Raw genomic sequence first — 144,179 nt, forward strand, 5'->3', positions numbered from 1 at the left:
AGGTACACCTTTTGTGGATGACTAGGAGATTGCAAGATGTGGTTCTTAAATAAGAACTTCTCCTTTTTATCCATGATTGTGAAGCAGATCTTGGCACTATCTGCATAGATGATGGCTTTTGTGGTGCTTAGGAAAGGTCAGCCCAAGATAATGGGTGCCCTTTCATCTTCACCTATTTCTAGAACCACAAAGTCTATGGGAACATATGATTGTCCCACTCAAACAATGGCATCTTCTAGAACTCCTTTGGGGTAGCAGAGTGACTAATGCAAGCTACAAACTCATATTTTTGTACAACAATGGATCTCCTAAGATTTTATCATAAATTATCTTTGGCATGATGTTGACACTTGCTCCAAGGTCACATACAACTTCTTGGAAAACATGACATCCAATGGCGATAGAGATGACAGGTCTCCTAGGGTCACCTTTCTTGTTGGGTAGGGAATAATCCATCCACCTTCCCTCTGATGGTTGTGTGTAGTAGTAAGTTGTATTGTGAATATCGACAAGATTTGTAGTTTCTAGATCTTTCAGTTGCCCTAGAATCTTACCTTTGTCGGACAGAGGAACAGCAGCCGCTAGCTGAGCTATTTGTGATTCTATCATTTTGTTAAAGCTATGCTAGTTCTTAATGGTAGAGGAGAAGCTATCCATTCTATTATTAATGTTTTCTAAGATCTTATCATTAGAAGCTAGTTTTCTAGATAAGTTCTCCATAATTTTTGATTGGTTAGAAATCAATTCTCTCAAGGGTGGTTGATTGAAATTATTACCTTGAGGGTTACCTTGGTAGTTTTGCCTCTGTTGTTGATTCCATCCTTGATTCTATTGAGGATGAGAGTAGTTGTTGTTGACAAAATTCACATCCTCATAGGTTACAGGGCATCTATTCCTTGAATGCCTAGTGTTTCCACACACTTCACATGTCATGCGGGAATCATGAATGTGCATGACTTCTTGCTTCTCATTGTCTTAGTCTTCAAGCTTCTTCATTAGTAGGTCCATCTTGGCAGACAACATGTCTACCTCCTTGAGTTGATGCATACCTCCACCTCTCTTGCAGGTCGGAACACGTTCTTCATTCTAGTCTTGGTTGGAGGCCATCTTCTCTATGAGAGCTGTCGTGCTAGGAGTGTGAGTGTCAGGAATGCACCTCTAGTAGTAGCATCCATAGTGTCATAGGTACTATTGGTCAACCCTTGGAAGAAAGTTTGCATGAGTAGCCAATTCTCCATCCCATGAGGACATTTTGATATGTAATCTTGAAAGCATTCCCATGCCTTGGGGATAGATTCATCATTGTTGGTATATTTAACGCTCATAGATAAATCCACAAGCGCACGAATACCACTGTAGCTTTCACCCAAAAGTATTCCAACTATTGTATCCATAGGGAAATGTGTGAGACTAACTACGATCTAACTCAACTAGGGGTAGCAACAAGGTTAAGATAAATAGGAGCATAGAGAGGAAAACTAAGGTTCTCTAGTTCTGACTTGGGTAAGCTACGTCTTCTACTATTCAACTAGGGACATTACTTAAGGAAAGACAATAGCAGAGGATGCTTCCTGTAGTAACCGCGTCCAACTTGCCCTACAAACAGGAGGAGGACTATAGAGGATTCAACAAGGCTATAACAGTCACCCTCCCAAGCTACCATAGATCCGAAATGCAGGATGCATCCATAAGTAACCAGAGTCTAAGCACCACACTTACACTACAATTACTACTTTACTCTTCTCGGATAAAGAATAAAGCACTCAAACAAGTTATGAACCTAATGAAGAATATAAACAAGAATCTTACTTGAATCAGAAGTTGATTACTAGACAAATCTCAAAGGCAAGCTCAGAGAGAACTTGGATCCACCAAGGTACAAGCCGTAGAGAGAGCACTGATAGGCCAGCATCTAAACCGACTTGAATAAACGGTAAAGATTGGATCTCAATGGTGGTGGGGAACCGACTTTCAAAGCGGAGGCTGACTGGTGGGACCCACATGCTGGCTGGCCTATAGGTGGGGTCGGTCGGACACACATGGCTGACCCTCAGGGGTCTACTTTGGTGGAGAGCCTCCTAGAGTCTTCTAGAATCTTCCCACGCTATTTACGTGGCAAAATTCCACAATTTCCTTTGACGAATAGGTCCCCCTTGATGGTTTTCTGGATAAACCCTGCTAAAAACATAGATTCACCAAAACTCATGGAATTTATTAGTTTAAAGCCTTATACCTATGTTTGGTGATGGAATTAAGTATAAATGCAGATTATGTTGACGGTTTTATAATTAGTGTTAGTGACCATCAATACGGTCCCCCAAGCTTAACCTTTGTCAGTCTATGAGCAAAGCTAAACTCAATAATGGATCAGGAGTGTGATAGAACCACCCAATTCATACAAGTGCAAGTATGGCTACCCCCGTTTAACACGTTGACGCGCACATACTTTCACTTATATAAACCTGGTAGTCCACCGAGTGTCACGAAGGACCTCGGTAAATCAACATCACAACCAAGATCGCACGATTAAGTAAATACACATCGTATACATGGAGTTGCAGCAGAAATAATGTTTACAATGTGTTAACAAATAATTATACAAGTTTGGGTTTCAAAACCGATTAGTGAAAACAACATAACTTTCAAATAATTACAATAATATAAGTTCCAAATACATTGCTAGCATATGTGACATCCTCTGACAAAAGCATATAGATTAGAACACTATATAGAGTCACCGAGCCCACCAGTGGTTAGCCACCATCTTCAGCAGGGCGAGAACTTCACCTGCAATATGGTGGGATAAACCCTGAGTACTTGAATGTGCTTAGCTAGACTTACCCGTCATAAACCAAAAATAAAGTGACACCAAGGATCATGCAAGGCTATATAAGTGGAGCTAGCTTGACAACATTTTGCATAAAAGCCACTAGTTGAGCTATACATTTTATAATTTGGTAACCAAGTTAATTATAGCTATTCATCTCTAGATTAACAACTAACCTATGCCAAATATGTGGAATATAATTTAGTAACATGTAATAGTAACCATAGCAGGTGTAATATTTCCATGTTCATCATAACCATCACATTCCATAGTCCAATTACTACGATGAAGAAGCTCTGTCAAGTTTCTCACTATTTAGGAGAGACAGCTATTTGAATCGATTGCAACCAGCTGGGCAGTTATTCCTAATACAAACCCAGACATACCTACACCAAGGTAGTCTTAGGTCACCTTTGGTACAACATAGGTACATATTTCATGGGTTCGATCAGTGCCGCACCCTCAGGGACCCTACCAGATGCCAGGTCGATCAGAACTCTAACCTGCCCTTGGCCTCACACTAGCTCCCTACACATCCTTACTACCTCTAGTGTGTGCACTCTAACAGAATGAGGACTAGCCTGAGTTGAACTACTCAGCTTCGTGGTTAGAACGAGTTATCCAGCCAGCTAAGTGAGAGGCATGCATTCAAAATGACAAGAGGGCCTCCAATGATGCGGTCCTTAATCAACACAGATGGAATCCTAGGAGTCAACCTACACATAGACTCCGCCCGGCCTCCAGTTACATTATCCCATGGTCCTTTTCCACGATAGCAAATATAGCCAACCATGCTCTGATATCCACCTATATCTCACAGGTTATAGGAAATCACTAGACTTCTACCAAGCTAAGCATGGCTAAGCATATATTCAATCCTAGACCTACACAGGGTTTAAGGTATATTTCTAGACAAGGAACTGATATGCATTAAGTGTTTCCAATCAAATCCTATAACCTAATGCATCAAACATAAAGGATGCAAGTGATATTTGTAAAGACAGGAGGCTTAGAATGCTTCGGGGCTTGCCTGGGATCCAACACAAAGTCAGTTTAGTTAGCTTGCACCATCTTGGGGAATATCTTCCACTCTAGGCATGCACTCCAGGGGTCCTTCCATCTTCAGGATAGGTCCACCAACATCATCTTCTGGTTCGACTCCATCATCATGTGCTTCACGTCCACGCTTTGTGCTTCTAGCATACCTAGATGAGATGCAACAATGCAAGTGCATGAATGCGAAGAATGGTAACATGAGATGCATCATATAAAGGCATTCAAGACAAGTATAAGGTTACACCTCAAGACATATGCACTTAGAGAGCAAGTCATTTAACTAACTATCACTCAAGTCTAGCATAGGGATAGCAAGCATAACAAGCATGACACACCAGTTAACTCAAGTCAAACTATTACAAGCATTTAACAATCAAGAACTAATTAAGCCTAGCATAACATAAGAACTAGGGCTGCGGTGAACGACACCAACGTAATTAAAGCTCTAGCAAAACATGCATCAAGATCATTTTGTGGCAACATGCATACATGACCATTTATTAGTTACGTGCTTGACCAACATTATATAACACATTTATAAGATAACTTACGTAAATCAATTTAACTCTAGTAGTGTCATGATCTAACACTAACAAGCGTACAAAGCAATGGAAAGTGAAGCAAACAACTTTAGGTACATGCTCAGATTCTGGGCAGCAGCACAATAGCCACTTGTTTTAACCATAACTAGAGATACAATTATCCAACAAAGGTGGTCCTAGACTTTCTGGAAAGCTTAGGAAATTGTCTACAACTTTTTTATTAACACTAAAAGCTCATTCAAGAACTAACAAGGTCAAAATACATCGTGAAGCAGAGCTTATACAATTAAGGGCAGAAAGCTGATAGTAACTTCAAAAATGCATATCTCGAGTTCTATTCATCCAACAAGCATGATCCTTAACTTTTTAGAAAGATTATTAAGTTATCTACAACTTTATTATTATCATCTTAATATGATTCTACAGCTAACATGGTTAAACAACATCAAGAAAGCACCTCTGTCCAGATTTGGACAGAACCTGTCATTCTACTTTGAACAGCTATAATTGGAGTTCTAGACCACTAAAAAGGGTGTCCTTGGACAATTTAGAAATCTTAAAAAAAGCACTACAACTCTTCTCTTATCACCAATACATGATTATATGTTTAAATAAGCCAAACAATACAATCATTCCGATCTATCTAGAGGACATGCAAAAGCTGACAGCAAACTTGTAAAATCTATAACTCCTACACCAGAAGGTCTAAAATCATGACATTTTAGGAAAAGCAAGATAAGGAAATTATCTACAACTTTTGTATTCAACATATCTATAGAAAACATTATTTGCATCATGAAAATATCACCACCACAGAACTGTACATGCAGCCATTTTCAGCACATAAGCAAAGTGGTGCTTCACGTAATTCTTAAACAAGGCCATACATGTACCACTAATCACATGGATCACAAACTACTATTAACATGGTCACTCAACATTAGTTATGGTTAGAATAAAAAGCATCTTAACTCATCTCCAAAACATAGAGGTTACATATTGATGTTCATTTCTTATTTTTATTCTATGAGCACTTGTTTACTAATTAGCAAACATAGATAAACATATAAAGGAAAGCAACCTGCCCCAAGGTGATTCAGGGGTTGTCCTTAACAACACTGTGGGGGGTACGACCCCAGATACCCATGGTAGACTACATGAGCTACGCTCACAAGGGTGGTCCAGCCCACAAGATGAAGACGTACGGTGCACGACACTGCTCGGCGTGCACCGCAAGAAATCAAGTGCGATATCCTGGAGAAACTACGAGATCTGTTAGGATACGTTCGATTCCATGATTCGTGTAATCTGTTATTACTTTACGGTTATCTCCTAGATCTAACCGACTTTTAACACTACCTCCAGACTATATAAGGCAGGCAGGGACCCCCTCAAAACACACACAAGATCATACGATCGCCAATACAAACCAACAGACCATAGAAGTAGGGTATTACGTCATGCCGACGGCCCAAACCTGTCTAACTCTTATGTCTCTGTTGCCGTCTTGTTCTTGATTACACACATCTCTACCGATCAATCTACCTTTGTGGGATACCCCTCGGAGGACTGTCGACGATATTCTATAGATAGGTGGCATGCCAGGTAGAGGTGTGCTTGCTATTTCCATGTCGAACAAGATGGTACACTTTATAGGCTCTTCGTCCTCCCCACAGCCTAGCTAGATCTTCATGGTTGGATCGATCTCCTAGATCATCAACGCTGATGGAGATAGAGAGATCATTGAGCTGGTGCAGATCGATTCTACGCCGATCACCCCAACACCTACGACTATAGATCCAATCTCAAAACTGCCTCTGAGGTCGTCTTCATCAACAATTTGCCACATGCTCCCCCGCTACCTAAGGAAGCGGATTAGCAACGATGATCTAATCACATCCATCGATTAGGTTGGCTAGAAACTCATAGACTGCCTCTCCATCGCAGAATCCGCTCTGACCACTCTAGTTCAGCGCCGTCCACCCTCCAATTTAGATCCATCAGAGATCGATTAGAAAACTCTAGGGGTTATGACCATACCCTTTGGGCTCACCAGCATCGCTGCCTCCTATGAAGATGCCCTAAGGGGCAAATTCTCCGACTAGGTGGGAGACATCTATCCTCTCATCAATTGTCAACATGCTACAAATCGGCCGACGTCCTGAAGCATCCCTCCAAACTATATTGGAGGAAAACCCAGACTCTGAGTCCAAGGGCTCGACGAAGACTATCGCCGAAACCACCGTCGTTCAACCTCCTTTCCTGCCCTTTTGAGGAGGCAGGATTTTCAATGTCAGTGTCGATAGCCCTCCACAGGATGGGGAAACCAACGAGGACTACGCTGCTCGTGTCAATAGGAATGCCAACCATGCGCAGCGCTAAGCAAATGAGGCCACCATTGTGCTAGTCGAGGCTGCTCGCAATGAATAGCTCGACTCGCAAGGGAGGCCACGCCCACTCCAACGCAACCTCGATGATGAATTTGTCTGTGTTGACGGCCATGATGTCTACAAGACCCCAATCGCCAACTTGGCCATGGTCGCCAATGATCTCGCCTGGCTCGAGCAAACGCTAGAAGTTGCCAAGGTCGTCGTAATGTTCAAAGCTGCACACTACTAGGTCAATGAGATCTACTACGATCAGAGACCTTCGTACTCGATGAGCTCAATTCGCTGATCCACCATGCCAAGATCCAATCACCACCCCAGTAGAAGCCATTTTGCTGATCAATAGCGTGATGATGGACAACCCCTCTAGGGGGAGCTAGGTTGAACCGCATCAACTACCCTCGCCAACATGAACAAGATGTCTGAGAGCACATCAACAATCTCCAAGACACGTGACGTCATATCGATGGGCATCGTTTCTCTTGCCATGAAGAGGAAGTACGCTAGCATCAAGAATATGAGCAAGAGTTCGATAATCTAGACCCAACCCTCCAGCCACTCAACATCGACAATGCCACCGATCATAATGGTGACGACCCTGAAGGGCCCTGAGCATTCACCAGAGCACTCTAAACACTCTAGTGGACCCATGGTTTCAAAATCACTAGGGTCGAGCCCTATGAGGGGTGGATGAACCCCACACAGTGGCTACAAGCTTATGCCACCGCTGTGCACACCGCTGAGGGAGATACTAGTGTCATGGCAAACTATCTTCCCATCATGCTCATGCCAACTATGATGAATTGGCTCATAAGCCTCGCCCCAAACTCCATCGGATCCTGAGAACAACTGAAGAAGGTCTTTATCGACAACTACATGGCTACGTGTACTCAGCTGGGCACCAAGCATGATTTGAATCACATCTATCAGAAATAGTTCGAGCTCCTCCATAGCTACATTAGATGTTTTTTTGAGATGATAAACTCTATTCCCAACATCATGGAAATGGAAGTCATCACCGCCTTTGTCCGAGGACTCCATCACCTCGACCTCCTCTCCAAGTTCAATCTTAAGCCACCAAAGGGGATTCGCGAGATGATCATGACCGCCAATCAGTACGCCGATGCCAAAGAGGCCAAAGTACGCTTCAACGAGGATGCAGGCACTCACCACCCACCTCGCCGCAGTGATGAGCACCCTGATGATCAATGCCACAGTGACTGCCACTACGATGACCATGGCCACCGTCAGGACAGTGGCTGTGATTGGACGAAAGGGTCTAGAGATAGTCAATATCGCCATCACTAACTAGACCACATCGTCGCTGCCATTGACGAACCTCGCACAAAGCCCAACTACGATGAGCGATACAAGAAGATCCTCGAAGGCCTATGCCCCCTCCACAAGAATAGCAAGCACAAGATAAAGGACTACCTTGGCCTAGCTAAGGAGTTCTAGACCAAGAAGAAGGATGACGATGACGATGGAGCCAGAGGTTGCTGACCACCTAGGGACAACAACAACACCTTCTAGGATTATGACAAGGTGATCGCCACTATCTTTGGGGGCCTCGCCACTACCGAGAGCAGAAGAGATCGAAAGCACACCGCTCGCCAGGTGCTCACCGTCAACACAAAAGAAACTAAAGGGATGCACAAGCTCTCCTCCCCTTAGGAAGGGCCTTACATGGTCAAAGAGGTTACCCGACTAGGGTCTTACCAGCTATGTGACTTGGATGGATTCGATATCCCTAATTTATGGCACATCAAGCATCTTATATGTTTCTATCCTTGAAAAGCTCCAGATATGTACTCTCCACTCCATAATAAATGAAGTTTTTGTCGCCATAATTTGACTCCATTATTTCTCCACTATGGTTTAATCTCCATTTGCGATTGCTAGCTCTATGCTACTCTGGTTTAAACTCTGACAATTATACGTGATCTCCGTATAAGCTCCACCCTATTTTACCATACTAAAATATCTCTAAGATATTTCACCAACCATCAAGCAGCACATGTTTTGCTCTATGTTCTTTGGAGAAAACCTAATCTCTGATCTCTCCCTACACGTGCTACGGGCTCCACGCTCTGCGTTATCGGTGGTCGACTATGGTCCCTTGGTCACGTTTGTTCCTCCAACACGTGCACGGGCTCAGCGCTCAATGTTATGGAATATGGACTAGCCAAGGCCAAGACCCCAGTAACGAACTAACTATTCGGATGCTACTTATACCATGTATAAATGCGTTAGGGTGAACAAGTTTCTTTTTCACCAAAAGTGCTAGCAAACTACATAAACATGCACATGTCACTTTACAATATTTATACAAGTACAGAAATGTTTACTTATGCCCTCGCGCATCTAACTTGCCCTCCAGATGTTCCATATAGGTTCCTCTCTGCTCAGGTCATTGCACTTGGCCCTCACCGTCCACCTCACCGAACAGATCCACATCACTGGCTAGATTCTTCACCACGTCCTCCACCTCGTCCTTTAGCTGCTCCTGCTTCATCATGCCCATCCCTCTGGTGAATCTGGCCCCTATCGCTTGAAGATTGATCGTAGGGTAATGAGACTGAACCACCACTAGGGCGTGTGTCACGACAGAGACAGTGGCGTCTCGGTTGAACCCTTTGAAGTTCTCCCACGCCGCCTTACACCTATCAACGATGGCGTCCAAATAGGGCGGCCTATCATTGGGCTACGGAGCCACCTCCATGTCGATGCAGTCGAGCACAGGCTTGACTCCAGCCTCCATAGCATCAAGTTTCCCCCTCTAGGTTCTGGCCTCTAGCTCCAGCATGTTGAACTACACCTTGGTCCTTTGACGGTATTCTGCAGGCACCAAAGGGATCCATCAAACGAAGAAATCACTTTAGTAGCAACTCCAACCATGAACTACTCACCTTTTAGCTCCTCGGCTAGTTTCTCCGCTCACCCAGATGCATTCTCCTTCTCCTCTCAGAGTTGACTGACAACCTGACACAACTAGTCGAGCTTTGCATCTTGTTCTGCAAAAGTCACGATCGTTAGCAACATCTAGTCTATTCGGCAATCTAGAACAAGTTCACCGATCTGCAGTACCTTTCTTCTACTTGAAGATGCTTTTTAGCTGCATGGAGTTGTGCTCCAGCTACTCAGAGTTGTGCCTCAGCTGCTTGGAGATGATCATTAGCTGCTCAGATAAGGCCCCGTTCTGGTACTCCAGGTCCCTCGTGTTTGATTTAGCAAGATCTCTTTCACACTGGGCCCTTTGGACATTTTTCTCCATCAGCTTCATCACCTCCTTTAGCCTCGTGTTCTCCTTAGTGAGGGGCTCCATCCTTTTGATTAGCTGCTGCCATTGTGTGGTTGTTTGCGCTATGCCCTGCAAAGCACCAAGATTATAAAGGGCCATATTCTGCAATGCCAAAGATTGCATTGCCAATGCAATTCTATCCTCAATTTGCTTCATAATAGTGGAAGTGGTGGACCATAGCCTCTTCACCTCCCTGGTGGTGTCCTCCTCTTCCATGACCACCACTTCATCCCCCCGGTCATGGAGGATCTGGATGACTTGAGGTCATGATTCTTCATGCTCAATCTCCTCAATCTTGTCCTCTTCCACCATAGCAGGTGGTGCTCCCTGGGGGCTTGGTGGCCGCATAGAGCATCCGACCACGCCCTGTGACATCTCAGGGTGCACCGCTTGCTCCTCCAACACTGTCAGCCTCAGTGCCTTAGGCTCCAGAACAATGCTGGTTGCTCCTACTCCCACCTCCAAAGAGTTAGCGGCTCTCACCATCACTCCTGGCGTCTCCGTTGCATCGATCACCATCGTCCCCAATCGTTCTCCACTACTAACTCCATTAGCAATGGTGGGTGACTCATCCGCAAACCGCTGCACGCCTAGGGACTCTAGGATGAAGTTTGCTGGCATGGTCTCTAAGCTAGGAATAGCCCCAACTACTCACCAGTCTGACTAGAAGGATTTAGATCCTCTATGGGCCCCATTCTACATCAGATCAGCTCATCAATCACGACAACTATAAAGATAGGACTGCAAATGATTCCAAGGCAAAAATACTTACACATGAGCTTCTCATTATATGGTCCTAAACTGACGCTACCTCCCCGAGCACCCAAGCACCACTCTGGGCTCAACCCATGCATCTTGGCTCTAGGTCTTATAGCCCATGCTGTTGACATCTTCTCCACCAGCTGCTCGAGGACTCCTTCCTATCCTTTCGACTATACCTCCATGCGTGTGTTGTGTGGTGGTGCCTTAGTGCTTGGAGGAGGAGCCACTAGACCCATCATCGTTCGACCACTCGGACATCATCGTACTATGTGTCTGAGTGGTCTGATCGCCGCCAAGCGAGATGTCGCCCGACTTGTAGGGAGCTACACCCACCATTTTCCTCTTCTTGCGGGCCGGCTCATCTCTCACTGCCCTTTTCCCCCATACTTTCTCTGATACCGGGGGGACTCTCCTTCTATCCAACACTTTTGCCTTCAGATTCAGACGAGGTGCTGATGGCACCTTCCTCCAGTTGAGTGGTCGGCCTGGAGTCCACTGCCTTCAGCCAATAGCTCCTCGGCACACCCAAGAAGTACGCCACCTATTCCTACAAATGGATCTTTCCATAAGCGAATTAGTCCACTTCTCAGCATGACATAGGATAAAAAAACACCAGGACCAATAGTCAATATTCTTTCCTATAGAGGTGGGTTCGTGTTGTCAAAGGTCTTTGGCTACCCTGGCATGCTATATGGCACGTTTAGAGCGAATAGCTCAGTGGACCAGTGTAGCATGACCTCCTTTGTCAGCCTCTCCATCCTCTCCCAGGTGTCGTCGGTGTCCCCTTTGAAGTCAAAGCCTGTGTGGGCCCTCTCCTTGTAGGGCTAGACATGGCGCATGATGAAGTTCACCGCCATGACTATGTTGTTCATCTTCATACCCCTCATTAGCTCAAGGAGCTCCTCCACCTGATCCATTTTAGCACTAGTCGACTTCTTCAACTAGCTCCTCTGGACATCGCATCTGATGGTAGGATGGCTTTGCTTCATGTAGAACCACCTGACATTCCACCCCTTCAGTGAGGTGTTCAGCGGCACAGTAATGTACTCACCCACCATCCTATCATGGAGCTATAGATACACACCGCTGACCACTCTAGAACCGGCCCACCCTTCTTTAGCCAGAACAGGTGTCAGAAGAGGTTGAAGTGGGGCAGAATGCCAAGATATGCCTCATAGAAGTGGATAAAGACAACAATATGCAAGATAGTGTTTGGATGTAGATTGCATAGGCTTCCTCCCCAATACTCCAGTAGATCCCGTAAGAAAGGATGAACAGGAAGTCCTAATACGCGCAAAAAATAATCTTCAAAAACTACAACTTTGTCGGTGTGCGGCATTGGATAGGGCTCACCATCAGCCGAACGCCATCTAGCGGTGACTTGGTGAGGAAGAATGCCCGCTCCACCATCCCGTTGAGCTTGTCTCCCCCATGAGTGATGGTACCCATTTCTTATCATGGCTTGTCCCAGCGGTCACCTTCTTTGGGTTACCACCTCCACTCTTCGGCGCCATCCCTCATATCTAGATTGGGGCTGGCGGTGGAAGCGCGTGTGAATGCGAGGGCTAAGTAGGAAGGCGAAGTGGCAGAAGTGGCAAAGGTGGGAGCACAGAGTGTGATGGCACAGTTATAAAAGGCACCCTATCCACTTTTTGCATTCAAGGGTTTTTGGGAAACCACACCATGATTTGCACCTTTCCGAATTCCCCGAAGCAGCATGGTGGGCCATTATCTGGGCTTCTACACAACTGCGGACCATGTTGCCTATTCTCTGACGTAACTTGGTAATGCACACCGAATATTCACTGACTTCTCCTCAATACCATCAAGGCTTAGTAATTTCTACTGTACAGCCATTACTCTAGCTTTTTCTCCACAATTTGATTTATTCGAGTTTTCCACTTGTGGCTCGGGAATACGTCATCATTATGACTTGGTTTCTCACCACACTGGGACTTTCTTCTGGTTACTGTTGTTTCTGACCCTGGCACCACATGACCACGTCACCTACTATCAAGCTCGAGGACTAAGTGGGCACACTTCACCTCGCTGTGAATGTGTGCGTTTCTCATTTCAGGGCTCCGCTCGGGGACTGGCTGCCTACTCGGCTGGTCTTCTACTTTTCTTCTACTTTGAACCTTGGCACCACATAACTATGTCACCTACTGTCAGGTTCGAGGACTAAGTGGACTCTAAGTGGGCACACTTAGTCCACTGCGAGGAAATTTTTGATTTTGAAGTTGAGCTCCTTACATCCTTCTAGTAAGCCTCATTTGGGAAAGCTCATGCTCAGCCAGATAGTTAAGCTGGTCGGCTACGGTCCACAACTGCTCGATGACTCATTATGTTGGTTGGACCATGAGTCTGACTGCTTGGCTTTGTTTACACCTACTCAGAGATGCTCAAGATGGCGTTTCACAGTGGATACATGGCGCTCAGGGACTAGCTATGGGGGTACGACCCCGGATACCCATGGCAGATTACATGGGTTACGCTCCCAAGGGCGGTCCAGCCCACAATTCAAAGACCTACGGTGCACGGCACTGCTCATCATGCACCGCAAGACATCAAGGGTGATATCCTAAAGATACTACGAGATCTGTTAGGATACATTCGATCCCATGATTCATGTAATCTGTTATTACTTTCTGGTTATCTTCTAGATCTAACCGACTTGTAACCCTACCCCCAGACTATATAAGGTGGGCAGGGACCCCCTCAAAACACACGCAAGATCATATGATCGCTAATACAAACCAACTAACCATAGGAGTAGGGTATTATGTCGTGTAGACGGCCCGAACCTATCTAACTCTTGTGTCTCTATTGTCTTCTTGTTCTCGATTACACACATCTCTGTCGATCAATCTATCTTTGTGGGATATCCCTTAGAGGACTGCCGACGATATTCTATCAACAAACACACAAACATACACATAGCACACATTAGAGTAAGAGCTAAAGCAAGGACTAGAAATATGCATAGGCAACGTACTCGCTAGTTATTATATTAACAAGAGAGCAATCACATTAGACATTGAACTAGCTTTATACCATTATTGCTCCTAGCTCAGCAACATTCAACTTAGGGTAAGCAAGGGAGCATCATATGACTTAACTACATGCATCTACTAGCAATTGTTATTGTCCTATTTATAAATATAAAGCTATATATTGATTTTTAGGTGATGTGGCAAACATGTAGTTTGGACCTGAGATTTTTATGAGTGGTAGGTGCTATCAAAACATGGCTATTGCACAAATTTCACATGCACAGGTTTTATATATTAATTACTATGAAAAGACAAATTGCTACTGCAAGAAAATAAGTGAAAGCAAGATAAATCTAAAGATCAATATTTCTATAAACACCTAGCCATGTTAGGGTTTCTTAGGCCACAATATAACCATGCAAAGGCAAAGGAACCACATTTCACATTTTTGCATATATAAATTACTTATAAACCATTTAAAACCATTTATCAAGCACCAAACAAGTTAAATCAATAACTGACTCATACTGCATCCAATGAGAATCAAATTTTTACCCCAGCACACACATAGCATCAGTAGCCTACCATAAAAAATTCATGTCATTTGGAGCACTACAACTTTAGATATGGGTTTATTCCTAGAAAACCATAATTAACATAGATAAATAAAACAACAAAAACCTTCTACTAACACATGTCATAAGATAACCCTACTACATAGATCTACTCTTAAGGATTCCAAAAAGTCATCATTTTCTATTTTATGATTTTTCTGCAATTTACTACCAATTTTCAATGTTTTAGTCGATTAAAATGCATATAAGAAAAAAGAAAAAGAAAAATACTTTTGCATCTGGAACCCTGGACTTTTCACAAATCAACTAAGCCCACAAATGTAAATCCTCTCTCTAGGTGTTTTGCATCAGGAACCCTACAAGGAGTTTCTATTTTCTTTTTTGCCCTTCTTCCCCTTCCACGACGAAAAATAGAGTAGGGCGGCGAAGAGGAGCCAATGGCGGTAGGTGGTGCTAGGGCAAGATGGGGCCCATGAGCACCCATAGAGGGGCACAGCTTGAGCGAATGCAGCCTGATGAGACCAAACCACAAGTAGCAATGGCTCCATGCCACGTGGTCCGGTGATGGGGAAAACGGCGGCGGCAGCAGCTGGGGACGACGATTTTGGCCAGGCACAGGCAGGCACCAGCGGTGAGCTATAGGGCACAGCAAGCCCTGGACCATGCCTGGCCCTAGCTTGGCTGGTGGTAGTGGCAAGAGGAGGGCATGGCTGCATGAGTGCTCTGCTCAGCCAGAGCGAGGGATAGAGATAAGAGAGCGAGCAGGAGGGAGGACTGAGGAGGGGCAAGCGCTTGGCTTCGCTATATCATCGAGCATGGGCGAGGTGGCATACATGCATGCAAGCATGAGGCCACGTAGTGCACATCCCCCTATGGCTAGTCGGCTATGATGTGGCTCCCTACTGATCCAACAAGGGATTGATTGAAACCTCCAAATTCTCCCTCTGTAACTCCGAATCTATTAAGTTTTGGCACAATCTGTAGTAACCAAAGTTGTAGAGCTACATGAGTACTCCAATTTTGCTTAAAGAATCTTGGTCAAATTCTAACTAGTTTGTGAGATATTAATTCCCAAAGAGGGCTACATGAAAACTAAAAACGAAATTTAGATATTCAGTCAAAGTTCCACGAATTCAGCGAAACTAGCAGTTTTGGGAATTGATTTTGAAGGTCCAAATGTATTCCAAACGTGATGAGACTTATTTTGTTGTTTCCTCCACAAAGTGTACTTCAACTCATATTAAGGAATCCCATTGAGTTACCATATGAATTTGGAAGATAAAAATGTCACAACATGTCAACTCGATGTTATCGATCAGGGACAGATTTCTGAGAGCCTAAAGGAGCACTGCATTCAAACTTGAGGCTACTGTTTGAGCCACTTAGGAGTTGAATCCGGGCTTGGTCCAAAAATAAAGTTTGTTATACTCCACTCAAACTTCAACTTTCACTAAATGACAAACTTCACCACTAGTACTGAAATAATTGTTTCATCTTGGTCAAAGCAGCATCATAATAAACCCTAAATTAGAGTTTTAGACCGATTGAGACATTTTCTTGGCATTTGCTCAATACGAACCCTTCATGACTTTTGTTCATGAGTTGAATTGGAGCTATTTGAGCAAGGTCGCAGGGTTTGGTCAACATCCCATATTCCCATTGACTTAATAAAGCAATTCAAGAAAGGTTATAACTTATTATTTCATGTGACTTCTTGGTTCCAAACTTCAAGAGACTTTTCCAATGGTGGAGATAGATAGATGTTAAGGTGATGCTCATGAAAGAGCCATGTTTAACACTTCTCAAGCATACATTTGAAAAGGGTCAACATGTAAACAATGGTGTGTTCTCCAAATTTAAGTTGGGCTCATTTTCATAGATTTGACCACTACACCTTCATCATCATTTTAGAGATAAGGAACTAAAGCTCCTAATTACCTCTTGATCTATCATGTTAGAGCTCAAACCCACTGCCTAGCAAGTGGATAACACCCAGGGTGTTACAAGGAGTTGCTATAATGTTTTCATGCCTCAAAAGTACACATGTGTTCAATCAAAAATTCTCCTCTAGATTAGAATAAACTGATCTGACTTTCAAACTTACCCATATTACCTTCAACTATGGAGATTTTTAGCATTCACTTGGGTGTTGAGTAATTGATAGATAGAATAATCAAGTCAAGCACTATGTCTCAAGTTCTTTGTTCCACCATTGTTCTAGTGTTTTTATAAGTTTTCAAAATAAAACTCAGAGAATCCATTATATGACACTCTCAAGTCTCTCAATATATATGGCATTTGCGAATCCTCACGAAGGCAATAAAAATGCTATGCCTTTTCTCTTCCTACTACTAAGGCTTATGTGGAGTTCATAGATAGGGAGAAAGCTAGAGCATACTTGCAATGCAAATATTGTAAAGTCAAACAATGGATCCAAAGAGAGTTGAGTCATACAATCAAATCAAGATGTGCATGTGTGTGGATATATGGTGGATATATATGGTGGCTAACCTAATTCTACTTTGCTCCTTGAAAACATATCTCTCTTTTGATCTTGAAAACATTTGCTAGAAAGCAGGGGCTATCTTATTCATTTTCATTTTTTTAGGCGGGCATCTAAGTACCCATTGTTTTAGATATCTCGGACACTTGTCCATTTTTTCTCAATCTTGCTTTTTCTTTTCTTTTCTTTTCTTTCTTTTTTACTTTTGAATAACTTTTGCAAAGCCCCTTGTCTCTTTTCTACAACAAAACTTTGAGAGAGATATCAATAAGACCCTAGAGCATTTATTTGGTGGATGGAAAACATAACAAAGCTTGACAAAACTCAATGCAAAAGGAAGCAACATATATGTGGATGTTTTCCTAGCGTAAATAACATGTATGGCTCTGGTGGGAATTCAAGCTTTGTCGTACAACAACTCATCATATAACATTTTTGTGTTTTTCAAAAGATAAATCTTCAGAACTTTAGTGTCACTTAGAATAAGATAAACAACAGCTCAGACCATGTCATATCATATCCGTCAATTACCTAGACTTAGATCAAGCATATGCTACCCACGAGTTTCAAGTTCAGAGTAAGTCCTTATATCAAAACAATCTTATCAAAAACACAGGAGAATTCAAGGCTAAAAACTAGGTACTTGAAAGGAATTACAATAGAGAAACTATTCATCATTTCCATTTTAAGAGATTATTCTGAATTCTCTTTATTTTATTCAACTCTTAAAAAAATTAAAGCAAACTAGACACACTTTTTTTTATTTTGTTTTCAATTTTACTAGATCACACATTATTACTATAGATGACTAATGTAAAGATAAATTTTTATTTTGTTTTTCATTCATCATTTTAACTATTAAAAAGAAACTAAAATTAAAACAAAATGTGGAAAGAATACTTACCTGGATACACGGGAGTGCTTCTCCCCCAAGCTAGCTCTTTCGGTGAGGGTTCGGTATTGTAAGTCCTTCGAACCGGACTTCTTGTGAAGTTCATTGATCAAGTACCTTGGTTTGCTTTGAAGATGAGAATTGTTGAGGTGGTGCCTCTAATAGTGATGTCACCTTCTTCTACCAAACCTATCTTGGTTTTGAGTTTTTAATTTGGTTTGATAGGTTCAGGACCTTCACTTGTAGAAATTAGGAAGTCGACTATCCCGTACACTTTGCTTGAAGTGTGTCCTACTCATAAGCAAGGTAGAGATACTGTGCATGGGGTCTGTTGGTGGAAAAACACCAACAGAACCGAAAACTTTATTTATTCTTCTCTAACCTTAGGCACATGGGACAAGATTGTAACACCATAAAATTTGCTCTTTTTGAAATAGGGCTAAAAAGATTTAATTTTGTATTTTTATGCTCATAAAAACATAGGAAAAATAATATCTTTTAGTAAATTAAAATTCGTCCTAAGGTTTATCAACTTGTTTGTGCATACATGTTGGTGCATTAGAATTATTGGAATGTGTGGCTTTGTATAAAATTCAAAATAATTCAAATTTCTTTTAAAAAGGGTTTTGAAATGGCTTTAAAAAAAGGAAAATGAGTTAAAAAGAAAAGAAATTTCCTTTCTCTTATCTGGCCCGATGGACTTTTCTCCTCAACCTGGTCCGTTCCCACCTTTTCCCCTCCTGCTCTAGCCTAGTCCATCGCGTAGCCAAGTTTCCCTGCGCCTTCGCTCTTGGCCTAGCTTTGCTTTTCCTTCTCCCGTGGCCCAGCACGCTCATGCCACCTCTCTCCTCTCTTGGCCTGCTTCCCCGCCTCGCTGAACCATAGGCAAGTGCGCCACCGGCCCAGGCACACAGCCGCGTCGCCATGCCCTCTCTCTTCCGTGCCTCCCCTATCGCTGACTTGAGGGACCCAACTGTTAGTCGCACCATCTCCTACCTCCGTCGTCCCCTCCACAGACTCTGTCCGCCATGAGAGGCCAACATCACCATGACTCTGTGCCTTGCCTTGCGCCCCACATTGCTTCCCGACCATAAATAGCAGCCCTGCACCATGACACTTCCATCCCTAGCCTCGAAGCCACAGTTAAGTCGCCAAATCACCATGCCACCATGAAACCCTAGTGCCGCCATACGTCGTCACCCCACCGAGCCATGCACTGCCTCTGTCCGCTCTGCTCCCCTATAAGATGCCTAGTCGAGTTCACAGTTCTTTCCTCTTCCTCCCCATGCTTTCGGTTTGCCTTCACGTGGTCTCTAGTTCCGTTTTCGCGCTCGCTGATGAGTTCTGCATCGCCGGTAATGGTGTCTCACCATGCTGGTTCCCTACTTCTGACCGCATCCTCACTCACCCCCCATCTAATCTCCACCGTCCAATCTCGATCGAATGGATCAAATCCAACCGTACCCCTTCGCTGGCAACATTGCATAGGAGCCCCTATCTTTTCCAAATTTTAACCCACAGTCCATGGCAGCTTTCAAAAATACGCTTTCTTCTTTTGAAAACGTAATTTTTTCGATTAGATCCAAAATACGCTTTCATCTATTTACAGTTTTGCCACTAATCTAGTTTTAGCCATAAAATCTCCGTTTTAACTCCAATTTGATTCATTCAAGTTGCATTAGATTTGTAATTGCGCAATCTACATATTTATAATATTGTTAAATATATTTTCAATTTTTGAAATTTAAGGTTAGATTTAATCCATTATTTTACTAAAGGAAATCTTGATTAATTCATAACTTCTTCGTTATAGCTTTGATTAGAGTGCTTTTCTTGTCTGTGTGTTCATAGCAATGTGTAGAACATCTTTAAAACTTTTTTACTTGTTGTTTATTATGTTTGGTGTACTGTTCTAATTTAGTTCTATTGTTTTCTTCATGTTTGATTGCATGGATGCTTGTGTGGTGCTTTATGAACATGTCCAGTTAGTGAGCTATACGTGGTGAATCAAGAAGCAGATCTTTGAAGATTTGGACTAGAAGAAGATTAGAGTTTTAAGGCAAGTATAGCATGGGATCTTCCTTGTTGTCCTATACACCATTAATCATTTAACTCATGTTGCATGTGTCTACCTTGATTACCACTAAGGATTTCCTAGTACTTTCTACCTTGTTCCTTGATACCAATGGGGTATTGCATTGGGTAGTATGATGCTAGTGCTCAACTACAACCATGATTTTGTAACTTGACTAATGGTATATGCAATAAACACTAAAAGATGCTTTTTAGCAACATGGAACAAGGGGGCTAGAGCATTAGGTTGTTTTTATGGTGCTATAAATTCCTCTCCCTAAGGACTTATCTGTAAGTGACCATCTAGGACTTATAGTACAACTATGAGGGCTACATGGCTCTGGCTTTAGCTCAGTATGAGGACCTTTTCTAGCTTGTTAGATGTTACCTTTATGGCGTAAGAATGACTTGATGAATCAGGTATAGGACAACCTCTACTCTTATGTGTATAGGCTGCGTGTCATTGTGCTATTCGACAGGGGGTTCCTATATCTGTTTACTGAGGGAATCTAATGCCCTAACTTGTTAGATGAACCTTTGAACGGCTTCATAGTGAACCCTACCGACCTTCCTTCGAAGTGGGTCAAGAGATTAGCTACCTCGGGTGAAAGCGTAATTCATGACTCACAGTGAAAGTGTACAACCTCTACAGCGTGTAAAATTATTATAATAGCTGTGCTCATGGTCACGAGCAGCCTTGGACCCTTACGAAAGAGATGATGAACACTAATGATACTGATGATAAAGATGCTCATTAATAGTTAATTATTTATGCTATTCATTATTCATGTTTACCTGATCATGTGTTTATGTGGGCTTGTGAATAAACTTGTTGCCACCCAATTGCTAAAAGATGGCTCATTAAAAGCTAATCACTAGTTAAACTAGTGTTAGCCTTTTAAGCCTCATGAACCCCATGATATATTTGTTGAGTAAGACATGTACTTATGCTTGCTTTATTTTTCAAGTATTTTGATAAAAATCCCGGATGGGTACCAGATTGCTAGAGTTTGGAGGAATTACTCTTGTGATCAACCAGTCAGTTGTCCCTCTGGAATTGGTGTTAGGTGTCATCACCCAAAGATTGGAGTTGTCTTTATACTAAGTATGTTATATATTGAGCATTGTCTTTTGATATTACCCTTATTTGTAGCTATATGTGAGATTTGACTTCATATGGTGTGTATTTGGTTTTGTTCTTAAAATCGGGTGCTACAAAGATGTAGTTGATGTTATGCGCTTTGTTTAATTGTGACTTGGGTGGTAAGATCAGAAGATTGAGCATGAATATAGCATTTAAGTACATTTGGCCAAAAGGGTTAAATTGCTTAACCTACTAAAGGATTGTCTTTTTCTACATAATGTATCAATCTTTATATGATTATGACTATCATCCTTCTAGAGATAAGATGTGCATGTTTTAACTCATTTGGTTAAGACTATGAGATCAGGAAAGTGGTGCTAGGAACAAGCTTAACATGTTGAGTTAATCATGTTAAATCAAGTAATGAAGTAGTAACCCAAACATGTTTGAATCTTATTTGTGTGCCTACCAGAATCAAGGAAAAACTTTTTAAATAATGATCACTTAACTTAGGATGTTACCTTTGTCATTAGAGCGTGAAGACACCATATGATGAAGGGTAGATGACTTGTGATGGTTCTTCCCTTTTGCTTGTAGTTTTCCTTGCTCGGCTAGTCTCGTATCTTCAGCTAGAGCTATGCATGAGCTTCTTGTTTCCTAGATCATACCTTTTCTTTCTCATACTTTTGTCATGTCATCTTTTTGCTTCTTTGATCTTGCCACTTCGTTGGTCCTTCTGCCTTACCCTTTTTTATGCACTCGTCTTCTTTGCACAATGTTATTAGGAGTTCATCATGTGCCTGGCTTCATCTCTGATTTGAATTCATCTCATGACTTACCAATATTGAATTAAAAGTTTCCTTCATGGGGTTAGTCCAACAAAATGACCAATATCTACTATAGCATATTCTTGGTTGAAAAAATCAACCTAGACACCACGTCTAATTTGATTTAGGAAGGCACTAAACCTTTGGAAGTGAAATCAGCACTCCTAAACTAAGCACCATGCTTAATTTATAAGATGTATGAACATACTCCAAACCTTAAGCATACTATAGTAACACAAAGGTAGCATGAAAGCATTATAGAGATTTATTCAATTGGAGATCAAAGAGCATGATTGTTATTGAGCATGAATTTAAAGGTAGAGACAACCAAGATGAATTAGCAACATGGCATAGGATTTTTCAAAGAAGCCCATCCCCTAGGCTTGAATTTTTGCAAAGCAAAGTCAAGTTTGGATGGATGCGATTCAATGTTGCATGATGATTGGTTGGACATACCTGGTGTTGTCATCCTTCATTCTTTTTGCTTCAAACCTAGAATGGTTAGTGACAAAAATACCCAAAGGAATATTTTCACAATTATATTTCTATGCTTATTTCACAAGGGGTCATAGTAGAAGGTGAAAACTCATATTGTCTCCAAAAGTGCTTGTTTTAGGACAGAAGCTCATCCTTGGGAAACCTTTCAATCATGTTTCTAATTGGTGAAGTGGTTTCCCCTCCAACACCAACCTTTGTGTGCTTATCTCAAAGTTCATGCCAATGAGATTTGCAATATTTATGATAAACATATGCATCTACAACCACCCTTTCAAAGTCTTTATGAATAGAAAGTATGATGGGGTTGAAGATCTCATGTGTGTCAATGTTGGAAAGACCGATTGATTCAGGACATTTCTCATGTGAGCATGGATTTGATGAGGTGTTCATGAAATAACTTCCATGCTCATCGATGTCATCTTCCTTTTCTACATGAATGTCTATAGGCGGAAACATTGTCTCCATCATTCCATGCCTATGACATTCATTGGACGTTTTATTGTCCAAGATTTCCAATAGATTGGTGGCTCTCGAGTTGATCTCATCTAAGGCCTCCTCTAAACTTGGATGAGTCTTGTTTATTAAAGAGATTAATTTAAGCTCACCATTTCGGATCTAAGCCATGTTTGGGTTCTACCCATAAGGCTTGGATGGAGAGCCTTCTAGAGTCTTCTAGAATCTTCCCACACTGTTTATGCAGTGGAATTATGTAATTTCCTTTGATGAATAGGTCCCCCTTGATGGTTTCTAGAGAAACCCTGTAACAGAACCGTCTAATTTATAAGATCACAAATACAATAGCAATCACCAAAGCAATCAAACTATCATACTTGAGCCTAAATAAACCTAGTATGTAACACCCCTGGTGTTTGGCTTCCACATTTGCACTTGCATTTCATAAACATGAGCATCATTCATCCATTCATGAGCTTAGAAGGTTTGGAACATGCTTTTGAAACATTGCAACATATGTTTATTTTCCATGTGTGTTTGTTTTCTGAAATGGATAGTGTGCAACACTCAAGTGCAACATGTGCAACTCACTCTTGAAACATGTCACATACTTTAGTGAAACATGGTTAGTTATACTAAGCAACAAACTCATGAACCATATGAAACATGGCTTTGAAACAAAAGTAGCAATTCACTTGTTTTTCCTTGTTTCAATGTATGTGATGCTTGATTTTGGTGTGATCAATGTGTGGTGTGGTTAATTATCACCTAAAACACCTTCACTACACTTAGGGTACATAGTGGAACATTGTTCATGAAGGTTACTTCACCTAATTAAGTCCCTAAGTCATGTTGAGTTTAGTTTGACCTAGGGAACCAACTTGTTTGACCTTTTTTGAACTGCATGTTAGAAGCTTTGAATGGCTGAGCAACCTAAAGGAAAGTTGTAGAAAATTATATATGGAACAAAGTTTGTTTAGAGGCCAAGTCATGAAAATGTGTGGAACATCCCCAAACATGGCCAAAAAGGCAGATTTGGGTGTTGATTCAACACTTAGAAAATTTTCTAAGTCTTTTTTGTGATTTCCAGTTTCATCGGCTCGACTTTGGGACGATTTTAGTAGCAAACCATTGGGAATTAGAACTTGATCCTTTAATGGAAGTTGTAGATGGTATGTAGGTCTACAACTTTGGTTTAGATGGTTTGCGTTAGTGCTTCACAGTTTAGGAGTTTGAACATCAGCAATTCGCGCTGACAGTCACTCGGTGCTGGCTCTGATGGCGTTCGGGTTCAGGTCGATAGGGCCGACCGGCGTCGGGCCAAGCATGCCAAGTGGTGGCCATACACCAGTGCTGCCCCCACAAGTCTGGCCATCATAGACACCTCAACCCAATGCGTCATCTGGAGCAAGCGCTGGCCTTCATTTTTGTTTCCTTGCTTTCGCTCTGCTCGCGTTCGCGCTCACCGCGGAGAGAACGAGCCGCAGCGATGCTGTGGAGCTCCGTCGAGCTCGCGCGAGCTTGCCGCTACACCACTAGCTAGCACCACTCCAACCACAGCTCTGCTAGTACCTCATGGACCTTGATGACTGTTCTTGATGAGCCAGCCAAGCCCTAGGTGTGCGACATTGCTGACTCTACCCTAGCCAAATCTCATCGGAGCGCCGCCGCTCTCAGTGGTCCACCGTGGCCAGCACATCACTGCACCTCTCCTCCTTCCCTAGCTCTTAGCTTGCCTTCTCCATCATGTGTAGATGCTCAGGTGAAGATGCTACCAACAATGTCGGTCCGACCGAGCTAGAACAAGGCCACGCACCGCCGCGCCATGGCCATCCGCCGGTGGCCTCACATGGCCACGCTCGACCACTTCACCACAGCTGATAGCAGTTGCATAGGGAGGTCCTACATGGTCCTAGGAAGCCTATGCACACCTTAGCCAGGCATCTAGAGCCGAGGTTCATCAGAGCACCGCCGTGCGTCATGGCCGAGCCGTCATCGCCATGGCTGACACACCTAGAGGCTGGTAGAGTTTAGGTTTAGGAGGTCACTCGATGCGGGATGTCGAGGCGGACATGGTGGTACCCTCCTCATTGTTGGTGACCTCACCATCATCGAGATTCCTCATAGTCAACAGCGTCCCCTGCTCTGCTTAGACTGACCAGCGGGGTCCACTGACCTGTGGGTCCCGAGCGTCAGTGACTGTGAAGTGAAAAAAAAGTTCATTTATTTCTAGATTTGCATGCATATTTGGAAAATCATAAGTGAAGTTTTAGAGATCCAATTTTGGTGAACCAAATTTTGTTGTGTTCCTTATGAAGTGTAGTATTTAGTAAAAATATAACATGAACACTTGTAGTAAAGTTTCTAGAAGAATTAAATTGCAACTTAAAATGTGTTTTTAAATGAATGCAAACTTGTTTAATTCATATCTAGAGTTCCGGAGCTCCAAAAATTATGAAATTTGTATGGTGAGCTGTTCTTGATGAGTACAAGCTTGAGTAGAAAGTTGAGGGTCATTGCATGAATAGTTTTTGAGTTATTAATTTCCCTTTTATAATTAGGTGATCCTTGTGTGAATTTTAATAATTAATCTATGAATCCAATGCTCATGAAATTTATTGGAGGTTGTCCTGATACCTTAAGGATGCTAAGAAAAATATTTCTTATATTTTTTGACACTTTTCACTAGGGTTTCCTATTTATGGTATTTTAAGCCCTGCTAGGCTTGTCATTTTTGTGTAGGATGTTATGATTGTTCAAATGATTGTGAAATTTATGCAGTAGTCTATTGGGGACATGTATAAGCTACTGTAATTTTTGTGGAATTTTCTGTATACTTTGTCTAGGTGTTTATTATTTAACCTAAGTATCTAAATAAATTAATAAAGGCATGAAAGGAAAGTTATTTAGGAATGGTCATTATGTTTTATAGTGTTCATTTGATGTATGTTAACTGTTGGTAATATTGGTAGTGCTCTTAGTACTATTCTTGTATGTAATGAAATATTATTTTCACTATAATTCACTCGCGGTGAGTTTCTGGACAGATTTTAGAGATAAGCAAATTAACTGGTGAAGATGAGATTTGCTAGGAATCTTGTCTAAAACAAAGTTGTATATAACGCACTTAACTAGCATGTGATAAATTTTCATGGCATTTGGCCAAATAGTTTTTTGACTTATGCCTGTTCAAAGTTGGCCTTCAGAAATTGTAGCTCTCTGGAATTTCTGGACTAGATTTGATAAATGTGCCTGTTTGACTTTATTAACTTGGGAATCATGCTGAGAGGTTTAGATATAAATTGTAGACCATTTCGTAAGCTTTCCTAGATTGTTTTGTTTCACATCTTTTGGATTAGCACAACTCCAGTTATTGGTAAAACTAGTTGCTGCTGTTTGCAGCCTTGACAATGTGATTGTAGTGAATAATTTGTTTGCTTGCTATGAGTTGATGTGATGATTTAGATGATGGGCTAATTAACATAACTTATTAGTTGCAGGTGCTAGACCTCTTACTGAAGATGAACAACCTTATCTTAGGTTGTTAGAGCTTGGTGAGTGTGTAGTTCTTGTTGTCTATAAGAGATATGCACCTACTCAGTAAAATAAGTGTTTATCTTGTATCATCATGTCTTTCATGCATCCATCTATACATGACTACACATTTCATCATCACCTTCCATCTCTTATGCATGCATGATTCTTATACTATGCATATGCATGCAATAGGTGTTCCGAAGAGAGTCATGCTTCTAGAATTCGAGTAAGGACTCCCGGAGGAATAGCAGCAAGCTCAGGAGCAGGAGGTGCAGCCCCCCAAGAAGGAGTCAACGAAGAAGTTCTTGAGTGTCCCGATCACCAACCTTCATCTTTTCTGAAAGCCAGGCCCCGGAGCATTCTAAGTCTCCTATGTTTTGAAAATGGTTAATTTGAGTATCTTTATTTGTTGATGCATTAAGTGATAGGAATTGGATGCAAACACTTGTTGCATATATATCTATTCCTTGTCCAGTAAACGTACCCTGAATCCTATTTAGGTCTAGGAGCGAATCAAAGCTTAGCCTTGCTTAGACTAGTAAAAGTCAGGTGATTTCCTATCACCTGCAAGTTAGGATAATGTCTGGTCACGGTTGGCTATATTTGCTATTGTGGAAATAACCATGTGTTAATAATGAATGGAGACCGGGCGGGATATCGATAGAGAAGCAACAAGGCAAGGAGGCCTTGGGTGTGGATCTATCCCCATCCATGTCGTTTAAGGACCGATTCAATGTACGTCCTCATGTCATGTGAACATAGCCTAACACTTAGCTAGCCCGGATAAGTTGTTCCAGCCACGAATCCTAGTAGTTCGACTCAGGTCGAGAACCAGGGGGTCATGTGCATTCTGGAGGTAGTAAGGATGTGCTTGGGGACATTGGCATGAGTCCAAGGGGTCAGGTGCTTAAAATTTCCTGCACTTCCTAGTAGAGTGTCGCCCTTGAGGATGCGGCACTGTCCGGACCTGTGACTCCGAAGTTGTACCAAAGGTGACTTGATTGCGACCCAAATGGGGGGAGCAGGGTTTGTGTTAGGAATACCCCTCTAGCTAGATAGGAATCGATTCGAATCGCCATCTCTCCTAGATAGTGAGAACTTGACTGAGCAGCGGCAATGTAGATTCACTAAATTTAAAGATATGGTTAAATGATGATGATAATGATAATGAGCCATGAAATACCTGATATGGTTATTATTGTTTGCAACTTAATCAAGTGATTGATTAGTATAGGTGCTAATATAGATGGTAGGTAATGGCTAAAAGTCACTGCTAGTATAGGTGAATAATGATAATGATTACTCAAGCTTTTATGCAAAAAGATTGTCTAACAAGATCCACTGATAAAGCCTTACATACTCCTTGGTGTCATTTATTTTTGGTTTATGACGGGTAAGTCTAGCTGAGTACATTCTCGTACTCAGGGTTTATTCCCCCTTGTTGCATATGACGTGCTCTATAACGGCTACTGCAAGTATTGTCTCTACCCTACGGGGAATGAAGACTAGATCATGGGGCATGATCATCTATGCTATCTTATCATGTTGCTTTTGCTGGATATGGCTATGGAACTGGCTTGTATTTGAACTAAGCGTGTGTGAGGGTCTCAAACTACTTTGCTTCCGCTATTTATGAACTCGTGTTGTAATAACTATGTGAACTACTTGTGAAATGGATGTAACATGTAGCTTGTTATGTTGAATCACTACGATCTTGGTTGTATGTAAGTTGGTTTGAAATCCTTCATGGTTTCAGTTGACTATCGGGTTTATATGGGTTCAAGTATGATGGTTTGATCACTCTGGTGATTGCTTTCGTACTTGTGGTCTTATAAATTGGTCGATTCTGTTACAGCTAGTATCAGAGCTAGATTCAACATTAAACATGCCATATGTGTATTTAAAACAAAGGTTTTTGTTTGCAAAAATTAGTTTTGATAACTTATAGCTACTTATATGTAGGTGTGTTCAAATCTAAAATTTTACTTAATTGTGCCAGTGGTCATATCCTCTATGCCCAAATAAGGACTTCTAGGTGGCTTATTTAAGTAATGACTTTGGGGGGGGGGGGGGTAATTGCTTGCATTTTATTTCATCGTCCATATGGCGTGCTATTGTATGGATGCCATTCGCTTGGGTGGTAATGTATGGATCAATTGCCTCTACGCCTAGGTAAGTGTGAGTTGTGAGAGCATGACCGTCCAACTATCGGTCTAGGGGAGAGTTAGTTGTGGTTACTGGAATATTTACATGTTGCACACATGTACATATGAAGGATACTTAATTGTGGGTATATTTATGTTGGGTAGTTTGGATACCGAAGTATATATATCCGGGGAGGTATATATGGAGAGTATCTTAGTTACTGCTTTCATTGTGTGTTATTTCTCTTTTGTTGGGATGGGCTGCAATGAATTTGTCTGCAGGTACATAACAACGCAACGTGTAGCTCGACTAGATACGTATATGAGAGAACGTATGTATGCCACCGTCTATGTCGTTAGAATTTTAAATTTTTCTTAAGATTCGTGAGGACGTACGTAACGTGCATGCATCATGTTCACTCATGCCATTATATTTTTGCATCACTCCCTCCCTTATCTTTAATTATTCTGTTATATATTTCTCATCCTATAAGATAATCCTCTCACACCCAAATTGCAATGTCACTATAGATGGCCACACCAGCACTACCGCCTAGGAGTAGCACATTCCTGCACGTGTTTGGTACTCCAACCCTATTGTGGAGGGTGCTACATTCAGTGGGATATGCGGAGCTGCCTCATTATACTTGGAAACAAGGGGAGGCTGAAGGAGGGATTCTGTGGTATGACATTGAGGTGGTTGTCCTGCCTCATGCAAACAGACCCTAGTGGCTTGGTTGGAGCATCAAAGCTGATGGACAAACCCCTTGGGAAGGGGCACAGGTGGCTAGCTTTGGAAGTGCTAGTTGATATTTGTCAAGAGTTTGGTGATGAGTTGATCAATGGACCAGCTGAGTCCATTCCTCGAGTGGCCCCATATGAGGTAGAGTGGCTGAATTTTGAGGCTGATCCCTTCGTAATGACTGAGGTAGAAAGGGCACAGAGCTTAGGGCTAGCCATGAGTGCTATGATGATTGTCCTAAAATTTTTAGGATCGCCAGGGCACTTATGTTAGTGCCTTGACAACCCTTTGGTAGTCATTGAATGAACAACTCAAGTGGAAGAAGCGTGTGTGCAAGAATGGTAAGGAGCTTAGGACAACTCGAAATGATGTAGGTGGTCTTATGAATGCTTTGGAAAACAATAGGCAGCAGTTTGTACGTGCTATCAGGGAAAGAGATGCTAACCATGAGCAGATCATGCAGTTGACTCATGAGCGAGATGACACACTCCATCTAGCTCAAACCAGGGACAATGCTAGGATCATGACAGGAATTCGAGCTGAAGTCAGAGAGAATGAACTCCTCCGCCAAATTGAAGAACTGTAGATTGACGTTCACCACCTCATCAATCAGCTCAATCTGATTCCTCACCCTATTCTTGTGTACCCCATGGTGGGAGGACCATAGGTGATCTTCGCTGATGATGATGGCATGGACTTAGATGCCAATGTCATCGTAGGTCCTAAAGCCGATGAAGATGAAGAAGAGGAGGAACTTGATCCTATCGAGGATGAAGATGGTGAAGGAGTGATCGAATGCTGACACTGATGAAGATGTGTAGTTTAGCTGTAGCACTAAGCTAGATGCACTAGTGCTTACCTTTTGCTTTCTTTTGGAAGAACATGTAACTTAATTTCAGTTAGAGACTTGGATGTAATCTCTGGATGTTTATCAGTCTTGATCTCATGTTGCTGCTCGGTGAGATCAAATCTCATGTGAATCTTTACCTAGTAATCACCTAGGATGGACACAAGGTGTGTATGGAAATAACGCAAGAGTCCCCTGCTCAGTTGTGTTCGGCAATTAGGCTATGTTCTCTTGCGCTCTGTTTTAATCTTCAGATCGCCTCCTTGTTGACTCCTAACCTTGTGACTACCTTTACTTGCTATCCCTCCTTTGCATAGTGCTTGTTCTTACGACCCAATCTATGCACTTGAAATTTCACTTTGGGTGTGTGATCAGTAATGGTGTTATGAGTAGCGACTATGGTGCCACAATGAAACCGAGAGCCTCCTAGTGGCGCGCGACATAAGGTTGTGCTGCTCGGCACGCTGCTGGTATCAAGATTCTAATTATGATCCATTACAGAATCTACAGCAATGTGATATTTTCATGTGAGCTCTTCCTTGATGATCTCTCCATATCTACTCTAAAGATAATTATATCTGACCTAACGGAGTAGTGTTTCCTTCTAAAATTGCAAAGAAGATAACCTTTGAAGAGCAGGTCACCGACATGAACATTGGTAGACTGCAAGAGGTGGTAGACAAGTGACTCTTCATGACTATTCCTGTAAGGATGTCGGTCCTCTAGGGAGCAACTTATGTCATCCCTGTTGGATCAGAAGACTATAATATTTAAAAGTTGGACAAGTTATCAGTCAGGCTAATAAATGGACTAGGATATTATGTCCTATGATGGGTCACCTGGTGCATATGAGCTTTCCTATCTTAGCCTTGATCTTTAGGTGCAAGATGATCAACCGATCTTCTTCGGTGTGACCCCTTTTGCTAACTTCAATGGCGACCATCCATTATGCATCAACCATGATGATGGCTGTTAGCAGAATTGAAGATTCAATTGCATGAACTTTTAGAGAAGGGCCTCATTCGCCCTAGTTCATCACCGTGGGGTTGTCCAGCTATATTCATGGAAAAGAAGGACAAGTCGCTGCTGCATGTGTGTGGATTATCATCCACTCAATGCCGTGACAATCAAGAACAAGTACCCATTGCCCCGCATTGACATTTTGTTTGATCAGTTGTCTAAAGCAAATGTGTTCTCCAAGATTGATTTGAGGTCAGGTTACCACCAAATCAAGATTTGGCCGAGAGGTGTACCTAAGACAACTTTTTCCACTAGGTATGGCCTTTATGAGTAGTTAGTTCATGTCCTTTGGATTGACCAATGCTCATGCCTACTTCATGTACTTGATGAACTCGGTGTTCATGCCTGAACTTGACAAGTTCGTGGTTGTGTTCATCGATGATATCTTGATTTATTCTGAGATGGCAGAAGAACATGTCAAGCATCTGAGAGTTGTTTTATCTAGGCTACAAGAACATAAGCTTTATACCAAGTTAGTAAATGTGAGTTTTGGCTTAAGAAAGTACCTTTCTTGGGTCATGTGTTGTCTGATGAAGGAACTTCAGTTGATCCATCTAAGGTGCAAGAAGTATTGGAGTGGAAAGCACCAACTTTAGTGCATGAGGTTAGAAGCTTCCTTGGTTTGGCTAGCTATTATCATCGCTTCATTCTGGATTTCTCTAAGATAGCCAAGCCCATGACCAGGTTGCTTCAAAAAGATGTGAAGTTTCTTTAGGACTCTAGAGTGTGAGATTGCTTTTTGCACTTTGTGGAATTTGTTAATCTCAGCTCCTGTTTTGGCACAACCTGATATCGAGAAACCTTTTGATGTGTTTTGTGATGCATCAGGTACCAGTTTAGGATGCGTCCTTATGCAGGAAGGTCGGGTTGTTGCTTATGCATCGTGTCAGCTAGGAAAGCATGAAGCTAATTATCCAACTCATGATCTAGAGTTAGCTGTTGTTGTTCATGCCTTGAAGATTTGGAGGCATTACCTGCTCGGTAACGTGTGTCATATCTGTACCGATCATAAAAGTCTCAAGTATATCTTCACTCAACCAGAATTGAGCATGAGACAGAGAAGAGGGCTAAAGTTGATTCAAGATTATAATTTAGAAGTCCATTATCATCTGGGTAAAGCAAATGTTGTTGCCGACGCTTTGAGTAGAAAATCTCATTGTAATTCTCTCTTGGAAGCAGATTATCATTTGGCACATCTGTTGCACCCTGCTGTATTGCACTAGTATTACTCTTAGTTGCTCACTGGAAAGCAAAATCATCGAGCTTCAGAAAACCGATGTGGGTGTGTTCCACATAAAAAGGAAGATGAAAGAGCAAGAAACAAAACACTTCCGAGTTGATGAGAAGGGTGTTCTATGGTTTAAGGACAGACTTGTAGTACCGAAGGACAAAGAGCTTAGAAACCAAATTTTAGAGGAAGCTCACTCATCCAAGTTATCTATCCACCCGAGGAAGTAGCAAAATGTATCAAGACTTGGAACCTCGCTTTTGGTGGACCAAGATGAAGAAAGAAATCGTAGCTTATGTTGCAAGGTATGACAATTGTTGTAGAGTCAAAGCAATTCACGTGAAGCCTGCTGGACTTCTTCAACCATTGTCTATACCTAGGATGGAAATGGGAAGAGATTAGTATGGATTTCATCATTGGACTTTCCCCTACTCCAAAAGAATTTTAATTCTATATGGGTAATAGTGGATTGTTTAACGAAGTCTGCTCATTTCATACCAGTTAGAACTGACTATCGACCAAGTGACTATGCTGAGTTATATTTTAATCAGATAGTACATCTCAATGGTGTTCCTAGAACCATTGTATCTGACAGAGGACCTCAGTTCACTGCTCTGTTTTGGGAACATTTGCACAAGATGTTAGGCACCAACTTAGTCAGAAGTTCTGCTTATCATCCACAAACCTTCGGATAGACAGAGAGGGTGAATCAAATATTGGAAGACATGTTAAGAGCTTGTGTCATATCTTCCAAAGGTTCATGGGATAACTGGTTACCTCTTGGCTGAATTTTTCTTATAATAATAGTTATCAAGAGAGTATCAAGATGGCTCTGTTCGAAGTGTTGTATGGCCGCAAGTGTAGAACTCCTTTGAACTAGGTTGAATCTAGAGAAAGGAGATACTACAGCATTGATTTCATCGAAGAGGCTGAACAACAAGTCTGTACTATCTAGAAACATATGGAAGCCTGCTCAAGCTAGGCAAAAAGCTACGTGGATAAGAGAAGGAAGCCCATTGAGTTTGCTAGTGGGTGATCACGTTTATCTAAAAGTATCACCGATGAAAGGTGTGCAGCGATTTGGAGTAAAGAGGAAGCTTGCACTAGATATGTAGGCCCATACCCAATCTTGAAGAAGAGTGGGAGAGTAGCCTACAAGATAGAGCTACCTTATGAGATGAGAGCTATCTTCAATGTTTTTCATGTCTCCCAATTGAAGAAATGTCTCTGCGTTCCCGAAGAAAGAGTTTCACTCAGAAATATCAAGTTGACATCAGATCTATCCTATGAAGAAAGACCGGTGTGGGTTATTGATACCAGAGAGAGTAACCTAGAACCATGTGGTCAAGTTTACAAGGTTATGTGGCGTAATCAGGGTAGTGAGATCGATGCAATGTGGGAACGGGAAGATTATTTGAAGGATGTATACCTTACCTTTTATTCAAAATGGTACGCTTTTCAAATCTCGGGACTGAGATTTTTATAAGGGGGAGGGCTTGTAACACCCCTAGTGTTTGGCTTCCACATTTGCACTTGCATTTCATAAACATGAGCATCATTCATCCATTCATGAGCTTAGATGGTTTGGAACATGCTTTTGAAACATTGCAACATATGTTTATTTTCCATGTGTGTTTGTTTTATGAAATGGATAGTGTGCAACACTCAAGTGCAACATGTGCAACTCACTCTTGAAACATGTCACATACTTTAGTGAAACATGGTTAGTTAGTACTATGCAACAAACTCATGAACCATATGAAACATGGCTTTGAAACAAAAGTAGCAATTCACTATGTTTTTCCTTGTTTCAATGTATGTGATGCTTGATTTTGGTGTGATCAATGTGTGGTGTGGTTAATTATCACCTAAAACACCTTAACTACACTTAGGGTACATAGTGGAACATTGTTCATGAAGGTTACTTCACCTAATTAAGCCCCTAAGTCATGTTGAGTTTAGTTTGACCTAGGGAACCAACTTGTTTGACCTTTTATGAACTGCATGTTAGAAGCTTTGCATGGCTGAGAAACCTAAAGCAAAGTTGTAGAAAATTATATATGGAACAAACTTTGTTTAGAGGCCAAGTCATGAAAATGTGTGGAACAGCTCCAAACATGGCCCACAATGCAGATTTGGGTGCTGATTCAACACTTCGAAAATTTTCTAAGTCTTTTTCTGATTTCCAGTTTCAACGACTCGACTTTGGGACGATTTTACTAGCAAACCATTGGGAATTAGAACTTGATCCTTTAATGGAAGTTGTAGATGGTATGTAGGTCTATAACTTTGGTTTAGATGGTTTGCTTTAGTGCTTCATGGTTTAGGAGTTTGAACATTAGCAATTCGCACTGATAGTCACTCGGTGCTGGCTCTGATGGCGTTCGGGTTTAGGTCGATAGGGCCGACCGGCGTTGGGCCGAGCTCTCCAAGTGGTGGCCGTATGTTGGCACTGCCCCCACAAGTCTAGCCATCATAGACACCTCAACCCCACACATCCTCTGGAGAAAGCGCTTCCTTCTTTTGCATTTCCTTGCCTCGCCCTGCTCGTGTTCACGCTCGCCGTGGAGAGAACGAGCCGCAGCGACACTGTGGAGCTCCACCGAGCTCATGCGAGCTCGCTGCTGCACCACAGCCTAGCACCACTCCAACCACAGCTCTGCTAGCACCTCATGGACCTGCAACGGCATTCTCGCTAAGCCAGCCAAGCCCTAGGTGAGCGACATTGCCGACTCTGCCTCGGCCAAATCTCACTGGAGCGCCCGCGCGCTCACGGTCCACTGTGGCTAGCACATCACTACACCTCTCCTCCTTCCCTAGCTCTTAGCTCATCTTCTCCATCACATGTAGATGCTCAGGTGAAGATGCTACCAACAATGCTGGTCCGGCCGTGCCGGAAACATGTCCGCGCACCGCCACGCCATGGCCTCCGCCTGGTGGCCTCACGCGGCCACGCTCTACCACTTCATCCGCAGCAGGTAGCAGTAGCGTAGGGAGGTCCTACATGGTCCCAGCAAGCCTATGCACACCTTAGCCAGGCATCTAGAGCCAGGGTTCAGTCGGAGCACTGCCGTGCGCCATGGCCGAGCCTGCCGTCGCCATGGCCGACACACCTAGAGGCCGGTAGAGTTTAGGTTTAGGAGGTCACTCGATGCGGGATGTCGAGGCGGAAACAGTGGTACCCTCCTCGTCACCGGCGACCTCATCATCATCGAGATTCCTCATAGTCAACGGCGTCCCCTGCTCTGGTTACACTGATCGGTGGGGTCCAATGACCTGTGGGTCCCGAGCGTCAGTGACTGTGAAGTGAAAAAGAAAGTTCATTTATTTCTAGATTTGCATGCATATTTGGAAAATCATAAGTGGAGTTTTAGAGATCCAATTTTGGTGAACCAAATTTTGTTGTGTTCCTTATGAAGTGTAGTATTTAGTAAAAATATAACAAGAACACTTGTAGTAAAGTTTATAGAAGAATTAAATTGCAACTTAAAATGTGTTTTTAAATGAATGCAAACTTGTTTAATTCATATCTAGAGTTCTAGTGCTCCAAAAATTACGAAATTTGTATTGTGAGCTGCTATTGATGAGTAGAAGCTCGGATAAAAATTGAGAGTCATCGCATGAATAGTTTTTGAGTTATTAATTTCCCTTTTATAATTAGGTGATCCTTGTGTGAATTTTAATAATTAATCTATGAATCCAATGCTCATGAAATTTATTGGAGGTTGTCCTGATACCTGAAGGATGCTAAGAAAAATATTTCTTCTGTTGTTTGACATATTTCACTAGGGTTTCCTATTTATGGTATTTTAAGCCCTGCTGGCTTGTCGTTTTTGTGTAGGATGTTATGATTGCTCAAATGATGTGACATTTATGTAGTTGTCTATTGGGGACATGTGTAAGCTACTGTAATTTTTGTGGAATTTTCTATACAATTTCTCTAGGTGTTTATTATTTAACCTAAGTATCTAAATAAATTAATAAAGGCATGAAATGAAGTTATTTAGGAATGGCCACTATATTTTCTAGTGTTCATTTGATGTATGTTAACTGTTGGTAATATTGGTAGTGCTCTTAATACTATTCTTGTATGTAATCAAATATTATTTTCACTATAATTCACTCGCGGTGAGTTTCTGGACAGATTTTAGAGATAAGCAAATTAACTGGTGAAGATGAAATTTGCTAGGAATCTTGTCTAAAACAAAGTTGTATATAACGCACTTAACTAGCTTGTGTTAATTTTTCATGGCATTTGGCCAAATAGTTTTTGAGTTATGCCCGTTCAAAGTTGGCCTTCAGAAATTGTAGCTCTCTGGAATTTCTGGACCAGATTTGATAAATGTGCCTATTTGGCCTTATTAACTTGGGAATCATGCTGAGAGGTTTAAATATAAATTGTAGACAATTTCGTAAGCTTTCCAGATTGTCTTGTTGCATGTCTTATGGATTAGTACAACTCCAGTTATGAGTAAAACTAGTTGCTCCTGTTTGCAGCCTTGACTGTGTGATTGCAGTGAATAATTTGTTTGCTTGCTATGAGTTGATGTGATGATTTAGATGCTAGGCTAATTAACATAACTTGTTAGTTGCAGGTGCTAGACCTCTTACTAAAGATGAACAACCTTATCTTAGGTTGTTAGAGCTTGGTGAGTGTGTAGTTCTTGTTGTCTAGAAGAGATATGCACCTACTCAGTAAAATAAGTGTTAATCTTGTGTCATCATGTCTTTCATGTGTCCATCTATACATGACTGCACATTTCATCATCACCTTCCATCTCTTGTGCATGCATGATTCTTATACTATGCATATGCATGCAATAGGTGTTCCGGAGAGAGTCACGCTTCTAGAATTCGAGCAAGGACTCTCGGAGGAACAACAACAAGCTCAGGAGTAGGAGGTGCAGGCCCCCAAGAAGGAGCCAACAAAGAAGTTCTTGAGTGTCCCAATCGCCAACCTTCATCTTTTCTGAAAGGCAAGCCCCAGAGCATCCTAAGTCTCCTATGTTTTGAAAATGGTTACTTTGAGTATCTTTATTTGTTGATGCATTAAGTGATAGGAATTGGATGCAAACACTTGTTGTATATATATCTATTCCTCGTTCAGTAAATGTACCCTGCATCCTATTTAGGTCCAGGAGCGAATCAAAGCTTAGCCTTGCTTAGACTGGTAATAGTGATTTCCTATCACCTGCAAGTTAGGATAATGTCTAGTCATGGTTGGCTACATTTGCTATCATGGAAATAACCATGTGTTAATAATGAATGGAGACCGGGCGGGATGTCGATAGAGAAGCAACAAGGCAAGGAGGTCTTGGGTGTGGATCTATCCCCATCCGTGTCGTTTAAGGACTGATTCGCTATACGTCCTCATGTCATGTTGAATGCAGCCTAACACTTAGCTGGCTGGGAACCGGGGGGGTCATGCGCATTCTAGAGGTAGTAAGGATGTGCTTGGGGACATTGGCATGAGTCCAAGGGGTCAGGTGCTTAAAATTTCCTACACTTCCTAGCAGAGTATCGCCCTTGAGGATGCGGCACTGTCCGGACCCATGACTCCAAAGTTGTACCAAAGGTGACTTATTGCGACCCTGACGAGGGGAGCATGGTTTATGTTAGGAATACCCCTCTAGCTGGATAGAAATCAATTCAAATCATCGTCTCTCCCAGATAGTGAGAACTTGACTGAGCAGCGGCAACTGTAGATTCACTAAATTTAAAGATATGGTGAAATGATGATGATGATAATGATAATGAGCCATGAAATACCTGATATGGTTATTATTGTTTGCAACTTAATCAAGTGATTGATTAGTACAGGTGCTAATATAGATGGTAGGTAATGGCTAAAACTCACTGCTAGTACAGGTGAATAATGATAATGATTACTCAAGCTTTTATGCAAAAAGGTTGTCTAGCAAGATCCACTAATAAAGCCTTACATACTCCTTGGTGTCATTTATTTTTGGTTTATGATGGGTAAGTCTAGCTGAGTACATTCTCGTACTTAGGGTTTATTCTCCCTTATTGCAGATGACATGCTCTATAACGACTACTGCAAGTATTGTCTCCACCCTACGAGGTATGAAGACTAGATCATGGGGCATGATCAGTCTATGCTATCTTATCATGTTGCTTTTGCTGGATATGACTATGGAATTGGCTTGAATTTGAACTATGTGTGTGTGAGGGTCTCAAACTACTTTGCTTCCGCTATTTATGAACTCGTGTTGTAATAACTATGTGAATTACTTGTGAAATGGATGTAACATGTGGCTTGTTATGTTGAATCACTGCGATCTTGGTTGTATGCAAGTTGTTTTGAAATCCTTCATGGTTTTAGTTAACTACCGGGTTTATATGGGTTCAAATAGGATGGTTTGATCACTCTGGTGATTGCTTTCACACTTTGCTCTTATAAATTGGTCGGTTCTATTACACGACAGTCCGATGAAATCACGATGGATCTCAAACCAACAAACATACAAACCAAGATCATACATGATTCAATATAACAAGTCACATGTTACATCATAGTTCACAAATAGTTCACAAGTATCTCACATACATCAGGAGTTCACATAGTTATTACAAACCAAGTTCAAATAGCAAAAGAAAAGTAGTTTGACATCAACATCACACTTAGTTCAAATACATGCCAGTACCACGGTCATTTCTAGCAAAAAGCAGAACATAGAGGATATCTTAGAAATACCATGCCCTATGGTTTAGTCCTCATCCATGGTAGGATGAAGGCAGTTCTTAGAGTACCCATGATACATCATATCATCTGCAACAAGAAGGAATAAACCCTGAGTACGAGAATGTACTCAGCTAGACTTACTGTCGTAAACTAAAAATAATATGACACCAAGGAGTATGCAAGGTTTTATCGGAGGAGTTAGCTCGACAATATTTTGCATAAAAGCTTAAGTAACATAACTTGGAGATTTAATATCTTTAACATCAAATTGAATACCTATTCAATTAAGCATCTCTAGCTTAGCACCTATACTAGAGCAATCACTTGATTAAGCAAACAAGCATTAGTAACCATATCTGGTGTATTAATTTGAGCATCATCATAACCATCAAGTTCCATCAATTAATGCTACATTGCTGCTGCTCAGTCAAGTTCTCACTATCCGGGAGAGACGACGACTCAAATCAATTCCAACCAGCTGGAGAGTTATTCCTAACACAAACCCATACTTCCCCCGTCGGGGTCATGTCGAGTCACCTTTGGTACAATTCATGTATAGTCACAGGTCCGAGCAGCGTCGCACCCTCACAGAAATTTAGGCCTGGCCTACCCTTGGACTCAGACCACTGGCTCCCCGCACATCCTTACTTCCTCCTAGTGTGCGCACTTTCACTTATCGGTTCTTGGCCTGAGTTGAGCTACTCGGCTTTGCTGGTCGGAATGACTTATCTGGACAACTAAGTGCTAGACATGCATTCAACATGACATGAGGATGTACAACAAATCAGTCCTTAACTGACACATATGGGGATAAATAGGCACCAAGACCTCCATGCCTTGTTGCTTCTCTATCACAATCCTGCCCAGTCTCCTTTTTATTCATCAACACATTGTTATTTCCATGATAGCAATTATAGCCAACCAGTGACCAGATATCTACCTATATCTCATAGATGACAGGAAATCACCCGACTTCTATCAGACTAAGCATGGCTAAGCATATATTCGATCCTAGACCTACATAGGATTTAAGATATATTTGTCTGGACAAGGAAAGTATATGCAGCAAGTGGTTGCAATCAACCCTTAGCACTTAAGGCATCAACATAAAAGGACTCAAGTTGATATTTAGAAAACATAGAAGGCTTAGAATGCTCTAGGGCATGCCTCTCTAAAACAAGGAAGGTTGGTGGTCAGGACACTTAGGAAGATCTTCCACATTGACTCCTCCTTTTGCCTGAACCTCCTGCTCCTAGGCTGCCTGTTGCTCCTCCCAACGCTCGAGTTCAAACTCGAGTAGCGTCACTCCTTCGGGGGAACCTATTGCATGTATATGCACAAATGAGTATCATGGATGCATAAGATATGAGATGACATGATAAATTGTATATGCATCAGCATGATTATCTGCAAGATGTATGATAAGTTTAACATTTGTTGACCAAGTAGATGTATAACTTTCTTCTAGTTGATCTTTACTGAGTAGGTGCATATCTCTTCTATAGCACAAGAAAAATACACTCACCAAGTTCTAGTAACCTAAGGTAAGGTTCTTCATCATCAGTAAGAGGCCTAGAACCTATAGCTAAAAACTAATCTCAATGAGTCTAAGCATCTACACAAGCATCACACAAGACAAACAATTACAATTTGACTTAGTCATTTCTTGGACTATAAACAACAACTACTTATTTTGGCCATATATAGAGTTTGACTCAACCAAATATTATGATCTTAGACTTTATAGAAAGCTTATAAAACTGCCTACAACTTTCGTATTGTCATCTCAAGATGACTCAATGGCTATCAAGGTCAAACAAAGCAATTTCCTAGATCTATCCACAAATTTTAGAGAATAAGCATTTCTAGAGACCAACTTCCAACAACTATAACTCTCAAACCATTTAGCCTATTGCCATGAAAATTTGACACAAGAAATATAAGTAAGTTATCTACAACTTTGTTGTTGACAAGATTCACAGCAAACATCATTTTACCCATGCAATTTACTTAACAATAGAACCTATCCAAAACAGTCACTATAATTGAATTATAGAGCAATTAATATTTCACTAGCATATAAGCAATCAAATCTGGGTGCAACCAATGGTACCAACAGTTCATAGAAATCATATACACTTTAGAAAACATAATGGTCAAGCCCAAATAAATTATTTGAATGCCTTTATTAATTTATTTGGACACTAAGGTGAAATAAGGAACATATATCAAAATTGCACAGTAAATCTAAGAAAACTACAATAGCCTACATATAACCCGAAAAGTCTGCTGTATAAATTTCAAGACATTTGGATAAGTATAGCCATCTCTACAAAAATGACAAGTTGCAAAGGCTTATTTTAGCAAAAGTAGTTTAGCCTAGTGAAAAGTGTCAAACAACATATTTCATATTTTTCTTACTTTTATCCTAGCATAATAACACTATGTAAAAATTTGCATTATCATTAGTTATGTATTTTAACCCTATTTAATTTCACCAGAAATTAGCAATTAATTAAGATTAAAAAGGAAGGCCATATTTCAAGTATGGTTAATGTAGATTTAGTATTTTTCATAGCTAGAGCATGTTAGCACAAGATCAGAAAAATTGGAATCACAATTTTATCACTTTCCTAGCTCAAGTTATGCACTTCACAAGATATAAACTACTTTAAAAGCACTTATATAGCTCAATTTAATTCTCCTAGAAAAATATCCTAAATAGTAGGTTTCATTTTTTATCAAATAGTACACTTCATGGTGAAGCCAACAAAATTTGGTTCACTCAATTTGGACACTCCTAGCTCTAGATATGAATTTTTGAAGTTTGCTACAAAATATAGAATAATAAATAAAGAAAATCGAATTTCAAATTGAGTTCAGCTACTAGGTGCACCCGTTCCAGTGCACCCACTGCAACTGACTACTGGGCCCCATAGGTCAACTACCCCCACATGTCATTGGCATAGAAGTAGAGGACGGCATTGACCGGCGAAAAGCTCGCCGACTGGCGAGGTCTCCGGTGAAATCCTGGGCACCATTATGTTCCTCTCGTCAACCTACACCTAGGGGTACCCCCGGTTGGGTCGGCGGCTCACCAGATCAAGCTCACCGACGAGCATGGTGGACGGTGGTTGTTGCACAGTGGTGGATTCGCTATCTCCAGCGATGACATGGCTAGGTAAGCATGGCAACGACTTCCATAGACTCTAGCAGAGCTCTAGGGTTAGGTCTAAGCCATGGCAGAGCGACGATGAGGTCCAGCCACGTGCGTGGATCTAGGAGACACCTAGTGTACAGCGGCGGCGCTTACCATTCTAGTGAGGGGGCTATCGGCGACCTACCTCCATCATAGGCTACGGATCTAGAGCTCAAGGCAACTCAGTAATAGACACTAGAGGGGACTAAAGGTGACCGGTTGGGGTTGGCCACGGCGAGCACATGCTTGCGGCCATGGTAGGCGTGCATAGTGCGGGTGTTCCATAATCGATGAAGCGGTAGCAGTTAAATGGATGGTGGCTCTTGCTTCTAGGACCTACGTCCAAGACTGAATGAGGGAGAGAGAGAGTGGAGATGCACGGGTTGTGGCTGGCCACGGGAGAGCTCATGCTCGGCAGCGCACCACGACCATGGTAGCGACGGCGAAGTGACAATGTGGCCTTACCGATGCTCGTCTAGTGGCGCTAGCTGCTCGGGAAGGTGGAGAAGGTGATGGACAAGCGGTGTGCATGAGCAATCGGACAATGTCGCTACAGGTGGCAGCGAGCGAGCACAATGGAGGTCGGCAGCAATGGTGACGGCGCTTGGTTTCGCTCGGGCGCGGTGAGAGCGAGAGAGTGAGCGCGAGTGAGAGAGAGCAGCGACATCGCATGATTTTGTTGCCCACCCCGTCGTGACATGTGGGCCCAATGCTAATGGATGGCCTTCACACAGCGGCCATAGCCTAACACCAGTCGGCCACGACATGCGTGCGTGGCGCCTGGTTTAGACACCACTGAACCCGACTGACGAACCAAGTTCAAGCGATCAATCCTTCTAATCCTGTGCCTATTTAGCACAAACTTCCTTAATAAAAAATATAGAGCTACATGTGAACTCCAACTTTGCTTCTATGGGTTTGGTCTAGATCGCCATGGTTTTCAAACTGCAATGCGTCAAAGAGGAGTATGATGAAACTAAAAGTCATTCCAAGACTTAGAAAATTTCTAAGTTCCCAAAACAATATTTTCTTGCCACTTGTGAGCTATTTTTGAGCATGCTATGCACTGAATTAGGTCTTGGATAAAAAATTAAAGTTGTTACTCTAGTCAAGTACTACAACTTTGATTAAGGGTGCACTACCATGCAAACAATCTATGCTATAGTTCATCTTTGGTTAAAGTAGGATCATGAAGATTGGAGTTTCTAGAATAACTATGACTTGGGGGCTATTTTGGTCCATGTCACGAATACCAAACTTGTTCCATGTACCATCCTAAGTGTGTCTAAGGTGTTTTAGTGATCAACATCAACCACTTGCCTTAACAAGCATGACCATAAAGCTTACACATGTTGCAACATAGAATAACAAAGGTATGTTTCATCTGTTTCATATGAATGTTTCATATGTTTATGCTCATATATGAATGAATGATGCTTATGCTCATGCAATGCAAGTGCAAAAGTGCAAGCTTAACACCTAGGGTGTTACAACCCCTCCCCCTTATAGAAATCTCGTCCTAAGATTCGAAAGACCTACCATTTTTCATAGAAAGTTGGATAAACCTCACGTAAATAATCTTCCCATTCCCACGTAGCATCTTGCTCACTATGATTATTCCATATCACTTTGTGAAACATGATCACATGGTTTCGAGTTACTCTATCCTTGCTATCTATGATTTGCACCGGCTTCTCTTCATAAGCTAGATCTGATTTCAACATGATATCTCTAACCTCTACTCTTTCTTCTGGAACACGTAAGCATTTCTTTAATTGGGATACATGAAAAATGTTGAAGATTGCCCTCATTTCTAGAGGTAACTAGATCTTGTAGGTTGCCCTTTTTCTTTTCTCACTGATTGGATATGGACCTACATATCTAGGTGCAAGCTTTCTTTTTACCCCAAACCAGTTGTACCTTTTTCATTGTTGACACTTTTAGGTATACATAATCACCTACTTCAAATTCAATGGGTCTTCTTCTCTTGTCCGACATAACTCTTCTGCCTTGATTAAGCAGCTTCTATATGTTGTTGAATGATATGCACCTGCTCTTCAGCCTCTTTGACAAAATCAATACCATAGTATCTTCTTTCTCAGGGTTCAACCCAATTCAAAGGAGTTCTACATTTACAGCCATATAAAGCTTCAAAAGGATCCATCTTAATACTCTCTTAATAACTATTGTTTTAGGAAAACTCTGCTAATGGTACCACTTTTCCCATGAACCCTTTGAAGAGATGACACAAGCTCTCAACATGTCTTCCAATATTTGATTTACACAGTTTAGTTTGCCTGGAGGTCTGAGGGTGATAGGTAGAACTTCTGACTAAGTTGGTGCCTAACATCTTGTGCAAATATTCCAAGAAACGAGCACTGAACTGAGGCCCTTTGTTAGACATAGTGGTTCTTGGCACGCCATGTAGACGTACTATGTGGGAGACATACAACTCAGCATAATCATGCGGTTAGTAGTTGGTTCTGACTATAATGAAATGTGTAGACTTGGTTAGGCAATCCACAATGACCCATATGGAATCAAAATTCTTATGAGTAGGTGGAAGTCCAACAATAAAATCCATGCTAGCTTCATCCCACTTCCAACCTAGAACAGACAGTGGTTGATGCAGTCCAGCAGGTTTCAAATGAACAGCCTTAACTCGCCAACAGTTATAACATTTAGCAACATAAGCTGCAATTTCCTTCTTCATTTTGGTCCACTAAAAATGGGTCTTCAAGTCCTGATACATTTTACTACTACCTAGATGAATGGACAGTTTAGAAGAGTGAGCCTCGCCTAAGATCTGGTTTCTAAGTTCCTTATCCTTCAACACTACTAGTCTATCTTTAAACCATAGAACACCATTCTCATCTATCCTAAAATGCTTAGTCTCTTGCTCTTTCATCTTTCTTTTGATGTGGAACACACTCGGATTAGTCTTCTGAAGCTCAATGATCATGCTCTCAAGAGAACAACTAATCATAATATTGTGCAACACAGTAGGGTGTAATAAATTGAAGCCATCTTCTAACAGAGAATTGCAATGAGACTCTGCTCAAAGCATCTGCAACAACATTCGCTTTGCCAAGATGATAATGTACTTCTAAATTGTAATATTTGATCAATTGTAGTCATCTTTTGTCTCATATTCAATTCGGGTTGAGTGAAGATATACTTAAGACTCTTATGATCTGTGTAAATATGACACACATTGCCAAGCAAATAGTGTCTCTAAATCATCAATGCATGGACAACCTTTGCTAATTCCAAGTCATGGTTGGGTAATTGACTTCATGCTTCTTCAACTGATGTGAGGCATAAGCAATGACTTAGCCTTCCTGCTTAAGAACACATCCCAAACTAGTACCTGATGCATCACAAAACACATCAAAAGTGTAACACCTTAGGTGTTAGGATTGCATAATTGTCCTTGCATTTGCATGAGCATAAACATCAAGCATTCATATATGAACTTGTACATATGAACCACATAATTGAAACATGTGAAACGTGTCTTGTTATTCTATGTTTCATTTATGTATGACTTAGGAACATGTGTGATTAAGTGCAAGTGGTTGATGTTGGTCACTAAAACACCTTAGCTACACTTAGGATGCCTATTGTAACCATGTTCATGTGGATCACTTTACCTAATTAAGCTCCTCAGTGATGACATGCTTAGTTTGACCTAGGATTTACATGTGATCAAGGTATGAAATGAGTGTGGCACCTTAGGAGTACTTCAAACATCTTTAGAATGCCACTAGGAACAACTTTGGTATTCATGACTAAAGCTAGTTTGTCCTCTAAGTCATACCTATAGTGTAAAGTACCATTTTCATGATGTATGTTTGACTGGAGTTGAACATCACTTTAGAAAATTTGCATGGCTGTAGAACTCAAGTAGTGTAACAACTTTTATTTTTGGGTCATTGGCTAGTTTAGCTCCTAACATGCTTGAATTTGGATCACAATAATCATTGCAATGCTATTTTTCAAACTTAGGAAATTTTCTAAGTCTAACTGGGTTTCACAGTTTGATGTATCCTACTTTGGGTTGATGTAACTCTTAAACCTTTGTGAAGTAGCTGATGCTTTCTATAGCAATTTTGTAGCCCTCACATAGATCTTTAATTTTTATTAATGGAGTTTGTGCTAAATGACCATGGTTTAGGAGTTTGGAGGTGATGAAATCATGCTATCAGGCGACTAATGCCAGGGCTGATGATCGTTTCAATCACGCCATCGTGGCCGATAGGGCGCTGGCTGCATGCGCTATTTGGCAGCTGTATGCCAGTGGCGTCCCCACTCGTTAGGCCATCGCTGGCCATGAAGGCACCATGACGCGCTGCTGCTCTTGCTCGCTTCATTTCCTTTGTCCAGATGCTGTGCACGAGCCACATAAGCAAAGCACAGCGACATGCCATTGCCAGCCAAGATACCCTCCGTCGCCTATCTCCCTCGCCACCAGTGCCATTGCCGCCTCTAGATAGCTAAGAGCTCTAGCGTCTTCCTCCCTACCTGCTTGACATGTTTGCTAGGCTAAACAAGCTATGATGAGGACGAATTTCACCATTCTCGCCTCGCCGTAGTTCGCTACCTCCATGGCCGCTGTCACGGTGAGCTCGCTGCCGCTCCTGCTCCCTTCCCCATTCTCTTTCCTGATTCTTGTTAACACTAGCTTAGGATGTTATCTAGCCTCGGTGATGACCCCACAGCGAGTCCATAGCTTCATCGGCGTTGAACACGATGGACATCGCCATCGCGCTCTTGCCATGCACGTGGGTGGCCTCGCTGGTCCTTCCACCCGAACCCTAGACAACCTAGATAGATTTGCGTAGTCACCATGGAGCTAGTGCGCCTCTCGCCTGGACCTACCGTGGCTAGAGACGGCTGGTGCACCTCCACATAGTGCCGCCGTAGCCGACGACGAGCCACCTCTGTTGTGTCTCCATGCTAGCCACCTACACATATAGATGCGGGATGTTGTGAGGATCATCACGGTGGTGTCGGTTTCGCTGGAGAGTTCGCCGTCGGTGAGCTAGCACCGGTCAACCATCGTACCCTATCTTTGTGCGACTATCATGTGGGGTCCGCTAACTACTGGGTCCCAAATGTCAATGTCTGTAGTTTTAGGTTTTTTATTTCTTTTCCTAATTTTGTGCTAATTTTGGAAAATGATATCTAGGGCTAGGAGTGTCCAAATTGAGTGAACCAAATTTTGTTGGATTCATCATGAAGTGTACTATTTGATAAAATTATGAAATGCACTATTTCATGTATTTTTCTAGGAGAATACAATAGAGCTATATAAATGCTTTTAAATGGTTTCAATCTTGTAAAATGTATAACTTGAGCTAGGAAAGTGCTAAAAATGTGATTCCAAATTTTTTGGTCTTGTATTGTCATGTACTACCTAGGAAAAGTGTTGGCCCCTGTTTGCTTCGCTAAAAAAACAAGCCAAAACATTGTTCTAGCTGATTTGTTGTGATAGTAAAACACTATTCTAACTGAAAAAACAAGCTAAAAAGTATGGATTATAAGACAAGCGAACAGGTCCATTGGTTGCATAGTAATCTTGCTAGAAATAGGAGTTTGCTATTTATCTTAAAGAAATGCTAGATTCTTGTGCTATTTTTCATGGTAAAAATATATATCCATCGAGCATTAAACTTTTTGTATAGTGTTCTTGTGTTGTGAAGAAGCTAAGAAAAATATGAATTCTGTAGTTTGACACTTTTAAATACGATTTCCTATTTATGCTATTTTAAGCCCTGCTGGCTTGTCATTTTTGTGTAGGATGTTCTTCTTGTTCAAATGCTATGAAATTTATACAGTAGACTATTGGGGACATGTATAAGCTACTGTAATTTTTGTGAAATTTTCTGTACACTTTTCCTATGTGTTTATTATTTCACCTAATTATCTAAATAAATTAATAACACTATGTTTTCTAGTGCTCATTTGATGTATGTTAACTGTTGATAACATTGTTAGTGCTCAAAGTACCATTCTTGTATGTAGTGAAATATTATTTTCCCTAAAATTCATGTATAGTAACTTTCTGGACAGATTCTAGAGTTAAGCAAATTACATGGTGAAGATGATGTTTGCTATGAATCTTGTCTATAACAAAGTTGTAGATAACTCAGCTTATATATCTTGTGTTAAATTTTTATGGCATTTTTCCAAATGGTTTGTGAGTTATGACTATTCAAAGTTGGTCTTCAGAACTTGTAGTTCTCTGGAATTTCTGGAGCAGGTTTGATAAATGTGCTTGTTTGGCCTTGTTAACTTGGGAATAATGCTAAGATGATTAAATATTAATTGCAGATAATTTCATAAGATTTCTAGATTGTCTTGTTGCATGTCTTTTGGGTTAGTACAACTCCAGTTATGAGTTAAACTAGCAGCTTATGTTTGTAGCCTTAAATCTGTGAATGTAGTAAATGACTTGATTGCTTTATATGAGTTGATGTGATGATTTAGATGCTTAGGCTAATTAAGAAAAATTGTTAGTTGCAGGTGCTAGACCTCTTATTGAAGATGAACAACTTTATCTTAAGTTGTTAGAGCTTGGTGAGTGTGTAGTTCTTGTTTGCAAGAAAAGATATGCACCTACTCAGTAAAGTAGACATTAATCTTGTATCATCATGTCTTTCATGTGTCCGTCTATATATGGGTGTAAATTTCATCATCACCTTCCATCTCCTTTGCATTCATGACTCTTATGCTATGCATATGCATGCAATAGGTGTTTCGTAGGGAGTCACGCTTCTGGAATTCAAACAAGGACTTCTAGAGGAGTAGCAGCAAGTCTAGGAGCAGGAGGTGTAGGCCCTAGAAGGAGGAGCCAACAAAGAAGAAGTTCTTGAGTGTCCTGATCACCAACCATCCTCTTTCTTGAAAGGCAAGCTCTAGAGCATTCTAAATCTCCTATGTTTTAAAAATGTTACTTTGAGTATCTTTATATGTTTGATGCATTAAGTTATAGGCGTTGGATGCAAACACTTGTTGCATATCTATATATTCCTTGTCCAGTCAATGTACCCTAAATCCTATTTAGGTCTCAGAGCGAATCAATGCTTAGCCATGCTTAGACCAGCACAGTCAGGTGATTTCCTGTCACCTGCAAGATAGGATGATATCTAGTCACGGTTGGCTATATTTGCTATCATGGAAATAACCAAGTGTTAATAATGAATAGAGACCGAGCGGGATGTCGATAGAGAAGCAACAAGGAAAGGAGGTCGTGGGTGTGGATCTATCCCCATCTATGTTGATTAGGGACTAATTCACTGTATGTCCTCATGTCATGTTAAACACATGCCTATCACTTAGATGGCTGGATAACTCGTTCCAACCGCAAAACCGAGTAGCTCAACTCAGGCCAAAAGCCAAGGAAGTGAAACTGTGCACTCTGGCGGTAGTAAGGATGTGTGGGGAGCCATTGGCGTAAGTCCAAAGGGTAGATTGATGTCTTGGCAGAGTGGATTCCCTAAGAGCATGGCACTGCTTGGACTCATGAATTTGTTCCTGAGCTGTACCAATGGTGACCCAAGGAAACCACTAATTAAGGCTGATTAGGGTGTGTTAGGAATAATTCCCTAGCTGGGTTGGAATCCATTAGAGTCACCGTCTCTCCTAGATAGTGAGAACTTGACTGAGTAGTGACAACATAGAGACACTTAATTGAACTTGATGGTTATAAGGATGATGATGATGTTACAACATTATACCAGATATGGTTACTAATGTTTGGAGTTTAATCAAGTGCTTGCTCTAGTATAGGTGCTAATATAGATGATAGGTTAATATTGATAACTTGCTGCTTAATTAATAATTTAAATTATGCTCTTGTATCATTAAAGCTTTTATGCAAAATGGTTATCAAGCGAGATCCACCGAATAAAGACTTGCATACTCCTTGGTGTCATTTATTTTTGGTTTACAACGGGTTAGTCTAGCTGAGTACATTCTTATACTCAGGGTTTATTCCCTCTTGTTGCAGATGACGTGCTTTATAACAGCTACTGCAAGTATTGTCTCCACCCTACTCATGATGAAGACTAAATCATGGGCATGATCTTCTATATTATCTTATCATGATGCTTTTGCTGGATATGAGTATGGAACTGGCTTGTGTTTGAACTAAGTGTGTGTGATGGTTTTCAACTACTTTGCTTCCGCTATTTGTGAACTCGTGTTGTAATAACTATGTGAACTCTGATGTATGAGATACTTGTGAATTACTTGTGAAATGGATGTAACATGAGGTTTGTTATGTTGAATCACTGTGATCTTGGTTGTATGCAAGTTGGTTTGAAATCCTTCGTGGTTTCAGTTGACTATCGGGTTTATATGGGTTCAAGTATGACGGTTTGATCACTCTGATGATTGCTTTTGTACTTGTACCCTTATAAATTGGTTGGTTCTGTTACAAAAAGGTTTATCGATATCAGGTTGTGCCAAAATAGGAGCTGAAGTCAACAAAGTTCTTAAAGTGTCAAAAGCAGCTTCACACTCCAGAGACCATATAAACTTCTCATTTTTTTGCAATCTTGTCATTGGCTTAGCGATTTTGGAGAAGTCCAGAATGAACCGATGGTAGTAACCTGCTAAACCAAGAAAACTCTATCGGCACGAAGAAAACTCTGTCCGCAGAGGGATGGTCGATCCTACGCACTCCTTCCGAGACGTGCTAGTCAATTTGACCCTACAATTGACATGGAGAGAAAGCTAATCAGTAATTTAAAGCGGAACATGCTAGTGTTGCTAGATAGTCCTGAATGTGTGGCTCTAAGAGCCGATATGGAAGGAAATCAACTAAATAGTTGATTCTAGCGTACTCATAAAGATAAATCAATTAAAGCTTACGGAAGGTAAATCGGTTATTGCTCAGGATAGATCTCATTATTTAGACTAACATTAGTCAATAGCAAGAGAATGTCAATAATGATTAGTTTATGCTAAGCCAATGATTGTAAGTAACCGAATCCATTTTGTATAAATGAAATAGCTCATCATCATTTAACCATTTAATAAAGATAAATCTAATAGAACATATTAGATCTCATCTATCGCTATTACTAGTGGGGTATGAGGTAGAATCATGCAGGCCATAGAAACAACAATAGATTCGACGACCCTAACTTATTACCAATATTAATGGGGCATGAGGGAGAATCATGCAGGCAATAATACAATAATAAGATCATGGGGCTAACACATCTTTTAACCTATCTCTACTTCAACTGGTCTCGTGCCAGTGAACTATTATGAAAGCACTCAATATTGGCTAAAACAGCCAATTTTGGCATAGCGCACAGTTAAGGTCATGCCCTCTTAGGAATAGATTTACCAAATAACAATCCTCACTCCATGGTGCTAATAGTGGGGTGTGAGGCAGAATCACACAGGCCATGATAACAGGCCATGGAACAGTTTTTGCTAGCCAATAGATCTACTAAAGATTAGACATGCCTTAACCACATACTATGCATGATTAAGATTGACATAAAATAGCCGATAAAACATAACTCATCATTTAAAGCGCTGATTAGATCAAATTTAGATTAACAAATGATGGGTTAAACAGAATATAAGGCCGATCTAGATCAATCCCAATCGGGCAAAGTGATATTGCTGTAATTAAATAATTAATGGAAGCAATAAGCAATATCGGTAACTTTATGAATCTATCCAAAGGAACGCCACCCTTAGATAGAGCTGATAACTTGACCTTAATCTAGTTTGAGTAGTGGAGGTCGACTGAATCGATGCAACCATACTTGAACTAGACAAGAGTCGATAACTAGCTTATACCAGAGTCATAGTGGAGGTCGACCGGATCGATGCAGCCGTACAAACAGAAGTATAAGCCATGACGGTACTTACAGACAAGTAATGGAGGTCGACCGGATCAATGAAGCCATACTTGCTGAAGAACTCACCGAGATCTACTCTTCTCCTACTCCTAATGGGTGGCCGGAGCCAAAAAAGTAAGTAACTTGTATTTGATTGATTGTGTGTCTTTTACAATATTCGGGGTCCAATATTTATACCTAGAGCCTATGCGTGAACCCTACTCAAGCATGACTCGTTACAATTTCTTGACATAAGAGAAAATATTCCTAATTTAAGATAACTTGGATTCTAATCTTTCCCTTTTTGTAGAGTCCAACATGCCTTGTCCCGGCGCCGATCATAGCCTTTGCCATTATCTACTAGCGCTATCTAAAGAAAGTCGATTCTAGTGTTGCATTCGAATCAGCTAATATTGACCTGCTGGCAATTAATTCCTTGATGACATGATCTTGGGGGCCTTTGAGTCCCTACGATTCTTCCTTCCAAATTCTGGTGTAAACACATGCCCTCCAATTTTGGGATAAAAGTAATTTTATTCCAAAATTATCACGTTTGTACCCCCAATAGGTCTGCAGCCACAGGTAGAGAATCCTGATCTGGGGTCTACTATTTGTCGCCATCTATGATAGCTCATGAGTCCATGCTTCAAAACTTTTATGAGAGCATCATTGCTTCACGGGCACTTGGATTCATCCTTCTAGATCGGCTATAAAATGTCTATCCGACCCTGGCGAGAGCAACTCAACAATTCAGCTATGTTTCTCTTCCATATGCCCCTTCAAGTGCTTCTAACTCCACCAGACCCTCCATGGTCTATCTTTTTGCTATGAAGATCTTGAGCGGTTAGAAGAATTCTTGTGCATAGGTGATTGTGTCGCTCATTTTAGCACCTTGTCGAGCAAGAGGATCAACTACTGCAGTTAGAAGAATTCTTGTGATATCACCTGATTCTTCTCTCCATGCTCGAAGAGCTGTTCTAGTATTTGCAAGGGCTAAAATGTGTGGACACCTTCCCTTTGTTTGCTCCATCAAATGCCCATCGGGAAAGCCACAGGCTTCTATCCCATAGTTTCCTAGTTATCGAGAAATCAGCTAGGCATCTATTAGGCTGGTGGCTTTTCCCCTTCTCTAGCATAATTTTATTAATAGGCCAATGTGACTTAGTTCAAGATGACCTTCGGCCCTATGGGGATTCAAACTCCCTTCAATCCAAAGAAGCCTTGATGGGCTAATTGCTGGTCAATGTAAATCTTTTGTATACATCCCATGATACTTTGTAACTTGGGGAAGCAATAAGTCCGAAGCTGTTATCCCTTCGCTTGTCGTCCCCTGAATTTCCAGAGTGTCGATCCATTTCTATATGTGACTTCAATTTCACACCCCCGGTGAAATCTAACTTCTCGCCTTCCTGAGCTATATATATGGGCCACAGCTATGGATCAAAAAACAACCCGCTTTGTCTCAAACCTTTTGCGTCTTTAGTGTAGTTCCTACTTTCCCATAGGTTTCAGATCATGGAGAATAGTAAGAGGTGTGCTGAGGAGTCTCTCAATAGATCTGCATCATCGCGCTAGCGCCTTCATCGCTAGGAGGGTGCAAATCATGATACCCCCACTGCTCCGGGCATAGGGCCGACTCTGTTCGGCCTTTGGGGTTCTCTTCGTCAGTAGCTCATTGCTAGCTCCCCTGCTATCTAAGGAGGCAGATTGATAATGATGATCTGCTTGCCTCCATTGATCGGCATGGCTAGGGTCTCGCTGAATGTCTCTCCCTTGTAGAATTGGCTCTGGCCATGGTTCGATGCCAATCGCCTCCCGAGGCCGATTCGGTGGAGGATAGGTTAGCCAAGGCCAAGGCCAGAATCATGGGTGAGATATCTGTCATAACATTTACTTCCTCTCAATTTCATCTTCAAGATTTTGGTCATCTCCCCTTTGAATCTTTTAGATCTATCTACCCAACTAGAAAGCCTTTGATTGGTTGTAGAGTACGTGGCGGGATTCATCAATGCTAGGGTTTGCCTGCACGACATCCCAAACTATGTCGAAGAGGTTGCTTTGCATGGCGTTCACCATGGTGCTGCCATGGCACTAGCTTCTGCGCAGGCCCATTCTAGCCATGAACTTTGGTTCCTTCCCCATGGTTTTCTAGCCACGGCACACCGTGGGGATTATGAGTGCTTGGTTGAGGATTTCTTTAGCGCTGCTAACTCTGTGGCCTTTATTTCTTAAGCCGATGATATAGTAGCCAAAGTGTTTTCTGGCCCATAGTTTTTAATAGGTGATATTAGCAAATAATTTCTCTGTCTTGAGTAATTTTTCTTTTCTCCGGCTAAAGAGCCGATTTTGAAAATAGCCGATTCCAGACTTCTGATCTTAATCCCACTTAGGTCTAAAAATATGGCCTTTATTAAGAGAGCCCTTCATTCTTCTATCTTTAGTCACCTAGCGGCGTATTCTCTTTGGTATTAGTGAGGTGACGCTTCGCCCCCTATTAATTGCGGTTGCCTTTTGCACGTCCCAAGGCGTCCACCCCTTTGTTCCATGGCTTCAAATACTAGATGAGGGCTCAGGCTTTGACCACATCCGCACTTGCAACCATTCCTATTCCTTTGCTTTTCTCTGCCCTCATAGAACTCTGTAGCAGCCTTTCTCTCTTCCTGTAGATCTGATTAACTTCATGGCCAGCGAGGAGAATCGTAGCAAGCGCATGGCGGAGGAGGTTATGGAGGAGAACATGCTGGTGAATCAATGCCTCCGACGCATGATGTGAGATCAACATCTTCTACTTATAACATTGAATTATTTTGACTTGCCTATAGGTTCATCATGAATGACAGTCTTCGTCCCCTCCCCAGGGCCGGCAAGCCCTCTGAGGCTGCATCTTCCGCGCAGGCTTCATCGTCGGATTCTTCTAACTCGTATAACAGTGATGATGCCCAGCGCTTCTTCCAAGAATGGAGGGCGGCTAAGGACCGCTATTCTGAGGTGATCCAAAAAAACGGCTAGCTTGAGATCCGTCTCGGGGTCTTCCAAGCAGCCCTTAATGCAGCCGAGGAGGAGGCCAGTGTCGTTCGATCATGACTAGCTAAGTCTAACGCCATGGTGGCAGGTAAGATGAGTTCCATGAATGCTTCTATTCTTGTTTCCACTATTTTTATCTTGATAGTTTTTCTATTCTCTACGATCACCAGCCCTGATGGTGTAGTCAAAGTCTCTCCAACTGGTAGCGATCATGGCCATGGATGCCGTCAATGCTTGGGGCTCCCTCATCAATGCTCGCCTACATGACATCATAGCCCATGTCTAGGAGATTGCCCTTCATGGAGTCCATCATGGTGCATTGGTGGCGCTGACCACGGTGCATGTCTAGATAGGGTACAAGCTCCATGCCATGGAGACTGGTTTCCCAATGGGCGATGGCCCCAAGGAGCATGAGGACCTAATGGAAGAATTCATCGTAGCGGTGGAGGCCATCATGGACATCACATCCGCTCAGGATGTGGTTAACAAAGTCTTTGATTAGTTTGTACTCAGGGCAAACCAATGAACAAAATCTCTTGTTCTCCCATGAACGTATCTCAGTGCAATGCCCTTGTGTATGATTGTCTTTGTTTTTATTTTTTGCTCTGGAGGCGATACACATTGTATCGGCTTTTATGTCTTCGAAGATCTTCATTTTCAATTTTTCATTTTTCAAAATAGAGGCGATACCTTCTCTGGTACCGGCTATTAAAGCCGATGACTAAATGAATCGGCTATCAAGCATTGATCAAATGCTAGGATAACATCCCTTTAAATATTTCTCGTTGATCACCATTAATAGGTTGCACCAGAACTTTGCACTTAGGATTCCATTTAGTGTTCATACACGTCAGTCTAAATCCATACTCAGAACCAATGTTTATTTCCCTTAATCCAACGGCCGACGTAAAGCTGTGACTATTTATTAAAACAAACTTTTAGAACCGATCACTTGCATCGGCTGTTGGCTTTTATTGCTAATTTTAATGAAGCCTCCTTCCCATAACTTCCCAGAAAAGCATTCAAAGTCTCCTAGTTCCCAAAAGACTAGATCGGCTATTGCAATGCTCACAAATTCATCAACGCAAGCTAGCTCGACATCATCTCTATGCCATTGAATCAAACATTGATGCATGGTCGATGGTACACAATAGTTCGCACGAATCCAATCACGACCAAGGAGCAAATTGTAGGACCCTTTTCCATCGATGACAAAGAATGTGGTGAGCAAAGTCTTACTTCCAATTGTTAATTCAACATTTATTGCCCTCGGGGTCTTAGATGCATTACCTCCAAAATCCTTAAGCATCATGTCAGTCTCCATTAGATCTCTTGGTCCCTTGCCAAGTTTATGAAAAGTGGTGTAAGGCATGAGATTGGCAGAAGCACCTCCGTCCACCAACATCTGGTTCATTGGCTTCCCATCAACCAAACCTTTTACATATAAAGCTTTTAGGTGCCGTTGCTTGATTGGTTTATCAAATATTGCTTGTTGTATAACCATTAACTTGGCAACCATCTCCTCATACTTCGATTCATCGAAATTCGAATAAACTTCTTGATCTGCTAGAGCTCTGAACTCTGATGGCAATAGAAAAGCCATTTGAATATTAGCCGATGGTTGCTTTCCATCGGCTGTTTGCTTAGCACGCCATACTTGAGGTTTACCGAATGCCTGAGCTTGCTCCAACTCTTTATTCCTTAGGTGTTGCACCCTTCTCTTCTGGCTTCTTGTCAAACCTCTTAGACACCATTGGCCTTCCTGCCAAACACATTCTTTCTCATAGCCTTCTTCTTCATAATTAGCCCAATCTTGATCAACAACTCTTTTTCCCAGTCAATTATGAATATTTCCATTTTTAAGCGCCAATCCATGTTATTATGGTGATATGCATCTTGAGCATGGATAGATTGGCGATTGGCTTGAGATTGCTTAAACTCCCAATACTGATCGCTGCACTCTGGATAGTTACTCCTGGTAGGCAACTTCAAACCTTTGTTCCAGCAATGTCGAAAGAAAGACAACTCTAATGTAATTCATTTTGCTTTCTTTTGTACCTCTCTTTTTCCTGTTGATGCTGCTATTCTTGCTTTTCCAACCAACGTTGATAATCCTTTTCCTTCTGCCACTACCATTTATTCAACATAATTTGAGATGTAACCTAAGGCTTTGTCACCCCTACTTTTGATGTTTCTCCCTGCTCATATTGGCTCTTTTGCTTATCGTGACATCTTTAATTTCTTTGTATTTGTCGGCTGATATTTGCCTCTTGGGATCGACTACTCTAGCTTCTCTTGATTTGGTTGATGTTAGGACCTTAGTCTTCCCTTTGAGCAACCTAGCATCGACCATGTTTTGATCTCCTAGGAAAGGATTATCATCAACTTTTATTTTTCGAGGCGTATCAAATTTGAGCCTTCCTTGCTGATAGCCCTCTGTATATGCTACCAAAAAATTCTGCATTCATTAGTGGAATGAGAGGTAGCATTATGGAACTTGTAGAACTTCTTATTCTTCAATTGATTAGGGGGCAACATGACATGTCCCTTCTCAAGCAAGAAATCGAAGAGTTTGTCTGATTTTGTGACATCAAAGTCATAGCTCTCCTCGACTCCTCTTCCCCAAGGATTTGGCACCATTACTATCTTTTTGCCCCAATTCCATTTAGCTGCAACAACCTCTTCCTCTTCATCTTCATAGCTGTCATCGACTGAGTATGAATTATAAGCTTTGGCCACTGTGTTACTCTTCTAGAATCAGGTATCTCTTTGCGTACTCTAGAATTGGCTATTGAGTGCTGCCACTCGTTGACCAAATTGACCCAAGTTGTCAAATTCTTGTCCTAGCAACTTTTCTTTCCACATTGGTTGCATTCCTTGAACGGCTAAAGCAGCTAGCTGATCATTAGTCAAGTTTAATGAGAAGCATAAGTTCCTAGTTTCTTAGAACCTCTAAAGAAACTCAGTGCCCGATTTATTAGTCTTCTGGCTTATAGTTGTTAGATCAATAATCTTCTTTTCTCTAGTCCCAATATAAAAATATGTATGAAATTTCTTTTTGATGTCAGCCCAGTTGGCAATGGAGTTGACCGGTAGTGATGAAAACCAAGTGAAGGCTGGCCCTGACAGTGACAAAGAGAAGAAACAAATTTGATGACCCTCTTCAATGGATGCTTCACCCAACTATGTAAGATATCGACTGACATGTTTTATTGTGCTTGTGCTATCTTGGCCAATGAACTTAGCAAACTCTAGAAGCCTATAATTTGCAAGAAGAGTGACCAAATCATACCATTCTAGATATGGGCATTTGTACGAATAGGTTAGCCCTTTTGGCTTCAGACTGAACTATTTCTTCATCATCTCGGTCAACTTTAGCAACAACTCATCAGCATGTGAATTTGGATTTCCCTGCACCTGCTGACCCATCTGTGGATTGAAATCCTATGTGCCTTGATACCCTGGGTTTGGAATCATGTGAAGGGTGTTATAATATGTGCCATAATGATACCCTTGTGGAATCTCTATCTATTGGATCCTTTGCTGGTTTGCTACTTGAAGTCTCTGATTATAGACATGAGGATCTATATATCTACGGATGCTCTGAATTGATGGTGCTATTTTTTGAGCCGACAATGGTATGTGGCCTGATGTGCCAAAATTAATCACTTGGTTCTAACCTTGCCCCTCCGGCTATTGCACATATTGCACTGATGATCTAGGATTATACTGTGTCTGATTCATAGTAGTACCTTGAGTTTGTTTAGATGAACCCTAAACTGCCTGGACATCATCATTACTAGCTGGTGCTGCTTCTTAATGGTTGGTACCAACTTGATTAGTCCCTTGGGTTGATGGACGTGGAATATTGTAATATGCCGGCCCAACTTGACCAACTAGAAACTCATGAATCGCCTCTTTCATGGCGTTGTGGAATGTGTCCAAGAAAGCTTCATTATGGCTTGATATGGCATCACGAGCACATTTGTTTACAACTTTCATAAAGAAACACCTATCTTTAGCTTCAACTGCATCTGTCTACCTATGTAATAGAACTCTTGGTAGTGGATATTTCTGAACAATTGTGTTGTCACATGTTTTGGTGTAGGACAACAAACACTTATTTTGAAATTCTTCTATAGCTTTGTCGACAATATCTTTATCTCCATCAGGTAGATCTTCATAATGTACCATAAGGATGTCATTGCTATTGTGAACCATGATGATGATTGTCGTGTCCCACCGAGCGTGTCAAGAACATGTGTCGACACAAAATTTTGTCCTGTGCCGAGTGCACATGAGCAAGCCGGAAGGGTCCGCTCGATGGAGCTAGAGATCCACCTAGCTTCAGCGTAGGGATGGTCCATCCTACACACTCCTCCCAAGATGTGCCAGTCAAATTTACCCTACAATTGACAAGGAGAGAAAGCTAATTAGTAATTTAAGGCGAAACATGTCGGTGTTGCCAGATAGTCCCGAATGTGCGGCTCTAAGAGCCGATATGGAAGGAAATCGACTAAATAGTCGATTCCAGCGTACTCATAAAGATAAATCAATTAAAGCTTATGGAAGGTAAATCGGTTATTACTCAGGATAGATCTCATTATTTAGACTAACATTGGTCAATGGCAAGAGGATGTCAACAATGATTAGTTTATGCTAAGACAATGACTATAAGTAATCGAATCCCTTTTGTATAAATGAAACATCTCATCATCATTTAACCATTTAATAAAGATAAATCTAATGAACATATTAGATCTCATCTATCGCTATGACCAGTGGGGCATGAGGCAGAATCATGGAGGCCATAGAAACAACAATAGATTCGATGACCCTAACTTATTACCAATATCAGTGGGACATGAGGCAGAATCATGCAGGCCATAATACAATAATAAGATCATGAGGCTAACACATCTTTCAACTTATCTCTACTTCAATGGTCTCGTGATGTGAACTATTCATGAAAGCACTCGATATTGGATAAAATAGCCGACTCAGGCATAGGGCCATAGTTAGGGTCATGACCTCTTAGGAACAAATCTACCAAATAACGATCCCACTCCATGGTGCTAACAGTGGGGTGTGAGGCAGAATCACACAGGCCATGATAACGGGCTAGGGAATGGTTTTTGCTAGCCAATTGATCTACTCAAGATCAGACATGCCTTAACCACACACTATGGACAATTAAGATTGACATAAAACAACCGATAAAACATAACTCATCATTTAAAGTGTAGATTAGATCAAATTTAGATTAACAAACGATGGGTTAAATAGAATATAAGGCTGATCTAGATCAATCCCAATCGGGCAAAGCGATATTGCTGTAATTAAATAAATAATGGAAGCAATAAGCAATATCGGTAACTTAATGAATCTATCCAAAGGAACGCCACCCTTAGATAGAGCCGATAACTTGACCTTAATCTAGTTCGAGCAGTGGACGTCGACCGGATCGATGCAGCCGTACTTGAACTAGACAAGAGTCGATAACTAGCTTATACCAGAGTCACAGTGGAGGTCGACCGAATCGATGTAGTCATACGAACAGAAGTATAAGCCACGACGGTACTTATAGACAAGCAGTGGAGGTCGATCGAAATGATGTAGCCATACTTGCTGATGAACTCGCCGAGATCTACTCTACTCCTACTCCTAAGGGGTGGCCAAAGCCAAAAAAGTAAGTAACTTGTATTTGATTGATTGCGTGTCTTGTACAATAGCCGGGGTCCAATATTAATATCCGAAAACCTACGCATGAATCCTACTCAAGCATGACTCATTACAATTTCTTGGCCTAAGAGAAAACATTCCTAATTTAAGATAACTTGGACTCTAATCTTTCCCTTTTTGTAGAGACCAACATGCCTTGTCCCAGTGCCGATCATAGCCTTTGCTAATATCTGCTGGCGCTATCTGAAGAAAGCCGATTCCAGTGTTGCATTTGAATTAGCTAATACTGACCTGCCCGTAATTGATTCCTTGATGACATGATCTTGGGGCCTTTGAGTCCCTGTGATTCTTTCTTCCAAATTCTAGTGTAAACAAACTCTAAACTTCATGAACTGAAGTCAGGGCCTTCCAATCCAAAACTTCTTGCACCTTAGAGGGGTCTATGGAGATCCCATTTTCTGACAGCACGTGCCCTAGAAAAGGTACCTTTCGAAGCCAAAACTCACACTTGCTAAACTTAGCATACAACTTATGTTCTCTTAGCCTAGTTACAACTCTCAGGTGATCTACGTGATCCTCCTCATTTTCTAAATAGATCAGAATGTCATCGATGAACACAACCACAAACTTATCCAGCTTGGGCATGAACATCGAATTCATTAGATACATGAAAAATGCAGGAGCATTGGTCAGCCCAAAAGACATGACCAAATACCCATACAAGCCATACCTAGTGGAGAAAGCAGTTTTAGGTATATCTTCTAGCCTGATTTTAATCTGGTGGTAACTAGATGTTAAATCGATCTTGGAGAACACCTTAGTCCTTGACAACTGATCAAATAAGATATCAATTCGAGGCAAAGGATACTTGTTCTTGACCATTATGGTATTAAGTGGTCAGTAGTCCACACACGTCCATAAGGATTTGTCTTTCTTCTTCACAAATAAGGTGGGATAGCCCCATGGAGATGAGCTAGGTCGAATGAGACCTTTCTCTAAAGCTCATTGCAATTGAACCTAAAGCTCAGCTAGCTCATTTGGTGGCATTCTATATGGCCTCTGAGAGATGGGTGTTGTACCTAGCAATAACTCAATCTTAAACTCTACATCCCTATCGGGTGGCAACCCAGGCAATTCATTTGGAAACACATCCGAAAACTCACATACAACCAGAATATCATGGAGGGTCATGGTTTGAATAGCATAGGCTAAGTTTTGGAGATCAAAACTTCTAGGAAGTGGCACTAGGAAAGCATTGTTACACTAGGGTTTCCTTAACATAATGGTTCTAGTTGAAGTGTCAATGAGAACTCCATAGCCACTCATCCATTTCATACCCAAGATTACATCTATACCCAACCCTAGCAGTACTATAAGATCTAAGGTATACTCTCAGGTTGCTTATTGAGATGCGCACATCTCTGACTATCTGGTTGGTGGAGATATTATTTCCAGTTGCACTTATGCAATAACCACCCTTATCTATAGTAACTACCCTTTGATCATGCTTGGATGCAAATATTTGACTCATAAATGAATGTGAAGCTCCAAAATCAAATAAAACAACTACGTGGTGTTGGTTCACAAGAAACATACCCATAGTAACAACTTCACCTAAAGGGATCTCTTCTAGGGTGGTATAGTGCACATGTCCCCGATGTGCATTTGGATTACCCTACTTCTGGTTGTTATTTTTGCGATAGGGGCCATTTCTTGCCCAATGGCCAGGCTTGTTGCAGTTCCAGCATGGCATGTTGCTAGGTGGAACGCTGCAGCTTCCTTGTCCTCTGCTACCCTTTGGTAGAGCAATAGAAAAGGCCTTGCGATACACTTTCTAGGTCTAACTGGTTTGTACCTTCTTCTGAGGTGGTCTATACTTTGGAGAAGGTGGGCGAAACTGAGGTCTCGCAATAATATGAGCTTTTGTCTAAGATGCACTTGCTTCATAAGCTCTCCTACGACTCTTAGATGTTGAAAAGATGTTGTTCTAATTCTCCTAAGTTAAAGCATCACTAACAAACTCATTGAAAGTGGCACACTTGCTGTTAGCTAGAGTGCTTCATTAGCTTCAGACTAAGCCCCCTCTTGAAACTAGTAATCTGCTTTACATCAGTGTCAACAAACTCTATGGCATACCTTGACAAATTGTTAAAGGCATGTAGATACTCAGTTAGGCTCTTGGTACCTTCTGTGAGCTTCATGAATTATGTATCTTTCATGCTCATAAGACCTAGGGGAATATAATGTCCCCTAAATACAACCTTAAACTAGTTATAGGTAATTTGAGCATTCTTAGGCAAAGTAGATCGATGATGACTCCACCAAATGCCTGTAGGCCCTTGTAGCTGGTGTGATGCATACTATGCCTTTAGGTTCTCTATGACCCTTAAGAGACATAACTTCTATTCAATTGTATTTAGCCATTCATCTGCATGTAATGGCTCCTCTACTTCCTTAAACATAGGAGGCTTGGTGTCGAGAAAGTCATTAAAATTGCCTGAACTAGGTTAGGTTCAGGCCCTTGGCATTGGTCCCTTCCTCATCCATGGCCTAGCATTCTGCGCAAGACCTCGTAGCACTTCTCACATGGAACATTGGGCCTCCATGAGCTGGGCCATCATCTCCAGCTGGCATGTGATGCGGTGGTGGTGGGAGGTCCTCATTGTCATTGCCACATGAACAACTACCACCCGCATCATCTCCACTAGCTCCCCTATGAGTGCGCGTCATCTACAGAATTGCAACCATAAGTAATTATTGATGATGTCAGAAAAATTGTAGAGGAATTATATAATTATGCCAAACTAAATTTACTAGAGAGAATTTACATTCATCTAATAAAATAGAGGTATAAAAATTCATTTCCACAACACAACATCATCAATTATATTACTTAGCGATCATGTAATGCATTCCCATACATGCCAATTACTTGCCAACACACAAACTGGATATTTATTAAGGTTCAACAATGACATAGATTAAACATGCAAGGTTCCAAGATTACATCAAAGGAGTACATAATGAGATCAAAACCAAAATTATGAGTTCATTACATAAAGGATTGCAAAAAGACATCATCTAGCACATCCAACTAAGCTACGCCTCAAAGTGATCGTTGTCGATGTCGGACACATCATCACCATGGTCATCCTCAAAAGGCTTGACCTCCTCCTTAGGCTCAACCTCGGTGTCCACCTCCATGCCATTGTCCTCAGCAATCAACACATTGGGATCTTCTTCCACCGCTGGAGCTAGAGGAAGAATTGGGTTCACCATGTTGTTGAGACAATGAACATCTAGCTGAACCTCCTCACTCTGGCGTATGAGTTCCTACTATTTGTGATCAAACCCCGTTGCCTACCTAGCAGCCTAAAACATAGTCTGGATTCTAGCTGCCTCCCTAGCCTCAGCAAGAAAATGACCTAGTCCCTCTAAGCACAGACGTCCTATATCTCTGCCCTAGCTACATCTCTTTCTGTAATAGCATTTACCAACTAAACCCGAGCAAGGTTCCAAACCTGTAATAGCATTATTGGTTTCCCACTGAGCCTCTCTAGCTGCCCTTTGATGCCTGCACACATGCCCTCACAGCTAGCATTACGCGGCCTATGCTCGCTGGAGCTCTAGTATGCAGCTGACTTAGCTATCTTGGTAGGAGTAGAACATCTTTAGGATGTCAAACATAGCACTCATAGCAGCACTAGAGCTCTCTACTCGCTCATCACTGGTCTCTCACTAGTGCATTGTCGCCTGGCTGCATCCAAGCGGTCACCGATGGATCCACTCAGGGAAAGGTTTTGGCTAGACCATTGATGAGCTCATCACCAAACTCCTGACATATCTCACTCAGTGCCTCCAAAGCTACCACTTGGGGACCTCCCAAGGAGACTGCCCATCTGACTCAATACTCCAACATTGCCACTGTGGATTGTCTGCATGGGCTAGAATGGTCACCCACACATCATACCACGGCTGCCCCTCAGCGGCCACTTCCCTCCAGAAGTAGTGGGGTCACTCAGCGTACCCAACTGAGTTTAGCACCCTCCACAGCAAGGCTAGGAGTTCCAAACACAGATAGGAACATGTCAATACGAGGCTGGGCTCCTGGTGCTACCATCTGTAACAAAGTGTGCAAATCTTGTGAGAGGATATCATACATGAGAATAAATTTAATGAATGCGATAAACAATTATAAGGGAGGGAGCAATGCAAAAATGTAAATGCATGAGTGAACATGATGCATGCATGTTCCGTACATCCTCACTGAATCTTAGGAAAAACTTACATGGTGGCACACATACATTCTCTCAATATACATAACTAATTGGGGCTACATGTTTTGCTATTAGTGTACCTGCACAAGAATCTCATTTCAGCCCAACCCAACAATTATATATGCCAAAATGTAAATCTAGGCTCTAGGTTGCAACTAAATACTTCCATATGTATATACCCATACATATACTTCCGTATCAAAGCTACCCAAAAGTAAATACATGCCATACATACATATAAATATGCATCTACAGCCGTATCAAAGCTAACCCACAATTAAATACCTTAGTATATATATATTGGACATATATATACCGCAATACCAAAACTACCTCTCCCCTTAGACCGCACGCTCACCCTTGAGGTCTTGCCACTCTTACCTTGGGCATAGAAGCAATTGATCCATACATTACCACTCAAGTGAATTGCATCCATACAATAGCACGCCGTATGGATGACGAAAGTAAAAAACCCCATGTTAGTACTTATTTAGCCACCTGATAATGCTTAACTGGGCATAAAGGATATGACCACTGGCATACTCTCAATTTAAAATTCAGATTTTAACACACCTATATATATAGCTATAAGTTGTCAAACTGATTTTATAAATCAAACCTTTGTTTTAAATACCCATATGACAAGTTTAGTATTGAACCTTGCTCTGATGCCAGCTGTAATAGAACCGTCCAATTTATAAGAGCATAAGTACAACAGCAATCACTGAAGCAATCAAACTATCATACTTGAGCCCATATAAACCCGGTAGTCCGATGAAATCATGAAGGATCTCAAACAAACCAAGATCGTACATGATTCAACATAACAACTCACATGTTACATCACAGTTCACAAGTATCTCACATACATCTGAGTTCACATAGTTATTACAAACAAAGTTCAAATAGCGAAAGCAAAGTAGTTTGACATCAACATCACACTTAGTTCAAATACATGCTAGTACCACGGTCATTTCCAGCAAAAGCAGAATAGAGAGGATATCTTAGGAGTACCATGCCCCATGGTTTAGTCCTCATCCACGTCAAGATGAAGGAAGTTCTTACATTACCCATGATACATCATATCATCTGCAATAAGAGAGAATAAACCCTGAGTACAAGAATGTACTCAGCTAGACTTACCCATCGTAAACCAGAAATAATATGACACCAAGGAGTATGCAAGGCTTTATTGGTGTAGCTAGCTTGACAATATTTTGTACAAAAGCTTAAGTAACATAACTTGGAGATTTAATATCTTTAACATCAAATTGAATATGTATTCAATTAAGCATCTCTAGATTAGCACATGTACTAGAGCAATCACTTGATTAAGCTAACAAGCATTAGTAACCATATCCAGTGTATTAATTTGAGCATCACCATAACCATCAAGTTCCATCAATTAATGCTATGTTGCCGCTGCTCAGTCAAGTTCTCACTATCTGGGAGAGACAGTGACTCGAATTGATTCCAACTAGCTAGGGAGTTATTCCTAACACAATCCCATACTTCCCCATCGGGGTGGCGTCGGGTCACCTTTGGTACAATTTAGGTACAGTCATGGGTGCGGGCAGTGCCGCACCCTTAGGGATACTACCAGTCTACCAGGAAGTTTAGGCCCGACCTACCATTGGACTCATGCCACTGGCTCCCCACACATCCTTACTTCCTCTAGTGTGTGCACTTTCACTTCTCGAGTCCCAATCTGAGTTGAGCTTCTTGGCTTCGTGATCGAAATGACTTATCCGGCCAACTAAGTGCTAGGCATGAGTTCAACATGACATGAGGACGTATAGTGAATCAGTCCTTAATTGACATAGATGGGGATAAAATAGGCGCTAAGACCTCCATACCTTGTTGCTTTCCTATCACAATCCCTCCTGGTCTTCTTTTTATTCATCAACACATGGTTATTTCCACTATAGCAATTATAGCCAACCATGACTAGATATCTACCTATATCTCGTAGGTGATAGGAAATCACCCGACTTCTACTGGACTAAGCATGGCTAAGCATAAATTCAATCCTGGACCTACATAGGATTCAAGATATATTTGTCTAGACAAGGAAAGTATATGCAACAAGTGGTTCCAATCAACCCTTAGTATTTAATGCATCAACATAAAAAGGACTCAAGTTGATATTGAGAAAACATAGGAGGCTTAAAATACTCCAGGGCTTGCCTTTCAGAAATGAGGAAGGTTGGTGGTCAGGACACTTAGGAAGATCTTCCACATTGACTCCTCCTTCCACCTGAACCTCCTGCTCCTAGGCTGCTTGATGCTCCTCCTGACGCTTGGGTTTGAACTCGAGTAGCATCACTCCTTCTGGGGAACCTATTGCATGCATATGCACAAATGAGTATCATGAATGAATAGGAGATGAGTTGACATGATAAATTGTATACGCATGAGCATGGTTATCCATAAGATGCATGATAAGTTTAACATTCGTTGACCAAGTAGATGTATAACTTTCATCTAGTTGATCTTTACTGAGTAGGTGCATATCTCTTCTATAGTACAAGAAACATAGACTCACCAAGTTCTAGTAACCTAAGGTCAAGTTGTTCATCATCAGTAAGAGGCCAAGAACTTGTAGCTAACAACTAATCTCAATTAGCCTAAGCATCTACACAAGACAAACAATTACAATTTGACTTAGTCATTTCCTAGACTATAAACAATAGCTACTTATTTTGGCCATATCTAGAGTTCTAATCAACCAAATACTATGATCTTGGACTTTCTCGAAAGCTTATAAAACTACCTACAACTTTAGTATAGTCATCTAAAGATGGGTCAATGGATATCAAGGTCAAACAAAGCAATTTCCTAGATCTGTCCAGAAATTCCAGAGAATAAGCATTTTTGGAGAACAACTTCTAATAGCTATAACTATCAAACCATTTAGCCTATTACCATAAAAACTTGACACAAGCAAGATAAGTAAGTTATCTACAACTTTGTTATTGGCAAGATTCACAGCAAACATCATTTTATTCATGCAGTTTACTTAACAATAGAAACTATCCAAAACAGTCACTATAATTGAATTATGGAGCAATTAATATTTCACTGCATACAAGCAATCAAATCTAGGCACAACTAATGGTACCAACAATTCATAGACATCATATACACTTTAGAAAACATAATGGTCAAGCCCAAATAAATTATTTAAATGCCTTTATTAATTTATTTGGACACTAATGTGAAATAAGGAACATATATCAAAATGCATAGTAAATTCTAAGAAAATTATAGTAGCCTGCATATGATCTCAAAAGTCTAATGTACAAATTTCATGTCATTTGGATAAGTATAGCCATGTCTACAAAAATGACAAGTTTCATAGGCTTATTTTAGCAAAAATAGTTTAGCCTAGTGAAAAGTGTCAAACAACAGATTTTATATTTTTCTTACTTTCATCCCAGCACAATAACACTTTATAAAAATTTTCATGATCATTAGTTATGTATTTTTACCCTATTTAATTTCACTAGAAATTAGCAATTAATTAAGATTAAATAGGAAGACCATATCTCAAGTATGCTTACTGCAGATTTAGTATTTTTCTTAGCTATACCATGTCAACACAAGATTATCAAAATTGGAATCACAATTTTATCACTTTTCTTGCTGAAGTTATGCATTTTACAAGATATAAACTACTTTAAAAGCACTTATATAGATCAATTTAATTCTCCTAGAAAAATTTCCTAAACAGTAGTTTCATTTTTTATCAAATAGTACACTTAATGATGAATCCAATAAAATTTGGTTCACTCAATTTGGACACTCCTAGCTCTAGATATGAATTTTTGAAGTTTGTTACAAAATCTAGAATATTAAATAAAGGAAATTGAATTTCAAATTGAGTTCAGCCGCTAGGTGCACCCGATCCAGTGTACCCACTATGACTGACTGCTGGGCCCCATAGGTCATGGGCCCCACATGTCATCGGTAGAGAAGCAGAGGATGGCGCTGACCGGTGAAAAGCTCACCGACGGCGAGGTCTCTGGTGAAACCCCGGGCACCATCGTGTTCCTCTCATCAACCCACACCCAGGGGTAGCCCAGGTTGGGTCTATGGCTCATCGGAGCAAGTTCACCAGCAAGCTTGGTAGACGATGGTGGTCGTGCGGTGGCGGACTCACTATCTCCGGTGATGACACGGCCAGGTAATTATGGCTATGGCTTCCATGAACTATAGCAAAGCTGTCGGGTTAGGTCTAAGCCACAGCGGAGTGGCGGTGAGGTCTAGCCACATGAGCGGAGCTAAGTGGCACCTAGTGTATGGTGGTAGCGCTTACCATTCTGGTGAGGGGGCTATGAGTGACCTGCCTCCATCATAGGCTATGGATCTAGAGCTCAAGATGACTCAGTAACAAGCACCAGAGGGGACTAAGGGTGATCGGTTGGGGTTGGCCATGGCGAGCACGTGCTTCTGGCCATAGCCGGCGTGCACTGGTGCGAGTGTGTGTTCCATCACCAATGAAGTGGTAGCAGTTAAATGGATGGTGGCTCTTACTTCTAGGACCTATGGCGAAGACTAGATTAGGGAGAGAGAGACTAGAGATGCACGGGTTGTGGCTGGCCATGGGCAAGCTCATGCTTAGCAGAGCACCACTGCCTTGGCAGCGACGGCGGCATGATAATGTGGCCTTACTAGTGAAAGTCTAGTGGTGCCAGCTGCTCAGAAAGGTGGAGAAGGTGATGGCCAAGCAGTGTGCATGAGCAATTAGGACAATGGCACTATAGTGGCAGCGAGCGAGCACAGTGGAGGTCAGGCAGCAATGGCGATGGCGCTCGGTTTCGCTCGGGCACGGCGATAGCGAGAGCGAGAGTGAGAGAGTGAGCGCGAGGGATAGAGAGCAGTGGCATCACATGGTTTTGCTACCCACCCCAGCCTGACACTGTGGGCTCGATGTCGGTGGACGCCCTCCACATGGTGGCCACAGCCTAACGTTGGTTGGCCACGACGCGCACGCGCAGCGCCATTTCAGACACCACTGAACCCGACTTACGAAGCAAGTTCAAGGAATGAGTCCTAATCTATGGCTATTTAGCAAAAACTTCTTTAATAAAAATTGTAGAGCTACATGTAAACTCCAACTTTGCTTCTATGGGTTTGGTCTAGATCGCTATGGTTTTCAAACTGCAATACATCAAAGAGGAGTAGGATGAAACTGAAAGTCATTCCAAGAATTAGAAAATTTCTAAGTTCCCAAAACAATATTTTCTTACCACTTATGAGCTATTTTTGAGCATGCTATGCATAGAATTAGGTCTTGGATAAAAAATTAAAGTTATTACTCTAGTCAAGTACTACAACTTTGCTTAATGGTGCACTACCATGCAAAGATTCTATGCTATAGTTCATCTTTGGTCAAAGTAGGATCATGAAGATTGGAGTTTCTAGAATAACTATGACTTGGGGGCTATTTTGGTCCATGTCATTAATACCAAACTTGTTCCATGTACCATCCTAAGTGTGTCTAAGGTGTTTTAGTGATCAACATCAACCACTTGCCTTAACAAGCATGACAATAAAGCATACACATGTTGCAACATAGAATAACAAAGGTATGTTTCATATGTTTCATATGAATGTTTTGTATATTTATGATTATATGAATGAATGATGCTTATGCTCATGCAATGCAAGTGCAAAAGTGCAAGCCTAACACCTAGGGTGTTACAAACCCTGCTAAAAACATAGATTCACCAAAACTTATTGAATTTATTAGTTTAAACCCTTATTCCTATGTTTAGTGATAGAATTAAATATAATTGCAGGTTATGTTGATGGTTTATAAATGGTGTTAGTGACCATCAACAATCATGTGGTTGTTGAAAACTTGAAATTCTCCCACGTAGAGCATTGGTCTTGCCTATGAGAAAGAACTTTGCTTGGAAGGCAGTGGGGCAATTATCCCATGTAGTATTTCTATCTGTGTTGGCTTAGAATGACTGCTTCACCTTCCCCAAAAGTGAGAATGGGAAGAGGCGAAGTAGTATGGCATCTCTAGTCACTCCTTTGATGGTGAAAGTGTTATAGATCTCTAGGTAGTGTTGGAGATGTGCACTCGCATCGTCATATGCCTTTTTCACAAAACTGGCTTGCTTGCACCATATTGATGAGAGTTGACTTGATCTCGAATCCATTGTCTCCAACATTGACTGTTGGTCCGGTTCAAATGTTGGCTATAGTTGGAGCAGAGAATTAATGGAGTGTCTTGTTAGCCATAGCTTCAAATTATGGTGTTAAGCTTCACCTTATCTGGTTGTCTTCTAATTCTAAAGCTAGGACTTTCTTGAGTATAGCTCTAGTCCTCCCAATTAATGATTCTAGTTCGTCAATGTAGTAGGTTAGAAGGTCAAAACCGATTCATACATTACCCTGCATAAGATACACAAGTAGACAAAATAGGGGAATGCTACTTGAGTAGGAGTCAATGGTTATCTCGATCACATCAATAAGTATAAGTTTATCAATACTTCCTTTGCCTAGCTACCTTCCCCGGCAATGACACCAAAATTGCTTGTCACTTGTTTTATTAGCCACCTATTGCTTATCTACATCTCCTAACATTACTTTACTAGGTTGTCATCCCTAGTTATGATGCCAGAGATGCTTGTTGGTATTACCTAGCATTACTACAAGAGTGATACTAAGTACTTCTTCATTACCTAACATAAATATATGAATGAAAAGGATATGCAAGCGCATAGATAATATACCATTATAGCACTTCACCTGAGAGTATTTCATGTATCGTTATTTATATTTTTACCACAGAGAAGGTATGGCATGGATATGTATTGATAACTTATACTATTGATGGAAGAGGTAAGTCATAGGATAAGATATATATATATATATATGATAAGTATTGATCAATGATAATGATAAATCACTCAGAGTACTCCTTTCTAGGGCATTAGCATGGTTAGGTAGAATATTAGAGGAATAATTCCTAAGTCATTCTTAATTACAAGTCAAACCATACACTGATTAGTGCAATTATACCTAGTAGTCATTGCCAAGACCATCATCATATCTACACATAAGGGACATTACTAAGGAAGATTAAGAATAGAACTTGTCTTCCATCGTAACCGCATCCTACTTGCAAGCCTTTATTTGGGGAGTGGACTACAAACGAACTCAATGGGAGTGTCACATCCACAATCTACCACATGACCTAGAATATAGGGTGTGTCCATAGGTAAACAACGTATAAGCACCACGCTTACACAATGTCGACCACCCACCCATAGATCCTTAGAGTGAGCGCTATATGAACTTATGCATGATCATATTGATTATCCAACTATACTTAGCACATAATCAAAGTAGACGATGAGCATTATAACTATGAACATAAATGAGATGAATACTAATATTGTCATAATAATTGTAGCTAGCATATAAAAGTAATGGAGATATAAAAGAGAGGGGGTACAAAAATTATACCAATCCATGCTCTTGACATGATTAGGAATCCTAAGCAAAGCCTGCTTGCCTCCCTTTAGATCTAGCCTAACTAGATATGCCCTAGAATATGCTAGAGCTCTAAGGATGATTAGGGTTTTTGTCTTTTCAAATGACTTATGACTCAGGCTGGGTGGCAGGGGCTGTTATATATAGGCCAAAGCATCCAACATGAGCCCTTGGATCAAACCAACTTAAAGGACAACATAAATGCAACCTAGGAGGCGGTGGAGAATCGACATTGTGATGTAGAGGCTAGCAGTGGGCCCTAGGTGTAACACCCTTGGTGTTAAGCATGCACTTAACCTTGACATTGCATGATCGCAATCATCATTGAGCATTCATAATAATAAACGTATCATGTATTCCATCTTTGTTGGCTTATATTGCATATGATATTACTTAATTGCCTTACTTAGATTAGGGTTTATATGCAACCAATGTATGAAATGTGTGTGGAACCTTGTGAGTACCTTAAACATGTTTAGAATAGCATGAGGAACAACTTTGGTATTCATGACTAAGTCTAGTTTAGCCTCTAAGTCACAGGTATTGTGTATGGCATCATATTTAAGTTGTATGTTTGACCTAGTTTGAATTATGTCATAGAGACTTTGCATGGCAGAGAACCTTTAAGCAAAGTTGTAGTATTTAAGTAGAGCAAGAACTTTTATTTTTGGGTCATGAGCTAATTCAGTGCATAGCTTAGTCTTTTTGAGCTCACAATAATCAGAAAAACTCAATTCCCAACACTTAGGCATTTTTTTAAGTCATATTCAGTTTATAGTTTTGCTGGCTCTACTTTGAGTTGATTTTACTCATGATTCTTTGAGAATTATACTATGATCCTTTAATAGAAATTGTAGATGGTATTACGGGCTATAACTTTGGTTTATATTATTGGCGCTAATACTTCACGGTTTTGGAGTTTGAGTCTAGCCAATTCGCTCTGTCAGGCTGCCTCGCTCGCTCTGCTGACGGAACTGAATCATAGCTATAGTGATCCGACCGGTTTTAGAGTTTGAAAGCCACAGTGGTGCCAGGGCGTCACCGTCGGCCTGACTGGCTAGGCCACGTTGGGCCGTTGCATGCCTTCAACCACTCGCACTCGGCCGTGACCCTCCTAAACTCTCGTTTCTTCACCTGGCTTTCTCCTTCACCTTTGCACACACCTGTAGTAGCTTCATAGTAGCCGCAGCAGCTCCTGTCGATGCCATTGCCGGCACAAGTTCGCACCGCGTCATTCCTTCACCGCCACAGCAGTGTTGTCATACTCCTACCGCACCACCGTGCCTGAATTGCTCGCTAGCTGTGATTGGTAAGGCCTTAGCGCCATGCACGGCCTCACTAGAGTTTCATCCGCCGTGCCACGACGTCGTGGCCAGGACGTTTCCGACCACCTCTAGCTGTGATAGTGGGTGCGTTAGCTTTGCCGTAGTCTGTAGGAGCTCGACTGTAGCAGTAGATCGAGCTATCACGGCCAGCACCGACGTCTCGCCATCGATCCGCACTGTCGTGCCGCCATTGACACCACTGTCGTTGTTAGCTCCAGCGATTGGTCCAGTTAGTTAGCTCAATAGGTGCAGAAGGTCATGGTGGTCACTGTAGTGTTGGTGCCATCGCCGAAAAAGCTCGTCGTCGATGAATTCCGGCCGATCCACATCGAGCAGTGCCGCTTGCTCTGTTTTCATTTCACTGGCATGCGACCCGGCTGACCGGTGGATCCTGGCTGTCAGTGACCGAATTCAGAAAAGATAGTTCATTTATTTCCTGATTTGCATGCAACTTTGGAAAATCATAAGTAGAGTTTTAGAGGTACAATTTTAGTGAACCAAATTTTGTTGTGTTCCCCATGAAGTGTAGTTTTTTTATAAAAATATGAAATATATATTTTCTGGTATTTTTCATTATGATTAAAATGTATTTAAATCAATGCTTTTTGAATGTTAGTAAACTTGTAAAATAGATATCTTGAGCTAGAAAAGTGATAAAACTGTGATTCCAATTTTGTTGGTCTGGTGTTGACAAGATCTAGCTAGGAAAAATATTAAACTTGCTATAAACTTGTTTGGAGTAAGGTCTTTCTATTTATCTAGTAATAAATTGTATTTTCTAAGGAAATTTTGTAGGAATAAAGATATGTAACATATTGATATGCAAATTTTTGTATAGTAGTATGGCACTAATATGATGCTAGGAATGATATATAATCTATTGTTTGACACTTTTCCATAGGGTTTACTATTTTCACTAAAATAGGCATTTGTAGATTGTCATTTTTGTAAAGGATGTTATACATGGTCAAATGGTATGAAACTTTTATAGTAGTCTTTTGATAGTACTTGGAGGCCACTGTAATTTTCTGAGAATTTATTATGCACATTTGGTATAGGTTTATTATTTAACCTAATTATCTAAATAAATTAATAAAGGCATTTAAATAAATAGTTTGCCCCCATCACTTTAGCCATCAAGGTGAGCACTACCAACCCCCTCTATTTCCTTACAATCATTTCATACATCCATACGCGTATTCATTCCATACGCCCGCGCCTCCTAGATGATTCAGGCCCTGAACCGCCTGGGGGCTTGGGAACTAAGCATCGCACGTGCTAGCGAAATGCATCAGAACTCTCCATGTTGCGTCACTGAAGTGGCGGTTGCCTCATTCAACATGAGTAACCAACAGAGCTAGGGGAGAAAACCATAGATGAGCACCGTGCGGCCCTCGCCCAGTTCGGTAGACCGGGTCATCTCAACCTTCTCGTTCGATCCTGAACCTCTCGCTAGGCCCATAGAATCTCCATCGAGGGGAGGCCGTTAGGCCACCTGGGTCAGGTCTTCAGAACGACCTAGGCATCTATTGGGTTGTAGGTAAAGGAGTAGTGGAATGTCACAAGAGGGCTATGTCGACCCCATCATGAACGACAAACCCTAGATTCCGCTCGATCACACCCGTTAGCGAACTCACCGAGCTAGTCTTCGAGCCCGAGCGATTGGGACAAGCGACAAAACTTAGCCCTCCGGTTGTGAGGAACCGGATGGGGTAATGCACACAACTCACATCGACCCCCACGAAGGCCCAACAGGGCTTGGGGGCTCAAGACAAATGCCAAGGAAGCAACCTCAAACTCACCAGATCCATGACTCCGACTCGCCCAGTCCCACGGCGTGCACCGACGCTAGGATCCACGAGCACCACCTCATCCTGATCTTTAACTAACTAACTACGCTTCGACTGTGCTCCAAAAATCTAGGGATTGCGACTCCGAACTCACATAACGGCTTCACTTCCGACTACGCTCCAAAAATCTAGGGACAGCGACTCCGAACTCGCGTAATGGCTTCACTTCCGACTACGCTCCAAAAAATCTAGGGATCGCTGACTCTAAACTCACGAACGGCTTCACTTCCAACTGCGCTCCCAAAATCTAGGGACCACGACTCTGAACTCGCGTGAAAACTAACTACCTCAGCCGCCCAAGCTACGCCAAGGCCAGGATCCATGACTCCTGACCCGCTCGGTCCCACAGGCAGGGCACCGACGCCAGGTCCCACAGGTCTCAGTCTTGTCCGACCCCTAAACTAACTATTTAGAAACCACGGCATGCACCGATGCCAGGGTTTGTCCAAACTAACTCCCTCACCCGATCCCACGGCATGCATTGACTGCTAGGATTAGTGAGCTCTCTCACGATCGAACTAACTCCCTCACCCGTTCCCATGGTGCGCATCAACGCTAGGATCAGTGAGCTCACTCACATCGAAGATTGACCTGACTCACTCGATCCCACGGTGCGCATCGATGCCAGCATCAGCAAGCTCTGGCTCATCCAAAACATGACTCTGACTCACTCGATCCCACAGCGCGCATCGATGCTAGCATCAGCTGAGCTCTGTCTCATCCAAAACATGACTCCAACTCGCTCGATCCCATGGCGCGCATCGACGCCAGCATCAGCGAGCTCTAGCTCATCCAAAACACTACTCTGACTCACTCGATCCCACGGCACTGCATCGACGCCAGCATCAGCTGAGCTCTGGCTCATCCAAAACATGACTCTGACTCGCTCGATCCCACTGGCATGCATCGATGCTAGCATCAGCGAGCTCTGTCTCATCCAAACATGGACTCCCTCACTCGATCCCATGGTGTGCATCAACGCTAGGATCAATGAGCTCTGTCTCATCCAAAACATGACTCTGACTCGCTTGATCCCATGGTGCGCATCGACGCCAGCATCAGCAAGCTCTGTCTCGTCCAAAACATGACTGTGACTCACTCGATCCCACGGCGTGCATCGATGCCAGCATCAGCGAGCTCTAGCTTGTCCAAAACATGACTCTAACTCGCTCGATCCCATGACACGCATCGACGCCAGCATCAGCGAGCTCTGGCTCATCCAAAACATGACTTCGAACTCGCTCGATCCCACGACGCGCATCGATGCTAGCATCAGCAAGCTCTATCTCGTCCAAACATAGGACTCCCTCACTCGATCCCATGTCGCACATCGATGCTAGGATCAGTGAGCTCTGTCTCGTCCGAAACTAACTACCACACCCGATCCCACGGCGCGCATCGACGCCAGGATCAGTAAGCTCTTTCTCAGTAGGGCATGTTGCCTGAACCAGTATAAATCCTATGTCATTGAGTGCTAAGCCACCTCCAATCACAACATATAGCAAAACTACAAATATTCACTAGTTGGTCACTTTCTGCACCGATGGTATATTTAAGATGCACATAGATTAATCCCCAAGCACACGGATATCGCTGTAGCTTTCACCCAGAAGTATTCCAAGTACCCTATCCATAGGGAAACATGTGAGATTGACAATAGTCTAACTTAACTCAGGGTAGCTACAAGGTTAAGGATAAACAAGAGCATAGGGAGGATTAATAAGGTTCTCTAGTTCTAACTTGGGTAAGCTATGTCTTCTACTATTCAACTAGGGACATTACTAGAGAAAGACACTAGCAGAGGATGCTTTCCATAGTAACCGGGTCCTACTTAGCCTACAGATGGGAGGTGGGCTACAAAGGACTCAATGAGAATGTCACACTTGCGATCTACCATTGGTCCAGAATGCAGGGTGCATCCATGATTAACCCAACTCTAAGCACTAGGCTTACACTTACGATTAATACTTTAGTCCCCCTAGAAAGATAATAAAGCACTCAAATGAGTCACAAACCTGATAAACAATATAAACACGATACTTACTTGAATCAAAGGTTGATTACCAGAGAAATCTTAGAAGCAAACTTAAGTAGAACTTGATTCTACCAAGGTACAAGCCGTAGAGAAAGCACTAATAGGCCGACACCTCATCCAAACCCTTCCCTCACTCTCTATCTCACTATTTCTATTTACAAGACTTGATCCTAACTTGGAGGATTAATCTTCTCTTGATTGCTAACTCTAATCTTGATGACAAGGATATGAATTAGGGTTTTAGGATGGCTCTCCTAGAGGAGGTATAGGGGCATATATATAGGGGGCAATGTCAAATCTAGACCCTCGGATCAAACCAACCTTGAGCAACATCATAGATTTGATCCTTAAGGTGGTGGGAAACTGACGAGGAGGAGCTACATGTGGGACCCATAGGCCAGCCGGCCTGCAGGTAGGGTCGGCTAGCCCCACATGTTAGCCTCTTAGGCTGGGTTGCGGTGGTTTGTCTTTTGTAGTGTTGCAGAGTATTCCCAATTCAGTTTTGTAGATAAACGTGATTTACTTTGACGAATAGGTCCACCTTGATAGTTTTTTGATTAAATCCTCCTACAGGCATGTAATCACAAAAAGTCATGGAATTCATTAGTTTAAGCCCTATACCTATGTTTGGTGATAGAATTAATTATATATGTAGGATATGTTGATGGTTTATGATTGATGTTAATGATCGTCAACAAGCTCCCCCAAGCTTACCCTTTGCCAGTCCCTGAGCAAAGCTAAACTCAGCAATAGATCAGGAGTTGCTACAATGCTTTCACGCCTCAAAAGTAGCATAGGTGTTCAATCAAGAATTTTCCTTCGGATTAGAATAAACTGTTATGACTTTTAAACATACCCATATTACCTTCAACCATGGGGCTTCTTAGCCTTCACTTGGGTCTTGAGTAATTAAAAAATAGAATGATCAAGTCAAGCACTATGTCTCAAGTTCTTTGTTCTACCATTATTCTAGAGTTTTTGTAAGTTTTCAAAATAAAACTCAGAGATTCCATTGTATGACACTCTCAAGTCTCTCAATATATGTGGTATTTGGGGATCCTCACCAAGGCAATAAAGATGTTATGCCTTTTTCTCTTCCTACTACTAAGGCTTATGTGGAGTTCATAGGTAGGGAGATAGCTAGCGCATACTTGCCATACATATATTGTGAAGTCAAACAATGAATCCAAAGAGAGTTGACTCATACATCAAATCAAGATGTGCATGTGTGTGGTTATATGTGTGGTGGATATATGGTGGAATCCTAATTCTACTTTGCTCCTTAGAAACTTATCTCTCTTTTGAAACTTGGAAACATTTGCTAGAGAACAGGGGCTATCTTATTCATTTTCTTTTTAAGGTGGGCATCTAAGTACCCATTGTTTTCAATATCTCGAACACTTATGTGTCCATTTTTTTCTCAACTCTATTATTTATGAATAACTTTTGCATAGCCCATGCCTCTTTTCTGCAACAAAACTTCTGAGAGATAGCAACAAGAACTTGGAGCATTCATTTGGATCATGGAAAACCTATCAAACATGTTTTTGTGTTCACCCCCAGTGTAGGTGTAAAACATTTTTGGTTGGATCTAAATGGAATGGCATGTTTTTACGCCTACTCCTAGTGTAGGAGTAGTGCATATGTAGGTGGTGTGTACGTGGTCTTGATTTTAAGAGCATGACAAATCTCTCATAAGGGTCAACAAAGCTTGACAAAACTCAATGCAAAAGCAAGCAACATATATGTGGAAGTTTTTCTAGCCTAAATAACATATATGGCTCTAGTCAGAATTCAAGCTTTGTCATACAAGAACTCATCATAGCATTTTTGTGATTTTTAGAAAGTAAATCTCCACAACTTTAGTGTCACTTGGAACAAGATAAACAACAGCTCAGACCTTCTCATATCATATCTATTAATTACCTAGACTTAGATCAAGCATATGCTACCCACGAGTTTCAAGTTCAGAGTAAATCTTTATATCAAAACAATCTTATCCAAACCTCGAGAGAATTCAAGGCTAAAAACTAGGTACTTGAAAGGAATTACCATGGAGCAATTATTCATCATTTCCATTTTAAGAGATTATCTTTAGAGTCTATTATATTTTATTCAGCTCTTAAAAATCAAACTTAAAACAAACTAGACACACTCTTTTTATTTTACTATTACTAGGATAACTATTTATTTTGTTTTCATAATCATCATTTTTAATTATTTAAAAAAACTACAACCTAAAATAAGGGGAAATACTTATCTAGGATACTTGGAGAAGTGTCTCCCCTAAACTGGCTCTTTCGATGAGGGTTTGGTATTTTAAGTCCTTCGAATGAGACTTCTCCTTGTGAAGTCCATTGATTGAGTACCTCGGTTTGCTCCGAATACGAGGATTATTGTGGTGGTGCCTCTAATGGTGATGCCACCTTCTCCCAGCAAACCTATCTTGTTTTGAGTTTTGATTTCAGTTTGACAGGTTTAGAACTTTCACTTGTAGAAATTGGGGAATTGACTAACTCCCCCACACTTTGCTTGAAGTGTGTCCTACTCATAAAGATAAGGTAGAAATCTTGTGCATGGGCTCTATCATTGGAAAAACACCAACAGAACCAAAACTTTATTTATTCCTCTCTAACCTTAGGCACATCGAACAAGATGAAGTTGATGTTATGTGCTTTGTTCATTTATATAATGGGTGATAAGATCAGAAGATTGAACATGAATGTATCATTTGAAGACATTTGACAAAAATGGTAGAGTTTCTTAACCTTTGGAAGGATTGTCTATCTCTATGATTATGACTATCATCTTCTAGAGATAAGATGTGCATTTTTAGCTTATTTGGTCAAGACTATGAGATAAAAAAAGTAAAAGTGGTGCTAGGAATAGGCTTAAAGAACTAAGCATGTTGAGTTAATCAGGTTAGATCAAGCACATTGTAAGTCAAGCATGTTTGTTTCTTATTTATGTGCATGCTAGAATCAGGGAAAAACTCTTTGAATAATGATCGTTTACCTTAGGATGTTACCTTTGTCATTGGAGCGTGATGACAGCAAATGACGAAGGGTAGGTGACTCATGATGGTCATTGCCTTTTGCTTGAAGTTTTCCTTGTTTGGCTAGCCATTGTAGCTTGAGTTGTTCATGAGCTTCTTGTCTCCTAAATTGCATCCTTTCTTTCCCATCTTTTTGTCATGCCATCTTTCTGTTCTTTGGTCTTGCCATTTTGTTGGACCTTCCGCCTCAATCATTGCTTTATGCCTGCAATGGATTAGTGGACAATACATACCCGAAGCAATATACAACAATTCAAAGCAGAGGTAGTGTTGTCATAGGGCTAAAGGTCATCTTTCTATGTTATAGCAAAACTAATTTTAACATTAGCACAGAACTTTTATCCTTTGTTTTAAATGATGTACCTTGCTTCAACTCTAATTTGAATTTATCTCATGAGAGTTTCCTACATGGGTTTGTCTATAGATACAACCAAATTCTATACAAGGATGTTTTGATCCAACAATCATGTTCAATTAATACTCCAAATCAAATCATACTAGTGTAGAAAAGGTAGTATGAAAGTACTATAGAGATTTACTCAAATGGAGATGAAAGAGCATGATTGTTTTTTAGCAAACTAAGCATGGCTTCAAGGTAGAGAAAACCAATGATAAATTAGCAACATGGCAGGATGGTTTTAGAGAAGTCTATCCCCCAGCTTGAGTTTTGTAGCAAAATCAAGTTTGGATGATAGAACACTCATGTGTGAATGTGATTTAGTGTTGCATGATGATTGGTTGGACATATCTTGTGTCGTCATCCTTCATTCTCGTTGCTTTAAACCTGAAGTGGTTACTGACAAGAATACCCGAAGGAATATTTCCACAATTATATTTCTATGCTCATTTCACAAGGGCATTACAGCAAAAGGTGAAAGCTCATGTTATCTCCCAAAAGTGCTTGTTTTAGGACAAAAGTTCATCCTTGGAAAACCTTTGAATTGCGCTTCAAGTTGGTGAAGTGGTTTCCCCTCCAACACCAATCTTTGTGTACCTATCTCAAGATCCATGCCAACAACACAACGCGATCTACAATATTTATGATAAACAAATGTGTCTACAACCACCTATTTCAAAACTTTTATGAATGGGAAGTATGAGGGGGTTGGAGACCTTGTGTGTGACATTATTAGAGAGATGACTTGATTCAGAAGATTTCTCATGTGAGCATGGATTTGATGAGGTGTTCATAAAGTATATTTCATGCTCATTGATGTCATTTTCATTTTCAAGCTCCAAGATTGATTTTTCATGAATGTCCATAGGCAAAAACATTTTCTCCATCATTCTATGCCTATGACATTCATTCAATGTTTTATTGTCCAGGATTTCCCATGGATTGGTGACTCTTGGGTTGATCTTGTCTAAGTCCTCCAAACTTGGATGAGTCATGTTTATTAAGGAGATTGACTTAAGCTCACCGTTTTGATCTAAACTAGGGTTAGATTCTACCCTAAAAGTTTTGGCCTTATTCATCCCTTCAATGGGATATGAATTCTTGATGTCCTCTAGAAGTTGTCATTAGTCTTCCTTGTTGTCTTCATGACTCCTATGCTTTGGTTGTCTTTTTCTAGGATCATCATGAGACTTAGGAGAAAGAATATAAGAGGGATCATTGAGGTCAAGGATGGGTTTGAATGAAACATTTAAAGTGGGCAAAGAAGGGGAGAAGATAGGAGTGGCTTCTAAATGACTTGGCTTTCCTTCTATGGCATCACTTGACATGCCACCCTTGAGTTTTTCTAGATGTCCTCCAATGAAATTTGATTTAAGATGGTTTCTAAGAGATCCCTTCCTAAGAGGATTTGAATTATATTCACTCGAAGGTCTCTTATGTAGTAGAAAGTTTAAGCTTTTCCCAAAATCTGCATAAAAAGATCATCCTTAATTTCAAAAGGGATTTCAAAAGGTTAAATTTTTTCTTCCTTTAGAGGATTTAGATCTTGGGATATTGATCATTCTAGACTGATAACTAAATCTTGAGATTGGAGTGGTTGTGATTTGGCTATCAAAACTTCCTCTTCTTGTTCGAGGGTCGATTCCTTATCTTCCTTGGGGAGCTAATCATGAATGCTAGTGCAAGGAGTCTTTCTAATAATTCTATCAATGATAGTCCTTGCTCCACTAATAGACAAACAAAGGAAAGCTCCTCTAGAGGCTAAATCAAGGGATTGCGCAGAATCCTTGCTAAGACCCATATAAAAATGTTGAAGAAGCATCGGGTTTGGAATATCAAGGTCTAGGCTAGTGGTGATAAGATTATTAAAACGATCCCATGATGTACCAAGAGACACTTTCTCTTTTTGTTTAAAGGTTAGAACTTCTATTCGAAGGCTGACTACTTTAGAGATGGGAAAGAAAGATAAACAAAATTTAGAGCATAGTGTTTCCCAATCTCCTTGCATACTTCCTACAGTTTGTCTATACCATTGCTTAGCTCTTCCTATCAAAGAGAATGGAAACAACTTCCATCTTAAGGTTTTGTCTGACATGCTAGCGATATGCAAGCATGCACAGGTCTGCTCAAACTCTCATAGGTGTGAGTATGGGTTTTCATCGACTTTTCCCAAGAAGGATTGTTCCCGAATTAATTTTATTAAACACAGGCGTGGCTCATAGCCAGGTGTTAGGATAGGCTTTGAAGATTTTGGTGGCTCTAGGCGTGCAGCTCATAGGTTTAGCATATTGATACATAAATTGTGTTATCCATGCCAAAAGAAAATTTTAAAACAAAAGGTATAAAGTTAAGCTCGGTTCGTAGTTAACTCAGCAACTGTTTCCCCTAGCAATGACGTCAGCAAGCTTGTTGGTATATTTAAGATGCAAATAGGTTAATCTGCAAGTGCACTGGATAACGCTATAGCTTTCACCCAAAAGTATTATAAGTATCGTATCCATAGGGAAACAGTGTGAGATTGACTACAGTCTAACATAACTAGTGGTAGAAAAATGGTTAAGGATAAACAAGAGTGTAGAGAGGATTACCAAGGTTCTCTAGTTCTGACTTGGGTAAGCTATGTCTTCTACTATTCAACTAGAGAGATTACTAAGGAAAGGCACTAGCAAATGATGCTTTCCATAGTAACCGGGTCCTACTTGGCCTATAGACGGGAGGTGGACTATAAAGGACTCAATGAGAATGTCACACTCATGATCTACCACCGATCCAGAATGTTGGGTGCATCCATGATTAATCGAAGTCCAAGGACCACGCTTACACTTATGATTGATACTTTGCTCCCCCTAGGAAGAGAATAAAGCACTCAAAAGAATTGCGAACCTGATAATCAATACAAGCATGATACTTACTTGAATCAGAAGTTGATTACCAAAGAAATCTTAGAAGCAAGCTCAAGTAGAACTTGATTCTACCAAGGTACAAGCCATAGAGAAAGCACCTGATAGGCCACACCTCGTCCAAACTCTTCCCTCACTCTCTATCTCACTATTTATATTTACAAGACTAGATCCTAACTTGGAGGACTAATCTTCTCTTGATTGCTAGCTCTGACCTTGATGATGAGGATATGAATTAGGGTTTTCAGGATGGCTAGTCCTAGAGGAGGTACAGGGGCATATATATAGGGGGCAACGTCAAATCTAGACCCTTGGATCAAACCGACCTTGGGTAATGGTGTAGATTTAATCTTTAAGGTGGTGGGAAACTAACATAGCGAGGAGGGACTAACCTGTGGGACCCATAGGCCAGCCGCCCTGTAGGTAGCACTGGCTAGCCCCACATGTTAGCCTCTCAGGCTAGGTTGTAGTGGTTCACCTTCTAGAGTGTTCTAGAGTCTTCCCAATTCAGTTTCATCACGGATAAACATGATTTACTTTGATGAATAGGTCCATCTTGATGGCTTTCTGATTAAATCCTCCTATAGTCATGAAATCACCAAAACTTGTGGAATTCATTAATTTAAACCCCTATACCTATGTTTGGTGATAGAATTAAGTATATATGTAGGATATGTTGACGGTTTATGATTGATGTTAATGATCATCAACATCCACGAAATAAATACTCCATGTTTGCTAGCATGATTTTGTCCATGATTCTCATAAATGAGGCATGGGCTATAGTATTGAAAAAAAAGAAAAAATGTGGATACATGAAGGTCCATAAAAAATGTGACGACACATTTCGGTCCTTAGTCGAGCAAAAAAAAGCCCTGCTCTAATATAAAGGATGGAGAAAGAATCATTGCTATGGAGTAATCTTGATCATTCCATTGTTTGAAATAGCAATATATGCAATTCAATTGTGCTTTACTCTTAACCTACCTGAACTCCACTTAAGCCTAGTAGAATTAGGAAGGAAGACAAAGCATCAATGCCTTGGTAAGGATATATACACCATTGAGTGACTTGAGAGTGCCATTTGAGGAGAGGTATGAGCTATGTTTTGAATTTTAAAAGTTATAAAAACTCCCAAGTATGCTTCATAGGGGACAACGATGACTTTGTGTCATGCTGTTCCACTTTTCAACTACTCAAGGCGACATGGTAGCCACTTCAAAATCCATAGGTATGAGTAATGGCATGGAATATCTTTTACGCTAGCATCATATCTTTTGAAGTCTTGTTCCATATCTAGTTGCACCTAGTTCTTTGTTTTCCCGCTTTGCTTGGGACGAGCAAAGGTTCAATGTGGGGGAGCTTGTTGATGGTCACTAAACAACACTTTTGACCATCAACATTGCACTAAAATGGAAGTAAATCAACACCATAGTAGAGATTTTTGCTCATGCAGGAAAACTATACAAAAATATCAAATATAAGGCTTCTAGAAGGCATTCCATGTAGCAAGGAGGCCATGGCCCACATGGTGGGGTCGCCCAAACCCACCTAGGCATCATCCGATGTGGCCAACCTCCCTGCCACATTGTTGATGGTCCTTAACACCCCATTTTGTATCATCAACCATGCTTAATTTGGTGATATAATTCACATAAACCATAGTCATAGGCCTTATTTCTAACCATTTCCACAAGTGGTGAGGACTATGTGAGTGTAGGAACAAGATGGCTATATACATGGTAAAAATATTTCATCAAATGCCCATTTTGACTACACTGTGTCAAAGACCTCGTTGAGATACACGAAATCATGTTTTTGTTCACCCAATTCGGAGTCCGGATGACAAAGTTATGCCTTTCGGAAGATCGCAAGATGGGTTGAGCTGGATTTGGACACAGGGGACGTCGGGCGACCCCATTTGGCGTCAGGTGATGTGGACTTGTGTCCAAATGCCACCAAACTTGGCTAGGGGCCTCCACACTCACCCAGGAGCCCAAGGGAAGCCCTATCCATCCCATAGACCCAAATGATGGTCCGGGAAAGCCCAAAGAAGTGGCCCAATAAAACACAAGCAAAGATGAGTCCATAACTAGAGGAAGGAAATTTCAACTTTGACAAAACTTTATACCCATGCAATAGAGGATGTAGATGAACTGAACCAACTTAAGACGGATGACAGCTCCCATGGATCGATGACATGGCAATGAAGTAGCCCCTACTCCACCTCTCCACTATAAATAGGACACTCAACCCTCAGTTGTAGTACACACCATAAGAGAAACTCTCTCTACTCTCAAGATGTAGTCTTAGCGCAGATGAACCGTACCCCTACCGAGTCTACACCGATGGACTACTCAGGAGTTGTGTTTTGGCCAAAGAAGGAACCAAGATCATCAAGAGATGCCAATCATCACCATATGGAGGACATTATGGGGCACTCTGCATGCATGCTAAATTCTAGCAAAGTGGATTCTTCTAGCCAACCATGTACAATGACACCAAAGTTCTCATATGGAGGTGTACTCCATGTCAAAAACATGGGAGTATTAATGCAAGAGATGCCATGCCACTCACCAGCAACCTCCATTTAGAGCTCTTTGATGTGTGGGCAATCAACTACATGGGACCATTTTCCAAAATTTCAGCAGTGTGAATACATCCTGTAATAGTCGACTTTGTTTCAAAATGGATTGAATCTTTACCATGTTGAGCTACAGACTCCAGTAACGCCAAGAGGATGTTCTCGGAGACCAACTTTTGATGCTTCGGAGTTTCACACATGGTAATTAATGATGGAGGTCCTCACTTCATTGATAGAAAGTTCTGATGCTTGTTGTCCGATCATGGGGTCTGTCATAACATTGCGACACCATATCATCCTTAAACTAGTTCACAAGCAAAAACATCAAACAAGCAAATCAAGAACATTCTGCAGAAGAATGTCAATGAGATGGGGACAACATGGAAAAATAAGTTATCTGGAGCACTATAGGCTTACAAAATAGCTCACCAAACACCTCTTGGAATGTCACCATACCAACTTGTATACGGGAAGACATGTCACTTACCTATCGAGTTAGAATTCAAGGCACATTGGGCAATAAAAAGGTGGAACATGGACTTTGAAGCATCCAAAAAGAAAATAAAAATGCTACTCTCTGAGCTAGAGGAATGGAGAGAAAAGGCATATCATAATGCAAAACTCTACAAAGAGAGGACAAAAAGGTGGCATGACAAAAGATTGAAAAAGAAGGAATTCAAACCAGGTGACAAGGTGTTGCTTTTTAACTCCAGAATGAAGTTGTTTGGACATGGGAAACTATGAATCAAGTGGGAAGGACCTTACCAGGTAATTAGCACATCATCTCATGGAGCGGTCACTCTTCAAAATGATGAAGGTACTCTTTTCAAGATAAATGGTTAGCATTTAAAAGTTTTCCATGACATAAAATTGCTAGTAGAAGAATTGGATATAATTAACTTTATTGAATTTAGATAACATTTTCAATTCCGCTTTTCTTGTTTACTCTATGAAAAACCTTTTTAAAAACCATGTTTACCTCCTAAGCTATCTATACATTCGAATAAAGTATTGCTAGGATCTCTCTAGTCTTTTGTTGGTGCTTGTTTCCATATGTTGTTTATGCAAGGTAACATAATTCAATTGTGGGGGAGGCAAGCCTCCCAAGCAAAGCACTGACATCGACAAACAACTAAAGAACCACGAGAAAAGTAGGCTGACCTGTCTTGGATTTGCTAGCCTTGTACTTCATCCTCAGCCAGGTTTACCATCGACCAGGTTGGGGGAGAGGCACCCCCATGTATCTAGCTAAGTATTTCTCTTCCTTTATTTTATTATATTTAGTTTGCTTTATAAAAAAATGATGCAAAAACTAAAAGCAAAAATAAATAGTTATCCCAATAATAGTAAAAATGAAAACAAAAAAATAGTGTCTAGTTTGCTTTAATTTTTTTAAGAACTAAATAAATAAAAGGGACTCTTAAGATAATCTCTTAAATGGAAATGATGAATAGTTGCACTATTGTAATTCCTTTCAAGTACCTAGTTTTTAGCCTAGAATTCTCCTGAGTTTTGAATAAAATTGATTTGATATAAGGATTTACTCTAAACTTGAAACTCGTGGGTAGCATATGCTTGATCTAAGTCTAGGTAATTGATGGATATGATATGAGATGGTCTGGGCTGCTTGTTTATCTTGTTCCAAGTGACACTAAAGTTCTAGAGATTTACCTTTTGAAAAATACAAAAATGCCACATGATGACTTCTTGTATGACAAAGCTTGAATTCCCACTAGAGACATACATGTTATTTAGGCTTGGAAAACTTCCACTTATATGCTTCTTGTATTGCATTAAGTTTTGTCAAGCTTTGTTCACCCTTATGAGAGATTTGTCATGCTCTTAAAATCAAGATCATGTACACACCACCCAAATATGCACTACTCCTACACTGGGGGTAGGCACAAAAACATGCCATTCAATTTACATCCACCAAAAAATGTTTAGCTCCTACACTGGTAGTGAACACAACAATATGCTTGATAATTTTCCATCCACTAAATAAATGCTCCAAAGCTCTTATTACTATCTCCCAAAAGTTTTTGTTGCCAAGAAGACACATGGGGCTATGCAAAAGTTATTCATGAAAAATAAGAAAAAAAGGACACAAAGATGTCTGAGATATTTAAAACAACAATGGTTACTTAGATGCCCTGCCTGAAAAGAAAAAAAGGATGAATAAGATAGCCCTGTTCTCTCGCAAAAAATTTCCAAGTTTTAAGAGAGAGATATGTTTTCAAGGAGCATAGTAGAATTAGGATTCCACCATATATCAACACACATCCATATCTTGATTTTATTGTATGACTCATTTCTCTTTGGATCCGTTGTTTGACTTTACAATATATGCATTACAAGTATGCTCTAGCTTTCTCCCTACCTATGAACTCCACATAAGCTTTAGTTGTAGGAAAGAAAAAGGCATAACATCATTATTACCTTGGTGAGGATCCACGAATACCACATATATTGAGAGACTTGAGAGTGTCATACAATGGAATATTTGAGTTTTATTTTGAAATCTTCTAAAAACTTTAGGATAATAGTGGAACAAAAAACATGAGACATAGTGATTGACTCGATCATTCTGTCTTTCATTTGCTCAAGACCCAAGTGAAGGCTAAGAAGCCCCATGGTTAAAGGTAATATGGGTAAGTTTGAAAGTCAGATCAGTTTATTCTAGCCAGAGGAGAATTTTTGATTGAATGCATGTGTACTTTTGAGGAGTAAAAAAACATTGATGAACTCCTGATCTATTGCTGAGTTTAACTTTGCTCATAGACTATCAAACATTAAGTTGGGGGAGCTTTGTTGAGGTTGTTAACATCAATCATAAATAATCAACATATCATGTGTATATACTTAATTGCATCACCAAACATAGGTATAGGGTTTTAAACTATTGAATTCCACAAGTTTTGGTGGAAATTTGTGTTCGTAGGAGGATTTATCTAGAAAACAGCTTTCGAGACCACCGTCATACACTCTAAATTGGCAAACCAACATCAACAAGTGATTCAACCCATGAAACCTACCAAAGTTGACTCAAGCCGGAGCCCAAGCCTCACCACGAGAAGGAGGAGCCCACCTAGCACCATAGTGGGCTAGTAGGCCCAATGGTCAGCCACTCCGACCATTAGGGTGGCCCCTCACCCTCCGCCACCTCATACTCCTTCCTAAGATCTAGACCCTTGATTTTAAGGCGGTTTTAGGTTGGTTTATCCGATAGTGATCAACAAACATGACGTGGATTGATGACGTGGCAATTCCTTGCCTCCTACTCCATCCCCCTATAAATACCCACCTATACCCCCCTCTAGGGGCATCCTCATCTTAGGATTAGATGATCACATTCAAGAGAGAATAGTCCTCTAGTTAGGATCTATTCTTTGTACGCAATAGAGAGAGGGAGGGAAGAGTTTGGATATAGTATCTGGATTGTCTATACTCTCTCTACGGCTTGTACCTTGGCGGATCTAGGCTCTTCCAAGTCTGCATCTAAGATACTTCTGGTAATTGATTTCTATTTAAAGTAAGTATTGTGCTCTTTTGTTCATGGATTCATAGTTCTTTTGAGTACTCTAGTTCTTGCTAGCTGGATTAGAGTAGTAATCGTTAGCATAAGCTTGGTGCTTAGGCTATCGGCTACCTGTGTTTGCTCCCTGCTCCCTAGTTGCATGGTAGTAGTGGGTGGTGACTAGCCGCATCTATCATCTATAGTCCATTCTAATTGAGTAGGTTCTTAAATTAGTAGTATTGTAGTCGTGTCGACAGAGTTATCTTTAGCAGTGCTTTACGGTCTAGTGGTGTCCCTGAAGTGAACACTAGAACAATAAGCCTTGCTTGCATAGGGTCCAAACGATAGGAATCCTATCTACTCATATTTATACCTTGATTGCTATCCCTGGGCCAACTAGTAATTAGACAACACACATGTTTCCCATGGATACGATACTCGATAATACTCTGGGTGAAAACTTCTTTGATATCTGTGCGCTTGCAGTTTTTGTCTGTGTGCCACCATAGGTGTCAACAACTAGGGCTTCATCATTGAACTAATTACACATCTATGACTGAACAATATTTGATCTGTAATGAACAACACTTCGTCATAAATCTCCACACAGTCCTTTCTCCATCTGACATGTACCTATGGGACCTATAGTTACTCATCTATAATGCTGGCAATTCTTCATAAAAGTCTTTGCTCATACCTTTCTCCATCTGATGTGTACCTGTGGGACCCTTTCTCCATCAGACGTGTACTAGTGGGACCTATAGTTACTCATATATGATGCTTGTAATTCATTATTAAAGTCTCTGCTCGATCCTTACTCCATCCAACATGTACCTGTGGGACCCTTCTCCATCCAACCTATGGGACTGACGGCTTGTGTCATGTGTATCTGTGGGACCTTTCTCCATCTCCATCTGACCTATGGGACCCGATGGCTTGCGTGTCACTTATGCTTGTGGACCCTTCTCCATCTGATCTGTGGGACCCTGGCTACACCTTTCTCCATCTCCATCAGACCTATGGGACCCGATGGCTTGTGTGTCATGTGTACCTGTGGGACCTTTTTCCATCTCCATCCTACCTATGGGACCTGATGGCTTGTGTGTCACTTGTGGACCCTTCTCCATCTGACCTGTGGGACCTGATTGCTTACATGTCATGTGTACCAATGGGACCTTTCTCCATCTCCTTCCAACCTATTGGACTCGACGGCTAGCGTGTCACTTGTACCTTGTGTGCCGCTAGGTTCGATAAATTCAAATTCAAAAAAAACATGAGACCTACGAGTTGATCCTAGGACCTAGATCATGGAATGGACTGGCTTCACCATTACACTAGACGCCTAGTTGTGTCAACATGTCTTTGGAGTCCTTATAGTAGTATATATTCTCTGTGTGGATGCCCTATAGGTTGACCTAGATATTGAATATCCCCTATAAGTGGAAACAAATCTATGCCCATTAGACTTGCCATAGTGGTAGCAGCGGAGGATCCCCGGTGTGCTGTGGTGGCTTAGGCATCCTTTTGGAGGCTAGATGGTGGGGCTTCCTAGTGGAGCATGGTGGCATTAGCATTCATGTCCGTGATGTGCCACGGCAGAGGCCACAGATCCGATCCATATGTCTCCTTTCTCGTAACTCCTCTATGATGCTTTTGTGGGTTGTGATCGTAAACTGGCAAAGTATTTGAACGATGGTATGAGATGTTCATTTCAAACTATATTTGCTTCTGCTTCTACTTCATTTGAACTTGGTTTGTAATAACTTTAATTGTACTCCAATGTATGGTGAGGTAATTGTGAACTTTATATAATATGTGGCATGTATGTTGAATCATGTACGATCTTGGTTGTATGTTGGCTGATGAATCGAGACCCTTTGTGGTACTTGATGGACTACCGGGTTTATATGGGCCAAGTATGACAGTGCGATCATTTCAGTGGGTACCATTGTACCTGTGCTCTTATAAATTGGTTGGTTCTATGACAACTGGCATCAGAGCAAGATTTAACATTATTTGCCACATGGGTATTTAAAACAAAGGTTTTTGTTTTCCAAAACTAGTTTTTTGCAACATATAGTTATATATATAGGTGTTCAAATCTAAAATTTGAATCAAAAGTGTGCCAGTGATCATTTCCTTTATGTCCAGTTAAGGATTTCAGGCGACTAAATAAGTACTAACATGGGAGTTTTTTTTCGTCGTCCATATGACATGCTATTGTATGGATGCCATTCACTTGAGTGGTAATGTATAGATCAAATGCCTCCACTGCCCAAGGTAACATGATGAGTGGCATGACCGCAAGATGTGAGCGTGTGGTCGAAGGGGAGAGGTAGTTTTGATACTAAAGTATATATATATATATACGGAGGTATTTAATTGTGGGTTAGCTTTGATACTGACTATATATGCATAATTATATGTGTGTATGGGACGTATTTACTTTCGGGTAGCTTTGATACAGAAGTATATATATATATGAAAGTATTTAGCTTGCAACCTAGAGCCCAGATGTTCATTTCTACAGATATAATTGTGGGACTGGGCTGAAATGAAATTCTTGTGCAGGTACGCTAACAAGAAAACATGTAGCTCGACTAGTTATGTTATTTATGAGAGAACATATGTATGCCACTGTGTATGCTGCTAGAAGTTTCATTTTTTCTAAGTTTGTGAAGACATGGAACATGCATGCATCATGATAAATCATTCATTACATACTTGCATTGTTCCTACCATTATAAATTTCTTATTCGGTTAAGTAACTCTTTTCTATTATAACGTTGTTCTCATGAGAGTTGCACCATTTTTGCTGCAGATGGGAGCCTATTACCCACCATAAGGGAATGAGGCATTCTTGGGTATCTTTGGCACACATGCCTTGCTCTAGAGATTGTTGCACTTTGTGGGGTACACAGAACCACCCCAATACATTTTGACACAGAGGCATGTGCAGGAGGAACCATTGTTTTAGGTGTAAGTGTCCATCCCAGCTTGTACACGGGCACCACAGTACGTGGGCTGGAAAGTAGAGTCTGAGGGAAGAACCCCTTGGGAAGGTGCTCAAGTGGTAGCCTTTGAGATCTTGAGCACACTTTGTCAGCAGCATGGTGATTCACTCACCACTAATGCAGTGGGATCTAGTCCTCAGGTGGATCTAACTACGGCAGTTTGGAGAAGCATGACCGTGTTTCTATGGTGCATGACCATGACAAGCGGTCATAGAGCTCGAGTCCTACTATGAGTGTTATGTTCGCTATCTTGTAGATGTTTTATGCCTGAGAAGATGCCCGCTATGTTTGGCAAGAGTCTTATAACATCTGTGTGAACAAGCTCATGGAAGTTAAGGAAGTACAGCAAAGGCTGAAGAAGCATGTGCGTAAGCACAAGAAGATAGCTAAGGAGGCTCTTTGGGACACTACTGACGCTCATACAATGTTGGGAGCCCTCCAGACTCAGATGGAGAATGTTGTTGCAGAAAGGAACACAACACATGCAGAGACACGGGCCGCTCATGCTCAGAGGGTGCAGGCCATCCAGCAGAGAGATGAGGCCTACCGTCTTGTAGAGGCTAGAGAGGAGGCTAGGACTAGGACTATGGTTCTAGCTGGGCAGCTAGAGAATGACTACCATCGGATGGAGGCATAGTATTAGTGTCAGATTTAGGAGCACCAGAACACCATTGTAGAGCTTCAGCATGATGTTCATTACCTCAACAACATCATTAATCCTATTCCTCCCCTAGTAGCTATGGAAGAAGAAGAGGTAGATCTAGAAATGTTCATGGAAGATGATGTTTTGGAAGAGGAAGAGGGAAAACAACTTGTGTTTGTGGACAATTATGAGGCAAATGCTATGGCTGGTGTTGACAGTGACCACTCCGAGGCATAACTCAGCTATAGTGCTTAGCTAGATGCACTAGCTCCTTATCTTTTTCAATCTTTTATGTAATGGACATGTGATTTAAGTTTTGATCTTCAGATGTATCATTAATGTAATATTGGAACCTTGAATGTTGGTCCACTATGGGTTGAACTCTAATGAAATTCTAGTTTTGTTTTACTAGTAAAATATGACATGCATGCGAAATATTGCGAGTACAATAAGTGATTAAATTGGTGATGTCATGTTGTGAGAATGAATTATTGTGCCTCTGTTTTATTGTATGAATTTAGCTTCTCTCTAGTAAATTCAGTTTGGCATGCATACACAATTATTCTGCAATTTCTTGACATCAGCCAATAATCACTTATTGTTGTAATTTTGTAGATGACTCGCACTCACGCTGGGGAAGGTACCAGCCACGGTGGCAATGATGGTGACCTACCACCACTGCCGCCATCCTCTGTGAATGAGTTTTTCACACAATTCTTAGGGAATCACCGAGCAATGAAAGAGACACTAGGCCTGTTCGGCTGGTATTAAAGTCGACTGATAAGCTGGCTAAAGCTATTTTGTTGTGAGAGAAAAATACTATAGATTCTAGCTGATAAGCCGGCTGATAAGTTCAAGCGAATAAGCCCACTATGCCTCATTGCGTAGAATAGTGCATGTGTCTGCCAGCAAAATCAAGGGCAAGAACCCAATCAGTACAGTACATTCAAGGACTTTCTAGAGACTAAGCCTCCTATCTTTAAAGAGGTAGAAGAACCGCTCTAGGCTGATGAGTGGTTGAACGCTATTGAATAGAAGTTCCATTTGTTGAGGGTCACTAAAATGATGAAGGCCGAGTATGCATCTCATCAATTATAGGGGCCTGTAGGTATCTAGTGGACTCATTATTTTTCTACCTTACCTGCTGGAGCAAATGTTACCTAGAAGCAATTCAAGATAGCCTTTATGGGGCATCATATACCCCCAGGGCTGATGCGGATGAAGGCCACTGAGTTTATGAAACTGACATAGCTGACAAAGACTCTCACCGAGTATATGCATGCATTCAACAAATTGTCAAGATATGCACCAGCATTCATGGATACTGAAGAGAAAAAGATAGAATGCTTCAAGAGAGGCCTTGGCACCAAGTGGATGAAAACCATGGCCAACTCTAGATGTGCTACATATAATGAATTTGCCAGCGATGCCCTCATGCAAGAGAACTAGAAGAACTTACATGTGGCAGCAAAAGGCCGCAAGCGAGCCGCTGAGGCGGGTACCTCAGGCTCATCTCTGTTAAGGGCTTCCATGGTAGCAAGGCTATAGTTCCTCCCCTAGCGCCTAAGTTTAGGCCTCCCCAGTAGAAAGCTCAAGCCAGTTGCCCTCAAAAGACATTTCGTAGGGCATTCACCATTGCCATGCCCAAGGGAAACATAGGGCAAAGAAGCTCAGCAGGAACAAGAAACAACCAGTCATGCTTCAACTACAATTAGATAGGCCACTGGGCCAAAGAGTGCCCCTATCCTAAAAAGGGTAGTAATCAAAATCAGGGCAACCAAAAGCAAGCCAATCCTAAAACACGTCCTGGGTATGTGCATTATACAGACGTGGAGGAAATCCCCATGGGAGAAGTTGTTACCACTACTATGTTTCTTGTAAACAAACACCCTGCAATTATTTTATTTGATTCTAGAGCTTCGCAATCATTTATGAGTCAGACTTTTGCATCTAAGCATGATCAGAAGATAGTGGTTATAAACAAGGGTGATCAGAAGATGCTTACTTAATCAGAAGTTGATTACTAGAGATATCTCAGAGGCATGCTTAGATAGAACTTGGATCCACCAAGGTACAAGCCATAGAGAGAGCACCGATAGGCCGGCACCTCCTCCAAACTCTTCCCTCACTCTCCATCTCACTATTTCTATTTATAAGACAAGATCCTATGGAGGACTATTCTTCTTTTTATAGCTGGTTCGATCCTAAAGATATGAATTAGGGTTTTAGGGATGGCCCTCCTGAGGGGGGTACAGGGCCGTATATATAGGGTGTAGCATCAATTATGTACCCATAGATCAAACCAACTTGAACAAACGGCGTAGATGTGATCTTTAAGGCAATGGGAAACCAACGTAGCGAGGAGGGGCTAACCCATGGGTCCCATAGGCCAGCCGCCCTACAAGTGGGGCTGGCTGACCCCCCATGTTAGCCTCTCATGTTCATCTTCGGTGGAGAGTCCTCTAGTGTCCTCCGGAGTTGTTTACGCCATAAAAAAACATGATTTACGTTGACAAATAGGTCCACCTTAATGGTTTTCTTGATAAACACTACTAAAAATAAAGATTCACCAAAACTCATGCAATTTATTAGTTTAAACCCCTATACCTATTTTTGGAAATAGAAATAAACATATATGCATGTTATGTTGATAGTTTATAATTGGTGCTAGTGACAATCAACACCTCCTCCGAAGCGTAGAGAGCCAGTACACTGGAAGAAGCGGGGACCGGAGCCAAGCGACCCTTCCTCAAGTAGCCTTTCATGGGCATAATGTTAATGGCAAGGTATAGGGAGGCAGAGTTCGACACTTTACTAGGCAAGGTGAGGGTTTTTTTGTGCAATGTAAGGTGGAATCAAACAATGGGAGCGAGGCCAGGTTTTATGTATACATAGGGCGAACCTTCTGAATGCTATGAAGTATACAATGTGGTCCAATCCAACTAGTCACAATAGTGTGGTCCTATCTAGGCATCCAAGCCAGTCAAATTTACGCTTCTCAGAATATGAGACGTGCATACGGTTTATAAAAAATAGGTAAACATCATTTCAACACTAATGGCTCCTCTGTTCTGCATCACAGGTAAATAGTCAAACTTAAAATTATAAATGATGGAGTAACAAGCATCATAGGAAAACAAGTTTGGTCTTCTTGAGATATTTGACGTCCAGTGTTGGAAACTGTTCGACCAACCCCTAGAATCCAGGATAGCATTTCTAGCGGTGATCTAAGGTCCTCTACATTCAAAGCGATTCCACTTTCAATTTCATCTTGTAACTATCCTGTTGTTCACCCCGCAGCTATTTAACACCGGGTCCCTTTGAATCATCATTGCTCTAACTCCAAACCAATTCAAATCATAGCTACAAACTAAGCCACTAGACCCATAGAGTAGCCATCGCCATGAGCTCTGCCGGAGATCCTAATGCACACTTTCCACTTTTCAAACACCGTGTCAAGTCGAGAATGATGTGGAAGAAACTCTTCACCATCAAGGATCCATCTAGCGGGAGCAGTGTTAAAGTAGCGTTCTCTGTGACCCTGGAATGCACGGTCACTAGGACCCTCAAAGCTAGCGGTCACTGGCTGCCGGTGCAGGTTCTGTACGATGGAGGCAGCGCCACCAGGACCTTCAAGGTGAATCAAGTCATGGAGATCCTTAGCGATCAAGAAGGTGTCTATGATATCCTCCGTAGCTTGATGAGGACATTCATATCGCTGTAGCAACTCAACCTCACCAACGAGCAGTGGGAGGATATCCTTCCTAGGCTAAGGTTCCTAAACTCGTGGCCTTGGTGCACGAGGCCTACCGAGATGGCTGCATCTCCCACATGACGATTGTGCTTGTGGTCGACCAACAATTCAATTTCATCATGTCCAAGGTGCTCTTGATGCTCTAAGCGGAGGTGGCACTAGTAGGGTGTCGGGATTGCAGCATCTGCGTGGAGCATGAAACATCTAATCCTATGGTCGGCCGTGCTGTGGAAATGCCCGGTTGCGGCCACGCATTCCACCACAAGTGCATCATCAAGTGGTTTGGATGGAGATCCACCTGCCCGATGTGCCAACGAGATTTGTCTAAGTATCTTTACCCAATAGTGTAGAGATTCCTCTCGCACTTCACCGAAGAAGATGATTGATAAAGATCATTGTTTTTTGTTGTATAAAATACTTATTACGCATCATAATAATCATCAATACTTCTCTATATATATTTGGTCAAAATTTAGAATCTTTGAGTAAATCTCTACTATATCGCTCTAACCACCGCGATCTTGTCCACAACTCCACTTGTTTTCATTCCTTCTTGGAGCTATTCCATTCCCTCTATAGATCTAAACCACAAGGAACATGTAGTTGCCTTCTCGTACATGTGCTCAACACATAAAATACATGACTTCGTGCCATCAGGCCGGACACCCAAGGCAATAAAAAAACAAATAGAAACCAACTCAGGCAACTTCATCCACTACAACAGCTTCACTATCCCATGCATTCAAAAAAATGGCAGGCAGACTTTCTTGCTTGTTCAATAACATTTCAACACCAATGGCTCTTTTGTTCTGCATTAGATTAAGGCTAGACTTGCTCCTCGGTTCAAGGTTCTTGCAAGTTTAACAAAGTTTGACACACACAAGCAAATAACAAAACATATATTAGCAAGGGTTCGTACTACATGATACAGGACAACCAATAGTACCCAAAGCACACAAAATCTCAATGTTGTTGAATCGGTTTGGTCTTGTTGAGATAGTTGTGGTCATAAGGACTTCTGATTAAGTTGAGATGGTGAACCATCTTGAAAATGATGCAATGTCCACTAACGTCGACACTATAGTCAGAGAGCCGATGGGCATCCGAAACATTGCTGCAAAGCACAAAGATTTCTGCAGAATCATGGTCTTCAATAACTCTGGTAATGCGTTGTTGCCCAACAACCGCATGAACAACAGTTTCAACGATTAGGCACCGCGCAGCTCGGTCATGTACATGACCCCCCCAAGTCACAAGCAGCTTGTTTTGTTCTTCTAGCTCCACATCTAGCTACCAAAATACATCATTTGTTCTAGAGTACACATCCATGGTATAGTAGTGAGCATGATTTCGGTTAGAATAAATGACAATCGAGGTAAGGGGAAGCAATGAGGTTAGCAGACACAATAATAAGTTCATACAAATAGTATGGTTCGATATGAAGCACATTACCTTTATCCAGATCCTAAAATTAGAAGGGAACATGATTGGGAAAATGCAAACGTGTGAGTGTGGACATAGTCTCCGAGTACCCTGCAAGGATGGGAGAAGATTTAGTCCGACTAGGAATTCTCTACATGTAATTCTAGTAACATTGTTATCCTGTAATCCTACTTGAACTCTTACATTGTAACTGACTAGGAGACCTACCTCCTAGGCTATATGAAGGAGGGCTCCCTAGATCGGTAATAGGAATAGACCTCACGGTATAAACCCTAAATCGCAGGGTGCAATATTCTACATCGACAATTGGTGCGCCAGATAGGGGCTTTCGATGAAATTGCGTTCGAGAGCTCGATGGACCAGAATCTCGACACAACGTTCCTAATGGGATCAATGTTCATCTTCAAGCGCCGTCTACGACAGCTCGCCTTCTTTCGATGGTAGTTTCTAGTAACTCAGTGATGGGACTTCATGTCCTAAGGCGATTTACAACATCAGCATGTTGACGAGGAGTTATTAGTCCATGATCGTAAGTGTCTAGCAGGATGACTACATGTTGACCTAATCAATCTGATGTAGCTCCCCATGACTTTTTTCCTAAGATCAAGCATCAAGTCGTGACAACTCGGTTGATCATGGCGGCATCCCTCATCAACATGCGATGGGATTCGAACATGCTGAGGCAAACTTGAAGCAGCACAGGATGATATGTGGAATCAAGCGGTGACCCTGACGTTCGGTAACAAGAATATAGATCTGATCTGGGCCCAGTCTCAAACTATCCAAGTCTTTTACGGCATGGTTACCCCGGCCGACAACACCAACGGCTGCCGCGTCCCATTTTATTTGCACTTCTGCGTTTTGAATGAGAACCTTGGTGTAAGTGGCAAATAACAGTTGTTGCCCCTATGAACCCTCTGCAAAAGGCTGACATGCTCTGGCATGGGATCTGCAAGCCTGTATGGGGGCCTCACTGAGCTGAGAACGACGAACTGAATTAGTGGACGAAAGAATTTAGCGATTTTTTTATTTTGTTTGTTCCAACATGGTCCACAGCTGGTTGCCGATGGCGGTTACTACTCCATTGTACAGACTAGGTCTGAGACCCTATGCGAACCGGTTATTTTTGAAAAAAAATCTGAAGTGCAAATGTGCACTTAAATTTGGACAGAGGGAGTACACCAGATGCATCTCTCAAAAAGTCAGAACCATGAGCAGGCGGCATGCGACGCTGAGCACATCCTGGCATGCCGGCGGCACATCAGTTGTAACATCCCGGCCTAGGGCTTAACAGGATTAATAGGATACTCATACCAACAAGTTGCAACTTCTTTTCTGAAAGCCCATCTCTAAAGACCTCTGAGGTTAAGCGTGCTTAGTCTAGAGCAATTTTAGGATGGGTGACTGACCGGGAAGTCCTTCCCGGGTGCGCATGAGTGAGGACAAAGTGCGCAGAAAAGACTTGTGTGGGTTTGTGAGGGCAGTCTATGTCCTAAAAAGCTACCAGATGTAAGCAGGGCCTAGCCTTGTAGAGGCGGGACATTATAGAATGGTATCAGAGCTGACTCTCGCAGTTTCACAGGCGCGTGTGTCGTAGTTGCGCAGTCATGGTGCGCATGGCTGGAGTGGTCCTAGAGTGGTCACACAGCATGGCACATGCGTTGACACTAGGACACACGGACGTGGCCAAGAGGGGACATTCCTGGATTGGGATTGACCTGACAAGGACATTGGTCTCTTAAGGGGGTGAGGATGTAACATCCCAGGCCCAGGGCTTAAAAGGATTAATAGGATACTCATACCAATAATTTGCAACTTCTTTTCCAGAAGCCCATCTCTAAAAAACTCTGAGGTTAAGCATGCTTGATCTAGAGCAATTTTAGGATGGGTGACCGAGAAGTCCTTCCCGGGTGCGCATGAGTGAGGACAAAGTGTGCAGAAAAGACTTGTGTGGGTCTGTGAGGATAGTCTATGTCCTAGAAAAGCTACCAGATGTAAGCTGGGCCCGGCCTTGTAGAGGTGGGACGTTACAACAGCTACGTCCAAATCCTCAACCAACAAGCAAATAAAGGAGGTGCCCACATGTACGTCAGTCAGGACTTGCAAGCAAGCTAAAGATAATAAAGATATATCTGGACTTGCTCGTACTCATCAATGTCCGACGATTGGAATTCATCTATGTTTTTGTCTCGGTTCCTACATGAGATCAACTCCGTCTAGGTACATACAAAAAACAGAACCAAACAGACTTTGGCAACAACACCATTCAGTGGCACCCTGCAAGCCACAAAGCACCACATGGCGGCACCCTACAAAGCCACAAAGCAGGCCATCTGACTGCATCAGATCGACTAGCAAAGCAAAATAAGAGCATGTACCGAGTCTACAAGGTCATGCAAGAGCATTCGTTCAGCTCTGGGGCTTTCGACCTTCGTCCGACTAGCACGGCTCGACTACGCTTCGGTCAGAAATACCCGAGTGCTTTGTCTCCCGACATAGTGAACTTGCACTACCAGGAGGCGGCTTCTTTGCCGAGTGTCTGAAGCACTCAGCAAAGGCCGATATACACTCGGCAAAGGGCGCTCGGTAAATAGTTTATCGACAAAGACCTCTTTGTCGAGTGCACTTTATCGGGCACTCAGCAAAGGCTTTATCGAGTGCCAATTCGACACTTGGTAAAGAAAAGTGGCCGTGACTGGCGAGCACCACCATGACGGCGGCTTTGCCAAGTGTTAAGGTCAAGCACTCAGCAAAGGTACCCACTTTGCCAAGCGTCGTTGACTTAGACACTCGGCAAAGGTGGCCACTTTGCCAAGTGCCGCCGACAAGACACTCGGCAAATAGGCCACCTTTGCTGAGTGCCTGGCCCATGGCACTCGGTAAATCTATGATGTTTGCCAAGTGCAATGGCCATTGCACTTGGCAAAGCATGTTCCTAGGTAGTTCCCAGGTAGTCACTTTGCCGAGTGTCATGGCCATTGCACTCGGCAAAGTGACTGAAAATAACCTTTTTTATTTGTTTTTTACATCCCATCCAAACAAACAGAAGATATATATAACAAACATTACCAACATCACATATATATCATCAACAACACATATATATCACCAACACCACATATATATCACAAACGTCACATATATATCACAAACGTCACATGTCTCACAATATATCACAAATAAGTTCACAAGCAATCCAAGTGCCCCATCATCATCAACCACAATTGCAAATAGAAGTACCATTAACAACCACAAATATCATCACTGATTTGGTGAAGGATTCACTGAAGCATGAGGATCATTCGATGCCACTGATTGATTCTACACAAAGAAGAGATTGCATGTGTGAGACAAGATAAATATATACCATACATGAATAAAACTTTCATACTCCACTATATTTGATCGTAAGCATGAACATACAAACTAAAACATTTATACTCATAGGAGTAGAATAGTGAGGAGTTGGAGGTGGAGGTGAAGCGAATAGCGAAGGTAGTGGAACTACACCTATAGTGGCGCCAAGACTTTGCATGTACTGAAGAATCTCCACCATTCCTCCACTGCTCAGGCTCCCGCTCAGCCTCCACCCTCTCCATCTTCGCCTGCACCTGCTCCCGTATCCTCCTCTCTTGTTCTAGCTGGGCCTACAATATATTCACCCCAATGTTACAATAATGCAAAGGAAAGGTATGAAAAAACCAATGAACGACTGAATAAACTAGGAATAACCTCGAGTGCCTCCACCCAGTGGTGTGAAGTGTCCTACCGAGGTCTTATGGCCAGGCTCCTGCTTGTGCTGCTTGCTCAAATCTGAGAGAGACTAGGAGTAGCGGCCGAGTCAATTGCGCCGTCGCCAATCCAGTACCACCCATGCTTCTTGCCTCCTCCCACCCTCATGATGACTTCTCCATCAAGGTCCTCGGTGCTTAGATCGTACTGTGGCCCATGGACCTCCCTTGCCATCAATGTATACTCACTAAGGCGGTTGTGGACAGTCGCATTGTTGTACGCCTCGGGCCCGTCCTCCGGGTTGTAGTCGACGTCGGACATCGCCTTGCCCTTGTGGGCCATAGCAAATGCCTTGAAGATGGAGCAAGGCTGGCCACCATGTGACGCCGACTGTGAGAAAAACAGCAAGATGATTAGAAATCATGCAGAATTGAGCGTTAGAATAAATACATAAATTCACGTACCCATGTTTTTGTGCCTCCGCTAAGGCTACAACTGCCTTGATGGTGTGCTACACCTAGCATCATCAAACGCCGCTCTCAGCACAAGTTGTGCATCTCCTCCCACTCACGTGAGCACCACTTGTCCACCATCTATTCCTAGCATTAGGGATGCACGGCGCACCAATAAGGAATCATCTATAGGGCATCAAGTACATGACATATCAGAAGATGAAATTAAGCCTACTTAATCTCAAAAGGAATCAATATTAATGTTCTGTATTTACCTATAGGTACTAGGTCTCAGGGTCAGCGTCATGCTTCTTGTGTCCCTTTTGGTGACCTTTGTTCCAAGGACGGTCCCGTGGTAAGTTACGATGGCCTGGATACGCGCCTCATAATGCATGTCCACGACGAGTTTTTTGCAGCATTTGGAAGCCACCGCATCCGCCCTGGCCTCATGTCCATCCTGGCATCTAAAGAAATCCCGCATACAAACACGATATATCCATTCATTATTTCAAGAATGTCCAATGAATGAGATGTATTGAGACATGTAGTATGAGGAGGACTTACCCACTAGCTCTTGCTTCACTCGCTCCGTCTTGTTGTTGAATACCCTACGGGCCCTGATCTATAGCATCAAGGGCGGCGGCATTGTGGCCAAACGAGTAGGCCAGCCCCGTCACTCCGGCGTACTCAACCAGGCTAGGGAAGTGCTCCTTGCATAGAAGACCAAGGATGCCATTGACTTGGCGTGTGTGAGCACCTCCACTCGCCACAATCGTCTAGTTCCTGCCCAAGTGGTTAAGAAAAATTATTAGTTTCTATTTTGATTTTCAACATATCATATAAAGTAGTGATAACATATAAAGTTAGTTACTTTTCCCCCTCAGGTCTAATCAGCGGGCGTCTCTCATGAGGTATCGGTTGCTGAGGGAGGCTCGCAGGATCTTGCAAGTAGACGCTCGACGAACTAGAGGAAGCAGAACCCCCTATTGTCGCCTCCTCCTCATCGTCCTCCTATGCCTCCTCGGCATCCTCCTAGGGCACCTGCTCCTCCTCCTCCTCACACGATGGGGTAGCAGGCGATGGCTCCCTCCTAGTGGCTCCTCCTCCTCGTACTCTCCCCTAGTGCAGCGGTGCTTGTCCTTCGGTACAAGGACATTAGCTTCCTCATCCCACCGCCCACCATCTTTTTTCAATCACCTGCAATTAAAAAGAGTAAACCAATAAGCACAGATAAACAAGAAGTACTTAGAAAGAGATGCAAAATAAACAAAATGTAATTACAAAATAAAATAGTATTACATGTATTACAAATAATCTTCATGATCCAGATTAGCTACATTATAAGTGTCATCATCACTATCTATCATGTCAAAATAATCAACACTATCCGAATGAGCAATGTTGCCATTGTCATTGTCTAAATGTAATCACTCAAGCATTTGTAAGTCCACATTTTGCACCTCATCTCCAATGTCCTCTTCAATAACTGTTTCATTGTCTACTTCCATTCCTATCGCTTCGGTTAAGTCTATCTCAAACCTCCCTTCTAGTCCCTCTTCTTGAAAGAACTCTCCGTCATATGTGTTTGGGTCTAAGTTGTAATCTTCCTTGCATACTGGGCATGGGAACTTCCCGTGAACACACTAGGCGCAAAATATCCCATACGCCAGGAAGTCATGGAGGGAGTAGTGGTACCAAACATGTATTTTGATGTTTTTCTTTATAGCTCGGTCGTATGTCCATACCCCTTCTTCCAAGCACGGACCAATTCATCAATCACAGGCTCCAAGAACACACCCATATTATCCCCCAGGTGTCTAGCAATTATCAATGACAAGAATACGTTCTATCTAGATTGGCCACTGAGACCATCTATTTGTTCACAAATCGTGGCACTAGTCATTATCGGTGGTGCAGGGTCTATCACTATGACACCTTTCGTAAAGTTCTTGATGTCTTGTCTGAATGCATGGTCAAGAGGGAGGAATTGCCGATGTTTGTCAAATGATGAATACTAGCTACCCTTCTGCAACCAAATGAACCTTAGACCTTCCTTGCATACTGGGCATGGGAACTTCCCGTGAACACACTAGGCGCAGAATATCCCATACGCCAAGAAGTCATGGAGGGAGTAGTGGTACCAAACATGCATTTTGAAGTTTTTCTTTATAGCTTGGTTGTATGTCCATACCCCTTCTTCCAAGTGTGGCAGAACCTCATAAGAAACCAGTTGTTTTAACAGACATGCACCTATCGTTGTCTTAACAGACCTCGGATAGCGTTCACGAGTTCCCAACAACTCAACAGGTCTGTCGGGCTGTCCTCGGGAAACTCAAATCATCCACGATTCTCTTTTCAACAGGATCCCAATCATAGACATTGCAGATTACAACAGTTTATTCAAATATATACATCAGAGTAAAAGATAGCGAAAGTCTTAAGATAACATAATTTACAAAACAGTTGTTTTCAAACTTACAATACCATAAGTGTCATACAACCATAGTAGCGGGATAATATTACATTAACTTTATTTATCATACAAACTAGTGCCTTGTCCAAAGGACATTCATCACTCCTCATCGTCATTGACTTCAAACACAGACATGTAGCAGGGACCAAAACAAGCCTACGCATGTGACTCACCTGCAACAAGGGTTAACAAACCCTGAGTACAAAAGTACTCAACAAGACTAACCCGACGTAACAGGGGTGGAAGACTTTTAGAGATGCAAGGGTTGGGGCAAGATGAGGATATAGCAATATTCAAAGTTCTTTGCCAAAAGCTTACTATTCTTATCCTATTTTCAAGTTTTACCCCTAAGTCCTTTTAGTTCATTATCTCAACTAAATGTACACTTCCCATATTCCATTCCTTCTCATTCCATTCTTTTCTCATATTTTAGTAATTCACCAGTCCTGCATTGCTTCTGTAATGAATCGAGTCTCCATATCCACGGAGCACCGGCAATTCGAATTGATTCAAGTCCCAGCTAGGGATTCGTTATCACACGACATATGTAGAACTTAATCTTGTATATATCAACCTTGCACTACCGGATCCTCCTATACTAAGCCATCTCCATGCCACCCTGAGAGCACAGCACACCTCAAATCCAGCCACATTCCAGCCACTGAGGGTACACGCTACTCCCGCCATCTCTCCACTCCTAGTGCATGGGCATTCGTCTTAGTATCAGATTAGCTGAAGTAGGCTTACCGAAGTATGTGACCAGTACTACAAAGTGTCTCGTTTAGAAGATCCATAATGAGTGGCCTTTAAGCGACATAGTCAGCAACATTACCCAAAATTCAAGATAAGTCACCTGACTAGTCTCTAGTTCATTCAACCTTCTTTCTTTCTTTGGCCAGTATGCCATCTTTGGTTGTATCAAAACTTTTATTTTGAAAGCCTATCATAAAGCATACTAAGCATTCTACGCCTTTGTAAATGAAAACATCTTCAAGGATGGTAAACAATTAACAAGGTAGGTAATGCATCAAATAGGTAACATTTGAATTAATCAACTTAATGCAATAAGTAACATAAGTGATAAACTTTTCAAAGTAAACAAGGTAATGGTTTAATGCTTAAATCGGGGCTTGCCTTCGTTGACGACCTCAAGTTCCGGATTAGTACCACAAATATCAAATCCCATGACAATCGAGGACTCTTCCTAGAACTTGCTCAACTAGAATTGTTTCACTCTTGGGTTCCACACGAAATAATAGCATATGCTTCAACATGATGATAATGTAAACATGATGCTTTCATGGTGCATGAAATATAACAACACCTTGAATACAACTTTCCTTCATGGTACAGTTACAAGCCAAACTAACCAAACCATATTCGTAATGGATGTGACCACGCCAGCACCGACCACTTCGATGAGCTCTCCGACCACTTTGGTGAACTCTCCGACCACTACGGTGAACTCTCCGACCACAACGGCGAACTCTCCGACCACTACGGTGAACTCTCCGACCACTACGGTGAACTCTCCTGACCACTACAGGTGAACTCCTCGACCACACTGATCTTGAACCCTACTGGTCACAAAACATGACCAAAACAAGATCAAACACTAATCAAACACTTAGGGTTTGCTTTTATTTATTTTTGAATTAATTTGGAAGTAAGCTCAAAAATGAACTTGTTCCAAATGACCTCAAAATTTTATGTAAGCTTCCTCATGAGAAATTAGTGTACCAAAACAAATTTCATAATTTATGGAATTAGACAGTGGCCTACAAAAATCATGGAAATTGCATTTATTAATTAATGGACTAAATATTTGAACATTAAAAATATATTCAAATTTCATGTTTCAAATTTTTGAACCATACTAGAGCATGTATAGAAGCTACACACAAATTTTCAGAATTTGTGGAGCTATGATTATTTTCCTACAAATTTCCAAAGATTCAGCACTATTCAAAATCAGAAAATAACAAAACTCACTATTCTCTCTCTTGCTCTCACTGACAGCCGGCCCCCACCTGTCATCCCCAACCTCGGGCATTGATTATGGCTCCGACGGTGCTGACCGGCGCTAACTCGCCGTCGGTGAGTCCAACAGCGACGGCCAAAGCACTAACATATTCACAAGAGCTAGGCAGCATCGATCAATGATACTTTAGAGGTTGATCACGACATGGAACAAGGCTGACACCGGCCATGGCGGACGCGGTGGCACGACAACATTACGCTGACGAAACAAGGCCAGTAATGGTGAAACAGAGAGTTCAGGAAGCATTAGTGGCTCACCCTGATCGTGTTGAAGCAACAAGCGAGACCGGAGAAGCTAAGGTGACGCGTTTCGACGGCTGACCGGGATCACGGCGGAGCGGACCTCGTCGATGACCGCATTCCTGGCGAACTGCAGTGGGCAAAATGAGCAGGCAAGAGTGGAATAAGCACTACAGCATTGAGACGAAGCCATAGAGGCAACAAGCAAGGACAACGGCTCACCGGATGATGCTGGCCACGGTGAATCAGAGTTTTCGTTGAGGTCGCTGGCCGCGAGGAGGATGAACGTGGACAGCGAGCTCTTGGCGAAATCAGGTGGTAGCAACAACTCGGTCGGATGCGCAAGGAGCAGGAGGAACTAGAACATAGCTTTTTTGGGGCTAACTTGCGCTGAGGAGACGAGAGAAGCTCGCCGAAGTTGAGACGGCAGCGTCGGGAAAACAGAGGGAAGGAAAGAAAAGCCAACGACAGTCGTCTGGGTCTTATAGCTTGTCTAGGTCTCAAGTTGAAAATCTCCAAAAATGAAAGTTGCTCAACTTTTCAAACTCTACAACTTTGCTTCAAGGAACATTTTCAAATTCTACCTCCATTTTGAAATTTGAATTTGGGGTGCATTTGAGCATTTGACTCATTTCAAAATTACTCCAAATTTTATATGTAAACTTGAAAAACTTTGAATACCAAAGTTGATCCTTATAAAATAATCTTCAACTTTGCTTTTTGCCTCAACCCCAAATCCCAAATGGATTTTGAATTAGACAAAAGGGGCAAAAAGGACTTTTATGATTTGAATTTGAATTCAAATTTGATTTGTTTTCCTTTTACTTTAACTTTGATTTTTGACCAAGTAACATGGCCCATTAGGGTTATTTGAGTCAAATGACACATGACCTCACATGATCACATGAAATTTGACCCTTGTGGTCATGATCTTTATTTAGGGTTTTGAATCACATCACATGAAATAACAACATTATGAAATAAAGCTTATTTAGTGAATGCATTCAAAATTTTCTACTTTATGAATGCTTTGCAATGCATATGATGACATGTCAAATTTTAGTGCTAGGTCAAAACACTAGAGGTGTTATAACCCTTTCCCCCTTAAAGAAATCTTGTCCCGAGATTTAAAAGCTAGAGCTAAGTAATGGAAAAGGAAATGTGTCAAGCTAACACATCATAACTTTATTCAAAAGGCTAGTGAGGGGGTTTTCCATTCTATTGACAAACGAGGCAAGTTACAATATAGACAAGGTATTGCAACTAGATAGAAGCGAAGAAGTCAGGAAACTTTTCTTCTAAGTAATCCTCGGACTCCCAAGTAGCTTCATCCTCAGTGTGTTGGTTCTATTGTACTTTGTAGAACTTGATTGTACGCCTTCGAGTGACTCGATCTTTCTGATCTAAGACTCTAATGGGGTACTCGGCATAAGTCAAATCAGGTTCTAGTTCAACATTACCAAAGTCGATCACTTGGTCAGGTACTTGAAGACACTTCTTTAACTGAGATACATGGAAGATATCATGCACAGCTGACATGTGATCTGGTAGCTTGACGCGATAGGCGACCGGTCCACATCGTTGTTGTATTTGAAAAGGACCGACATAACTGGGGCACCAACTTTCTCTGAATCCCAAAACGATGGACTGCCTTTCATCGGTGATACCTTGAGGTAGACATAATCTCCTACTTTGAATTCTAGCGGTCGTCTCCTCTTATCAGCATAGCTTTTCTATCAGGATTGAGGTACCTTCATATTGACTTGTATGAGTTTAACTTTCTCTTTAGCTTCCTTGACCACATCCAGTCCAAAGAACCAATGTTCTCTAGCTTCTGACCAATTTAAAGGTGTCTAGCATCTACGGCCATACAATGCTCCGAATGGTGCCATTTTAATGCTCTCTTGATGGCTATTGTTATATGAGAATTCAGCTAAGGGAAGGCATTCAGTCCCATTTAGCACCATAGGAAAGGACACATGCTCTTAACATATCTTCAAGAATTTGATTTACCCTCTCAGTCTATCCATCTGTTTGCGAATGATAAGTAGAACTATGGATAAGTTTAGTTCCCAAAGACTCATGTAGACTTTTCCAAAACTTGGATATGAATAATGACCCTCTGTCAGAGACAATGGTCTTGGGTGCCCCATGCAGATTGAAGATTCTATCAAGATAAAGCTTTGCATACTGTTCCGCTCGATATTTATCTCTAACTAGTAAGAAATGAGCTATCTTGGTTAGACGATCAACAATAACCCATATTGAATTGTAGCCTACAGATGTCCTAGGCAATCCCATGATGAAGTCCATACAAATATCTTCACACTTCCAGGATGGAACTGGCAATGAATGTAATGGACCTGTAGTCTTCATATGAACCGCTTTGACTCTCTGACAAATATCACACTTGGCCACATATTGAGCTATTTCTATTTTCATTTTGGTCCACCAATATCTCTTTCTTAGATCATGATACATTTTGCTGCTACCTGGATGAATGGAGTATCTTGTAGAATGAGCTTCATCCAGAATCTGCTTTCGCAGCTCCAGGACTTTTGGGTACTACCAATCTATCCTTGAACCATACAACATCTAATTCATCAATCTTGAAACATGTTGGTTTCCTAGATCTGACTTTGTCCTTGATATGGGCTATGCCCTTACTTTTCCAGTTGAGCATCAATGATCTGATCTTTGATAGTGGACTCAATTGCAATATTGGACAGGGAACCTTGTTCTATGATTTGTAAATTCAGATGCTCCATATCTTGACACAATGTTCATTGCATAGGTTCTACATTCAGACAATGGCAATGACTCTTGCTGACTCAGGGCATCGGCAACCACATTAGCCTTGTCCAGGATGATAATACACTTCTAAGTCATAATCTTTGATAAGTTCTAACCATCTTCTTTGCCTCATATTCAACTCTGACTGAGTGAAGATGTATTTCAAACTTTTGTGATCCGTATAGATATGACAGACATTGCCCAATAAATAATGTCGCCAAATCTTAAGTGCATGAACAATAGCAGCTAATTCAAGGTCATGGGTGGGATAATGTTCTTCATGCTTCTTGAGTTGTCTGGAAGCAGTATGCTATGACTCTGCCTTCTTGCATCAGAACACAGCCAATACCAATTCCGAATGCATCACAAAAGATATCAAATGGCCTCTCGATATTAGGTTGTGCTAATACTAGGTGCAGTTGTCAACAACTTCTTCAATGTCTGAAAGGCCTTCTCACATTCAGTTGACCAGACAAACTTAGTTTGATTTTTCAGCAATCCAGTAATTGGCTTCGCAATTCTGGAGAAGTTAGGGATAAACCGACGGTAATACCCTGCCAACCCTAGAAAACTACGAACTTGATGAATAGTTATAGGTGCTTTCCAGTTAAGGACTTCTTCTACCTTGCTCGGATCAATAGCTATACCTTCAGTAGATAGCACATGACCCAAATTTGTACTTCCTCCAACCAAAATGCACATTTACTTAATTTGGCATATAGCTGGTGATCTCTTAATCTTTGTAGAACAATATGAAGATGTTCCGCATGTTCCTCTTTGCTCTTAGAATAGATAAGAATGTCGTCAGTAAACACCATGACAAACTTATCCAACTCAGGCATGAAAACTGAGTTCATTAGGTACATGAAATGAGCCGGGGCATTGGTCAGCCCAAAAGACATGACTAGATACTCATATAGACCATATCGGGTAGTGAACGCTGTCTTCGGCACATCTTCTTCGTCTGATCTTAATCTGGTGATAGCCTAATCTCAAGTCTATCTTCAAGAACACCTTAGCTCCCACAACTTGGTCAAAAAGCAAATCAATTAGGGGTAAGGGGTATTTGTTCTTTATGGTGACTTCATTTAATGGCCGATAGTCAACACATAACCTTAAGGTTTGGTCCTTCTTCTTCACGAAGATAGCAGGGCATCCCCAAGGTGATGAACTGGGTTGAATGAAACCCTTGTCTAACAACTCTTGTAGTTGCATTTTTAATTCTGCTAGTTCTTTAGGTGGCATCCTATATGCTCTTCTAGGACACTGGTGTTGTTCCTGGTTTCAGATCAATTCTAAACTCTACATCATGGTCTGGTGGCAGACCAGGCAGATCATCGAGAAAGACATCCGTAAACTCACATACCACTGAAATTTTCTCGGCTCCTTCAACAATAGTTGCACAGACTGTTTCCACTGTACTCTTAGGAAAGGGAAGTTGGATGAGAAGTTGGGTTTTGCTGTCAGGTGCATTTACCCTTATAGTTCTACGCAGGACATCTATGATAGCCCCGTGTTGAGTTAACCAGTTCAAACCAAGGATCACATCTATATCTTGATCCTTTAATATCAGCATATTGGTAGGGAACTCATAACCTCCCAAATCAATAGGTACATGCTGAACTACCTCCCTTGTACAGATTCATCCCCCGGGTGACTGTATATGATATGGTTCTTTTGTTTCCCCAATAGCTATCCCATGCTTCACAACAAATGTATGGGATGCACCAGAATCAAATAAGGTAATTACATGATGCTTAGCAAAGGGAAACATACCCATCATTACTGGTTCTCCTTCTGGAATAGATTCCACCTGAGTATAGAATACCCTTCTAGTTTTCTTTTCAGCCTGACCCTTCTGACTATTCTGAGCATTGCCCTTAGTACTGATTCTAAGCTTGAGTAACAGGGGCTTTGGGTGCATCAGGATTGTTCTTTCTAGGATACTGGACATTCTCAGGAAAAGTGTCTGGGTTTACCACAATTATAGCATGGATAATTGTGATTCTGGGGAGTAGCATTGCGGTTTGCATTATTTGTATTATTTTGTGGCTGCGGTGCTTGATGAGGATAAGGCGTATTAGTTGCATGGCAAATAAAGATCTGCTGCCTGCTTTGGCTTTGTTGTGGGCGAAATGGCGCACAGCCATGATTCTGAGGATGGTAGACTATCTTTTGACGCTTTCCACTTGACGATCCAGAAGTAGACATTTTCTTTTTCTTCGCCTCCTTGCGTCGGCGGTAATTCTCCTCCGAAGCGATAGCAATGTTGATTGTCTCATGATAAGTTGCGTTACCACAAGTTGCCATCATGGTCTGAAGTTTAGTGTTTAGGCCTCTAAGAAAATGATTCTTCTTCTTCCTGTTAGTATTCACATACTCAATAGCATATTGCGACAGGTGATTGAAACGCCCAACATAATGCATCACCAGGGTGCTCCCCTTGCTTAAGAGCCAAGAACTCTTCTAACTTCATGGTCATTAGACCATCTAGAATATAGTGTGCCCTGAAGGCATCCTTAAACTCCCTCCAGGTGATTTGGTGACTAGCGGGCTGTACTGCTACCAAATTTGCCCACTAGGCACCAGCAGCTCCTCAGAGTTGCTGTGCCGCAAACCTTGGTTTCTGAACCTCGGTACAGTGAATCAGCTCAAACTTTTGCTCTATTGTCCTAAGCCAATCGTCAGCTTCTAAAGGCTCTTCTGCCTTAGAGAACACAGGCAGACGTGTGTCAGTAAAATCAACATAGGTTGACTCGTCATTTCCATTATTACGGTAGCCACGATTAGGGTATGGTGCCTGTTGGTTCTGCACCAATTCCCTTAACAACCTAGCATTCTCTATCATTGCATTGACGAGTGCGGCTATGGCATCTGCCATAGTTGAAGGCATTGGTGGAGGATTTGGGCACTCATCATCGTCATGCGAGCCACTAGCACCAGTTTGGGTGATAGGACGAGGCATCTGTTAGATAAACACGTTTACTTACATTATTCTTTATTGAAAGCATTTAAATGGTTTCATGCTATAAAGGGTTACTTATTTAAATTACATGTCTTGTATCCCACAAGACAACCCTGGTTTACTAGGAAAGCAGGAAAGGAACTATTACTACTCTAAGCTTTCAGTCATCGGCATCCATGCCCATATCGGACGAAACCTCATCTTCATCTGAGAAGTACACTAACTCCTCAGGATCCTCCTCTTCTTCATTCTCGACTTCTCTTGGATCTATAATCATTTCTTCATCTATAACTTCACCATCCCCATGAGGAGGATGAAGTTGAGCGTACAGCATGTGGACATTCTCATGAAGAATGGCATTGTCCATCTCTAGGTCTTCTACGTAGAACTCCAACTCATGGACGCGTTCATTGGTCCGCATCCTCTCGTGTCCAGGCTTCATTCTATAGCTCCATGGTCATGGTGATGCCCCTTTGCATTTCCGCCAGCTCCTCTTGATCTTTAGCATGAGCTCGATGAAGAGTGTTGAGCTCCTTGGTAAGGCTCTCGATGTTGGTGGGATTGCTTGAAGATCCTTCATCTCCTAGGTTCTTGGCACTTCCTTCACCAAGCTCATGATGACACGGTGCCAACTGATGACTGAGGGACTCCATGAGGTCCAGGTGGACTTGCGTGCGGTTACCTTGGTCTTTGCCATAGCCTTGTAGAATTTAGGGTAGGACTATAAGAATAGCTTGAGGATAATGGAGGTTAGCAAGAATGGGATTGACATTACTTACCCAACCACTATTAAGGGGAATTATTATGCAAGGTGCTCAAGCATGATGCATGAATCGATCTTACGAATCTAGGTACAAAAGATTTATATAATCATAAGTACTAGATTTTAAATACATAGGACAAACCTAATCATATTATCCGCCACAAACTTTCAAATAAGATAGGATTGAGACTAGATCAAAGGTAAGAAGAAAGAAATTTGAACTCTAAAATATCTAGTTTACTTTCTTTAATCCAAATCAATTTGAAGGTTTTCCAAAGTAACCTACAATGATCTTAGATGGGAACTACTCTGATACCAGCTGAGGCAGAACCTCCTAATAAATCGGGCCCACGTGCACCTATCGTTGTCTTAACTAGACCTCTGATAGCGTTCACGAGTTCCCAACAACTCAACAGGTCTATCGAGTGTCCTTAGGAAACCCGAATCATCCACGATTCTCTTTTCAACAGGATCCCAATCATAGACATTGCAAATTACAACAGTTTATTCAAATATATACATCAGAGTAAAAGATAGCGGAAGTCTTAAGATAACATAATTTACAAACTAGTTGTTTTCAAACTTACAATACCATAAGTGTCATACAACCATAGTAGCAGGGATAATATTACATTAACTTTATTTATCATACAAACTAGTGCCTTGTCCAAAGGCCATTCATCACTCCTCATCATCATTGACTTCAAACATAGACATGCAGTAGGGACCAAAACAAGCCTACGCATGCGACTCACCTGCAACAAGGGTTAACAAACCCTGAGTACAAAAGTACTCAACAAGACTAACCCGACGTAACAGGGGTGGAAGACTTTTAGAGATGCAAGGGTTGGGGCAAGATGAGGATATAGCAAGGATTCAAAATTCTTTGCCAAAAGCTTACTATTCTTATCATATTTTCAAGTTTTACCCCTAAGTCCTTTTAATCCATTATCTCAACTAAATGTACACTTTCCATATTCCATTCCTTCTCATTCCATTCTTTTCTCATATTTTAGTAATTCACCAGTCCTGCATTGCTTCTGTAATGAATCGAGTCTCCATATCCGCTGGAGCACCGGCAATTTGAATTGATTCAAGTCCCAGCTGGGGATTCCTTATCACACGACATATGTAGAACTCAATCTTGCATATATCAACCTTCGCTACCAGATCCTCCTATACTAAGCCGTCTCCACACCACCCGAGAGCATAACACACCTCAAATCCAGCCACATTCCAGCCACTGAGGGTACACGCTACTCCCTCCATCTCTCCACTCCCAGTGCGTGGGCATTCGTCTTAGTATCGGATTAGCCGAAGTAGGCTTACCGGAGTATGTGACCAGTACTACAAAGTGTCTCATTCAGAAGATCCACAATGAGTGGCCTTTAAGCGACATAGTCGGCAACATTACCCAAAATTCAAGATAAGTCACCCGACTAGTCTCTAGTTCATTCAACCTTCTTTCTTTCTTTGGCCAGTATGCCATCTTTGGTTGTATCAAAACTTTTATTTTGAAAGTCTATCATAAAGCATACTAAGCATTCTATGCCTTTGTAAATGAAAACATCTTCAAGGATGGTAAACAATTAACAAGGTAGGTAATGCATCAAATAGGTAACATTTGAATTAATCAACTTAATGCAATAAGTAACATAAGTGATAAACTTTTCAAAGTAAACAAGGTAATGGTTTAATGCTTAAACCGGGGCTTGCCTTCGTTGACTGACCTCGAGTTCCGGATCAGTACCACAAATATCAAATCCTATGACAACCGGAGACTCTTCCAGAACTTGCTCAACTAGAATTGTTTCACTCTCGGGTTCTACACTGAAATAATAGTATATGCTTCAACATGATGATAATGTAAACATGATGCTTTCATGGTGCATGAAATATAACAACACCTTGAATACAACTTTCCTTCATGGTACAGTTACAAGCCAAACTAACCAAACCATATTCGTAACGGATGTGACCACGAAAGCACCGACCACTTCGGCTGAGCTCTCCGACCACTTCGGTGAACTCTCCTGACCACTACGGTGAACTCTCCGACCACTACGGTGAACTCTCCGACCACTACAGTGAACTCTCCGACCACACTGATCTTGAACGCTACTGGTCGCAAAACATGACCAAAACAAGATCAAACACTTAGGGTTTGCTTTTATTTATTTTTGAATTAATTTGGAAATAAGCCCAAAAATGAACTTGTTCCAAATGACCTCAAAATTTTATGTAAGCTTCCTCATGACAAATTAGTGCACCAAAACAAATTTCATAATTTTTGGAATTAGACAGTGGCCTACAAAAAGCATGGAAATTGCATTTATTAATTAATGGACTGAATATTTGAACATTAAAATATATTCAAATTTCAAGTTTCAAATTTTTGAACCATACTAGAGCATATACAAAAGCTACACACAAATTTTCAGAATTTTTGGAGCTATGATTATTTTCCTACAAATTTCCAAAGATTCAGCACTATTCAAAATCAGAAAATAACAAAACTCACTATTCTCTCTCTTGCTCTCACTGACAGTCGGCCCCCACCTGTCATCCCCAACCTCGGGCATTGACCGTGGCTTCGACGGCAGCTGACCTGGCGCTAACTCGCCGTCGGTGAGTCCAACAGCGACGGCCAAAGCACTAACATATTCACAAGAGCTAGGCGCATCGATCAGTGGTACTTTGGAGGTTGATCACGACATGGAACAAGGCTGACACCGGCCATGGCGGACTGCAGTGGCATGGCAACGTTACGCCTAGCGAAACAAGGCCAGTAACGCTGAAATAGAGAGTTCAGGAAGCATCAGTGGCTCACCCCGATCGTGTTGAAGCAACAAGCGAGACCGGAAGAAGCTAAGGTGACGCATTTCGACGGTGACCGGGATCACGGCGGAGCAGGACCTCGTCGACGACCGCGTTCCAGCGACTGCAGTGGGCAAAACGAGCAGGCAAGAGTGGGATAAGCACTACAGCATTGAGACGAAGCCGTAGAGGCAACAAGCAAGGACAACGGCTCACCGGATGATGCTGGCCACGGTGAATCGGAGTTTCCGTTGAGGTCACCGGCCGCGAGGAAGATGAACATGGACAGCGAGCTCTCGGCGAAATCAGGCGGTAGCAATAGCTCGGTCGGATGTGCAAGGAGCAGGCGGAACTAGAACATGGCTTTTCCAGGGCTAACTTGCACTGAGGAGACGAGAGAAGCTCGTCGGAGTTGAGACGGCGGCGTCGGGAAAATAGAGGGAAGGAAAGAAAAGCCAACGACGTCGTCTGGGTCTTATAGCTCGGCTAGGAGCGCACGGACTCGACACGCAGTGTGCTCCCCATGCCAGCGCGAAGCCAAGGGCGGTCGCAGGCGCGCCTAGAAGGTTGGAGAAAGGACGCTGGCGGTGAGGCGGTGGCGTCCTGTGGTTATCCTGATTTTTGAAGTATTTACAGATTTGCCACTGCGTCTATTTTTCAAATTACTCACAAATTTTCTAAAGAAGTTGAAAATCTCCAAAAATGAAAGTTGCTCAACTTTTCAAACTCTACAACTTTGCTTCAAGGAACATTTTCAAATTCTACCTCCATTTTGAAATTTGAATTTGGGGTGCATTTGAATCATTTCAAAATTACTCCAAATTTTATATGTAAACTTGAAAAACTTTGAATACCAAAGTTGATCCTTATAAAATAATCTTCAACTTTGCTTTTTGCCTCAACCCCAAATCCCAAATGGATTTTGAATTAGACAAAAGGGGCAAAAAGGACTTTTATGATTTGAATTTGAATTCAAATTTGATTTGTTTTCCTTTTACTTTAACTTTGATTTTTGACCAGTAACATGGCCCATTAGGGTTATTTGAGTCAAATGACACATGACCTCACATGATCACATGAAATTTGACCCTTGTGGTCATGATCTTTATTTAGGGTTTTGAATCACATCACATGAAATAACAACATTATGAAATAAATCTTTTTTAGTGAATGCATTCAAAATTTTCTACTTTATGAATGCTTTGCAATGCATACGATGACATGTCAAATTTTAGTGCTAGGTCAAAACACCAGAGGTGTTACACAAAGCACGGACCAATTCATCAATCACAGGCTTTAAGAACATACCCATATTATCCCTCGGGTGTCCAGGAATCATCAACGACAAGAATACGTACCACCTCGTCACCCTCTTCACGAACTCATAAAATTTCTTCGGAGATTCTTCGGTTTGCAAGCATCGTACGTGACAACTAGCGCGAAACCTTCGTAATTTTTTATCATAGCCTCCACATATGATATCTTGACATCTTGACAAGTTTCATGATTTTCGGACATCGTTTGCTTTTTATAGAATTTAAAAACAACTCGACTGCAAGTTCGTGGTAATGTCTCGTGAACAAGATGTTCGAAATTGGTGGTCTCTGGATACGGCCTCGCATTATACTAAATAATATGAATATCATTTTTACGTTCATTTTTTCATTATTCGAATGACTAGTAGTTATAATTTGAATTATCCAAGAAAATTCAATTAAATGAAATAAATTAAAGAAATATAGAAAAAGTCCGAGAAATGTGCCACATTGGAACATGGAGTACCAGGTATTGTATGAGGACTGTAGAAAAAGTTTGGAGGTCAAAAGTGAAAAAATATGCTTTGCCGAGTGTCAAAAAAATAACACTCGGCAAAGGAGCTTCTTTGCCGAGTGTCAGGATAAGACACTCGGCAAAGGATTAATGGCTCCTGCCAGCTGTTAACGAAGGCAGGCCCTTTGTCGAGTGTCTTATCCTGACACTCGGCAAACCACCTCTTTGCCGAGTGTTATTGTTTGCCGAGTGTCGAGCACTCGGCAAACCACCTCTTTGCCGAGTGTTATTTTTGCCGAGTGCTCGGCACTCGGTAAACCACCTCTTTGTCGAGTGCCAGTTGTTTGCTGAGTGCTTTCTCTCTAGCACTCAGGCAAACAGCCGCTTTGTCGAGTGCCCAATAAAACACACTCAGCAAACTCTGGGACACTCGAGAAAGAAGCCGTCTCCGGTAGTGTTGGTCAGGGTACATCACAAGTTTGCACGTCCGTGGGCTTCGGCCTTTGCACGGCCAACGCGGTCTGACTACGCCTCTAAGACACGTCGATTACTCCACAACGCCGCCATCAAGTTAAGTCAAGCTTTAATTTTTTTTCATAATATTATTTAATCTTTATATATCTCCGGATATTATACATGTTCCTCTACAGTCATACTATAAAATTATGTTCCCGACTACTCACACAGCTTCGAGCTTATAGTCAGGACTACACATAACGGGTATATAACATGCGCTCCGCGCGCATTCTCTTTTTTCGTGCAGCGTTGACTACTCTATGTCTTCTCTTAGCGGTTGTAAAAATACTTTAGTAGAATGAACTCACATTTGTGACGCACTGTTTACTCGCATGGCACACATGGTTACGGTCATGAACCTTACGACTAAACGCCGGAGATACAAGTGCTTACAAATACGGGATCAACTACTAAGGGAATTTACACAATCCTAGCAAGAGCAAGACTCGAAAATTTTTACATGCATTTTATAATACTGGGATCCTATGTCGACCTATTATTTTACACGTATGGGTCCTGCTCTCAACTTGATATCCTGAATATCAATAACTACAAAGTTTTGTATATTTATATTACAGGGGACCAAATTTGGACCACGCTGCTGAGTGAGGGTTCCTCATCGTTATTCAGCAGGCCCTTGACATCGCTCATATCGTCGACCCATTGTCGTCTCGAGACAGGCCCCGTCATTAGCATTAGGGGCGGATCTGCCAGGGGGGCTGCCGGGGCTCAAGCCCCCCTACCCTGGCAGCTCCATTGGAGCCCCCCTTAGCCCCCCATGAATTTTTCAGCCACTGACAACAGGAAAGAAGGTGCTGGAGTGATCCCGACGGAGATTGAAGATGAGTTTCGAGTTGAAGATGAGTTCCTAGCCCCCACTGGTTAGCATCACACGGTAACCCTTGCCGTCCTACATCGTCAACGACAACCCTCGTTGTCAACCACGACGACACTCGCCATCCCTCATCAACTCCGACTCTTGAGCCGTCGGACAACCGAGGTACAAGCCAAGTCCGACTGCCATCCGAGCCCTACTCGTGTCTGACAACTACTCGGCCTCTGGCTCATGATCGATGGACATGCAACGTCGAGATCATGCAAGCAATCAGATGTGGACAGGTGTGCTCATGCATGTATGATTGCAAGTAATCCAATGGAGATTATTCAAGACAGCATGCAGGACACATACGTGCGCTAATTCTACAAACCACTCCTACACGTCCATGACTGCCTTGACAGCAAGTCGACAAAACGGCTCAAGTCAAGTCGGACTGCAATGCTGCCTCCATTCTCCGACTTCAACGACGACTTCTGTCAGAGATTCGGGTTGCGCTCTAGTGCTAGCAGCGGAGGCATACTCGGACATACTCGCACACGTCATTATTAACAATCACCGAAGCAAATAAGGAAGGAGGACGTACATCTTCAGAGCCATGCAAGATAACTGTCACGTATATACTTGAATATTAAAGACTTGCATGCAAGCTAAAGAAGGAACGTGTACAAAAGGCATGCAAGCTAATATCAGGACTTACATGCATACACCTCGTCCGACTGCATCAAGCCGACTAGCCGAGCAATGCATGCAAGTACAAAGCATCAACATGCTCATTCTGATCCTGCATATGCGTGCATATATCACGCACGCAGCAGCTCTGAAACCCAAGATGGAGCACACATCACTGGATGGAGGACACATCACTGGACAACCTCGAGAAGAAGCATCGGCAACAACGTACACTGACAGTGTCAGCCGGGCAAGATTGATTTGGACGATCACCTCGAGAAGCAGCCGATGATGAACAGGAGGGCATGTCCGTGTCCGATTTGGACGATCACCTCGAGAAGCAGCCGATGATGAACAGGAGGGCATGTCCGTGTCCACCCGGCCCCTTCCAACTCTGACGTCTCCGGCTCTCCTCAACAATGGCTCTCGGTAGGGTGATTCCCGGAAGCAAGGTACCTAATTCGTTTGCTTTGGGGCGGGATCCTAACAGTGAACAATCGCTACAAAGGCCCCTTGAACAAGTGCTATCACGCATTTAACGTCGACGGAAGGGTCTAACATGATTTTGATCATAATGACTACGTTGACTACTTTTACTCGGCTAATCCATCTTACACGCCTTTTCAAAGGACTATACAAGACAATACAAGCCTAACTCACACAGACTACAATCTCACCAAAGATTACCAGTCTAGAACAACTTTTTTTAAACAAAAGTTACTTATACAAGCCAATCCCCTAGGGCACTCCTTACTAACAGACTAACAGAATCCATTAACTGTTCTGGCTAAAAGTTAGTCTACGATAGGTTTAACTGATTAGTAAAGATCGAGGCTATCTCATCGGTGTCCTTCTCGGAGCGAATGCCAACTGAGAAGCAGACAACAAGTCTCTTGACTTACGGTGCTTAATGACGCACTTGGACTGACTCAGCCTTCACGACTCTAAAGTCGGTCGAGACGCCTAGTCAACTACGTCCACCCCTCGAGTGTGTTCAATAACACACTTAAGATCTGACTCCTAAAGTCGCTTCGTTCAGCTCGGAGGGCTGTTTTCTCAGCCTCGACGAGAGCCCCAAGCGCAGCACCCGCACAGGAATTCTAGCGTCGTATGCAAAGACTGCTGACTACCGCTCATATCAAGGTTTGATCGTACATGCGTGATGATCTGCTGATCACCACATCCATCAACATCCACTCGCCATGATCCAATCTACACGCAAGGTTAACTAGCGTCAGACATACACGGCGGCAACACATGATGGTGTTCCAAGTTGACCAGCACCCTATGATGTTGGGTAGCATGACCCCGTGTCCTGTCATGGTCGGATCAGAATTGGCAACGGAGATTTCAGCAATACTACGCATCGACGAAGGCATGCAACGTCAATGTCAAAAGCCAAGCTATGTCTTCACGCACGTGTACATGCTATCAAGCAAGTAAATAAGCTAATCAAGGAATTGCGGTCTGCATGCACATACAAGTCCAAGGCAAGCACAAGTTAATAAATAGCATATAGTGGGTTGATAGCGGATTGATGTCGAAGTAGCGGATTGCGGATAGCGAGCGATATTACGGATGATAAGTCCAATAGCGGCACTTGATAATCTCACATAATTTTAAACACGTATATCATAAATAATGAGTATAAATAGACATTTAATTGCACTCAAAGAACTGATGTCTCACATATTTAAATTAATAAAACAAACATGGTGTTCCACGTATTAAATCATCGTATTAAGAGTTTGCAAAGAAACATATTATTTGCTTCCACGCTACTGCAGCCTGTTACGTGCAATTGCGGTCTGCAATATCGCTTGCTATTCAGAATTACGACCGCAAAGTTTCAGACTACAAAGCTCAGAGCGCTACCTCGTAGGAGTAGCGGCAATGGGACGCTTCCGCTGTTACGGACGCAATTGCGCCCGCTACCACCGCTTTTATTACCTTGGGCAAGCACATACTGGAATAAATTTCCTTGCTGCTGCTGACGCACGGCTTTCATCAACGTGAGATCAACCTGCGAGCTGCCGGCTACGAGTACTCTGGCAGTGACGGCGACTGATCCTGCTAGTTTTTACACCCTTGCTGACCGCAAGCACTCAAAGGATCCCGCTCAGTTCAAGCTCAGATTGCTGGACCGCGCCGGGAACCCATCATCTATGTACAGCCGCTCCAACAACGCGAGCTTCCAAGTCCAGCAAGCACATGCTGCTACACGACGCGATATGCCTGGCCTCTGACGAGTGGTTCATACATACTGCTACTCGCCGCAGAGAAACATTACAAGGGCATGCTTGGTCATCACCGTTTAAGCTTCAAGCTAGTCGATACGAAGCCGGTCCTCAGGCGTCCGTGGCGGTACCGTAACTCGTCCAACAGCAACACCAAGCAAGACGCACGGCCTACAGCTAGCAAGCTATTGGGAGATTTTCAATCGTACATACGTCCACTCTTCCGACACATGTATATGTATATGCTCATCCATCTACATAGATACCACGCCACTAAGCTCGGGACCTCGGCTAATATCACGGCTTACTCGGTTTCACTCCAACTATGTTCGTGGTGTGTGGTGGTGGTGGTGGTGGTGGTGGTGGTGGTGGGGGGGGGGGGGGAGGCGGGGCTTGGATTCAAGGCTAGAAGACCAAATTTTCAAGCATTCAACCACTCGTCGACAAAAAGTCATTAATCATTGTCTTCGGGGGTTACTCACCTCCACCATTGAGGACATCTACAAGATCCTATAATTGACTCCGAGTAGTCGGATTGTAGGCTCGAAGGCTGCGGGATATATATCCCAGAGGATGCATTCAAATTTTTTCAAAAAAGAATCGCAGACAAGACCCTATAACTCTTTGTTCCAAACAGCAAGAGGCTCGGGGGCTACACTTAGTGAGTGCACTTTTCCAAAAAGTACACACCACTCGAAGATTTCAAGAAGCACTACATGATTTCTCTCATAAAGCACTCGGACGAAACTTGTTTCTACTCGGCAAGACCTAAAGGAACAAAAAGGCTTCCAAGATCAACATATACTGCTCGGGGGCTTGTGGTATATAGTCCCAGGGTACCCCGCAAGAAGGAAGAATATCTAGTCTGACTAGGAATTCTCTACATGTAATTCTAGTAATATTGCTATCCTATAATCCTACTAGGACTCTTACATTGTAACTGTCGACACAGAATTTTCGTCCCATACCGAGGACACACGCAGCAAGCTGGAATGGTCTGCTCGATGGAGTTGTAGATCCGCCTAGCCTTAGCACGGGGATGGTCGATCATGCGCACTTCTCCCGAGGGGTGCCAGTTAATTTGACCCTGTAATTGACAAGGAGAGAAAAGCTTATTAGTAATTAAGGGCGGAACTTGCCGGTGTTGCCAGACAGTCCCGAATGTGCGGCTCTGAGAGCTGATATGAGAGGACATCGACTAAATAGTCGATTCCAGCATATTCATGAGAATAAATCGGTTAAATCTCGTTGGGTTGTATAAGAAGAATCGATTATCATTCAAGATAAATATCATTATTTGAGGAGATATTAATCAATGGCAATAAGATGTCAACAATGATTGGTTTATGCTGAGCCAATGATTACAAGCAACCGAACCCCTTTTATATAAAGAAACAATTCAACACCATTTAATCGTTTAATAATGATAAATCTAATGAACACGTTAGATCTCATCTATCGCTATGACCAGTGGGGCATGAGGCAGAATCATGTAGGCCGTAGAAATAACAATAGACTCAACGACTCTAACTCATTACTAATATCAGTGGGGCATGAGGCAGAATCATGCAGGCCGTAATACAATAATAAGATCATGGGGCTAACACATCTTTCAACCTATTTCAACTTCAACGGTCTCATGATGCGAACTGTTCATGAAAGCACTCGATATCGGCTAAAACAGCCAATTCAGGCATAGCGCACAGTTAAAGTCATGCCTTATCAGGAATAGATATACCGAATAACGATCCCCACTCCATGGTGCTAACAGTGGGGTGTGAGACAAAATCACACAGGCCGTGATAACGGGCCATGCAACGATTTTCGCTAGCCAATAAATCTACTCAAGACGCAACATGCTCTAACCGCACTCTATGCACGATCAAGATTGATGTAAAACAACCGATAAAATGTAACTCATCGTTTAATGCATAGATTAGATCAGTTTTAGACTAACAAACGATGGGCTAAACAATATATAAGGCCGATCTAGATCAATCTCAATCGGACAGAGTGATATTGCTGTAATTTAGATAAATAATGAAAGCAATAAACAATATCGGTAACTTAATGAATCTACCAAAGACTGTCATTCTAAGGTAGAGCCGATAACTTGACCTTGATCTAGTTCATGCAGTGGAGGTCGACCGGATCGATGCAGCCGTACGAACAAAGGTATAAGCCATGATAGTACTTACAACAAGCAGTGGAGGTCGACCAGATCGATGCAGCCGTACTTGCTGAAGAACTCACCGAGATCTACTCTACTCCTACGCATAAGGGGTGGCCAGAGCCGAAAAAGTAAATGACTTTTATATTGGATTTATTGTTCTATTACAATAGTCAGGGTCTGATATTTATACCCGGGCCCTGTGCATGACTCCTGTCTAAGCACGACTCATTACAAATTTTGAACCTAGAGAAAACATTCCTAATTTAAGATAACTTGGACTCTAATATTTCCCTTTTTGTAGAGTCCAACATGTCTCGTCCTGGCGCCGATCATAACCTTTGTCATTATCCGCTGGCGCTATCTGAAGAAAGCCAATTCTAGTTTCGTGTTCGAATCAGCTGGTTCCGATCATACAATTGATTCCTTGATGACATGATCTTGGGGGCTTTCGAGTCCCTGTGACCCTTCTTCTAGATTTTGGTGTAACACATGCCCCCTAATTTTGGGATAAAAGAAATTTTATTCTAAAATTATCACATATGTGTCCCCGATAGGTCCGCAGTCATGGGTAAAGAATCTTGATCTAGGGTCTACTGTTTGTCGCCATCTATGCCAGTTCATGAGCCCATGCTTCAAAACTTTTACATGAGCATCATTGCTTCACGGGCACTTGGATTCGTCCTTCTAGGCTGGCTATAAAATGTCTATCCGACCCTGGCGAGAGTAACTCAACAATTCAGCCATGTTTCTCTTCTATCTGCCTCTTCAAGTGCTCCTAACTCCGCTGGACCCTCCATGGTCTATCTTATGAAGATCTCAAGTGGTTAGAAGAATTCTTATGCATAGGGTGATTGTGTCACTTATTCTAGCGCCTCGTTGAGCAAGAAGACCAGCCATTGCGGTTAGAAGAATTCTTGTGATATCACCTGAGTCTTCTCTCCATGCTCACAAAGCTGTTCTAGTGTTTTCTGAGGGCTAGAATATGTGGACACCTTCCCCTTGTTGCTCCTCCAAACGCCCACCGGGAAAGCCTCAGGCTTCTTTCCCATAGTTCCTCAATTTACTGAGAAATCTATTGAGCATATGTTAGGCAGGCGACCTTTCCTCTTCTCTGGTATAATTTTATCGATGAGCCAATGTGACTTGGTTCACAATGAGTTTTGGCCTTGTGGAGATCCGGTCTCCCTTCAATCCAAAGAAGTCTTGGTGGGTTAATCTCTGGTCAATATATCCTTCCCAAGATATTTTGTAATATGGGGAAGCAATAAATTTGAGTCCGTTATCTCTTCGTTATCTGTCCCCTGAATTTCCGGAGTGTTGATCCATTTTTGTTTCTGATTTAAATTTCACACCTCCATTAAACTCTATCTTCTCGCTTTCTTGGGCTATATATACAGGCTACGGCTGTGGATCAAAAAACAACCCGCGTCGTGTCAATCCTTTTCCGTCTTTAGTATATTTCCTGCCTTTTCGTAGGTTTGAGGTCATAGAGAACAACAAGAGGTCTGCTGAAGAAGCCCTCAATGGATCTACATCATCATGCCAACGCCGTCATCGCCAAGAGGATGCACCTTGGGGTACTCTCATCGCTTCGGATCAGAGGGCTAGCTCCGCCTAGCCTTCGGGGTCATCTTTGGCACCAATTCACCGCCAGCTTCCTCGTTACTCGAGGCGACAGATCGATAATGACGATCTGCTGGCCTCCATCAATCAGACCGACCAGCATCTAGCCAACTGCCTCTCCCTAGCGGAATCGGCTTTGGCCATGATTGAAGACCAACCCCCCCCCCCCCCCCCCGAGGTCGGCCTGGTGAGAGAAAGGTTGGTCAGGGTTGAAGCTAGAATCATGGGTGAGATGTCTGCCATTATCTCTCCGTTTTTCTTAATTTTGCCCTTAAGATTTCTGATCACTCTTTCCTTGAATATTTTATATCTAACTGCTCAGTTGGAGAGTCTTCGATTAGCGGCGGATCATGCGGCGGGATTTGTCAATGCCAGGGGCGCCGTTCTGGTGGTTCGCTTGCATGACATCCCGAATGGTGTCAGGGAAGGTTGCCCTTCATGGCGTTCGTCATGGCGCTGCCTTAGCGTTGGCTGCTGCACAAGCCTATTCGGGTCTTAATCTTTGGCTTCTTCCCCATGGTTTTCTGGACACAGCGTACCCTAGGGAGCATGAGCGCTTGGTTGAGGATTTTATGAGCGCCAGCCAACTCTGTACCTTTCAATACTCTAGCTGATGATATAGTAGGCAAAGTGTTTCTAGTCCGTAGCTTGTAATAGGTGACGTTTAGCAAACAACCTCCTCTCCTTGGGTGATTTCCCTTTGTTTTGTGCTTCATAGCCATCACCTCATTTATGTTTGCTTTGCTTCTATAGGCGATACACATTGTATTGGCTTTTACTCCTTTGGGTTCATTTTTGCACTGGAGACGATACCTGTCGGAATATCGGCTATTAAGGCTACCGACGGAACAGATCGCTTATTAAGTATTGCTCCAAACTGCTAGGATAATATTTCTTTAAATATTTCCCGTTGATTGCTTGGCCAAATTCTTCCTCTCCTTTTAGTGTTTCCGAAATATAAGCATTACCAGGCGCACACCATTTGATCCGATAAGGTCCTTCCTAATTAGGTGACCATTTGCCAAATTTACTATCCTTTGATCCGATCGGCAATTTCACTTTCCAGACCAAGTCTCCTTCAAAGAATCGCTTAATCTTGATCTTTTTATTGTAATATTTCGCAACCCTCAGTTTATTGGCTTCGATATTTTCAAGAGCACGCAGCCGAAGGCAACTCAAGTCTTCCAAATTGTCTATCATAAGATTCTTGTAGACTTCAGCTGACAAATCATTCTATAGCGTAATACGCCTCGATCTAGTCCAAACTTCCCAAGGAAGAACTCCATTATGGCCATACACAAGTTCGTAAGGTGACGTTTTAATTGGTCCATGGCAGGCCATCCTATATGCCCATAGCGCCTCTTTTAGTGTCAAATGCCACTTCCTTGGCTGTTCCTCGATCTTTTTCTTGATCAGCTTAATCATAATCTGGTTAGGATGCCTTTGCCTGGCCATTAGCCTAGGCATAGTAAGAGGAGGAATTCAATAGCTTGATTCCCATACTGGTAGCAAAATCCCCAAATGATGGGACAAGGGGTTGTTCCTTATCTTTTGGTGAGTGTGGATAAACTCGATTTGGGGTGGATTTAACGTTGGCTGTTTGACTACAATGACCACAAGGTTGCTGCACCTTAGCAATAGGTACACCGGCTCTGATTGTGTTGTTCTTGCCGTGCCAAGAACACCATGAACCTGCAAGCAACTGAGAACAAGCAAGAACAAGGTGAACAAGCAAATAACTCACGGATTTAAGCCAAAGGCTGAATCTAATCACAAGTTGGGGTCTTGAAACAAGCAAATCGGGTGGTCTAGTCGACACGCGCGTTTACAAGGAAGAAGCAGCAGCTATCTTGCATCAAAACAAAACCCACCCTCATTCTGAGGGCTGCTGGTTCTATTTATCAGGAGGAGAGCACAAGGGGGAGTGAGAAACCCTAATCTGGGCATCCCTCAATGGGCTATAGTCAGTACGAGGCCTAGGCCCAAGCTATAGGTCTGTGTGTCCTTTTGCTTGCTGCGCACAGCTTCGGTAGATTTTGATAGTGGGGTTGGACCCATCTGAAAGAGGACGACGTGCTCTTTCCAACAAGTCAAAAACTAGCATCATTGGATCTCGTATCAAGGAGTTATGGTACTTTTGATGGAGTGTTTCTTGCTGTCTCGAGATGAGCTGAGCACCCCATTAATGATGATTCCCACTTGTTCGGCTGCTCCATCCTCATCATGGAATCTAAACATGAGGCAATGGGGTCTTGACCAACATTCCTAAGAATAAGACAATCATCACCATGATTTAGTAGCATCCAATTCTGAGATGAGTTTATATGAACAGCGAGGAACGACCTTACCTGATAATTAAGTTGTCGTGCTCGAGCTCTTGTCATCAGACCTTGTTGTGCAGTAGGTGTGGTTGTATCAATGGAAGGGATGTCCTCATCATCCTCCCCTTCTTGCATTTGAGTCGTCCTTGACTCTAGTTCATCCTCTTCTCCCAAATATGGCTTCAAATCTACAATGTTAAATGTGGGGCTAACCCCAAAAGCTGCAGGTAGCTCAAGTTTCTATGCATTATCATTAATCCTTTCTAACACTTTAAAAGGACCATCGGCTCTAGGCAGCAACTCAGACTTTCACAAATCATGGAACTTATCTTTTCTCAAATGGAGCCAAACTAGATCACCTGGTTCAAAAATGACATCTTCCCTTTGCTACCAGCTAGTTTATACTTCGCATTCATGCACTCTATTTTCTCTTTAGTGGTTTCATGCAATTTTAAGATCAGTTCAGCATGTTGTTTAGCATCAAAGTTCACTCGCTCCGAGGTCAGAAGAGGTAACAAATCAATAGGAGCACGTGGCACAAACCCATAAACAATCTCAAAAGGGCTTTTCTTAGTGGTAGAATGCTGTGAACGATTATAAGCAAACTCAACATGAGGCAAGCACTCTTCCCACATCACTATGTTCTTTTTCAAAATAGCCCTAAGCAAAGTAGATAATGTTCTATTGACAACCTCAGTTTGTCCATCAGTTTGGGGATGACAGGTAGTGGAAAATAAAAGCTTAGTCCCTAGCTTAGCCCACAAAGTTCTCCAAAAATGACTAAGAAATTTTGTATCCCGATCAGAAACAATGGTGTTAGGCACACCGTGTAATCAAACAATCTCATGAAAGAACAAATCAGCAACATGTGTAGCATCATCACTCTTATGACATGGTATAAAATGTGCCATTTTAGAAAATCTGTCCACAACAACAAACACACTATCCCTCCCCTTATTTGTTCTAGGTAGTCCTAAAACAAAGTCCATTGAAATATCTTCCCATGATGCACTTGGAACAGGAAGAGGCATGTATAAACCATGAGGATTAAGGCGTGACTTAGCTTTCTGGCATGTTGTGTAGCGAGCAACGAACCTCTCCACGTCTCTCCTCATCTTGGGCCAAAAGAAATGACCAGCAAGGATGTCCTCTGTCTTTTTCACACCAAAATGTCCCATGAGTCCTCCTTCATGTGCTTCCTGCAACAATAACAAACGCACAAACTAGCTGGAATGCATAGCTTGTTAGCTCTAAAGACAAACCCATCGGTGAGGACGAATCTATTCCATGTTTTCCCCTCCTGGCAATTCAGCAATACATCTTTGAAATCATTGTCATGTGCATATTGTTCCTTAATAGTTTCCAAACCAAAGATTTTAAAGTCAAGTTGTGAAAGCATGGTGTAACGTCTAGACAAAGCATCAGCAATTATATTTTCCTTCCCCTTTTTGTGTTTGATGACATAAGGAAAGGACTCGATGAATTCAACCCACTTGGCATGTCTACGGTTCAGTTTTGCTTGACTACGGACGTGTTTCAAAGATTCATGATCAAAATGTATGACAAACTCTTTGGGCCATAAATAATGCTGCCATGTTTCCAAAGTCCGAACTAGAGCAAGCAATTCCTTATCATAAGTAGAATAGTTCAAACTAGGGCCACTCAACTTTTCACTGAAATACGCCATAGGTTTTCCCCCTTGTAATAGCACACCACCCAACCCAATTCCACTAGCATCACATTCAAGCTCAAAGGTTTTGTTGAAATCAGGAAGTTGGAGTAAAGGTGCGTGTGTTAAGTTATCTTTTAGCATGTCGAATGCATTCCTGTGTGCTGCAGCTCAAGTGAATGCCACACCCTTCTTGGTGAGCTCATGTAGCGGGGCTGCAATGGTGCTAAAGTCCCTCACAAAGCAGCGATAGAACCCCGCAAGTCCTAGAAAACTTCTTATTTGTGTGATCGTAGTGGGAACTGGCCAGCTATGAATTGCCTCGACCTTGGCTTGATCAACTTCAATACCCTATGGGGTCACAACATAGCCAAGGAAGGAGACTCGATCTATGCAAAACATGCACTTCTCAAGATTACCAAATAATTGAGCATTACAGTAAAGCATCAAAAACAGCACGTAAATGATCAAGATGTTCCTCCAAAGTTTTGCTATATATCAGAATGTCATCAAAGTATACCACCACAAATCTGCGAATGAAAGCACATAAAACTTCATTCATTAATCTCATAAAAGTGTTGGGTGCATTAGTGAGGCCAAAAGGCATGACTAACCACTCATATAGACCGAACTTGGTTTTAAATGCTGTTTTCCATTCATCTCCTAACTTCATGCGAATATAGTGGTAACCACTATGCAAATCAATTTTAGAGAAAAAAATTGAGCCGCTCAATTCATCAAGCATATCATCTAGTCTAGGAATTGGATGATGATATCTAATTAGTGATATTATTAATCGCTCTACAATCCACACACATGCGCCAGGATCCATCTTTCTTAGGAACTAAAAGTGCAGGGAACAACGCAAGGGCTAAGAGACTCACGCACATAACCTTTGTCAAGCAATTCTTGCACTTGGCGCTATATCTCTTTAGTTTCCTCCGGGTTGGTCCTATAAGCAGCATGATTTGGCAAGGAGGCCCTAGGAATGAGGTCAATCTGGTGCTCAATTCCCCAAATTGATGGTAGTCCCGGTGGTACCTCCTTTGGGAAAACATTGGCGTACTCTTGCAAAAGGTTAGTGACAGTAGGAGGCAAAGAAATAGGAGTATCCTCAAGTGAAAACAAAGTTTCTTTGCAAAGCAAAGCATAGCATATAGTAGTGCAAGTATCAATCTCATCCAAATCAGATTTCGTGGCAAAGTAACTAGAGCCTTTCAGCTTGATCTCATTTTTATTATGATGAACAGATTTGCTAGACTTCTTCTTATGTTTCTCAAGTTCATTAGCGACAATCTGATTTTCACTAGCAATAGCCTGATTCTTAAGTTTGCTAGCTCTAGCAAGTTCATCTCTTAGAATAACCTCAGGGGACGTGGGGTGCAACACAATCTTCTTGTCATTATGCACAAAAGAGTATTGATTTGTTTTACCAAAGTGCAAGGAATCTTTATCAAACTGCCATGGTCTACCTAACAACATAGAGCATGCTTACATAGGCACAACATCACAGTCAATGGAATCATGATAAGAACTAATGGCAAACTCTACCCTTACCAATCGTGTTACCTTCACCTTGCCGCTGTTGTTAAGCCACTGAATGTAGTAAGGCTGCGGGTGTGGTTTTGTGCTCAACGAAAGCTTCTCCACCATTTCAGCACTTGCCAAGTTGTTCCAGCTTCCTCCATCTATGATCACACGGCAAGAGCGTTCCTTGATCACACACTTGGTTTGAAACAAAGTGTGGCGCTGATTTTGTTTAGCCCTCTCCATTTGGGCACTTAGCACCCACTGCACCACGAGGCTCTCATAGTGCTCAACAGCTTCAGCCCTAATGTGCTCTTTGTCTTGTTGGAAATCATCTCCTTCCTGCTACATTGTTAGCAGCAAGCAAAGCATATGTTTCTTCATCAAAATCACTAGCAGAGCAGTACCCACCATCAGCTCGCACAACCATCACACGTGTGCTTGGGCAGTCCTTGCGTACGTGGCCATATCCTTTGTAGCATAGGCATTGAATATCCCTTGTTCTCCCCATGGATACCACCGAGGATGAACTCTTGGTAGATGTAGTTGTTGCTCCTCTAGTTGGTTCACTTGGGCATGGTACATAATTTGTTGTAGAGGAGCGTGGCTTGATCCTCATTTTGTAGCTGCATTGGAAGATTGTGTGGGAGCACGTGTTGACAGTGCAGCTACATTGGAGGGTGTCCACGGGCTAGCATGACCTATAGGAATGTTAGCCCTCATGCTAGCTCGTCGTCCCTGCACTTCTCATTCAGCTTTACAAGCAAGGTGAAATAAATGATTGACAGAATTATATTCCTTGTAAGCTAGAATGTCTTGAATCTCCCGGTTCAGCCCACCCATAAATCTAGCTATGGCACCATCCTCATTTTCCTCTAGCCCACAACGAAGCATACCCATTTGTAGCTCTTGATAGTACTCTTCTACAGATTTGGATCCTTGCCTCAATTGTTGCAACTTATGTGAAAGATCACGGGCATAATAAGAAGGAACAAATCTAGCCCACATGACCCGTTTCAAAGCATCCCAAGTTGGTGTGTTATTTGGGTTCTTATGATGGTATTTAGACCACCAAACTAGAGGCAAAGTCAGTAAACTCACTAGTGGCAGCCCTAACACATTTGTCCTTAGGGAAATCATGGCAAGTAAATTTCTGATCAACAGCTAATTCCCAACTAAGGTACATATCAGGATTATATCTGCCATCAAAAGCAAGTATGGTGAATTTAATCTTGCCAAATGAGTCATTGGCAAGCACCTCTTGCCGTGGTGGGCGAGGACCTATCTCATGGCGGTGGCGATGTTGTTCGATGCGTCGATGACCATTCACCTCCTCATCTAGCTCAGTGTCCACTGCATATTCTTCTTCATCATGACCAGCAACATTGCCCATGGTGTTGTTGTTGTTGTGATTGCAGTCATTCGAAACCATCATAGCGATTCTGTTCCATCCTCTCCAATCACTCCAAGACACCTACAAGAGATGTATTAACAGAACCAAGAGTGCCTTCTAAGGAAGCCAACTTGGTGTTGGTCTCAATCTAAGCCATCTCCAATTGACCAAGGCACTCATTGGTGACACGAACATCCTCATCAAGGTGTTTAGCATGGAGCCTCACTTTGCATTCAAAGTGTTGCAGCAAGGCTTTCGATCGAGGTGATTGTGGAGGGGTCCTTTTACCTTCTCCTGCCATGGTTAGTATGTAGCAAGGGAATCACAAGAAAATATGTCCTACCAACTAACTAATTAGGTGACAACAATTTTCATTCTCTCAGCATGTGCAACCGAGTTCTTACATGTCCTTACCTTGCTATGCAGATGGTGTTGGCGATGACAAGAACAACACAAGTAGTAGCAAGTAGAACCCTATGATGTTGTAGATAATTTGTGGAGTTGTAGGTGGCTTAAAAAATCAAGGTACAGCTGGAACCACATTAGTCAATGCAAGTTGAATAAGTGTTCAAAGATAGTACCGTGCTATTCCTAGGCTAACCCGTGCTAGAGACGCAAGCCTAGACACAAATGTTGTCACCGGACAGTAGCAAACAATGGAAATGATGAGAGTAAATAGCATCAACTTAACCCTTCTTTTTTTTGTTTCTTTCTTTCCTCCTTTTCCTTTCTTTTTCTTTTCTATTTTCTATTGTGTTTCTTTTCTTTTCTTTTCTTTTCTTTTCTTTTCAACAAGCAGCACAAACTGAACTTTTGCAATATGATTAAAACAAGAATGCAGCAAGTAGCATAGACTTTCTTTTACTAGGGATAAGGATTGCAACAAGTAGTACAAATATGCAATTTGAACTCTCTTATTTTCAAAACTGAGTGTACTCAGATTTGCACCAAAAGGACAGGTGCATAAGGTAGTGTTTGTGTAGGCACGACTAAAGGTGATGGTGGTGAGGGTTTCAGCGAAAAGGTCGAGAGAGCAGCAGGTGCTTTTGGTGGTGGTGGTGGTGGTGGTATTGGTGGAGATTACAGCGGCTGAAGTGGGGGGAAAGGCAACAACGGATTGTGTGGTGACTGAAACGTGACAAGAACTCGAAAACTCTAAAGGATTAGAACCTAAGAACCAGCACTTGACACCACGATGTAAACCACAAACTCAACGAACAAAGAACTAAGCAGATCAGCAAAGGCTCAAACTTGTGTTTGGAATTTTAGTTCTATCCTATTTTTATATTTCTGGACTATAGGTAAAGTAATGAACTGGTAAATCACTCACCAAAGAACCTTGCTTTGATACCACATGATGGGACAAGGGGTTGTTCCTGATCTTTTGGTGAGTGTGGATAAACTCGATTTGGGGTGGATTCAACGTTGGCTGTTCGACTAAAACGACCACAAGGTTGCTGCGCCTTAGCAACAGGTACACCTACTCCAATTGTGATGTTCTTGCCATGCCAAGAACACCATGAACCTGCAAGCAACTGAGAACAAGCAAGAATAAGATGAACAATCAAATAACTCATGGATTTAAGCCAAAGGCTGAATCTGAATCACAAGTTGGGGTCTTGAAACAAGCAAATCAGGGTGGTCTAGTCCACACACGCGTTTACTAAGGAAGAAGAAGCAGCTATCTTGCTTCTAAACAAAACCCACCCTCATTCTGATGGCTACTGGTTCTATTTATAAGGAGGAGAGAACAAGGGGGAGTGGGAAACCCTAATCTGGGCATCCCTCAATGGGTTGTAGTCAGTACAAGGCCCAAGCCCAAGCTATAGGTCTGTGCATCCTTTTGCTTGCTGCACACAGCTTTGGTAGATTCTAATAGTGGGGTTGGACCCATCTGAAAGAGGACGACACGCTCTTTCCAACAAGTCAAAAACTAGCTTCATTGGATCTCGTATCAAGGAGTTATGGTACTTTTGATGGAGTGTTTCCTACTGTCTTGAGATGAGCTGAGCGCCCCATTAATGATGATTCCCACTTGTTCGGCTGCTCCATCCTCATCATGGGGTCTAAACATGAGGCAATGGGTTCTTGACCAACATTCCTAAGAATAAGACAATCATCACCATGATTTAGTAGCATCCAATTCTAAGACGAGTTTGTATGAACAGCGAGGAATGACTTTACCTGATAATTAAGTTGTCGTGCTCAAGCTCTTGTCATTGGACCTTGTTGTGCAGTAGGTGTGGTTGTATCAATGGAAGGGATGTCCTCATCACCGAACTCTTCTGATGTGAACATTGTTCCTTGATCGGTAGTTATGATTTGAGGAATCCCAAAACGATACACAATGTGTTCCATGACAAAATCAATCATGTTCTTTGAGGTTATCGTCTTCAAAGGAATTGCCTCAACCCATTTAGTGAAGTAATCTATTGCTACCAATACGAACTTATGTCCTTTTCTTGAAGGCGGAAAAATCTAACCAATTAAATCAATTCCCCAACCTCGAAACGGCCATGGTTTGATTATTGGATTCATGGCTGATACAGGCGATCTATGGACATTACTAAAACATTGATAGTCCTAGCCGATATAGGCGATGTCGCCGATTGATTCTGCACAAAGAAGAGATTGCATGTGTGAGACAAGATAAATATATACCATACGTGAATAAAACTTTCATACTCCACTATATTTGACCAGTAAGCATGAACATACAAACTAAAACATTTATACTCATAGGAGTAGAATAGTGAGGAGTTGGAGGTGGAGGTGAAGCGAATAGCGAAGGTAGCGGAACTACACCCGTAGCGGCGCCAACACTTTGCATGTACTGAAGAATCGCCACCATCCTCCACTACTCAGCCTCCCACTCGGCCTCCACCCTCTCCATCTTCGTCCTACATCTGCTCCCGTATCCTCCTCTCGTGTTCCAGCTGGGCCTACAATATATTCACCCCAATGTTACAATAATGCAAAGGAAAGGTATGAAAAAACCAATGAGCGATGAATAAACTAGGAATAACCTCGAGTGCCTCCACCCGGTGGTGTGAAGTGTCCTATCAAGGTCGTATGGCCAGGCTCCTACTCGTGCTGCTTGCTCGAATCTAGGAGAGACTAGGAGTAGCGGCCGAGTCAATTTTGCCATCGCCAATCCAGTACCGCCCATGCTTCTTGCCTCCTCCCACCCTCATGACGACTTCTCCATCAAGGTCCTTGGTGCTCAGATCGTACTGTGGCCCATGGACCTCCCTTGCCATCGATGTGTACTCACTGAGGCAGTTGTGGATCGTCGCATTGCTGTACGCCTCGGGCCCATCCTCCGGGTTATAGTCGACATCAGACGTCGCCTTGCCCTTGTGGGCCATAGCAAATGACTTGAAGATGGAGCAAGGCTGGCCACCATGTGATGCCGACTACGAGAAAAATAGCAAGATGATTAGAAATCATGCAGTATTGAGCGTTAGAATAAATAAATAAATTCACGTACCCATGTTTCTGCAAATCTGCTAAGGCTATAGCTACCTTGATGGTGTGCTACACCTAGCATCATCAAACGCTACTCTCGGCATAAGTTGTGTGTCTCCTCCCACTCATGTGAGCACCACTTGTCCACCATCTGTTCCTAGCACTAGGAATGAGCGGCGCACCAATAAGGAATCATCTACAGGCCATCAAGTACATGACATAGCAGAAGATGAAATTAAGCCTACTTAATCTAAAAAAGAATCAATATTAATGTTCTGTATTTACCTGCAGGTACTGGTCCTGGGTCAGCGTCATGCTCCTTGCGTCCCTTTTGGTGACCTTCATTCCAAGGATGGTCCCGTGGTAAGTTACGACGGCCTAGATGCGCGCCTCATAATGCATGTCCACGATGAGTTTTTTGCAGCATTTGGTAGCCACCGCATCCGCCTTGGCCTCATGTCCGTCCTAGCATCTAAAGAAATTCTACATACAAACATGATATATCCATTCATTATTTCAAGAATGTCCAATGAATGCGATGTATTGAGCAATGTAGTGCGAGGAGGACTTACCCACAGCTCTTGCTTCACCCGCTCCGTCTTGTTGTTGAATACCCTACAGGCCCGATCTGCAGCATCAGTGGCGGCGGCGTAGTGGTCAAACAAGTAGGCCGGCCCTGTCACTCCAGCGTACTCAAATAGGCTAGGGAAGTGCTCCTTGCATAGAGGACCGAGGATGCCATTGACTTGGCATGTGTGAGCACCTCCACTCGCCACAATCGTCCAGTTCCTGCCCTAATGATTAAGAAAAATTATTAGTTTCTATTTTGATTTTCAACATATCATATAAAGTAGTGATAACATATAAAGTTACTTACTTTTCTCCCTTAGGGTCGAATCAGCGGGCGTCTCTCACGAGGTATCAGTTGCTGAGGGAGGCTCGCAGGACCTCGCAAGTAGACACTCGACGAACTAGAGGAAGCGGAACCCCCTATTGTCGCCTCCTCCTCATCCTCCTACGTGTCCTCCTGCGCCTCCTCAACGTCGTCCTAGGGCACCTGCTCCTCCTCCTCCTCCTCCTCACGCGATGGGGTGGTAGGTGATGGTTCCCTCCTACGGCTCCTCCTCCTACTCTCCCCTGGTGCAGCGGTGCTTGTCCTTCGGTACAAGGATGTTAGCTTCCTCATCCCACCGCCCACCATCTTTTTTCAATCACCTGCAATTAAAAAGAGTAAACCAATAAGCACAGATAAACAAGAAGTACTTAGAAAGAGATGCAAAATAAACAAAACAAAATTACAAAATAAAATAGTATTACATGTATTACAAATAATCTTCATGATCCGGATTAGCTACATCATAAGTCTCATCATCACTATCAATCATGTTGAAATAATCAACACTATCCGAATGAGCAATGTTGCCATTGTCATTGTCTAAATGCAATCGCTCAAGCATTTGTAAGTCCTTCACATTTTACACCTCATCTCCAGCGTCCTCTTCAATAACTGTTTCATTGTCTACTTCCATTCCGATCGCTTCGGTTAAGTCTATCTCAAACCTCCCTTCTAGTCCCTCTTCTTGAAAGAACTCTCCGTCATATGTGTTTGGGTCTAAGTTGTAATCTTCATCATTTGGGACAGGCACTTTACCGTGTGGCGATACCCTATGCACAATATCCCAACCCTTAAGATGACTTTTGGTTTGACACGCATATGGGAGATAATAAACTTCTGTGGCCTATTGGGCCACAATATAGACATCATCTCCTGGTAAGATGGAATCCTGTCAAATTTTGACTAGACCAAGATTATAATATGTCCATCTCGTTGCTTCAGGATCAAACCAATGGCATTTGAATATGACGAGATTAAAAGGTTTAGAACCATAAAACTTGAGTTTCGTATATTTCTTCAATTCTTCCATAATACTCAACCTCATCAACATCGGGCATAAAAACTCCAGAACTTATGGTTCTTTGATTGGCCGACTCTGCTCGTAGCTTGTTGTGCGAAAGCGATATCCATTCATGTCATAACCAGAAAATGACCTAACCCTATAGGCAAAGCCATCGACAACCTGTCCCAACTCGACACGCATAGACGCATCCCTCTGGTCCTGCAAGCTCAAGCAGGATACATCGTTATATTATTCACACGTACGAGTAACTTTGAATGTCAAACTAAGTACAGGCTAAATTGGATGGTACCTTCTATTTGAACCAAGAAATGAAATCAGGCATTCCATTTCCTGCACCCTATCCAAGAAGGGTATCTAGCTGCTACGTGGTAGGATCACTTGATTGACGCCAGAATTCATGAAGAAATTCCCTATACCAATGAGAAACAAGGGGTTGGATGCAGAATAGTGACGATGTATTTAACAAGTTTGTTGAGAACTTACTGCATGTACGGCGCCACTTCGTCAAGGTTGGTCAACACGTATAGCATGATATGGCGCCACTCTTCATGATTCAAGGTCTTGGGGGTCGATGCATTTGCGCTTCCGAGTTGCCCTCAGAAAAGGCTGAGGTTCGATTCATTTTCACCAGCATTGTAACAAGGGGTTGGATTATGCACGCTAGGGAGGTTGTCACCATAGTATGTTGTTGTGAAGTTCGCCACCTCCTCCAGAATGTATGACTCTGCAATGGAAGCCTCGATTTTTGCATTTATTTCTACATTTCTTTCGAAGAACCTTTAGACATCTCTCGATTGGATAGCACCAACGGCCCTACATAGGCCCCCCCATTCATGCCTCATACAGGAGGTGCAAAATCAAGTGCTGCATCGGATTGAAGAAGCCGGGTGGAAAGATCTTCTCCAACTTACAGAGTAACACTAGGTGCCATTCTCTCCAAGTCAGCAATCACTGGTCCGAGATAACTCCTTGGCACAAAGCTGGTGAAAGAAATAGCTCAACTCTGCTAGCACTAGCCAGACATGCTCAGGGACATAACCTCGAACCATCGCCGGAAGAAGCCGCTCAATCCATATGTGGTAGTCATGACTCTTCATCCCTAAGACTCGCATAGTAGATAAGTTCACTCCCCTCCTCAGATTAGCTGCATACCCATTAGGAAACATTAACATCTGGATCCATTCTAGTACTTCCCTCCTTTGGGGCTTGCTCAAGACAAAATCGGCCTTAGGCCTTCTCCATGTCTTGCCATGACTAGGAGGCTTCATATGTTGGTTTGGTCTTTCGCATAACGTTGCCAGATCCACTCTAGCCTTAACAGTGTCCTTTGACTTGTCAGGAATATCCATGATTGTTGCCCAAAGTGCTTCGGCGACATTCTTTTTAGTGTGCATTACATCAATATTGTGTGGAAGGAGAAGGTCATCAAAATAGGGGAGCTCAGTCAAGCCCGACTTATGAGTCCACATATGTTGTTCTCCATATCCCACAAACCACCTTCTGGATTGACCACGAGACCATCTATCTGTTCACAAACTGCGGCACCAGTCATTATCGGTGGTGTAGGGTCTGTCACTACAACACCTTTCATAAAGTTCTAGATGTCTCGTCTGAATGCATGGTCAAGAGGGAGGAATTGCCGATGTTTGTCGAACGATGAATACTTGTCACCCTTCTGCAACCAAATGAACCTCAGACCTTCCTTGCATACTAGGCATAGGAACTTCCCATGAACACACCAGGCGCAGAATATCCCATACGCCAGGAAGTCATTGAGGGAGTAGTGGTACCAAACATGCATTTTGAAGTTTTTCTTTATAGCTCGGTCATATGTCCATACCCCTTCTTCCAAGCACAGACCAATTCATCAATCACAGGCTCCAAGAACACACCCATATTATTCCCCGGGTATCCAGGAATTATCAACGACAAGAATACTGTTCTGTCATTGAAAGCATACACCGAGGGAGAGATTGAGGGGGATAGCGAACACGGGTCAAGTTTGTCACGTACGATGCTTACCACCTCGTCGCCCTCTTCACGAACTCATGAAACTTCTTCAGAGATTCTTTGGTTTGCGAGCATCGTACGTGACAACTTGCGCGAAACCTTCGTAATTCTTTATTACAGCCTCCACATATGATATCTTGACATCTTGACAAGTTTCATGATTTTCAGGACTTCGTTTGTTTTTTATAGAATTTAAAAACAACTCGACTGCAAGTTCGTGGTTATGTCTCGTGAACAAGATGTTTGAAATTGGTGGTCTGTTCCTAGATACGGCCTCACATTATACTAAATAATATGAATATCATTTTTCCGTTCATTTTTTTTCATTATTCGAATGACAAGCAGTTATAATTTGAATTATCCAAGAAAATTCAATTAAATGAAATAAATTAAAGAAATATAGAAAAAGTTCGAGAAATTTGCCACATTGGAACATGGAGTACCAGGTATTGTATGAGGACTGTAGAAAAAGTTTGGAGGTTAAAAGTGAAAAAAAATATGGTTTGCCGAGTGTCAAAAAAATAACACTCGGCAAAGGAGCCTCTTTGCCGAGTGTCAGGATAAGACACTCGGCAAAGGATTAACGGCACCTGTCGGCCGTTAACGGAGGCGGCCCTTTGTCGAGTGTCTTATCCTGACACTCGGCAAACCACCTCTTTGCCGAGTGTTATTTTTGCCGAGTGCTCAGCACTCGGCAAACCACCTCTTTGCCGAGTGCCAGTTGTTTGCCGAGTGCTTTCTCTCTAGCACTCGGCAAACAGCCTCTTTGTCGAGTGCCTGATAAAACACACTCAGCAAAGTCTGGGATACTCGAAAAAGAAGCCGTCTCCAGTAGAGTTGGTCAGGGTACGTCACAAGTTCGCACAGTCCGTGGGCTTCAGCCTTTGCACGGCCAACGCGGTCTGACTATGTCAATTACTCCACTCAGCCGCCATCAAGCTAAGTCAAGCTTTAATTTTTTTTCTTAATATTATTTAATCTTTATATATCTCCCGATATTATACATGTTCCTCTATAGTCATACTATAAAATTATGTTCCCTGACTACTCATACTGCTCCGACCTTATAGTCAGGACTACACATAACGGGTATATAACATGCGCTCCGCGCGTATTCTCTTTTTTTGTGCAGCGTCGACTGCTCTATGTCTTCTCTTAGCAGTTGTAAAAATACTTTAGTAGAATGAACTCACATTTAGTGACGCACTGTTTACTCGCACGGCACACATGGTTACGGTCATGAACCTCACGACCAAATGCCGGAGATATAAGTGCTTATGAACATGGGATCAACTACTAAGGGAATTTACACAATCCTAGCAAGAGCAAGACTCAAAAATTTTTACATGCATTTTATAATACTGGGATCCACTGCCGACCTATTATTTTACATGTATGGGTCCTGCTCTCAACTTGATATCCTGAATATCAATAACTACAAAGTTTTGTATATTTATATTACAGGGGGACCAAATTTGGACCACCCTGCTGAGTGAGGGTTCCTCAACGTTATTCAGCGGCCCTTGACATCACTCATATCGTCGACCCATTGTCGTCTCGAGACGGCCCCGTCGTTAGCATTAGGGGCGGATCTGCCCGGGGGGCTGCCGGGGCTCAAGCCCCCCTACCCTGGCAGCTCCGTTGGAGCCCCCCTTAGCCCCCCCCCCCCCCATGAATTTTTCAGCCATTAACAACAGGAAAGAAGGTGCTGGAGTGCTCCGAACAGAGATTGAAGATGAGTTTCGAGTTGAAGATGAGTTCCCAGTCCCCCAAATGTATTTTCTTGATCCGCCACTAGTTAGCATCACACGGTAACCCTTGCCGTCCGACATCGTCAACGACAACCCTCGTTGTCAACCGCGACGGCACTCGCCATCCCTCATCAACTCCGACTCTTGAGCCGTCGGACAACCGAGGTACAAGCCAAGTCCGACTGCCATCCGAGCCCTACTCGTGTCTGACAACTACTCGGCCTCTGGCTCATGATCGATGGACATGCAACGTCGAGATCATGCAAGCAATCAGATGTGGACAGGTGTGCTCATGCATGTATGATTGCAAGTAATCCAATGGAGATTATCAAGACAGCATGCAGGACACATACGTGCGCTAATTCTACAAACCACTCCTACACGTCCATGACTGCCTTGACAGCAAGTCGACAAAACGGCTCAAGCCAAGTCGGACTGCAATGCTGCCTCCATTCTCCGACTTCAACGACGACTTCTGTCAGAGATTCGGGTTGCGCTCCAGTGCTAGCAGCGGAGGCATACTCGGACATACTCGCACACGTCATTATTAACAATCACCGAAGCAAATAAGGAAGGAGGACGTACATCTTCAGAGCCATGCAAGATAACTGTCACGTATATACTTGAATATTAAAGACTTGCATGCAAGCTAAAGAAGGAACGTGTACAAAACGGCATGCAAGCTAATATCAGGACTTACATGCATACACCTCGTCCGACTGCATCAAGCCGACTAGCCGAGCAATGCATGCAAGTACAAAGCATCAACATGCTCATTCTGATCCTGCATATGCGTGCATATATCACGCACGCAGCAGCTCTGAAAGCCCAAGATGGAGCACACATCACTGGATGGAGGACACATCACTGGACAACCTCGAGAAGAAGCATCGGCAACAACGTACACTAACAGTGTCAGCCGGGCAAGATTGATTTGGACGATCAC

The sequence above is a fragment of the Miscanthus floridulus genome, chromosome 4 (genome assembly GCF_019320115.1).
Source record: "Miscanthus floridulus cultivar M001 chromosome 4, ASM1932011v1, whole genome shotgun sequence".
Taxonomy (NCBI): Eukaryota; Viridiplantae; Streptophyta; class Magnoliopsida; order Poales; family Poaceae; genus Miscanthus; species Miscanthus floridulus.